At 56.2% G+C, this 114078-nt stretch overlaps 5 protein-coding genes across 8 annotated transcripts; 3 read left to right on the top strand and 2 right to left on the bottom strand.

Annotated features, from left to right (window-relative positions):
• Window positions 1-5377: 5377 nt before the first annotated feature.
• On the bottom strand, window positions 5378-21852 carry LOC140895394 (protein lifeguard 3). Its single transcript, XM_073304941.2, has 12 exons — window positions 21613-21852; window positions 19428-19695; window positions 17161-17252; window positions 16433-16497; window positions 15758-15811; window positions 15021-15071; window positions 14563-14602; window positions 14132-14169; window positions 11514-11601; window positions 9789-9884; window positions 8893-8946; window positions 5378-8729 (listed from the first exon to the last, which is right to left on the bottom strand). Exons 2-12 carry the CDS (start codon window positions 19657-19659, stop codon window positions 8586-8588), a joined length of 954 nt encoding a protein of 317 aa, XP_073161042.1. The 5' UTR covers window positions 19660-19695; window positions 21613-21852; the 3' UTR covers window positions 5378-8585.
• An 18943-nt stretch (window positions 21853-40795) lies between these two features.
• Window positions 40796-71619, top strand: TMBIM1 (transmembrane BAX inhibitor motif containing 1). 3 transcript variants are annotated; one of them, XM_073304946.1, is made up of 13 exons: window positions 40796-40921; window positions 45224-45338; window positions 62814-63081; window positions 64111-64205; window positions 64854-64918; window positions 65524-65577; window positions 66261-66311; window positions 66723-66762; window positions 67135-67172; window positions 67660-67747; window positions 68144-68239; window positions 69220-69273; window positions 69437-71619. In XM_073304946.1, the coding sequence occupies exons 3-13, from the start codon at window positions 62850-62852 to the stop codon at window positions 69578-69580; spliced, it is 957 nt and encodes a 318-aa protein (XP_073161047.1). In that variant the 5' UTR covers window positions 40796-40921; window positions 45224-45338; window positions 62814-62849; the 3' UTR covers window positions 69581-71619. The 3 variants fall into 3 exon arrangements, with proteins under 3 accessions (XP_073161047.1, XP_073161046.1, XP_073161045.1); XM_073304945.2 differs by lacking the exon at window positions 45224-45338 and having other exon boundaries at window positions 40798-40921; XM_073304944.1 differs by lacking the exons at window positions 40796-40921; window positions 45224-45338 and adding an exon at window positions 45354-45482.
• On the bottom strand, window positions 71606-75638 carry PNKD (PNKD metallo-beta-lactamase domain containing). Its single transcript, XM_073304948.2, has 3 exons — window positions 75543-75638; window positions 73364-73574; window positions 71606-72710 (listed from the first exon to the last, which is right to left on the bottom strand). The coding sequence occupies exons 1-3, from the start codon at window positions 75574-75576 to the stop codon at window positions 72527-72529; spliced, it is 429 nt and encodes a 142-aa protein (XP_073161049.1). The 5' UTR covers window positions 75577-75638; the 3' UTR covers window positions 71606-72526.
• A 249-nt stretch (window positions 75639-75887) lies between these two features.
• On the top strand, window positions 75888-84521 carry AAMP (angio associated migratory cell protein). Its single transcript, XM_073304940.2, has 11 exons — window positions 75888-76079; window positions 77690-77845; window positions 78628-78747; window positions 79102-79241; window positions 80418-80562; window positions 80898-80981; window positions 81490-81605; window positions 82248-82342; window positions 82911-83001; window positions 83550-83704; window positions 84164-84521. Exons 1-11 carry the CDS (start codon window positions 75980-75982, stop codon window positions 84237-84239), a joined length of 1278 nt encoding a protein of 425 aa, XP_073161041.1. The 5' UTR covers window positions 75888-75979; the 3' UTR covers window positions 84240-84521.
• An 8244-nt stretch (window positions 84522-92765) lies between these two features.
• GPBAR1 (G protein-coupled bile acid receptor 1) lies at window positions 92766-99328 on the top strand. 2 transcript variants are annotated; one of them, XM_073304938.2, is made up of 2 exons: window positions 92766-93468; window positions 94321-99328. In XM_073304938.2, the coding sequence occupies exon 2, from the start codon at window positions 94449-94451 to the stop codon at window positions 95481-95483; it is 1035 nt and encodes a 344-aa protein (XP_073161039.1). In that variant the 5' UTR covers window positions 92766-93468; window positions 94321-94448; the 3' UTR covers window positions 95484-99328. The 2 variants fall into 2 exon arrangements, 1 of the variants encoding a protein (XP_073161039.1); XR_012154180.2 differs by lacking the exon at window positions 92766-93468 and having other exon boundaries at window positions 93623-96109; window positions 99007-99327.
• Window positions 99329-114078: the final 14750 nt, after the last annotated feature.

Here is a 114078-nt window from a genome sequence, read left to right as displayed (position 1 = left end):
GCACACACTGTATATTTGAAAGCGGTAGCAGTGCACACGAGAGAGAAAAATCCATGAGATGCCCAGGGAAATGGTGTTTCCCTGAAACATCCCTTCACATAAAGCCTCGTCCCTTATTTTTCAGGTGGTTTTCACTTGTTTCCGTCCAACAAAGGTGGAAGCCTGAAGATGGGACAGGCTGAGTTAAGGGGAAGGGTGTTTATTGAGGAGTGAGCTGGGGGTGTACAAATGCAGAATGGAATGTCACCAGTTGGCACTCCTTCGTACTGGCGCAGGTTTCTCTTTAGGGAGGAATGTGTTTCTTTTTCTCTAACGGTACGATTGGTAGGAGTTAGAGCGAGGGAGTTTCTGGAGGAGGACTCTGGCAAATTGAGATTGAAACAAAATATGCTTGAGGGACTATCGCCCGAGATAATTAACCAAAAAAACCTCCGTAGTCAAAGACCAGCGACTGGAGAGGGTGGTGATCACAGACAAACACAGAGCTGGTGTGGGACAGACTGTGTCTAAAGAACAAGGGAATGTGATAAATATTTCCTCCACTGCTCAGGAGTCATGGATAAACAGCGATGAGGAAAAAACCCATGCCTCACCCTTGGGGAAAAGAGAGAGACAGGATTGCACCCCAGAGCCGCCAGGTCAGGAATGGGCACTGCTGACAAATGGACCCCAACGCAGTGTGGGACGCCACCCTGGGTGATCTCACCGAGCTTGGGTAGAGAGACAAGGGGTCTGTCTCTTGGCAGCGCTGGTGTCGCTTCTCATGCCCACGAAGCCCCATTGAATTACGCAGGCCCCAGGGGCACTTCCTTGCAGCCTCTGCTGCTCTCTCATTGGTAAAAGACCTTAGCGGACGTGGCAGAGGCCTGAGCCCATGAGGTCACAGGCCTTGGGTCCCACGTTCAATCACTGTTGATGACAGCCACAGTTTCTACCGCCGTATGAGTCCACGATGATCTACCACGATGTGGCGCGCAGGGTTAAACCTCGTTGCTAGGAGCTGTGTGTGACCATCACCTTTTAGGCAGGAGGAGGGTAAAGTAGTGACTTAACTAACCACAATAAACCCAAACCCCAGGCATGTCTCCAACCCCTCTCTCTCCCCAAAAAGCAAATGCCAGGGGCGAGTGTGTAAATAAACAAGATTGCCTCCCTGAAATACCTGGGTATCATCAGTTGCACCTCCCTTTGGAACAACCTGCAACACCTCAAATTTGGCTAGCCACTCGGATCAAAAGAAGTGACAGCAGCAAAATGCTCCGGAGTTATTGGTAACTAGCCATTTGTTCTGTGCACAAACTAACACACAACACAATCTGTGTTCTCTCCTCCCTGGGAGAGTTTCCAACAGAGAATACAAGCAGCAAGACCGGGGGGCAATCGTCTCTGGGGAGTGGAAGAGAAGCGAGTTGTACCTTCCCGCCCAAAAAAATCAATACGTCGTATAAAAACCAGAGTTCCCTTGGGAAGATGAATTCCAGAAGTAACAGGTCTTCCTCTGGCCGTACACGGAGAGATTCCTTAATTGAATAACTTACCGTCGAAATAACGGGGCTACAGAAGAGAAGATGATTTACAAAAACAACGAGGAGTCCGGTGGCACCTTAAAGACTAACGGATTTATTTGGGCACAAGGTGAGTTAGCCCCTCTGGCCAAGTCCAGTGGAGTTAGTGTCCGAACGGGAACATAAACCCATTCTTCTAGCCCAGACTCCTGCTGGGCCCACTCTTCCTCTGCAGGTGGGCTCAGCTTCCCGTCCTTTCTTCCTCACATTGACGGGGTTGCTGTACCAAAGGCGGTGGCATCGGGAGAACCAGCATCGGCCCTCTCCACGCCCCCCGTCCTGGGACGCCAAACAATTGGACTGTCTGCCTCAGAATGCAGACTGCCTTCTCATCTTCCCAGGGCCTCTCCCACGAGCCTGGCTTGGGCCTCCACACATCGACCCAGTGGCCCGTAGATCTCCCAGCAGGCCTAGTTCTTCGCCACGTGCTCCCCCATCACCTGGCCCCAGTCTCCACCCGGGGTAGGGAGGCTGCGGCCCAACCCCCTCGAAGGGCCAGCGCACCTGGGGACATGGTCCTTTGTGCGGCGCAGAGACCATGCCGTGGCCTGGGGAGCCGGGGAGATCGGTGGCCTTGAGGGAGGAGCCCACAAGCTCCCCAGCCGTGGGGCAGCAGCGGCTTTACCGCAGGGGGTGACCCCGGTTCGCTTCGGCCCCGTCACCATTTCCTCGCTGGTTTCGATCCCTTTCGATTCGTTTGTTGAAAACGAAAGTCTCCCTCGGCTGGTCCCCATGCATTGCTATGGAAACGATGACGTCACAGGGACGGGACTGTTGAGGCGACTCCGCGTGGGGTGGAGAGAAATAAACCCGCACTTTACGCGGTGCGTTGAAACCGAGCGGGTCTGTGAAATGCTGACGTTTCTCTGCTGTTTTCCCAGGGGCGTAGAGCAGAGGTGGGCAAACTCCGGCCCGCAAGCCACATCCGGCCCGTGGGACCGTCCTGCCCGGCCCTTGAGCTCCCGGCCGGGGAGGCTCGCTCCCGCCCCTGCAGCCTCAGCTCCCCATGCCGCCAGCGCTCTGGGGCTGCGATCTCCTGCCGGGCAGCGCGGCTGCGAGAGCCGCCGGCCTGCCCCGCTGCGCCAGACTGCGCGGTGCCGTGGCTGGCTCTGGCCGGGGGGCGCGGCTGCTAGTCCTGGTGCTCTGAGCGGCGTGGTAAGGGGGCGGGGAGTTGGATAAGGGGCAGGGGGCTCCAGGGGGCAGTCAGGGGACATGGGGTGGTTGGATAGGCGTGGGAGTCCCAGGGGGCCTGTCAGGGGGCAGGGGTGTGGCTAGGGGTCGGAGAGTCAGGGGGGTTTGGATGGGGGTGGGGTCCCAAGAGGGGGCTGTCAGGGGACGGGGGGGTTGGATATGGGGTGGGGTCTCGGGGGCGGGGGCAGTTGTCCCGGGAGGGGGCTGTCAGGGGATAAGGAGCAAGGGGGGTTGGATGGGTTGGGGGTTCTGAGAGGGGCAGTCAGGGGAGGGAAGTGGGAGGGGATGGATGGGGTGGGGGCCAGGTTGTTTGGGGGGCACAGCCTTCCCTACCCGGCCCTCCATACAGTTTCAGAACCCTGATGTAGCCCTCAGGCCAAAAAGTTTGCCCACCCCGATATAGAGGGTTCACATACCATTGTGATGGGCATGGGACAGACAGACAGACAGACATGTCCATTTTGGGACACAAACAGACTAGCAGTATCCCAATAACATAGGATTAGGAACACTCCATTCATGGACCCCTCACCTCTAGGGTGCCCCCTCATGCCGGGAGAGGGCATTGCAGAGGACTTCACTTTTCATTACCCGACACACACCCCTGCCCCCCGTTGGCCCCTTCCTCAGCCCCGATGACCAGTCCTAGCCGGTGTCTTCTCCTGACCCCTGCTCTGAGTTTTCTATGGCTTGGCCCTCTGGCCAAGTCATGTAACAGTTCACCCCCTGCTTCCGGGGTAGCAAAGTCCAGCTGATATACACAAAAGGTCTTTCACCCCTCCTGGGCTTCTTTGCTTTCCTCATCCTGCTCAGAGTGCTGATTCCCCCGGCTTTTCCCTGCTGGAAGTCCAAATACCGCACAGGCTGGTCTTCCAGCCCCTCCTGGGCTTCTCTGAAATCCTTTGCTTCTTGGCTCCTTCCTCTAGCCCATGCAGAGTGCCTCTTATCTTGCTTCTTCCCCAGCAGGATTCCCCAGCCTTCCCTTTGCCAGGGACTCCAGCAGTTTACCTCTGGGAGGAAATCCTCTAGCTCCCTGCAGGACTCAATTGGGCTTCCTCGAGCTCGTCCCATAGGATAACTCCCCTTGTTTTCCTCTCCGGAGTCTTTCCTCCGCTCCTGAGGGCCCAGCTCTGCTTACATAACCCTCTCCCTGCTTCACCACCGCAGCTGGGGGCTGTCTTTCTAATTAAACTCCATTCCATCCAGCTGGGATCACTAATTAGCCCTTATGTTGCCAGCTTATCAATGAGGCTTAGGGATAGCTGCTAAGTCACGGGTAGGGTTGAACCCAGCTTGCCTCCAAGGGCCAGTCAGCCTGAGACATTCCCTTTGTCATTTTTACTGGGCAACTCTCCTTCTCCAACCCCAGTGGCAGGACATCACCTCTGTTTAAAGTATAGACACAGGGGTCTTACTCGGCTACCTGGGCTCTCAGGCTGAGTTTCGGCAGTTGCGTTGACAGGAGAAAATGTCTATGGAAAGCTCAAGACATCAGGGAAAAATCCATGGCTGGCAGGGCTGACGACAATCAAAGGGAGTTTTTTAGAGTCTGAACAAAAGACTTCCTAGCAATGGCACAGGCCCATTACTCGATGGAGATGGTAAAACCATTACTAACGATGCAGAAAAGGCAGAAGTGTTCAATAAATATTTCCTCTCTGTATTTGGAAAGAAGCAGGATTTTGTGCTCGAATCAGGAGGAGAATAAAGTATTTTGCAGTCTTTTTGTAACTAAAGAGGATGTTAAACAGCCCCTAATAGGATAAGCATTTTTAAATGAGCAGACCCAGGTCTTAAAAGAGCTGGCTGAGGAGAACTCTGGCCCGTTGATGTTAATTTTTAATAAATCTTGGAATCCTGGGGAAAGTCCAGAGGACTAGAATGAGTGCTAATGTTGTGCCAATATTAAAAAAGGGCAAGCAGGATGACCCAAGTATTTATAGGCTCATTAGCCTGATATCAATCCTGGGCAAAATTTTATAGTTATATGGTAAAAATGAGAAAGTCAGCAACTTGTGAGTGATAGTGGGTGGTGACACTTTTGTAGTAGTATGTCTGATTTTGTAAGCAAGTAATTTTTCAAATGAGGTGAAACTTGGGGTATGTAAGACCTATGAGAGTCCACAAAGGGGGACAGTTGTCTGGGAAGGTTGAGAGCCACTACGCTAGTCCATTTGTAACAAGCCTAATTCAAAAGTCCCCAGTAGCGTTTTTCTTCCTTTGCCTATCTGTAAATTTCAATTATTATCCACGGGAATCTTTTGAGTCAGTTGGTGTGTCTGGTGAAACTGACATTTAGCAAGGTATAATGATAAAAATATAACCCTCCACTGCTTACCTGTAGTCAAGTCACCCCTCGGTCATCTGTGTGTTAAACGAAACCCATTCCGCTCCGGAAGTTTAACTGTAAGGCATTTTTCCCAACCACTGAACCATATTTTTTTTTTTGGCTCTTTCCTATACCCACTCGTTTTCCAACATCCTTTTAAAAATGTGGGTGTGACTGGTTCTCCCCGGGGGCCACCTGGAACTGTAAGTTCATGAAATGTGCCCCCCTCCCTCAGTGTGGAGAGGAGTATACACAGCTTTCTACCCCAAATTATGACTCCTGCACATACTGGTTTTAGAGAAAGCAAAAATAAATTTATTAACTACAAAAGATAGATGTTAAGTGATTCTAAGGGGTAGCAAACAGATCAAAGCAGATTACCTTGCAAATAAACAAAAACACAATCTAAGCTTAATATACTAAAGAAGTTGGATATGAGTTGCAAATTCTCACCCTAACTGTTGGTTTAGGCAGTTTGCAGAGGTTCTTGAGGGCCAGCTGCACTTGCTTGCAGCTTAAAACCCCAAATATTCCTTTCACAGGCTAGAAACCCCTCTAGCCTGGGTTCAGCCCTTCCCCCCACATCCCGTTCAGTCCTTGTTTCTCAGATGTTTCCAGGAGTCTCCTTTGAGCGGGGAGTCAGTGAAGAACCATGATGATGTCACTCCCCTGCCTTATATAGCTTTTGCATATGGCGGGAATCCTTTGTCTCCAACTTTAGTTCCCACACCTTTCAGTGGAAAAACACTGGTATTCTATGATGCCTCTGTAGGGCCATAGCAGCCATGAGACAGAGGGTGTTTGTAATGTCCCCAGGAAGGCTCCCCAGTGGGATATTAGCATCTTCTAAGACCGATTGTTTTCCCTAATGGCCCTTCCCAGCCAGCCATCTAGACTGATTGCATTTTGCCTAGTGGGCATTCCCCAGATGTAAACACATTTGTAATAGATTCATAAACAACATTCCTAACTTCAGATACCAAAATGATACATGCACACAAATAGGATAATCCCATTTAGTAAATCACAACCTTTGCAATGAGATCTCACATGCCTTATCTTGCACAAAATACCCCATAGTTATACCAAAAGCATATAATATTATTACGGTGAAGAACTTGGGGCGTAAGGCCATAGTGGGCACCAGAACCGTATGCAATATGCCAGTATCTGTCTCGCGAGGGCTGCATGTAGATCTGTTACAATCACCTCTCTGATCCTATTCACCACTCCCCTCGCTGTACATCCCAGGATCACATTAGCTCTTTATGCCATAGCGTGGCTTTATTGACCGCACCCTGTTCTTTGGTGCCGGGAGCTGACCATGCTGCTCCCACTGGCTGCAGCATTAGAATATAATACAGCTTATGCTATATGGCCATCCCCTCATGGCCCCTGCTGCATGGACTGGGGACCACTCCGAACCTGGCTAGCGGAGCGCTCCCAGGGAAGGGGTCTCTCGGTCTGTCCTGCACGGGGGGCCGTTGAGCCAATCCACTAACCTCTGCAGCGCACCCAGCAGCCCTTTGCATAGCAAAGCTAACCCCAGCTGGCCAACGCTCCCACCCTCAGCCAGGACAGAGCCGGGCTCTGCTCATCAGCAGCTCTGCCTCCAGGCCGGCACCCAGAACGGGCAGATCTCCCTTCCTAGACGGGTGTAGCACAGATCTGAGGAGGGCTGCCCGTGAAAGGGGCGACTCCCGGCCATGTGCTGTGCTGACCTCAAATCATCTGCCAGGGACATCGGGATTTAAGGCACTGAGTGAACAAGGCTGGCCCAAGCCGCTAGCATCGTGGGAGGAGCACAAAGGGTTGACGCTGGCTGCACCCCCACTTCCCCTGCCCACACCCTGCCCTTTTGGCCATTCGCCTGGGGATTCTGATCAGCTGCCCTGCTCTGAGCCTGCTCTTCCCAGGAGGCGCTGGGAGCCGGCTCTGGGTTCAGCTGCTGCCCCCCGCTTCACCAGCACTGCCCTGGGGGAGCCAGAGTACTCCAACGCAGCGTTCTGCCCCATCCCGCCCCCCCTTACAGCACCTGTTCCAGCCTCTAGAATTAGGGGTGGTGACTTACAATGCTGCCTGCGGCCCCTTCCTGCAGCCCCAGTTCTGTTTCCTCCTGCAATAAGCGACTCTCTTACTAGAGACTATGAGCAACATACACAGCACGGTTCTTTGCAATTCCCCTTGTGCCATTCGCCTCCCCCCATCAAACGGTGTTATTTCAAGGCCCTTTGGCTTTCCGGCCTAGTCAAATATACAATACGGCAGCTTGATACAAAAACCTTTGCGTACCAAGAATAAAATAGATTGAATTAAGAAGAACAGAAACCTGTCAAAAGCCAGCCTGGGTCTCTCCTGTGTACACTTCACAGGCTGTAGCTAAGGAGATTAAAAAAAAAACAAAACAACTTAACATAAGGCTAGTTTAAGGCACGTAACAAACCAGAGACCAAAGCAGTATTGTTAACCCCAAAGATTTTTGTTGTACTGTTAAAAAAACCCCACTCTCAGACACAGGGTAACAACTGTGCTGGGAAAATACTGATGTCTAGGACGTGTAAAAAAAATTTCCCCTTGCATTGATCGCAGCCCCCTCTGCTTCTCCCCACTGGAGGGCGCTCTGCAGAACAGAAGGAGCTTGCACACCGGGGCTTGGATCGGAGCGAGGACCGAGCCCCTGTCTTTCTGCTCTTCTTTGAGTGGGTTTGGATCTGATGAAGGTGCTGCCCCTCTGCCGAGCTTTCCCCTCCCCTGTGGCATCTCACCTGGGTCCAAACAGCAGCTGGGGCTGACATGTCTCAAGCTTGATCTCAGGCAGCTCCAGGCAACTCAAATCATCCAGCAAATTATTTCGGAGTAACGCTGCTTGCCAGGCACGGGGCGGGATAGGTCAGGCTTACGTTAAGGTGAGAGACGGAAGCCTTGACCCGCCTGCTCTCTACCACAAGAGAAGTGAATTCACTTCAACATGTGGAGCGTGATGTCCAGAAATGCCCTCTCTCAGCTATTTTTGGGGAATATGAGGTGCCCCCTTGTCTTAGCAGGTAGTGCTGGCAGAGGGGCCGTGTGCGTGGGTCTGGGGGCAGGTGCCTTGCCTGGCACCGAGTTCTGAGGGCTGCTATGGGGATGAATTTGGTGCATTGACACATCCCTGGGGGCAGCGTGGGGAGCAAAGAAAGACGGGAGACCACGTGGGAGCACAGAGGGCAGCCGAGCAATTAACAGGGCAGGCAGAAATCTGCCAACGTTGGCTTCATTGCTGGGCAAAGCCTCATTACTGGGCTTCTCCAGGGCACAGTCTTGCCCACTACTCCTCTAGGCACAGACTGTGGGAATCCCACGCTGGGCTCCCCGGGGAAGGAGGGAAACCAGAGGCCATTGGCTGGGTGACACACGCCGGGGCAAGGAGGGAGAAAGGAACAGAAGCAGGAAGGAAGCAAGGTGTTCCCAGAGCACTCCTCGGCCCTGGGCCATGCCAGCCGGGAGCCCCCCTAGAGGCTTTATTTACAGCCCAGGAACCGCAGCAGGAACAAGAAGATGTAGACGATGTCCACGTAGATCTCCAGGGCGCCGAAGACGTACTCCTCGGGGCTGAGGTTGTACTCCTTGGTCCCTACCAGCACCTGGGTGTCGTAGGCTAGGAACTGGGGAGACCACAGACAGGGCGATGGGTCAGCCATGCCACTACAGATCCTCAGCCCCACGTACCTGAGCCAGGAGCTGCCTCCATCCTCCCCCACCCGCCCCAGGAATGCATCCGATGCAGCAGCCCACATAGGAGGCTCCCGGCTCAGCGACATTACTCACCAGGGTGAAGGCGATCGCAACCACGGCCGCAAACACCATGTGGACCCACTGAATCTACAGAAAGAGACTACAGGGTGTCAGGATTCTTGGGTTTGCATATCGTCTGAAAGAGCAACTCCAGCAACACAGCGCCCCCTTGCACAACTCGGGGCTCTAGGGTCAACACCAACGCAGAGGGGAGAGCACCCTCTACTGAGTCACCCACACGTCAACCAGATGCACTCGGGGTTTTCTCAGAAGTCTCCCATCCAAGCATCAACCAGGTGTAATTCTGCTCAGCTATGAAAGGTGGCAAGTTGCTCTCTCTTGTTTGAGCTCAAGGAGGTACAGCTTCAGGGTGGAGTGAAGAACAATGATCTGATTTTAGCTACCCACCCCTCCCAAATACCATGTCTGCACCACAGCTGCCTTTTAAGGTGGACCAAGTCTCCCAGGCAATACTTCCGCTGTCAGCAAAACATCCGCCAAAATCCCTGGCTGACCACAAGCTGTGGCTGAGTGCAGTTGGCTCAGGGACAGAGATTTACTTTGGGGTAAGTTGCTGAAGTGGGATCCATTTGAGAGATAAAGTTTTGGTAACTTCATTCACCCCCTGCCCAGAACTTGATGTGATCAGGGATGAAATCTCCCTGCTGCTGACATTCTGATTTGCCATAATTAGGTTTCAGAGTTAACATATCCCCTGTGTAAATGAGAGAGGTCACCCATCTGTCAGGGCTACTGCTTCAGGTTCTCTGCATACTCAGGCAGGTCACATGTGCCATGCTGGAAACGTTGTGCTTAAGTTCTGCAGATATGGATGGGGCCTGCAGAGGGCAGCATTGGTATCATGTTCTGGTCTGTCCCTGAATAGGTCTCCCCAAGTCCTCATGTTACAAGGAGCAGCCACTACTCACATATTTGTAGTAGAGGACGATGGCAGAGACTATCGAGGTCAGAAGGATGACGATCCCCAGCACACAGAACAGCCCGGTACACGATGTGAAATCCACCTGCCAGCGGGAGGAAGATAAGTCACTGAGAGACCCACAGAGCACAGCGGAACACAGTCATCCCGCTGCACCAGGATGGACTGACTTAAATCAAAGCCATGTTCATCACCGATTTTAACCATGATTTAAATCAGCAAGAGGGAAACCTTGATTTAAATCATTGATTGTAATCGTGATTTGCATTTGTACGTTGTAGTTACTGTCCTAAGGTCAATAGCTCATTGGTTGGCAACCATTAGAACAGGTAAACTTGCAACTAAATAGAGCTTTTACACTAAATTTGGTGCTTCTCTTTGCTAACCAGGAGGAGACACTAGATCTATACACATCTATTTAAACAGTTACGTAGCTTAACTTTTTACCAGATGATGATTACGTTGTGATTTGCATCAAGCTCTGTTTGGATGGAAATTCAAACAATAAAAATATAGAAAAACAGCGATTTTTTGGTCATTAAATAACACTACCTTAAAGGTGCTAGATATGTAAAAAAAAGTTGATCAAAACATGTTTTGCATTCAAAACTAACTGTTTTATTAAACAAAGGAAGTACTATCTGTAGTTAGTGAACTGAATTTATTGTTTCTAGTCACGGTGTCCTTCAAGATTTTAGAACTAGTAGATCTCGTCCTCTCGTACATGGTTTTTATTCAGAGATTGGAAGAGGAAAATGAACTTTCCTGCTTTTTCACTGCCCCCAGTTGGTTTCTTAACTTTGAATGAACCGAACTAGTTGAATAAACTGAAACGGAGAAAATGATCTGTCTACACCTGCGGAGGTAGCTACTGCTGTCAAAAGCTGGGTTAGCCCTTCAACAAACTCTAGTTCCAGGTGCTTAGCCAGTGACTTCCACCAGCTGAGTGGTGTGACGTTCTTTAAAACTTGGCAGGAAACAGGGGCTGCTTAATATTACTTTTTTGCATTTAATTTAAATGGTTTTAATAGATTAGAATAAGGTTAGGTCTTAAATTGCCAATTTCAAATTTAATTTTAAATATATTTTTATTTAAAAAAAATAAACCTGTATTTAATTTAAAATTTAAAAAATAGATTTTTTTAAATTAACCCCCACCCCACCCCCCACACAATAGATTTTTTATCTTCCCTGCACCGCACTCTGCTTCCCCTGCAGAAGGCACCATAACCTGGAGCAGCCTGAGGCACATCTGCTCCCCATGTTAGCACGGATCGGCTGCATCGGCTCTTTTCTGAGGGTGGGTGGCATGGGACGGATGTTGTGTGGCAGCCTGGGTAGCAAGGGTCAGCAGCACGCAGGGCAACGTGCTGCCCAGCTGGGATGCAGCCAGTGGGAGCCGCGCTGGGAAATGGCCACCCGGCCGGAAGGGACACCCCAAAGCGCTGGCCCTGGAGGGTCACTGACCCAGCTCTCTCCGGGCTGCCGCACGAGATCCAGGTTCGATTCCTGCTCTGTCACTCCCAGCGCTGGGTGCAGGCAGCACGGATCCCCAGGGGAAGGGGCTCTCTGCTCCAGCACTCCACGCTGCATGATGCAGCATCTGCTTTGTGCCCAGTCCCAGCCTATGCCGTGGGGGCCCTCAGGAGGGGAAATCCCCGGACTCCCACTGTCCCCGCTGCCCTGGACGGGCAGAAAGCCCATCGAGCCTTACCTTGGTCTGGAAGCAGAAGATGGTGACAATTATGGCCACTTTGGCAGTGAGCACCATGGCGATCAGGACTGCCATGGTGTCATACGTGCTGCACACAAAGGGTTAAAAGCAGGGGGGGGAGGTTTAAAAGCCATTCAATTATTTCCCACTTCACCCTCCGCATGCAACGGGGAGCTAAGAACCGGGGCTTGCTCCCCAGCAGTGCGATCCCATGGGCTCGGTGTTCGGTGTGTGATCCAACCCGGCACCCATGGGCCCTATAGAAAAGCCATCACAGGCAGCCTGCAGTTCTGTGACTCGCCCCCAGGAGGCGCCTGTTTCAGTCCAGGCTCCAGGGCGACTCCTTCAACCTGAGCTAAGCCAGGAGGATCCCTGAAGATGGAACCATGGTGGAGCTGGCTTTCCTCTCCGTCCGAGCCCACTTCCCCCGCAGGGCTAATGACCCCGACACGACAGGGCCGGGACGGTGCGTGGAGACCTGCAGCCGACACCGGACATCTCTATTCTCCCTATCTGCACTGCAAAAGACATTACCAAATACACCCACCTTGTCTCTCTAATTACCAGATAGAGTCAGCAGAAGGGGGAGAGGGCCAGGAGACATATTCAGTTTGCCCCAGTTTCAGCAGCCCTAGGCGTTGGCAATGACATGGCCAAACAGATTGGTGGTGATGGCTCAGCCCGGCTGTACCCCGTTCCAGGGACAGATCCTCCCTCTATTCTAGGGACCCACCCGAGATCCGAGATGACCAGGGCGAGTTGCTGATTGTCAAAGGGGAATTAAAAAGCTTTCCCCGTCCCCTCCTTTAAAACGATTCTAAATCCAAACTCGGCTCCCCATGCCAACAAAGACGTGATCGGTAGCTTCACACAAAATCTTTCCCCGTTATCTGCCAAGCCCTGCGCGAGGGGATCTGCTGCCAAGAGTCAGCGATGTAGCTACGACAGGACGGGGGGACATCTGGTGGCGGGGAAGGCAGGAAGCACTGCTCCTTCCATTAGAGAACCGACAGCCTGGAAGGGACCGTGAGAGGTCACCTAGTCCATCCCTGCGCTGAGGCAGGGCCAAGTAAACCCAGACCATCCCTGACAGGCGTTTGTCCGACCTGTTTTTAAAAACCTCCAATGATGGGGATCTCACTGTCTCCTTAGGCCACCTGTCACAGGGCTTAACTAGCCGTCCAGTTAGAAAGCTTTTCCTAAATCTCCCCTGCTGCAGATTAAATCGATTCCTTCTTGTCCTACTCTCAGTGGACATGAAGAATTGATCACTGTTCTCTTTATAACAGCCCTTGACATAGGTGAAGACCTATTATGCCCTGCCGCAGCCTTCTCATCTCTAGACTAAACATGCCCAATTCTTTCAACTTTTCCTCCCAGGTCAGGTTTTCTAAACCTCTTGTTTTTGTTGCTCTTCTCTGGACTGTCTCCTGTTTGTTCACACCTTTCTTAAAGTGCGGTGCTCAGACCTGGACGCAGCATTCCAGCTGAGGCCTACCAAGCGCTGAGCAGAGTCAGGCCCGTGTCTTACATACGACACCCCTGTTAATACGCCCCAGAACGAGTTTTGCCTTTTTCACGTCATAAAGACTCTTTCAATTTGTGATCCACTAGAGCCCTCAGATCCTTTTCAGCAGCACGACCGTCTAGCCGTTATTCCCCGCCTTCTGAAACAAAGAGTTGCTCCCGGCCAATTCTAAGAACCGACTGGACAGTCAATGTCCTGCCGTATTGTTGTTCCAAGAGATGTCGGGATAGGTAAAGTCCCCTGTTATCACCACGGCCTGGGCTTGGGATATGTCTTTGTTGTAAAAATGTATCATCTACCTCCTCCTTCTGATTTAAGGGCCTGTAGTAGACCCCTCCTTTGACGTCACCCTTGTTTTTCCCCCTGGCAGCTTCCCCCAGAGACTTTCAACAGGAATGCCTCTCACCTCCTCCTTCTGGACCTCAGAACTAGTGTGTACATTCTTACTATACAAAGCAACACCTCTGCCCTTTTTTCCCTGCTGGCCTTCCTGAACAAGAGGTCCCTTCTACCAATATTCCCACCATATGATTTATCTCCCCAAGACTCTGGGGTACCCATTCAGTCATAATTCTGTACGTGTGCACAGACTTTCAGGTCTGCCTCTTGATTCGCCATACCTTTTGCATTAGTGTACAGACAGCTAAGACGTGTGGCAGATTATCCCACGGTTTTCCCTCTTGCTTCTCCGATGGCCCTCTTGCAACTTCCCATATCCACCCCCAGATTCCAGCCTTTTGTCCAGGTCACCCGGTAGGAAGGTAAATCAGGGGTTTTCGAGGGGAGACACTGAGCTGGGGTCTTGGCAGGTAACAGAGGAAAAACCTGATTTGATCTGGATCTTTGTGATCAATGGCAAGTCTGCAGATGGGGCTGTTCTGGGATTGGCTTCCAAGAGCCTTTCTGAGACTCATTTACTACCAAAAACGTCTCTGTTCATTTTTAAGCAAGGGGGGTTGTCTCTATTCACAGTGATGTTAGTAGCCTGCTGGGCGTGTGCTTCACACCTCCCCCCTGCTGACAACAGGCGAACTCGGGGAAGGCAGAGGAGGGAAGGGGCTCAGAGGGGCTTTCCCCAGCTCCGCGGTACCTGGCGATGGTTCCCATCATGAAGGCCATGGCCAGCGTCTGCAGCAAACGAAAGGAAAGGGGGCGATTAGCCGTGGAGCCAGCCGCAGCGCGGGATCAAAGCATCGCGTCGGCTTCCCAGGTCCCCGCCGAGACATGGGGATTCACAGCAGGAGGCATGGAGGGGCACGTGGCCTGAGGGGGGTGTTTCAGGCAAAGGTGTGACCCTGAGGTAGGAGGGGGCCCATGGCATCACACACACACCCCCTATTTCTACCTCCATGCACGTGACCCCAGGCCCAATCGTAACCAGTGTTCAGCCATCAAAGCCTTCCCTTCGTTCCATCCCACTCCCCCCCCAGGGCCCTCCCCCACCCTGGGGCTGGGCCCCCTCCCAGGATCACTGCCCCCCCCCCGCCCCGCTATACAACCCAGTCCCACAGCCCCACTTACAAAGATGGCGAGCAGGATGAGGTTACAGGGGAAGCGTCTCCTGGGGGAAGTCAGGGAACACACAGGTCAGGGTGCAGGCAGTCAGAGCCCAGGGCGCTGCAGGCTGGGGGCGGGGGTCACGCAGGGGGGGTCGGGGTTTCTGGGGTGAGCGCAACGTGATGTCGCCTGGGGCGAGGGCACCGCTTTGGCCCAATGAGACTGCAGGCCACAGGGCGTCCCCGTGAAAACCAGCCCCCGCATCAGGGCAGGCCGCGGCCTGGATGGATGGGAATCGACCCTGGGGGGCAGCCTCGTCTCATCGCCCCTTGGGGATGGAGACAGAGCCCATTCTGGCCTCGGCCCCCTGCCTCAGTTACTCCCCCGCGACCCACTTCCTAGTGCCCAGGGGACTCGGAGCTGGGGCGCAGGCTCGGAGGGAGGGGCCGCCCTCTCTGATCCCCAGTGAAGGAGACACTCACCTGGGGCCCGGGCAGCAGGCCAGCACCAGGTAGCTGACCAGGAACACAGCGCTGGGGAGGGAGAGAGACAGAAGTTGGAACTCTTCCCAGCCCTGCTGCCCACCCGGAGCCGGGGCCGGTCGGAGCTGCGTGCAGGGCAGCAGAAGGGCCAAGGTTCATTTCTTATGTTTCACATCGCGCCTTGGCAGTAGGGAAGCATTACTCCCATTGCACAGAGGGGAAACTGAGGCACAGAGCTGGGAAACAGCTCCTCTGAGGTCAGATGATGGGGTAGAGCCAGTATGAGCAGACAGCTCCAACAGGTTCATGCTCCAACCATTAGACAACGTTCCCTCTGTAAACCCTAACCTTTGTGCTTTAACTGATACAGTGACATGACCAGTCATTATTGCTCGAAGAACCAGAGTTCCCACCCGAGACCAGATCTCAGCTGGAACGGGGCTGTCACAGAGTTTTATGCATGTAGTTTCCTTGTATTTTGTCTTAAAGAAAGCAAGCTGTGATTAACTGCCCCTCTCCCTCCCCGAGCCACCAGGGGCTGGAGGCGGTGCCCACACAGCGCCCTCTGCCTCTGGTGTGGGGCACCAGCGCCTCGTGGCACTCAGCAGGGAGCGCACTGACCGAGCGGTGGCGACTCTGCCAGCTCTCGCAGGGCGGCACAGGAACCCAGCCAAAGGGCAGCTGGGCCCGGGATGAGCAGGGAGGGGAGTTGGCAAAGTTGGCAGAGTGATACTTACTAAGAGGAGTAGTACACAATAACATTCCCCTGCACAAAGGCGCGGACGGGGGAGCTGCGAAGAGGGAGAAGAGCGTGAGATCGGTTCCTGGCTCCACCCGTCACCACGTGGCCCCTTCCCTGCTCCCCCGTGGTCTCCACCCCCCCAGTGTTCACAGCGTGGGCCCCAGCGAGCAGCAGACTGACCCAAGGGAAAGCTTGGAAGTGAGATGCTCCCTGCTCGTCATCACCCCCAAGCCGTTGCCTGCCCCCTACATAGCACAGACCCGCTGTGGGGTCCCCAGCCCAGGAGCAAGGACAGGGCTTTAACCCTGCCCTGCTCTGTGCTCAGCTCCCCAGACAGACCCGCCAGGATCCATCCGGACTCCTGCCAGGGCAGGGCAGGGTCACCCCACACAGCCCATCCCACAGGGCTGCACTCAGCCTGGCTTTAAACAGCCCCAGAGTGGGGCTCCCCATCCCTTGTGAGACAGTGCTCATCTCCATCCCGGAGGCAAGGCTCTGGCTCCTCCCTTCAGTGGGGGGACGGGGCACTGGGGGCAGACGTCTTTGTTCCTCCGGAGAGTCCCTGGGATGTCCCAGCTCCTGGGGCCCCGTGGAGCAGGGACCAGCCCCTGGGACAGCAGCAGCTGGGGGCTGGCGGCAAGGGCAGGGCTCAGGACAAGGTGAGACTCACACGAAGGTGAACACGGCGATGATGCCCACCGTCACCAGCAGCTGGACTGAGATGATGGTGTAGACCTGAAAGAGGCAGGCACAGAAAGGTCACCTGTGGGCACCTGCCCTGCTCCCCCACAGGGCACAGGCAGGCCCAGAGGGGTCACCCACGGGCAAAGGCCCTCCTCCCCTGCAGGACAAAGCAGTCAGGAGGGGTCACCCGCGGGCACCGGCCCAGCTCCCCCACAGGGCACAGGCAGGCACAGAGGGGTCACTCACGGGGCACCAGCCCAGCTCCCTGCACAGACACACCAAGGCGGCCCCGAGGCGTCATTGCCCCCAGCTGCCCAGCACCCCAGGTGCGATGGAGCCGCTGGCTCTCAGTCCCGCTCCTGATGGACTCGGAGCTAGCCCCTGCCATGCCCCAAATGGCAGCTGGGCAGGGTGCCAGGGACTGGGTGGGCCATGGAGATCGAGTCCCTTGTCGTCCCGAGGGTGGGCAGCTCCTACCAAGGCTCCCATCCAACGGGCTCCAGGTGTCATGAGCCTGACGCTGCCCGTAGCCGCTGGCCTCGCCACACGGACACAGGCCCCCGGCCCCGCACTGGTACCCAGGCTTGCCCTGCCGGCCGCAGCCTGTTCCTGGGGGCCAGAGTCTGGAGGGGGACACCCCCTTCCCACCCATCCCCCCGGCTCCTGCACCCTGCACCCCTGGGGGCCGGGCAGCCTGGCTCCTTCTGGAGTTACCTTACGGATGAAGGCGTGTCGCACTCTCTTGTCGTCCCAGTCAATAGTCCTGACGACGTCATCCCCCAAGCTGGTGAGGATGCAGATGTTCCCTGTGGGGAGACCGGTGTCCCCGGAAGAACGGAAGGGGAACCAAGAACCTTCAGTGCCTGAACACTGGCATTGCTTGGGGGCATCGGCTCTCCTGGGCCCCTGCTGACTTGTCATGTGTCGGGGGCTGCCCCGCCCGAGCATCAGGTCCCTCCCCAACCGTCTCTCCCCACGAGCGGGCTGCCCCGTGGGACGTCCCAGCCCAACGGCCCCTCGGCACCAGCAAGTGTCTCGCTGGCAGCATGGCCGAGAGGGCCGGGCCCAGACAGGAGACGCCGGCCTGGTACCCGGCAGGGTGAGGCCAGGGGTGCACACGGCACAAGGAAGTAACCGTCCCCGCTCTCTAGCGGCACCGTCTCCTTCCCCCCTCCCGCCCCCGGGCTCGGCCCATCAGTTGAGTGTTTCCGAGTGCCCTCCCCTCCTCCATCAGACCCCACCTCCTTCTGGCCGGGACCATTTCTGTGCAGCCACATACGGGGCCAGGCTGTGGCTGCCCCTGTCACCGCAGGGCTCAGCCAGGGCCCTCGGGTGGGGGAGAGGAATGGAACAGATTGTTCTCTGCACAGCGGCCATTGTCCCCTGGATTATCCCCCAGCAGCTTGGGGGTGTTTCCCCAATTCCCTCTCCCAAACCCTGCAGTTTCAGAGGCTGCCCCACGGTCTTGCCAGCTCCCAAATCCACGGGTCGAGGTGATCTGATCCCACTGCAGCTGGCTGTCGGGCCTGGCTGGTGCCAAGCTCAGCCCAGCTTTTACACCTGGAGGAATTGTGCGCCACTGCTCGGGCGCAGCATTCATGTCCCCTGCAGATTTCTTTTTTCTCCCCAGAAAATACTGCCAGAGAGGCCCTGCAGTTATGCCTTTCGCCCACTAGGGGCTGCTGTGGCAGCAGAACAAAGGGCATCTGGCTCACCAGCTGTAGCAGTCAACAGCCGATAGGGAGGAGAGGCCACGTTCCTTATAGCGCCCTGCCTGTAGGGCCAGGTGAATAGGCACAGGATGTGGGTGGGACACAGACAGAGCGGGGCACACAGGGCTGCTGGGGGATCACACAGACTGGGGTTCAGAAGGGCTAGTCGAGGGGGACAGACTCGGGCAGGGGCTGAATGGAAGTGAGGGTGCAGGGACACATGGGGACTGGGTAGATGCACCTGACTGAATGGGAGAGGTTAGGGGTCAGGCAGGGTCTGCATGGGGGAGGTTCCCCAACTCCCTAACAATCCCCACCCCCCCAAAAAAAACTGCCTATACTTCTCCAACCCACACCCAACAACCCTCCAAGTTCACTCCCAGGCTCCTTTCCTCTCCCTCAGCCCCTCCATTACTCCTGACTCCCCCAAGCCTTTGCACTGCTTCTGAGGGGAGCAGGAAATATGGTTCTGTATTATAGTTTAAATGAATTATTACTCAGAATTCTGTATTAATAAGCCTAGGAAGGAATCTATTTGTCAAAAAATATTTCTTGAATCTTTTTTGTCATCTGTATTGTTACACACATACTTGTGGACAGGTATTTTGAAATAAATTACCAAAATAATTGAAATTGGCATGGATTGTACTGTGTTATATTGACAAATAAAATATACAGAATTTTAAAATACCGGGCACAGAATTTTTAATATTTTGGCTCAGAATTCCCCCAGGAGTAAGCTTTGATGTGACAGGACTGAAGATTGGAATGTTTTGCCTTTTACTGGGACATCTCCCCTCTATCAGATCTGGGGGGAGCGACATATCGGAGCCCATCCGTCCCAGGGGGTCAAAGAAATCCCTTCCTAACACCCCACTCACACCAGGCCCCGCAGAGCCCAAGTCACCGTATCCATTACCCTGCCCTTCCAGAGACCCCTTCCCTTCACCCCACCATCTCCTCTGCCTTGCACTCCTCAAGTCCCACATGGGCACTGCTACCCTGATGGCATGTCTGGCCCCATCCCTGAGAGCACAATCCAGCCCATTGTTACTCTCTTTGCCCCGGTCCCTGGGGTGACCTGCTTCTGTGCAGAACGGGACCAAGAGCAACTGGAACCAGGGGTGGACCCTTCTCTCTTTCAGCACGTTGATGGCCCAGTGGGTTTACTCTAAACTCAGAAGCAGTAAGCTGGTCTCTGGGGATGGGGCCAGATGGGCCATCAGTGGGTTTCTGCACCGTGCCCCCTATTGTGAATGCTCAGCTTACCTTGGTTCATCGGGAGTGTTGACATGGGGGGTACTGGGACACCTGGGTGGGGATATCCTCCTGGCTGTGGGTAGCCCCCAGGATACCCTCCGGGCTGCGGGTAGCTCCCGGGATAGGGTGCAGGTTGCGGGTAGCCCCCGGGATAGGCTCCGGGCTGCGGATGGCCCCCAGGCTGCGGGGGGTAGAGGGGATTCTTGTCATCGTAGGGCGGGGGAGCACTGGGGTACGACATGGGGACTCCCAAAGGCTCAGGCTGGCTCTCAAGCAGCTGGAGACAGAGGGAGAGAAAAATCTTCCATTATTGTCTGCGCAATTCATGGACCCTTAGCCAAAACTCACGACGCTGGGCCACGGCAGCTCTGTGCACTGGAGTCCAGCTCGGGGCAGACCCACTGGCCAGAGCCCTCGTCCCAAGATGGCCAGAGTGATATTTCTGCCTGGTCAATAAAGACTATTATTGACCTCAAAAGAGACCCAGCGCAAGGCAGATCCTGGTAACCAAAGAGTCAGTTAGGTGGGTGGGTCTTAAATGCCAACAATCATCTAAGTAATTTTGGCCCCGGGGCCCCAGGCAGCAAATCGCTCTCCCCAAGTCCTTCCGGGGTCCAGATCAAGTGATCTCTCCATGCAGCACCGGGGCAGCAATTCTGTGACATCCCAGCCAGCGAGCCAGGGTTGGGAGAGACAGGGCCATGGAGCCAGCTCACAGGAACCCTGGCACCAATGGCCCCAAATCCCTTCTACTGGCTTCGTGTCACAAGAGGTCAGGAGCCCTTTAAACCCTCCTCACTGCAGCCGGACACAGACAGGAGCCTGACAACAGAGGTGGCATTTTTGACAGGGGCCCAATCCTGTTGCCATTAAAATCCAGGGGAGTCGGGCCAGAGATCAAACAGGAGCCGGATCGGGCTATGCCCTAAGCTGGAACCCCAGCTGGTACATTTCAGCACCCTCAGACAACTGCGGTGTCATTTGACTGCATTCAAGGGGAATTTCACCTGCCCAGAGATCACGCTACGGTTCTTCCTATATTTCATCGCACTTTGTTGCAAAGGGGGTCACACCCTGACAAGAGTCAGGTCAGGCCAGAAAGAGGCAACAGCCCCTGATCAGTCACAGAGTAGCCAAATGGTTGGCCAGTGACAGAGGCCACGGGCTTTTGGGTCACAGATTCTGGTCACGTTTGAGAGGCGTATACAGGGCTGGTAGATGATCGGTCAATTGTTACAGACTCCAGCGGGTCAATAGGTTGCTTATCCCCCATCTGCAGCACCTTCTATCGCGGGGCTTGAAACATCTGCAGCCGATGCCACTCACCATGGCAGCCTCTGTTCCTTATATACTAACCCGTTATAAGTGGAACCTGAACGGGAAGCAGGACCCAGATTCCACCCTGTGACAGTCCAGGCTTCGGACACCCCCCAGTCAACCAGTGCACAGAAGCTCTAGGGACTGTCGGACAATCCAGGTGTTGGATCATCCAGGCAGTTTGCAGTGTGAAGCCTGGACGCTGGCAGACATGGCCCCGTGTGGGACCTCAGGGGGTCTGGGACAATCCAGCCAGGGGCTCTGCAGGCATGAAATGCCGAGCGGGGATCTCTGATCTGTTTCCCCAAAGACCCAAGCGCACTGTTCCAGCAGCCGTCACTCGGGCAGCGCTCACACTGGCAGCCCGAGGGCAGGATGGGGCCTGTGGTGAGAACTTGCATGACGAAGCTGGGCACAGCTCGCGTGGAGGGATAGCTCATGCTGCCTGGCTCTCCCCTGCCAGCTCCCCATGCGGGCAATCTAACCCCTCCGGCAGGATCCCCGGGACCGGGCAAAACCTCTACCCGTGCCTGCCCTCATCACTACCAGAAGTGGCCTCCATCCTGCACAGGAGGTATCTTGGTTTTTTGTTGTTTTTTTTTTGGGGGCGGGGTTGGTTGCCCATGTGCCTTTCCTGACAGTCCACGGGTGGGGGGGGGGCAATCCCTAAGAAATCCATCCTACTCCGACCAGGCCATATAGCAGCGCACAGCCCAGCACAGAGGGGACAATCAGAGACATAAAAGCAAAAGGGACGAGACACTAACGGAGAAAGAAGTGTGTGTGGGGGGGGGAGACTTGATTGGGAGCAGGAAGGAAAGGGTTAATCAGTAACCCCTCCCCAAGCCAATTCCACCCCGCTGTCTAAGTCTCTTACTTGTTCTCCCCCTGGGGGCGGCAGGGGCCCTGACTCCGAGGGGGCTGGCTGGCTCCCCGGTCTGGAAAGCGCCGGGGCTCCCGGCAGATTCGGTGCTGGTCCGGTCTCACTCCGGATTCCGCTCGCTGCCTGACCCACGCAGCAGGGTGTTGGAGCACTTGGCAAGCTCCCTTCCCGAGAAAGGTGGGGACGCAGCAGAGAGTCCCGGGCGCTATGTACGCTCGCTCGCTCGCTCCCCGGACTCCTAAACCGAATCGCTTTCGTTTCAGATGGTGCCCCCGCCCCCTTCACTGGCCGAGGATGCGCTGCTCCGATTTGTCATTGGCCCGGCGCGCTGCTCGTCCGGATCAAACCGTGTTGCAGTCGCCCTGTTAGCCCCCAGCAGCGATTGCGAGTTCGTGTCCGCAGCCCTGACTTGGCGAGCACGGTGGGATGGGGGCAGGGCACAGAGCCCGGCTGGCCAGCACCGCTGCGGCTGGGTTGCCCTCGCCCCTGAGAGCTGACGCCAAGGAGCTGGGCTGGGGGGCTGCACCCTGCTCCTGGCTAGGAAACTTGGTATCCCCATCGCACACTTCAGGGTGAACACAGAGTGCTGCAGAATACAACCAAGCTACGCCCCGAGCCTGCTAGCTGATCACAAACACCGCTCTCTGATTATGAGCGGTGTAAGACAGGCAATCTAACAACACAGGGAATGAACACACACAATGCAGCATCCTGCTCAAACCTGAGGACAAGGGGAGGCTAACCGGCACCGGGCAGCCTGCTCCGGGCGCCCACCTGTCGATCACACAAAGAGGCACAGCTGAGAAGACACCCGCAGGGTGGAGGGTTACACAGATGACGGGCTTCACCTCTGGACCAGAGAGCCCGGGGGCTGATGGCCTTTCTGTAGCAGCAGGGCATGTGCTCCCCACCCCAGGCTCCAGGCCTTGGTCCACAACTTCTCCCTTCTCTCTGTCCACTGCTGTTGCCTCTGGATTCCTCGGTGGAATGAAGCGTCCAGGGCATCCAGGACGGACTGGTCAGGTATTGGGGGGCGGGTCTTCTGGGTCTGCGGTTTCAGACGCCCCTCGGGGCTCATCCCACCGGAACACCAAAAGAGCAATGCATTCGTAGACTAATCCTCTGCATGGGGAAACCGTGTTCGCAGTCATTGCCCGCAGTGCCAGGGTCTTCCTCTGGTGTAACTGGGGTGAGCTGTACCAGGAGACGGCTCTCGCACCTGTGGGAGGTCTTGGGAGAGGTGTCCTTACCACAGTCGTAATGCCGGGGACAACCTCTCCAACAGGCAATAGCTGGTGTCTGGAGAACCTTGCTCGGCCCTCCCCAGGCTGAGCTGTGTAGGCAGGAAGGCCTGGCAACATCTATGACGCAGGGTTTAGCTTTCCAAGGGTCTGCAGTCTTACGCTGTCCCTGGAGTCCAATGTTCTGTAGCAAGGTTCAGTCTCCGGGCACCGGGCTGGATCTCTTAGGCAGGTGTCGTATTCGGCTTGGTTAGACTCTGCTTTTCCTTATGGCTTCTGTTGCTTTGCTCAATCATGCTCTCAGCCGGGTGACACGCTGGAGGTCGGTTTCAGGGCAAGCGCCATCAGCAGATGCTCCAAAGCTCGCATCCACAGCCTGCCTAGCCTCTCCCCCAAACATCACATCGCAAGGGGCCTGTCCCGTGGATTCGTTCCTTGTGCAAGTGGAGGCATGTACTACGAATCTGACATGCTGGCTCCATTTGGATGTTTTAATCAGGGTGCGAAGTGCCCTGTTTAACAAGGCCCGATTAAACCACTCTGGCTGACATTCTCCTGGGGGGCAGTAGGAAGTGGTTTGAGATTTCCTCTCCACTGGCCATCAGCAGTAGCTCCTTGACAAGGTGGCTGTTGAAATCTCTCCCTGGAGCTGGGTGGATGCTACAGAGCAGGCCATAGTGAACAAAGTCCTTTTCCCACAATCCCTTTGCAATGGTGGTTACTCTCTGGTCCTTGGTGGGAAAGGTCTGAGATCTGTCACCATTAGTACATGTCCAGTATTGTCACCATCATTCGCCAAGCTCAGAAAGTCCATACAGACAAGATCCAGTGGTTCCACGGCTGATAATGTTGACCAAAGGGCAGATGTTCTGGGCAACGTTTTCCTCTGTATGCGCCATGAGCAAGCTTTGCAATGCTTCTCTACACCATGTGCCACATGAGGCCAATAGAATCTGGAGTTCACTAGGTCAAGTGTCTTGTCCTCTCCCAGGAGTCCCATGTCTTCATGGGAAAAAGGAAACTTCCTAAACTGATCAGGGAGCACTAACTTTCTTCAGGGCCAGGGACCCCTGACTTACGTGATGGAACAAGTTGCTTCTTTAGGTAAGTTTACTCCATTCCCATAAGCACAGAGGTGCATCTAGCTGAGAAGACTTCTCCGATAACTCTGGCCTTCCCTTCTCCAGGGCAGAAATGAAATCCCTTAAACTGGGGTCTGTACATTCTAATTTGTTCTGCTGTGGTAGAAAAGTCACATCTGAATTGGTGAAGCAGGTATGGGAGGTGAAGATCGCTGCTGGAGGGGCTCCCAACTGGTCCTCCACCCTCTCTGGGTTGACAGCTGTTTGTTGGATCCCATGGATGGCACATAGCTTTTACCCCAGGTGCAGGAATAGTCCTCCAGGAGTCAGGTACATGGGTCCTGTCCTGGTGGAGGGCATCAAGACAGATGTTGGAGACCAAGAATCATTAAGATCCTGAAGTATAGAGCATCTGTCAAAATGCAATGCGCAAAACTACGGATGACGCTTTTTAAAAAAATTATTCACAAGCACAATGGGGGACTTTGAATAGTTTGGAAGTTTCTTGAAAACCCATTTTTGAAGAAAATGAAGAAATAGTGACATTTTACTGTCACGGTGCTCTTTAATTCCCCTCCTCCCCGCCCCCCGCATAAGATTAAAGGATTTGATGATACAGATATACTGAATGGTGACACAAATATAAAGATGAAGAATTGCTAAATGGTAACTTAAGGGCTTTGGTAGTTACACTTGTATAATTGATCATTATGGATAGTGAATGAGTTTGGATGAGGTGACATTTAGGCCAGGGCCTTAGCCCAACTTTGGCTGGCGTGAGTGTTGTTTTGCCAATTTTTCTCTCTTATACTGGTTTGCTGAAATGTTACTGCTCTGTCAAAAACCATATCTTCCATATCTTCATTAATGATCTGGAGGATGGTGTGGACTGCACCCTCAGCAAGTTTGCAGATGACACTAAACTGGGAGGAGAGGTAGATACACTGGAGGGTAGGGATAGGATACAGAGGGCCCTAGACAAATTAGAGGATTGGACCAAAAGAAATCTGATGAGGTTCAACAAAGACAAGTGCAGAGTCCTGCACTTAGGACGGAAGAATCCCATGCACCGCTACAGACTAGGGACCGAATGGCTCGACAGCAGTTCTGCAGAGAAGGACCTAAGGGTTACAGTGGACGAGAAGCTGGATATGAGTCAACAGTGTGCCCTTGTTGTCAAGAAGGCCAATGGCATTTTGGGATGTATATGTCGGGGCATTGCCAGCAGATCGAGGGACATGATGGTTACCCTCTATTCGACATTGGTGAGGCCTCATCTGGAGTACTGTGTCCAGTTTTGGCCCCACACTACAAGAAGGATGTGGAAAAATTGGAAAACGTCCAGCGGAGGGCAACAAAAATGATTCGGGGACTGGAACACATGACTTATGAGGAGAGGCTGAGGGAACTAGGATTGTTTAGTCTGCGGAAGAGAAGAATGAGGGGGGATTTGATAGTTGCTTTCAACTACCTGAAAGGGGGTTCCAAAGAGGATGGATCTAGACTGTTCTCGGTGGTAGGTGATGACAGAACAAGGAGCAATGGTCTCAAGTTGCAGTGGGGGAGGTTTAGGTTGGATATTAGAAAAACTATTTCACTAGGAGGGTGGTGAAGCACTGGAATGGGTTCCCTAGGGAGGTGGTGGAATCTCCTTCCTTAGAGGTTTTCAAGGTCAGGCTTGACAAAGCCCTGGCTGGGATGATTTAGTTGGGATTGGTCCTGCTTTGAGCAGGGGGTTGGACTAGATGACCTCCTGAGGTCCCTTCCAACCCTGAGATTCTATGATTCTATGAAATAAGGGCAAGATGACATGAAAATTGTACAAACAGCAAACGTTGTGTAAATTGAAGCTTGCACATGCATATTGCATGGGTTACATAAAGACAAATGCTTAATGCTGATTGGAGAAAAAGTTAATGAATGTGTGATGTGGAAATGTATAAGAGTCTAAGTTATGGAGAGGCTCAGATTGGAGAAACACCAGACCAGGAACTGAAGGAATGAGACTGAAGGACCAGACCAGGGATCAAAAGCTGCAATGACCATCATGAAGTACACGAGAACTTCCTGGTACTCTGAAATTCGGTAACTTGGGCCCCTGCCTGTTCCATCTTATCTGTTTATGGTCTGGCATAAATATATGTTCAGACATAATAAGTGATAATAATTCTCCCGAACACTTATAAATAAAGGTGAAAATTGATTAAGCCTAAATTGGGTGGACTTATGACTCAGTTTCCCACCTTACATTCCCAACACAGGACATCAGCGCTTTTCAGGCCAGGCTGGGAATGAAGACTGAAGTCATAGGTGGACAATACAGAGAGAAGCAGTGTCATGTGGCATGAAGTTCGGCTGATGTTAACACTCAATGGGTTGTTGTCTGAATATACCAGAAACATGACTTCACAGAGGTAGTCGTGAAACTCATAGGCTCCAAGCTCAGAAGGGACCATCATGATCATCTAATCTGACCTCCTGCACATTGCAGGCCACAGAACCTCACCCCCACCCCCGCACCCACATTCATCCCCTATGCTCACTTCAGTGGCAGGACTGCCAGCCTGTAGGGGTCTCAGTGGAGCTCCAGGAGCTGGATTCGATGCCGTGGGGTTTATGTGTCTCATGACTGTTGAACGTTCTCTGCAGAGGGAATGACAGTGTGACTGGAGCAGGGATGAGTTAATCTGCCACGTTCTATAACTTGTCCTGGTTCGTTGTTTCCTTAGCAGAATAAATAGCTGCCCTGGGATGGTTTTGTTTGACAGGGGTATAGGTCGTGTTTAGCGAAGCAAATAACCCCCTGGGTGCCGACTACTAAGAGCTCATGCTCCAGCTTAAATCCCAAAGAACAAGTAGTAACCAATGTGTTTCCCCAGACTGTAATCCTCATAGCAATGTGAAGACTGAGGAAGAGGAAGGATGGCTCAGTGGTCAGGGCACTGGGTTAGGACTTGGGAGAGCTCACTTCAAGTTCTTCCACCTGTTACCCGCACAAAATTCTCTGTCACTCACACACTCCAGGGGCACCCACCTTCACCCAGCCCTGTCAATTTAAATACCCCCCACCCATACCCAATTCCTAGGGCTCAGCGTGTAATTTTCTATGGGTTTGCAGGACCTTTTACCAGTGAAAGAGCCTTTCATGGTAATATCCTGATCCTCTGTGTATTAACACTCACCAAAACCAGACCGCACACACTACACACACGGGGCTCACCACTCCCAATAAGACAGATGAACTTTTCTTGATGGCCAGTTAGGATCAGGTCCATCTGGGGGACTCCAGTTTCTGCCCGGTGTCATTGGCAGGGTGTTGAGGTCTGGCCCCTTTGTTCTTGGGGCTTTGTCCTGGAGCTGGTTCCCAAAGAACTTCCTTTTGGACCCCAGTTTATACAGTGAAACTTGAGTCCTGGGGTGAACCTATACCATAACCAATCAGTATACAAAAATTTTACTAACCGATCCTTACATAACGTAACAAAATTCTCTAACCAATCCCACCCCACCACCATATTGAATTAAGTGCTGCCCGGTGCGGCTGCCTGACCCAGTGCTCTGGGCTGCCCGGCTGCCTGACCCGGTGCTCTGGGCTGTGTGGCCAGGCTGCCTGACCCGGTGCTCTGGGCTGCCCGGCGCAGCTGCCTGACCCGGTGCTCTGGGCTGCGCGGTAAGGGGGCAGGGAGTGGGGGGGTTGGATAGAGGGCAGGGGAGTTTGGGGTGGTGGTCAAGGGGCAAGGGTGTGGATAGGGGTTGGGGCAGGAACAGGGGGTTGAATGGGGGCAGGGGTCTTGGGGGGGCAGTCAGGAAGGAGGGGGGGTTGGATGGGGCGGCACGGGGCAGTCAGGGGCAGGGGTTCTGGGGGCAGTCAGGGGACAGGGAGAAGGGTGGTTGGATGGGGCAAGGTTCCCGGGGGGGGCAGTCAGGAATGAGAGGGGGGGTTGGATGGGGCAGCGGCGGGCAGTTAGGGGCGGGGGTCCGGGGACAGTCAGGGGACAGGGAGCGGGGGGGTGTGGATCGGGCAGGAGTCCTGGGGGGGGGGCAGATAGAAGGTGCGGGCCGGGCCATGACTCCCTCCCCTAACCGGTCCTCCATACAATTTCTGAAACCTGATGTGGCCCTCAGGCCAAAAAGTTTGCCCACCCCTGCTTTAGACCTTGCAATATGGCTACAGACAAAGGCCTTATTCTTATGCTCCACCACTTATGTCCCTGTTCAAGTCACTTAGCCCTGGTGGGTATGTCTAAACTGCACACTAATCCCTGGCTCTGATTCAGGTTTAAGCCCTCTCCCTCCTTCTGTCCACACACAAGTCAGCCTGACTTGGATGAGCGAGCGCTCAGGGCCTGGATCCTAGGGTCCTGTTAGGGAGGAAGATCAGAGCCCGAGTCTCACTGTGACTTGGGTCCAAGCCATGTCCTGTTGCAGTGTGGACAGAGCTCAAGCCTCAGCCCCGAATCAGAAGGTCTGCGTAGCACAGTACGGACGTGTTAGCACGGCTGTGAGATCCAGGGCCAGTAAGCGCAACGTTGGAAACACAGACCACAAGCCGGGATGCCCCAGACCCGGCTTTACGATGCCACTTAGACACAGCCTCCATCCTTCACTTTCCCATCTGTACAATGGGCATAATCACCCTGCCGCACAGGGAATTGTGAGTGTAAACGCATTAAAGATTGTGGGGTGCTCAGACACCTCAGAATGGGACTGTACAAGTACCTAAAACAGGATTACACAGCGCGGCCTTCAGCGTCCCTTTTCTGCATCAATTAGATGAGCTATTTTTGCAAGGTTTTGCCCCAAATTTCACTGCCTTCAGCTGTCAAGCTACCCCCAGGCTGAAAGATACAAAGAAGACAGCCCAGCGCTTGCCTGGGGGGCTGCAACGTGGCCTGTCATGATCAGTAAATGGAGGAAGTCCCCGTTCTCCTTAGGGACCCCGCCGCGAGTAGCCGGCCTGCCCAGTAACCAGCCCAGGCATGCGGCAGGTTTGCATAGCTGTTCGGCTGACGATTTTGCTCTATCAAGAGTCATGTGTGATCACCAAAGCTGCTGCTCAGAGCAGCATGACACCCCGGTAGCCCAGGGCCACTACGCCAGGGGGATGGAGCACCGTGAATAGCTGGTCACACAGTCTGGCAGGAGTCTCAGATTCACAGGGTTTAAGGCAGAAGGGGCCATTAAGTGGTCTCATCTGACCTGCCGCACACCACATGTCACCCAGCTCCCCCTGCAAAGAGACCAGTAACAAACCGCCCACACCCCCACTTCGGCTCTTCTGTTTAAAGGACGATTCTTCTCAGTGCTCTAAAATCGGCAGGTGTCGCCGGACTACCCTGACATTTGCTTAGCCTCATGGGGGGGGGGGTAGTTTCGTGGTCAAAATTTGGGGTCATTTGGGCAAGAGGTTCCTGAGATACAGCCCCCCATGCCTACAGCTTTTCTTAAAGTTTACAGACTGTGCCTGTGGGAGTTTCCTTCCTCCCCTCCCCCGGCTTTCAGCGTTTCAATGGCTTCATGGGAGGGGGAGCTGTCATAAATATAAAGGGAAGGGTAAACCCCTTTGAAATCCCTCCTGGCCAGGGGAAAGCTCCTCTCACCTGGAAAGGGTTAAGAAGCTAAAGGTAACCTCGCTGGCACCTGATCAAAACGACCAATGAGGAGACAAGATACTTTCAAAAGCTGGGAGGAGGGAGAGAAACAAAGGGTCTGGGTCTGTCTGTAGTCGTCTTTACCGGGGATAGACCAGGAATGGAGTCTTAGAACTTTTAGTAAGTAATCTAGCTAGGTACGTGTTAGATTATGATTTCTTTAAATGGCTGAGAAAAGAATTGTGCTGAATAGAATAACTATTTCTGTCTGTGTATCTTTTTTGTAACTTAAGGTTTTGCCTAGAGGGGTTCTCTATGTTTTTGAATCTAATTACCCTGTAAGATATCTACCATCCTGATTTTACAGGGGGGATTTCTTTATTTCTATTTACTTCTATTTTTTATTAAAAGTCTTCTTGTAAAACACTGAATGCTTTTTCATTGTTCTCAGATCCAAGGGTTTGGGTCTGTGGTCACCTATGCAAATTGGTGAGGCTTTTTATCCAACATTTCCCAGGAAAGGGGGGGTGCAAGTGTTGGGAGGATTGTTCATTGTTCTTAAGATCCAAGGGTCTGGGTCTGTAGTCACCTAGGCAAATTGGTGAGGCTTTTTACCAAACCTTGTCCAGGAAGTGGGGTGCAAGGTTTTGGGAAGTATTTTGGGGGGAAGGATGCGTCCAAACAGCTCTTCCCCAGTAACCAGTATTCGTTGTTTGGTGGTAGCGGCCAGTCCAAGGATAACGGGTGTAATATTTTGTACCTTGGGGAAGTTTTGACCTAAGCTGGTAAAGATAAGCTTAGGAGGTTTTTCATGCAGGTCCCCACATCTGTACCCTAGCGTTCAGAGTGGGGGAGGAACCATGACATTGTGGCACAGTGGTGGGATTAACCTGAAATCATTTTGAGATCCAGTTGAGATTTTTTGAACTAGAAATACAGATTTTAAAAAGAAAATTTTTTTTTCCCTTTGGAAAGGAAGTCCAGAAAGCAGTTGAAACTGAAAGCAGATTGTTTTTTCTCTGCTTTGTGGCCAAGCAGAGACAAAAGGGGATTATCTTTGTGAATTGCAGGTTTTCTTTGCCTGGAGGCAGGGTACTTAACTCCTGTAGGGAAATTCACAGTCTTCCAACCCAGAGTTTTTTTTTTCTTTTCTTCCTAAAAGTAAATGGGGGGGGTATGCTCTACCCATTTGCCTGGAGACAAAAGTGGCAGGGTTTTTTTTTTTAGGATTTTGATTTTTTTTGTTTTACAAGGAGCACAGGTTTGAAAAGGAATTTTTTTTTCCTTTGGGCTGGGTAAGCAGGTTTCCAAGTAGTTGGAGGGTTTTTGCTTTAATTTGGGCCCAGAGCAGAGACAAGGGAATTGTCTTTTTCTGTAGGCTGACAATCACTATCAGAGAATAGGTATTCTATTCCAGCACAGCAAAATTTTACAGCCAAGTTTTGTTTGTTTATTTCTAAACCTCGGGTGTAAAGTTAGTTAAAAACAGAGAGGTTAGAATGGCAAAATCCCCGGCTCGACTACAGCTCAAATTAGCCAAATTTCAGGCTGAGGAAAGACAAAGGGAACATGAAAGACAGATAGAACTCATGCGGCTGAAGAAGGAACAAGAAAGGGAGGCAGAACAACACCAAGCGGCTGCTCACAGGAGAGCTATGGAAGCGAGGGACAAAGAACTGGAGGAGAAGGAAAAAGAGAGGAAGTATGTGGAGGAGATGGAGAAGATAAAGGCTCAGCAGAATATCCCAACAAACCCTAGTAATCCTTCTCCAAGTACCACTTCCCATCCCAGAAAGTTCCCCACCTACAAGGCAGGCGATGATACTGAGGCCTTCCTAGAAAACTTCGAAAGGGCCTGCCTTGGGTACAACATCTCTACTGACCCATACATGGTAGAGCTGAGGCCGCAGCTCAGTGGACCCTTAGCTGAGGTGGCAGCTGAAATGCCTAAAGAACACATGAACAAGTATGAACTGTTTAAATCCAAGGCGAGAGTCAGAATGGGGATAACACCCGAGCAGTCTCGTCGGAGGTTCAGAGCCCTAAGGTGGAAACCAGACATGTCATTTACCCGACATGCCTACCACATTGTGAAACATTGGGATGCCTGGATATCAGGAGCAAGTGTTGAATCTCCAGTAAATTTGCCCTTCCTAATGCAAATGGAACAATTCTTAGAGGGTGTTCCTGAGGAAATAGAAAGATACATCCTAGATGGGAAACCCAAAACTGTAATTGAGGCAGGAGAGATTGGAGCCAGATGGGTGGAGGTGGCAGAGAAGAAGAAAACTGGTCGCAGTTGGAGCGGAGACCAGAAGGGACCACCCCAGACCACACCCTATTACCGGGGGCCGCCCAAAGCCCCACCTACCTCCCAAAGAACCCTCCAGACCCCTTATCGTCCCACCACCCCGTTCTCCAGCAACCCTCCTCGCCCCAGTGACCCGTCAGCTGGACGATGTTTTAAGTGTAACGAGCTGGGGCATGTAAAGGCCAACTGCCCAAGAACCCCAACAGATTACAGTTCATTGCACCGGAATCACACCAGAGGTCCACAGGCCCAGATACCTCCCAGATACCCTTGGAGCGGAGGGAAACTGTGAGTGTGGGCGGGAAGAAGGTCACCGCGTGGAGGGACACCGGAGCACAAGTGTCAGCTATCCATGCTTCCTTAGTGGACCCCAATTTAATCAACCCAGAGATCCAAGTGACGATTCAACCCTTCAAGTCCAACTCTTTCAATTTGCCTACAGCCAAGTTGCCTGTCCAGTACAAGGGCTGGTCAGGAATGTGGACCTTTGCAGTCTATGATGATTATCCCATCCCCATGCTGTTGGGGGAAGACTTGGCCAATCATGTGAAGCAGGCCAAGAGGGTGGGAATGGTCACCCGCAGCCAGGCTAAACAAGCCGTGAGGCCTAGCTCTGTTCCGGAAACTTCTATCAGGACCCAGTCAGAGGTGATGGACCTGGACCCCAGGCCAATGTCTGCAACAGCAGTAGTGGATCCAGTCCCAGAACCGGAACCAGCCAAACAACCAACACCAGACCCCGTGTCAGCACTGAATCCAGTACTTGCAACCTCAACACCAGAGGGCCCCACTGAACCTGAACTGGCAGCAACCGATAACCCTACACAAGAGGCTCAGCCGGAGCCTGAATCCCAACATAGTGCACCAGCGGAGAGCGGTTCACAGTCAACAGAAACAGCTCCATCCCCTATATCGCTTCCAGAGGGACCAAGCCTAGGTCCACAATCCAATGAGGAACTGATGTCCCCAGCATCAAGGGAACAGTTCCAGACCGAACAGGAAGCAGATGAAAGCCTCCAGAGAGCTTGGACGGCGGCACGGAGCAACCCACCGCCTCTCAGCTCTTCTAATCGATCCAGGTTTGTTGTAGAAAGAGGACTTTTATACAAGGAAACTCTTTCTGGTGGACACCAGGAAGACTGGCATCCTCAGAGACAGTTGGTAGTTCCAACTAAATACCGGGCCAAGCTCTTGAGCTTAGCCCATGATCACCCTAGTGGCCATGCTGGGATGAACAGGACCAAAGACCATTTGGGGGGGTCATTCCACTGGGAGGGAATGGGCAAGGATGTTTCTACCTATGTCCAGTCTTGTGAGGTGTGCCAAAGAGTGGGAAAACCCCAAGACCAGGTCAAAGCCCCTCTCCAGCCACTCCCCATCATTGAAGTTCCATTTCAGCGAGTAGCTGTGGATATTCTGGGTCCTTTTCCGAAAAAGACACCCAGAGGAAAGCAGTACATACTGACTTTCATGGATTTTGCCACCCGATGGCCGGAAGCAGTAGCTCTAAGCAACACCAGGGCTAAAAGTGTGTGTCAGGCACTAGCAGACATTTTTGCCAGGGTAGGTTGGCCCTCCGACATCCTCACAGATGCAGGGACTAATTTCCTGGCAGGAACTAGGAAAAACCTTTGGGAAGCTCATGGGGTAAATCACTTGGTTGCCACTCCTTACCACCATCAAACAAATGGCATGGTGGAGAAGTTTAATGGAACTTTGGGGGCCATGATACGTAAATTCGTAAATCAGCACTCCAATGATTGGGACCTAGTATTGCAGCAGTTGCTCTTTGCCTACAGAGCTGTACCACATCCCAGTTTAGGGTTTTCCCCATTTGAACTTGTATATGGCCGTGAGGTTAAGGGGCCATTGCAGTTGGTGAAGCAGCAATGGGAGGGATTTACACCTTCTCCAGGAACTAACATTCTGGACTTTGTAACCAACCTACAAAACACCCTCCGAACCTCTTTAGCCCTTGCTAGAGAACTTACAGGATGCTCAAAAAGAGCAAAAAGCCTGGTATGATAAACATGCCAGAGAGCGTTCCTTCAAAGTAGGAGACCAGGTCATGGTCTTAAAGGCGCTCCAGGCCCATAAAATGGAAGCATCGTGGGAAGGGCCATTCACGGTCCAGGAGCGCCTGGGAGCTGTTAATTATCTCATAGCATTCCCCACCTCCAACCGAAAGCCTAAGGTGTACCATATTAATTCTCTAAAGCCCTTTTATTCCAGAGAATTAAAGGTTTGTCAGTTTACAGCCCAGGGAGGAGATGACGCTGAGTGGCCTGAAGGTGTCTATTACGAAGGGAAATGTGCTGGTGGTGTGGAAGAGGTGAACCTCTCCATGACCCTTGGGCGTATGCAGCGACAGCAGATCCAGGAGCTGTGCACTAGCTACGCGCCAACGTTCTCAGCCACCCCAGGACTGACTGAACGGGCATACCACTCCATTGACACAGGTAATGCTCACCCAATTAGGGTCCAACCTTACCGGGTGTCTCCTCAAGCTAAAACTGCTATAGAACGGGAGATCCAGGATATGTTACAGATGGGAGTAATCCGCCCCTCTGGCAGTGCACGGGCATCTCCAGTGGTTCTAGTTCCCAAACCAGATGGGGAAATACGTTTTTGCGTGGACTACCGTAAGCTAAATGCTGTAACTCGCCCAGACAACTATCCAATGCCACGCACAGATGAACTATTAGAGAAACTGGGACGGGCCCAGTTCATCTCTACCTTGGACTTAACCAAGGGGTACTGGCAGGTACCGCTAGATGAATCTGCCAAGGAAAGGTCAGCCTTCATCACACATCTCGGGCTGTATGAATTTAATGTGCTCCCTTTTGGGCTGCGAAATGCACCCGCCACTTTCCAAAGACTTGTAGATGGTCTCCTAGCGGGATTAGGAGAATATGCAGTCGCCTACCTTGACGACGTGGCCATATTTTCGGATTCCTGGGCAGACCACCTGGAACATCTACAAAAAGTCCTTGAGAGCATAAGGGAGGCAGGACTAACTGTTAAGGCTAAGAAGTGTCAAATAGGCCTAAACAGAGTGACTTACCTTGGACACCAGGTGGGTCAAGGAACTATCAGCCCCCTACAGGCCAAAGTGGATGCTATCCAAAAGTGGCCTGACCCAAAGTCAAAGAAACAGGTTCAATCCTTCTTAGGCTTGGCTGGTTATTACAGATGATTTGTACCGCACTACAGCCAAATCGCTGCCCCACTGACAGACCTAACCAAAAAGAAACAGCCAAATGCTGTTCAGTGGACCGGAAAGTGTCAGAAGGCCTTTAACAAGCTTAAAGCGACACTCATGTCTGACCCTGTACTAAGGGCCCCAGACTTTGACAAACCGTTCCTAGTAACCACAGATGCATCCGAGCGTGGTGTGGGAGCAGTTTTAATGCAGAAAGGACCTGATCAAGAATTCCACCCTGTAGTGTTTCTCAGCAAAAAACTGTCTGAGAGGGAAAGCAACTGGTCAGTCACTGAAAAAGAATGTTACGCCATTGTCTACGCTCTGGAAAACCTACGCCCATATGTTTGGGGACGGCGTTTCCACCTGCAAACCGACCATGCTGCACTAAAGTGGCTTCACACCGTCAAAGAAACTAACAAAAAACTTCTTCGGTGGAGTTTAGCTCTCCAAGATTTTGATTTCGACATCCAACACATCTCAGGAGCTTCTAACAAAGTGGCTGATGCACTCTCCCGTGAAAGTTTCCCAGAATCAACTGGTTAAAATCGTCCTTGAGATGTGGAAAATATTGTTAGTCTTTATGTACTTGGTAGTATATTTAGAGATGCATATGTCTTATTAACTCTGTTTTTCCTAGAGCTCCAGGAAGAAATCCCAGCCAGTGTTTCACCCTAGCTGAGATTTGGGGGGCGTGTCATAAATATAAAGGGAAGGGTAAACCCCTTTGAAATCCCTCCTGGCCAGGGGAAAGCTCCTCTCACCTGTAAAGGGTTAAGAAGCTAAAGGTAACCTCGCTAGCACCTGACCAAAATGACCAATGAGGAGACAAGATACTTTCAAAAGCTGGGAGGAGGGAGAGAAACAAAGGGTCTGGGTCTGTCTGTAGTCGTCTTGACCCGGGATAGACCAGGAATGGAGTCTTAGAACTTTTAGTAAGTAATCTAGCTAGGTATGTGTTTAGATTATGATTTCTTTAAATGGCTGAGAAAAGAATTGTGCTGAATAGAATAACTATTTCTGTCTGTGTATCTTTTTTGTAACTTAAGGTTTTGCCTAGAGGGGTTCTCTATGTTTTTTAATCTAATTACCCTGTAAGATATCGACCATCCTGATTTTACAGGGGGGATTTCTTTATTTCTATTTACTTCTATTTTTTATTAAAAGTCTTCTTGTAAAACACTGAATGCTTTTTCATTGTTCTCAGATCCAAGGGTTTGGGTCTGTGGTCACCTATGCAAATTGGTGAGGCTTTTTATCCAACATTTCCCAGGAAAGGGGGGGTGCAAGTGTTGGGAGGATTGTTCATTGTTCTTAAGATCCAAGGGTCTGGGTCTGTAGTCACCTAGGCAAATTGGTGAGGCTTTTTACCAAACCTTGTCCAGGAAGTGGGGTGCAAGGTTTTGGGAAGTATTTTGGGGGGAAGGACGCGTCCAAACAGCTCTTCCCCAGTAACCAGTATTCGTTTGGTGGTGGTAGCGGCCAGTCCAAGGATAACGGGTGTAATATTTTGTACCTTGGGGAAGTTTTGACCTAAGCTGGTAAAGATAAGCTTAGGAGGTTTTTCATGCAGGTCCCCACATCTGTACCCTAGAGTTCAGAGTGGGGGAGGAACCTTGACAGGAGCTAAAACTAGTGGCCAGGAAGTGGGGGAGGAGAGAGATGCACCAGTCTCCTCTCACCTGCGTGAAGTTGCTGTGTGATCACCACGTCAGAAAACGGGCAATTTCCTGGGACACGGCCCATGCCTGAGATTTCTCTCACCAGCCCTGTTAGCAACTAGTGCGACCGTTTCCCAGCACGACCATTATCCCGACACATCACCAGGGCGGGCGGGAGGGGGCACTTCAGCATCACATAGCAACCATGTGGCCTAGCGGAAAGACCAATAGCCTGAAACTCGGAAACCTTGGGCTCTATCCCTTAGTTTGCTGCCAGCAGGCCGGCTAACCTTGGCCAAGTGATGGCATCTCCATTCCAAAAGGTTCCCCATCTGTACAAGGGGGATAATCATGCTTCCTTCCTTGAGATCTGCTGAGCTAGGTATTATCACCACCTGCCCATTGAAGCACGTGAACTGCACACCTATGCGATAAGTCATCTTCGGCTCCCAGCAGCTACAAGGGGGTGGACTGAGGTCTTTCCATCGCCTCCTGTCTTGTACCAGCATCATTCATCTTTAAACCGTTTTGTTCTGTGTCATTCTCCAACACGTCCTTGGCCTTCCTCTAGTTCCTTGCACTCTGGTACGTATCGCCAGGTAAGGTACCCTTTCTGGGTCCATCCTGAGCGCATGCCCAAACCACTGCAGTTGTCTTTCTTGAATCTTTCGCAACAGGGTCATTTCTCGCCCCAGCTGCTCCGCCACACTCCAACCCATACAGCAGTAGCGGCCCGACCGTTGTCTCATATAGGCTGATTTCCATTGTAATCTACCAATCTTTATCCTTCCAGATCTTGCAGAGTTTTCCAAATACAGTAGTGGCTAAGCAGATTCTTTTTGTGTCACGACATATGTCAAGACACAGGATAATTATAACTGCTTAAATGACCACTAACTCCTACCACAAGGTTTCTCTTTCTGTTCAAAAGACGAGGAAATTCCCTGACAAAGAACTTTGTTAGCACAGACTTAAGGTTGCCCGGTGGTATGTCATGCCTTTCCAGGACCCCAAGTTCAATAAAACAAACGTCTGAAATTGGGAAATGTAGACTTAAGGCATTTCAAAACAGCAACTTCAAGCTGTAATTCACCACGGCAAAGTAAATTTCCATTTTAACTCGGCCTGGGTTTAATACTGGTTTGAAAAACCCTGTCTTTAAACATTCCCTATTTGTATTTGTGTAAACATAGTCAAGGAAGCAGTTAAGGGGTTGCTAACTAAAATGTGTCTTACTCATTTAGCCCAAGTCTGCAACAATAGTGGCAGGAAAACAGAAGAAACAGGTACCAGCCTGTCTTTATCAGGTGGTGGAAAGTAAGTTTGTGAAATCCTGCTTTTAAACGGTGTGTCGGTGTGTGTTTAAAACTAGTTTAAGAAGCAGCAGGGCAGGGGCGGGGCCTCACGGAAGGGGTAGAGTGTGGGCGGGGCCAGGGGCAGATGCAGGGGCTTTTGTATCTTTGTATGAAAAGGTGTCAGTGATGCGACCCTCGGGCCACTGCACTAGTCCTCATGTGGCCCTCGTGGTGATTTGAGTTGGAGATCCCTGCTTTAGCCACACAGGAGTTACTGGGCTCTGCACAGGGCTAACGGGGTGAAATGTAACAGCCTGTGATAAACAGGAGTCAGACCAGATGATCTGGGGTGGGAGGGATAGCTCAGCGGTTTGAGCATTGGCCTGCTAAACCCAGGGTTGTGAGGTCAATCCTCGAGGGGGCCATTTAGGGATCTGGGGCAAAAACTGGGGATCGGTCCTGCTTTGAGCAGGGGGTTGGACTAGATGACCTCCTGAGGTCCCTTCCAATGGTCTATGATTCTGTGATCTGATGGTCCCTTCTGCCCTTGGAATCTATGAAAACCACTGGCATCTGGCACTTGAGTGGAAGGGACTGTCCTACCCGATAGCAGCAGTAGTAGGTTTCTTATCCCACGAGCCAAACCACGAGTGGGTGATGCTTTTCGCGCACACACCGTTTCCGTTTCACCCTGCTGTCCGTCCCAGCTCTGACCGACCTGGCTCCGTTGGGCTGGGCCAGCTGATTCCGCAGCAGCCGGTGTCACTTTGCTGGCGCTCTTCAGCTGACCCTGCCTAAAAGAGGGGCAGGGCGTCTCCAGTCAGATCGGGCTGTAAATCTGTGCCGCCGCCCAGACCCCAGAGAAATTGCCTCCTCCAAAGCTTCAGCTCCGAGGGTCCCCTGAGCCCCACCTAGTTTCCAGGCCAGCCTGGGCCCCTAGAGGAAGGCGAGCCCAAAGTGATTCTTTGCCTTCTTATGCCCCGTGCTCTGGCATCGTCCGCTCCAGACACCTGAGCAACATCCACAGATCCATCCTCTGCCCCTGCACACTCGGCCCTGAGCTGGAGGGCACAGCAGGAGGAAAAAACAATCACCAGCACCGTCAGGGTTAGAACAGGCCTCTGTCTGGGCAGCAAGGAAGGGCCAGATCCTGTGGGCGGAGAAACCCAGGTAGGTGTCAAATCCTCGCCAGGGTCCCCTGGCAGAATGTCACCTGATTGTTCTGAAGGAACAGGGGGGAGGTAGGTTTACTCCTGTCATGGGGGGAACCCCCAAAACACACTGATCTTGAGGGCCACTGGCCTCCCTGTCACCTTGGGGCAAAGGTGGTGCCCTACCATGGAGTGGGAATGAGCCCTGCTAACCCAACGCTATGCCCCCGGCCAAGGTGTCAGCAGCAGGGACTGAACCTGCTGCCTCTGGATGGCATGGCATGAGCCTGGCTGCTGGGGCGCAGAGACCCACCTCCGCTGGCTCATCGGCCTCTGCTTGTGGCCCAGTCCTGGGGGCAGAGGGCAGGTGGGTTACAGTAACAGAGGCCACACAAGCTAAGGCAGGGAATCCTCATGACGGTGCAGGTGGGGGGAGGCGTCCTGAAGAGCATCCGCCCCCCCTCCAACCCCAGCCGGCCCCCTCTCGAGCAGCAGACCCTGACTGCTTTGGAGCCCCCCCCATGCTCGGCCCTGCTGGGGTTTTCTCCCGTCACCCCCTGGAGGGGCCCGTTATGCAGCAGGGATCCAACCCTGGCTCCGGATGTCAGACCGACCCAGGGCGATTCAGGGCACTACCTTCTCTGGGGGCAAAGGGCGGGTTGGACTGCGTGGGGCTGGGGAAGCGTGGGGCTCGTGCAGCCGAGGCTCCATACGGCATTCACCAGACAGCGCCACCTCCCAAGGACACCTTGTGACAAAGTGGGACTGTTCTTAATGTTTCCTCTGAATAGTGTGGGGGTGCCTCAGTTTCCCCTAGGCAGTTCTTAAGTATCTAGGGGGTGGGATAAGGGTGTATGATCCTTGCAGAGCCCTAGAGGGCAGGTGTGTGCAGGGGTCTGGACACAGAGAATGGCCGACACCCTGTTTCCTGGCAACTGGTGGCCTGGGCCCTTCCCCCTGCAAGGCGAGAGCTAAAGGGTGGGAGAACAAAGGAATCAGGTGCCCTCCTGGCCCGGGAAAGGGACAAAGCCCAGGGGAGGAGGGGCTGGAGGGAGTTTCAGTTGGGGGCTGGCTGGGACATGGAGTGAAGGGCAGACGTGGTTGTCTGGCTCACTGCCCCCCAAAATGGACCCGGCTGAGGGGTCCGGTTCTTTGCACCTACAAGCTCTGTGTTAGACCATGTTCCTGTCGTCTAATAAACCTTCTGTTTTACTGTTTAGCTGAGTCCCGTCTGACTGCGGAGTCGGGGGCAGGACCCTCTGGCCCCCCAGGACCCCGCCTGGGCAGACTGGCTGTGGGAAGCGCACGGAGGGGCAGAGGAGGCTGAAGGCTCCGAGGTCAGAGCCAGGAAGGGGGAAGCCGGGGGAGCTGTGTGTCCTGCAGACAGGCTGCTCCCCGAGAGGAGACTTCCCAGAGTCCTGCCTGGCTTCGTAGGGAGCAGTTCCAGAGCATCGCCCGGGGCTCCCTGACACACCTTCTGCCAGGGTCTTGTCCGGAGCCCTGCTGCCCTGCCGGGGGACCCCTAGCTGCCCTGGGCGAAGGAAGAGGTGCAATGCCGGCTGCCCCGCTCCGGGCTGGGCACTCGCCCCCCCCGGAGAGCGGCGGGCTCCTGGCCGGCTGGGGGAGGAGCTGCCTGCCAGGACCCTCCCTTCTCGGGTTGCACCCGGGGCCCAGAGCGGCTGAACGCCCAGGGCGGGGCCCAGCCGACAAACAAACTCGCTGCTGGGAAGGCGGCGGAGAGAGGCCAGCCGGAGAGGCCCCGACCCCAGGTAAGGACCTGGCGCGTCCCCGCTGTGCCCCAGGGGCCGAGGGCTGGAAACTTGTCCGGCCCCTTGCGGCGAGCCGGGGGCTGGTCCGGAGGCAGCCGCTGGCCGAGGCAGGGCGCAGCCGGGAGCCTGGAGCCTCCTGCGCTCGGCTCGCCCGGGACGGGGGCTCGCCAAGTCCTGCTCCGGATCCGCTCCGGATCCGCCCCGGCGCACGGGCCTCGGGATCGGCTCCGCCTCGCTCCCTTTCGCGGCTGCGGAGCCTGCCGCGGGGGCGACCCGGGAGTCCCGGGGCCGCTGCTGGGTGGGACAGTGCCTCGGGTGGGGGAAGCTCCCCGCGGGCCATGTGCTGGAACCGGGGCCCGGGTAAGACCCCGCCTGGGCCGGGGCTGTGACTCAAGGGCTGGGTGTCCTTCCTGGCAGGGCCCCTGGGTGCTTCGCTTTGGGTGGGGTCGGGCTCCTGGACACAGAGGCTCAGGCAGCGGGAGCCGAGCAGGGAGGGCCCAGAAAGCCCTGGCCGTGGGCACCAGGGGCTCGGATCCGTTTGTGCTGCCGGGGGGACCTAGGGCTCGTGAGATGTAACGGCCTGGCAGAGAGCAGGCAAGTGCTGGGCAAGCCCCCCCATACAGCTCTGCCGGTGCCCCTCGCTCCCGACCCACAGCCCCCCGCTAGCCCAGCCCTGGGCTCCCATCATCACCCCTAGCTCTGCCAGCGCCCCTCGCTCCCGACCCGCAGCCCCCCGCTAGCCCAGCCCTGGGCTCCCATCATCACCCCTAGCTCTGCCTGTGCCCCTCGCTCCCGACCCACAGCCCCCCGCTAGCCCAGCCCTGGGCTCCCATCATCACCCCTAGCTCTGCCTGTGCCCCTCGCTCCCGACCCACAGCCCCCCGCTAGCCCAGCCCTGGGCTCCCATCATCACCCCTAGCTCTGCCTGTGCCCCTCGCTCCCGACCCACAGCCCCCCGCTAGCCCAGCCCTGGGCTCCCATCATCACCCCTAGCTCTGCCTGTGCCCCTCGCTCCCGACCCACAGCCCCCCGCTAGCCCAGCCCTGGGCTCCCATCATCACCCCTAGCTCTGCCTGTGCCCCTCGCTCCCGACCCACAGCCCCCTGCTAGCCCAGCCCTGGGCTCCCATCATCACCCCTAGCTCTGCCGGTGCCCCTCGCTCCCGACCCACAGCCCCCCGCTAGCCCAGCCCTGGGCTCCCATCATCACCCCTAGCTCTGCCGGTGCCCCTCGCTCCCGACCCACAGCCCCCCGCTAGCCCAGCCCTGGGCTCCCATCATCACCCCTAGCTCTGCCAGCGCCCCTCGCTCCCGACCCACAGCCCCCTGCTAGCCCAGCCCTGGGCTCCCCCCACAGCTCTGCCTGTGCCCCTCGCTCCCGACCCACAGCCCCCCGCTAGCCCAGCCCTGGGCTCCCATCATCACCCCTAGCTCTGCCTGTGCCCCTCGCTCCCGACCCACAGCCCCCTGCTAGCCCAGCCCTGGGCTCCCATCATCACCCCTAGCTCTGCCAGCGCCCCTCGCTCCCGACCCACAGCCCCCTGCTAGCCCAGCCCTGGGCTCCCATCATCACCCCTAGCTCTGCCAGCGCCCCTCGCTCCCGACCCACAGCCCCCCGCTAGCCCAGCCCTGGGCTCCCATCATCACCCCTAGCTCTGCCAGCGCCCCTCGCTCCCGACCCACAGCCCCCCGCTAGCCCAGCCCTGGGCTCCCATCATCACCCCTAGCTCTGCCTGTGCCCCTCGCTCCCGACCCACAGCCCCCCGCTAGCCCAGCCCTGGGCTCCCATCATCACCCCTAGCTCTGCCTGTGCCCCTCGCTCCCGACCCACAGCCCCCTGCTAGCCCAGCCCTGGGCTCCCATCATCACCCCTAGCTCTGCCGGTGCCCCTCGCTCCCGACCCACAGCCCCCCGCTAGCCCAGCCCTGGGCTCCCATCATCACCCCTAGCTCTGCCGGCGCCCCTCGCTCCCGACCCACAGCCCCCCGCTAGCCCAGCCCTGGGCTCCCATCATCACCCCTAGCTCTGCCGGTGCCCCTCGCTCCCGACCCACAGCCCCCCGCTAGCCCAGCCCTGGGCTCCCATCATCACCCCTAGCTCTGCCGGTGCCCCTCGCTCCCGACCCACAGCCCCCCGCTAGCCCAGCCCTGGGCTCCCATCATCACCCCTAGCTCTGCCGGTGCCCCTCGCTCCCGACCCACAGCCCCCCGCTAGCCCAGCCCTGGGCTCCCATCATCACCCCTAGCTCTGCCTGTGCCCCTCGCTCCCGACCCACAGCCCCCTGCTAGCCCAGCCCTGGGCTCCCATCATCACCCCTAGCTCTGCCGGTGCCCCTCGCTCCCGACCCACAGCCCCCCGCTAGCCCAGCCCTGGGCTCCCATCATCACCCCTAGCTCTGCCGGTGCCCCTCGCTCCCGACCCACAGCCCCCCGCTAGCCCAGCCCTGGGCTCCCATCATCACCCCTAGCTCTGCCAGCGCCCCTCGCTCCCGACCCACAGCCCCCCGCTAGCCCAGCCCTGGGCTCCCCCCACAGCTCTGCCTGTGCCCCTCGCTCCCGACCCACAGCCCCCCGCTAGCCCAGCCCTGGGCTCCCATCATCACCCCTAGCTCTGCCGGTGCCCCTCGCTCCCGACCCACAGCCCCCCGCTAGCCCAGCCCTGGGCTCCCATCATCACCCCTAGCTCTGCCTGTGCCCCTCGCTCCCGACCCACAGCCCCCCGCTAGCCCAGCCCTGGGCTCCCATCATCACCCCTAGCTCTGCCAGCGCCCCTCGCTCCCGACCCACAGCCCCCTGCTAGCCCAGCCCTGGGCTCCCATCATCACCCCTAGCTCTGCCTGTGCCCCTCGCTCCCGACCCACAGCCCCCTGCTAGCCCAGCCCTGGGCTCCCATCATCACCCCTAGCTCTGCCGGTGCCCCTCGCTCCCGACCCACAGCCCCCCGCTAGCCCAGCCCTGGGCTCCCATCATCACCCCTAGCTCTGCCAGCGCCCCTCGCTCCCGACCCACAGCCCCCCGCTAGCCCAGCCCTGGGCTCCCATCATCACCCCTAGCTCTGCCTGTGCCCCTCGCTCCCGACCCACAGCCCCCTGCTAGCCCAGCCCTGGGCTCCCATCATCACCCCTAGCTCTGCCGGTGCCCCTCGCTCCCGACCCACAGCCCCCCGCTAGCCCAGCCCTGGGCTCCCATCATCACCCCTAGCTCTGCCAGCGCCCCTCGCTCCCGACCCACAGCCCCCCGCTAGCCCAGCCCTGGGCTCCCCCCACAGCTCTGCCTGTGCCCCTCGCTCCCGACCCACAGCCCCCCGCTAGCCCAGCCCTGGGCTCCCATCATCACCCCTAGCTCTGCCTGTGCCCCTCGCTCCCGACCCACAGCCCCCTGCTAGCCCAGCCCTGGGCTCCCATCATCACCCCTAGCTCTGCCGGTGCCCCTCGCTCCCGACCCACAGCCCCCCGCTAGCCCAGCCCTGGGCTCCCATCATCACCCCTAGCTCTGCCAGCGCCCCTCGCTCCCGACCCACAGCCCCCCGCTAGCCCAGCCCTGGGCTCCCCCCACAGCTCTGCCTGTGCCCCTCGCTCCCGACCCACAGCCCCCCGCTAGCCCAGCCCTGGGCTCCCATCATCACCCCTAGCTCTGCCTGTGCCCCTCGCTCCCGACCCGCAGCCCCCTGGCAGCCAACACTGGGCTCTCCTGCTCCCCTGGATAGCTAAATGAGAATTACTTAGCCCACACCGGTGAATAAGAGGCCTGGGAGAAGGGTGGGGCGCCTCTGGTCTGGAGGAAGCTCCAGCTCCTTTCCCCATGAGAGAAGTTTCCCTGCTCCCAGGTGCAGCATCAGCCACATGGGGAAGGGGCCAGGCCAACCACCCCTGTACTCATGTCCTCCTCTGTTCCCAGCACTTGTTCCCAGTCTCCCATCTCCTGCACGTGCCCCTGGTGAGCTCTCCTCTCATCCAAGGCATTCCCAGGGAGGGCACCCATTGCCCCTAGAGCCGGATACAGGCGTTAGGAGTGGCAGTCGGTTGACCGTAGGCTCCTAGCTTCAGCTGCTCCTACTTCCTGGGTCTGTTTCTCCTGTCTCTTATGCCGGTGTGTAAACACTGAGTGCAATGGAGTCACTCTGGAGTCACTCTGCTGTGAGTGAAAGGCGGGGGGGGGGGGTCAGCTCATGTGGAGGTTAGCTGGGTTGCGCCTTGATCACAGGCCGCTCGCTGCGGTATTAGGCACTCCTGCAGGCCCTTGGCCCCGCTGGAACAGACCCACCTAAGGCATGACTCACTCCTTCCCTGTTTTTATTTTTTTAGCCTGGGTGTGTAACCGCCCTGGGGCGAGTGGATCCAGGGGCCCAGCGATGGGATTTCTGCACGCTTCCAACTCACCCCGCAATCCAGGGCGGCTTCTGCTCTGTAAAACCTGGAAGTCAGTAGTAATCGGCAATAATTATCAGGGCTACTAGTGGGGATTAATTTTAAACATCAGCAGGAAAACCCTGTGTAACTGACGTGACGTTTACAGCACGCTGTTCCTGCTGCTTTTATGTCCTGCTCCCCCGGCCAGGGAAGGGTAAGTACCAGCTCCAGGAGACATACCCACGCTAGCTCTGCTGGGGCTAGCAGGACGAGCTAGCGGCCCCGAGTCGGATCCCAGCTGAAACCCTCGGCGTGTGTTCGGGCAGACAGCCCGTCCTGCCATGGCTACGCAGTTGTTTTTAGTGCACTAGCTCCATCAGAGCTAGCCTGGGTACATCTGTCTGAGCTGGAAATTACAGCCCCAGTGTCTGGTCACACCCACATCTTCATAGATTCATAGATTCATAGATATTTAGGTCAGAAGGGACCATTATGATCATCTAGTCTGACCTCCTGCACAATGCAGGCCACAGAATTTCACCCACCACTCCTAAAAAAGACCTCACACCTATATCTGTGCTATTGAAGTCCTCAAATTGTAGTTTGAAGACCTCAAGGAGCAGAGAATCCTCCAGCAAGTGACCCGTGCCCCATGCTACAGAGGAAGGCGAAAAACCTCCAGGGCCTTCCAATCTGCCCTGGAGGAAAATTCCTTCCCGACCCCAAATATGGCGATCAGCTAAACCCTGAGCATATGGGCAAGATTCATCAGCCAGATACTACAGAAAATTCTTTCCCGGGTAACTTGGATCTTACCCCATCTAAAAACCCATCACAGGCCATTGGGCCTATTTACCATGAATATTTAATTACCAAAACCATGTTATCCCATCATACCATCTCCTCCATAAACTTATCGAGTTTAATCTTAAAGCAAGATAGATCTTTTGCCCCCACTACTTCCCTCGGAAGGCTATTCCAAAACTTCACTCCTCTGATGGTTAGAAACCTTCGTCTAATTTCTAATCTAAATTTCCTAGTGGCCAGTTTATATCCATTTGTTCTTGTGTCCACATTGGTATTGAGTTTAAATAATTCCTCTCCCTCTCTGGTATTTATCCCTCTGATATATTTATAGAGAGCAATCATATCTCCCCTCAACCTTCTTTTAGTTAGGCTAAACAAGCCAAGCTCCCTGAGTCTCCTTTCATAAGACAAGTTTTCCATTCCTCGGATCATCCTAGTAGCCCTTCTCTGTACCTGTTCCAGTTTGAATTCATCCTTCTTAAACATGGGAGACCAGAACTGCACACAGTATTCCAGGTGAGGTCTCACCAGTGCCTTATATAACGGTACTAAAACCTCCTTATCCCTACTGGAAATACCTCTCCTGATGCATCCCAAGACGACATTAGCTTTTTTCACAGCCATATCACATTGGCAGCTCATAGTCAACCTATGATCAACCAATACTCCAAGGTCCTTTTCCTCCTCCGTTACTTCTAGTTGATGCGTCCCTAGCTTATAACTAAAATTCTTGTTATTAATCCCTAAATGCATGACCTTACACTTCTCACTATTAAATTTCATCCTATTCCTATTACTCCAGTTTACAAGGTCATCCAGATCCTCCTGTAGGGTATCCCTGTCCTTCTCTAAATTAGCAATACCTCCCAGCTTTGTATCATCTGCAAACTTTATTAGCACACTCCCACTTTTTGTGCCCAGGTCAGTAATAAAAAGATTAAATAAGATTGGTCCCAAAACTGATCCTTGAGGAACTCCACTGGTAACCTCCCTCCAACTTGACAGTTCACCTTTCAGTAGGACCCGTTGTAGTCTCCCCTTTAACCAATTCCCTATCCACCTTTCAATTTTCCTATTGATGCCCATCTTATCCAATTTAACTAATAATTCCCCATGTGGCACAGTATCAAACGCCTTACTAAAATCTAAATAAATTAGATCCACTGCGTTTCCTTTATCTAAAAAATCTGTTACTCTCTCAAAGAAGGAAATCAGGTTGGTTTGGCACGATCTACCTTTTGTAAAACCATGTTGTATTTTGTCCCATTTACCATTGACTTCAATGTCCTTAACTACCTTCTCCTTCAAAATTTTTTCCAAGACCTTGCATACTACAGATGTCAAACTAACAGGCCTATAATTACTTGGATCACTTTTTTTCCCTTTCTTAAAAATAGGAACTATGTTAGCAATTCTCCAATCATATGGTACAACATCTGTTTCAGGCCCCTTTTTTTCAGGGCTTCAGCTTTATTTCTTCCAACTTGTAACCAGTTCAGCATGATCATCCCTTCGCCAGCTAAGCCAGGGTGTCTGCAGGGGCCCATCCGTTCCCCACAGGTTCCCACTTTACCAGCCACTTGCCTGAGACTGTTAGTCTGTTCTCACCTGCTTCCCAGCCTTCTCCTCACAAAAACCCCCTGCTCCTGGCAACTCCCCCCACACCTGGCCCCCTGGCTGGCTTTTATACTCACCTGATCCCCAGCTGATCAGTCTCAGCTGGGAGGTTGTGTGTGTGGGGGGGGGGAGAGTTCTCCACTTTAAGGGCCAGAACCCTGTGACAGCTTCTTTAGGAGGAGAGATTGGGACGGTTCACCCTAGAAAAGAGACGACGAAGGGGGGACGTGACGGAGGTCTATACAATCGTGACGGGTGCGGAGAACGTGACTGGGGCAGGGTTATTCACCTCTTCACGTAACACAAGCACCAGGAGTCATGCCATGAAATTAATGGGCAGCAGGTTTAAAACAAACATAAGGAAGTATTTCACACAATGCACTGTCAATCTGTGGAACTCACTGCCAGGGGATGTTGTGAAGGCCAAGGCTATAACTGGGTTCGAAAAAGAATGAGATAAGTTCATGGAGTATAGGCCCATCAATGGCTATGAGAGAAGATGGTCAGGGATACAACCCCATGCTCTGGGTGTCCCTAAACCTCTGACTGCCTGAAGCTGGAACTGCATGACAGGGGATGGATCACTCAATAATTGCCCTGTTCCTTTCATTCCCTCTGAAGCACCTGGCACCGGCCGCTGTGAGAGACAGGATCCTGGACTAGCTGGACCATTGCTCTGTCCTGGGCTGGCCATTTGCATGTTTGTAAATTAATAATAATAAAAAATCACTTCTCGATAGTGCCATGCCAGGATTTAAAAGCACTGCCCAGCTGTTAAATGGACACTGTCGGAGAGTTTATTAGAGAGGCGAGATGGGTGGGGCGATATTTTTTATTCTCTCTCTCTAAGGTCCTGGGACCGACATGGCTCCAACCCCACTGCAGACTACAATGGAGAGCGTAGATTATTAATAGTTATTGTTGTTATTCATTTGAACTCCACGGGAGGGCCCATTGCTAGGCTGCATAGGGACTGGCCTGGTGACTCATATGGAGAATATTCTAATGCCGAATAAATCGAGGCTGTAGTCTCACCTGGGTCGTGTGGGCAGCACTGGCTTCTGCAGAATGAGAGGGGCTCAGGGGATGGCGAAAAGAATGATCCCGGCCTGGAAAAACTTGGGTGTGAAGAGTGATTGAAAAGCCCAGGACTGTTGCCTTAGAAAGGAGAATCCCGATCCAATAGTGACTGAGAAAGGCGGGGGGGGGGACGACTTCTGTTCCCCTTGTCTCATAACACAGGAACCAGGGACATGCAATGAAATTAAAAGGCAGGGAATTGAAAACCGATAAAAGGCAACAGTTTTACACACGGCGTGGAATTAGCCGGTGGAACTCTCCGCCACAGGAAGCTGTTAAGGCCATATGCTTTGCAAGCTTTCAAAAGGGATTGGACCTTTATATGGACACTTTTATAATAACTAACGCCAACGTAGATTGTGGCAGGATATTAAACCTTCTGCTTCAGGGCTTGAGCCGACCTCCAACCATTAGAGATCAGGACAGGCCTAATGTGAGGGGCAGATTATCCCACATCTTCTGGTGCGGGGTTCTTGCACCTTTCTGTGCAGCATCTGGGACCAGTCATTGAGCCAGGTGAGAGGGACCTTGGCTCTCATCCAATCTGGCTCTTCTTAAGTGACTCCCAAGCCCAAGTATTGTCAGGATCAGGCGCTAACTTTAGGCCTCGGGGTGTGTGAGCTATGGCCCAGCTGATCTCGTCCCAGTTAACAGGCGCGTTTCCCCCATTGAACCAGTGAAGCGTTTGGATTGACGCATGCCCCAGCGACAATCTCCCGCCGCTGCCTGGCAACTCGGGTGACACCGGTGCTAAGTCTGGAGGGGCAGGGCTCTGCTTGACAGCGGCTTTGCACAGGGGGTGAATAACGGGGCAGGGCCGGATTGGGCCCGGTACCGCCGGGCGCTAGGAGCGGACTGGGGCACTCAAGCAGCGGGAGCTGCAGGGAGCGAGCCATGCAGCTGCCCTGGAGAGGAGGCAGGCTGATGGCAGGGGAGCAGATGCTCAGCCGGCGGGAATCAGCCCCGCTCTGTGGCGGACGTCCCGGGGGGATGGGGCCCGTGTGGCACTGAGCTGATTGATGCCAGCTGAGGCTCTGGCCCGTTCATTGCACGTAGCTGGTGGCGTTCTCAGGGACAGAGGTTGGGGCCTTCGCTTGTTTCTACTCTGATCTCTTGACTCTGGGGTGAATCAGCGATGACATTGCTGCCAGAATCAAGCCCCTCCGTCATTTACCTGATGAGGCCCCTCTAATTAATTAAACATCCTTCGAGTGGGAGCAGGATCATTGTCTCCCTGCCGTGACAGGGAAAATGAGGCACAGAGGGGGCTTGTCCAAGGGGGATCTTACGTTGGAAGCATGGAGAGGATTAGCATACAGAGAGAGGGTGGGCGGGGGCAGGGATGCCCTGGCATGGGGGCGTGACTGTGCTGGTGACTCTCGGAGATCGAGGTTGTAGCAGGGCTTGGTTGATCTTCTGCTTGGGAGCCGACACTCCCCTTTCCGGAGCCGTGGCTGGTTTTTGTTCCCCCTCCGCCCAGGCAGGAGGATCCCCAGGCTGTCACGTGCTCTGGCTGCCCACCCATGCAACGAATTAACGTACAGCGGGGAGCACGGCCCACAGCACTGGGACCCGTAGCAGCAGCGCTGTGAGCTGCCCCCAGCCGGGCCCTTTTGTGGCTTCTCCTGCCACCTGTGCCCACCTGCTCTTGCTCCTCCTGGCTGGCGGGCTGCCCTCCCAGGGGGAACGCTGGGGTCCTTCCTCCCTGGGGCTTGCTGCTGTTTACACTCCGCTTCCCCTCCCCGCCTGCCCCCAGACAGGAAGAGCAGCAAGTGGAAGTGGGCCCATTGCCGTCTCATGGCTCTTTGGGTGTCCCGTGGAGCGGAGGAGGCCCAAGGCATCCTGAGGCTACGGTCCCGTTTGCTGTCAGCCGCCAAGCTGCCCCAAACATTACAGCCCCTGTCAATAGCCAAACCCGACAGCCACTGGATAAACCCTTTGTGACTGCCGCGTGGGCCGTCCTGGGCAGCAAAGAGCAGAGGGGTGGGGGGCACCCAAGGCCGGGCTGGGTCTGGGCACTGCCCTGAGTTCTCTCGGGATCCCTGCATTGGCTGCGTATGACCGAGCGGGGCCGTGACCCGTCCCCGGGCCTGTTCTGCCGGAATTGCAGGCTGTTGCTTCAGGTGCATGACAGGGCGGTGATGGGGCTGAGTCCCTGGGGGGCTGAGGGGGAGGGGTTCTGCTTTCTGGGACCGTTGGCATCTGGGCAGCAATCGGAGCCAGCCAGGATGGGGCTATTTGAATGGCTCTGTTCTTCCAGGCAGGTGGCCCTGAGAGATTGTGTAGGGGGCGCCGGAAATGTGGAATGACCCTCTGTGACGAAGTGGGACTGTTCTTAATGTTTCCTCTGAATAGTGTGGGGGTGCCTTAGTTTCCCCTATGCAGTTCTTAAGTATCTTGGTGGTGGGATAAGGGCGTATGATTGTTGCAGAGCCCTAGAGGGCCGGTGTGTGCAGGGGTCTGGACACAGAGAATGGCCAACACCCTGTTTCCTGGCCACCGATGGCCTGGGCCCTTCCCCCCTGCAAGGTGAGAGCTAAAGGGTTGGAGAACAAAGGAATCAGGTGCCCTTCTGGCCCAGGAAAGGGACAAAGCCCAGAGGAGGAGGGGCTGGAGAGAGTTTCTGTTTGGGGCTGGCTGGGACATGGAGTGAAGTGCAGACATGGTTGTCTGGCTCACTGCCCCCCAAAATGGACCCAGCTGAGGGGTCCTGTTCTCTGCACCTACAAGCTCTGGTTTAGACCATGTTCCTGTCATCCAATAAACCTTCTGTTTTACTGGCTGGCTGAGAGTCCCGTCTGACTGCGGAGTTGGGGGGCAAGACCCTCTGGCTTCCCCAGGAGCCCCGCCTGAGCGGACTCGCTGTGGGAAGCGCACGGAGGGGCAGAGGAGGCTGAATGCTCCGAGGTCAGACCCAGGAAGATGGAAGCCGTTTGAGCTGTGTGTCCTGAAGACAGGCTGCTCACAGAAAGGCGACTGCCCCAGAGTCCTGCCTGGCTTCACGGGGAGCAGTTCCAGAGCATCGCCCAGGGACTCCGTGACACCCTCCCCGCCCCCCCTTTGGGACACTAATTCTATCCCCATGACCGCTCACCCCTTGGCCTGCGGCAGCCGGGCAAAGGCCAATTGACCCAGGGGGTTTTGTGGTGGGGACGCCCATCTGCTGAGCACTGGGCTGAGACCCACCAAACTCATGTCATGCAGGGGCACCCAGCTCTGCCTGAGATCACCCAGGGACGCTCCAGAGGACGGTGGTGGGACCCACAGCTGCTCACAAAACCAGAGCCTCGAAGGCATCTCGGTACCTGACTCTCCCGTTCTCAGCGGACGGGATGCCCAGCACCCAAGGGGCGGAGGTGGGTCTGAGGTGGGGAAGCAGTAGGGTGAGTTATCCAGGGATCGGCCCTTCACTGGCTAGATCAGACCAAGGAAGTGGGGCATCAGCGTAGAGGCAAAGGGCAGCTGGGGGCAGGAGCTGCTGGTAAGAGCCAGCGTGAAGAGGAAGCCTTGAGCTGTGACCCAAGTGCCGTCCCTCCACAGGCAGATCCTGACCCTGCCCAACGGCTCCCAGGCCTGGCTCTGGCAGTGTCCCAGCTCCTGAGCGTGGGAGGCATTCCCCAGCAGGCTGATGGCCTCAGTGGGAGATGGGCCCCCCGGGGAGCCCCCTTGGTCAGGGAGAAAAGTCATTACTCCAGGTTGCCATGGGGTGGGATGTAACTATTAACCCATAGGGTGCTGGCATCTTCCTGATGGCCCACTGCATGACAGTGTGTGCAAATCAGCTACAAAGAAACCCAGCAACGTGGCCAGGGAAATTAACCGGGCCGGGCACCCGGGCTGGTGCTTTACTGGCTGACAGACCCAGCTGTGACAGGGAGCGGAGATCTGCCTGCGCCTTGGTGGGCCGGGGGTTAACTTCAGCTCCCCGCACTCAGCGACTGCTTGGGGGAAGGTGGCCCCGAGGTTCGGTCTCAAGCTGGGGGCTCTCCGGTTCCTTGTCTACTCCTGCCTTGTGTTAGCCGCGCTGCCCGGTAACGGTGGGACCATGCGGCCCAGCGACAGTCGTCCCAACAGCTTGCGTCACAGCCAGAGGGCGAGCCGAGGAGGGAAATCTTCAGCAAGAGCAGCGGGCAGGGCAAGCTGGGCGGCACAGAGGGCTGTGACGGGGTTGTGTGGGGCGGAGGGCAGCGCCCCTTTAAATGGTTGGTGAGCCCACTAGCGGTGCTCACCGTGTTCTGTGTCACAGAAGCTGCAGCGGGTGCAGCTGGCTCTGGTGGGTTTGGGCGGAGGTGCTGGTCTGGGGCAGCCGGGTCTGGGTGCTCCCTGGGGTTTGTGGCTGTGTAAAGAGCAGGAGAGGCTGCTTGCCTGTGGGCGCAATTCTTGCCTAGCAGAACCCGCGCCGAGCAACGGGCTCCTGAGGAGCGAGACTCCGCCGCTGGGCAGGCGCGATGAGGGAGGCAGTGAAAGAAGGAAAGCCCAGTCGGAGGGGAAGGCATCCTGGTCGCTGGGGTGGCAGAGGCTGGCAGGGTGGGCTCGTGTGCTGGGGAACGGTATGCGATCGCCTAGGGACCGCCAGGGAGGGAGGGGGATGGGATGGGGCAGAAGAGAGCTGGGTTATAGGGGGATCCCGGCTTGTGTTCCCGAAGGCCCCACCACGCCTGGCTGTTGCCCAGAGACCCGAGAGCTCAGGTACTGAATCCATGTCCTCCCCCGACGAGCTGCCGGTGGACAGATGTGTTCCAGCTGTGGGCAAAGAAGTCGTCTGAGCTCTCAGGGCTTGTCTCTCTGGCTGTCGCTGCCCCTGGTAGGGGTACAGCCTCCTCCGGGCCAGCGGGTTGCGAGATCAAATCCCCCAGCTCCTGTGCCAGGCAGGCCCTGCTGGGCAGTCAGGGCTGGCACCTCTGCCCAGTCCGATTGCACGGCGCTATTCCACCAGGCATAGGAGGTTCCTAGGCAGGATTAGAGGGAGGCACCCGCTGGAAGGTTAGGGTGGGGCTGAGATCATTATTTTGGACGCTCATGGAGCTGGCATAGGAGACAGCACTGGCTAGACTGGCATGATCGGGGGGCTCTTCCGCGTGCGGCCCCTGTATTGGTCATGAGGTGATGGAAGAGGTCACAAGAAGCTGATGGGGATGGGACCGTCTCTTGTCAGAAAGGAATGGGGCAGTCTGGTGAGCCGGGGAGAGCGGAGGAGGGAGAAAGGCAGGAAGAGGCTGGGGAAACCAGAGACCCTGGGGAGAAGAGCAAAGTCTGCCAGGGCACGTGGAGACCGAGGTGGCAGAGGTGCCCGGAGGATCCGTAAGGAGGAGAATGAGAAGGGGCAGAGAGAGCAGGGGACCAGAGCAAGTCTGGGGCACTCGGGGGGCAGGCAGGGGAGTGTATGGGTGGCCTGAGAGGGGTAAGGAGCACGCCGATAAAGGCCAGGAACGAGGGCCGCCCGGCCATGGTGGCTAAGACTGTCCTAAGGCGGGTGCCGGCCGGGGATGAGCTGCAGGGGCTGTGGCCCGGGAGGGAGGCAGGAGGGAGCCTGCACTGAGGCTGGGGATGGGGGAAAGCCTGGGGAGAGTCAGTTAAAGACTGGGCTGGGGGAATCTGTCTCTGCCGGCTGCCCCACTGAATGCCGAGCCCTTGGTGCCTTGCCACATTCACCCTGCAGCCCTCTCCTCTCTATCAGCGCCTGCTCACGCCTGGTCCCTAGAGCCGCCGGGGGACTGGTGGGGAGGGCGCTGGCTGGGCGTGATGGGCGGGGAGCAGCTGCACGGGGCATCTGCCCCTGCGGAGTGCGTGTTGCGGAGAGGGGGCGGGGAAGGACCAGGAGGCGCATTGGGAGCTACATTCCTGGAAGCCTTTGACAGGGAAGGGGAGCCAGGAATAGAACTAGCCAGGCAAGAGAGAGGGCCGGACCTGCGCCCCGGGCCGGCCAGTTGCCGGGAGGGAGGCGTGGCTGGAGTCCTCCAGCCGTGGAGCACGGAGAGCTGGGTCGGGGCCTGGGTTTCCCCGGGAGTGCCAGGCAATTGGGCCACAGACACGTGAGGCGTGCGGCCCGCTGGCAGTGGGGAGAGGGCGTCCCCGGCACCAGACCAGTCAGGCTGGTTTAGTTGCACCCGTGCTTGGTAACGTGGGACGCGGATCCTCCCAGAGACAGCGTCAGGCCCTGCCTAGGTTATTCTCCGGCTCCCCCCACCCAGCTTTCTGAGCAACCCCAGAGCAGTGAGCATCACTGGGAACACGTGGGGCCAAGCACCCCCTTGTGCCGGCATGCAAGAGAGGAGGGCAAACACCTCTCTTCCTCCAGCCTGTGATTTGCTCCTGGGTGTAGGCCAGACACTGGTGGCTAGATGCCTAGAGGGGGGCAGCAGGGCCCGTGCCTGGAGGCAGAAACTCAAACGCCTTGGGAACTTTTACCCTAAAAACTTAGGCACCATGTGGCTTTAGACAGGAGTTTTGTGGATGGCAGCAGAGCCTAAAACTGGGACTTAAGCACCTAAACTCAGACGTAGACGCCTCTGTCCCTTTGTGATCCTCGCCCAGAGCACCCCAGTTCATGACACGGTGGTTCTAAGATTGGAAAGACGGGGGGGCTGCAGGTTTGCGGGGGACAAAGGCAAACCCAGGTCACCAGTGACTCAACTCTCTGCAGCCTGTGGGCCAGCAGCTCCCCCGTTTTCACTCCCCACTGCTAGGTCTCCCAGGCCAGAGCATGGTGTGTTAACCCAGCCCCCGCTCCCCAGGGTCTCTGTCACAAACTGTCTCATGGCCCGGGAGCCCTGGATGTTTCTCACAATCTGATCAACAGCCCCCAAGCAGTGGAGCCTGGCAAAGTCTGTGCATCTTTTGCTTCCCTTTCGGCTCTGGAGTTGTTCGGTCTGCCAAGGCCACCGCTGGGTTTCTTTCCCTTTTCACCTGGGTCTCGTGTTGCATAAAAGATGATAAAGAGCAAAACAGGCCTATTAAGTCATTAGGGAGGAAGCAGCCCGGCTGAGTGGCTACACCCCAGAGCAGGCATCAGATCTGCCTCTGCTACAGGGTCTCTCACGCAGACTGGTCCCACCCAGCACAGGATTGTTCCTGATTGTACATTTCCTAGGGTTTTCTTTAGACTCATTGTAGAAGTCCCAGGCCATGGGGCTCCCAGCCCTTCCCCTGGGATCTGGCTCTTCCCGAGTCTGATTTTCCATCCTGATTTCGTTCTGCTCGCGCTAGTCCCTTTGCCGCACACCGGCTCCCTTCAGACACTGACGGGCTGCGGTCACATCTGCCCTGTCACAGCCCAGCCAAGCCACACCTCGTAAGGGCCATGGCCCTAGCTCCGTGGTGCGCGGCCTCTGGTTACAGAGCAAATTCCCCTTTTTACCCAACCGAACAGAGGGGAGACAAAAGGCAAGCGGTGGGGACTGCCACAAGGAACTTGTGGCCTTTGGCTGGCCTGCCATCCGGCCAGGCGGAGGGGGAAGTGGAGACGTAGGCAAAAGGCCATGAGATTATCTGACTGTGTTCGTGCACCACGCCAGGTCTTGTTGTGTTTTAATTCCTGAAGGGCTGAACCAACCTGCCCATTCTGGGTTGTCACCCCACCCCCTCACCTGTGCTCAGGCTCTGTCACGGTGACCTGGGACAAAGAGCAATCCCAGCTCCTGCCCTGTGACCGATGATCCTTCCTGGAGAGCAAAGCCAGGAAGGGGTCAGGCCCTGAGCTGCCTACATACCCACCTGTCCTCTCCTTTGTCTGCTGGGATGCTGTTTATTTCCTTTCCGCAGCAACTCACCCAAGCCAGCTCCAAGTTCCTGGGTCTGCCCTGCACCCTGGGTGCGGAGCCCCCCGGTTATCCCAACGCCGTGCTGTAAAGAGAGGGCACCACGTGCTGACGGCAGCATCGGGGCAATTAGTTTGTCCCAGGCAGGAGGGTGGCAAGTGGTGGTAGGTCATCCCTGCCCTCCGGGGACTCGAGACGCCAGGGTTTCCAGGTCACCAGCCGGGCAGTTTATTTTTGGCTGCACAGTCATAAAATTAACAAAACGATACAGAGGGCAGGCCTACATAGCAAACACCCCCACCACACACACATATACCCCACCCCACTTTAGAGAGCAGGCCTGATTCAGCTTGAAAGAGACACTCTCTTTACCTCTGGGCCCTGCATTTAGGTTTCTAAAAGCCAAGGCCCGCTGATACCTTTCCAGAGTGTTTTTCAATTCCCAGCCAGATCATCTGGGCAAAGAGCTCCTCTCTGCCCTGCCATTGAGTCCAGCGGCGTGAAGTAAGTGTCCATGTCAGCGTTTGCAGGATCAGCACCTGAGCAAAAGCTCAAACAAGCAATGCAAGTGCCTAGAATAGGTCTGAAGAGCTTCCTGCGTAGGATCTAGCTAGGTACTTATATGGCCCAATCGCTGCAACATCTTGGCACCTATTGAATCCCTGGCAGTTTTCTCTGTGGATTGCGGGTGCTTCTCTATATGAAGAAATCATGGGCTGGCTAATGAGAGAACCACAGGCTGAACCTTGTGCCTCTCAGGGAGCAGAGCGGCAGCAGCTGGGTGGAGCCTGCCCTGTTATCACCCGGATGCTTGCAGCTGAGCGCTCCCCAGAAGAGGATATCCTGCGTTTGCTTCTACTAGATCTAGGTGGGTGAGTTTGATTGGGACAAATCAGATGAGGTGAGCTGGGACTCTGCAGGGAATTCTACCCTATGGAGCCTCTCTGCTCCCTAGGCACGGGGTGGGGTTAGTGACTAATGGGGCCTGGTCCCCAGCGGGGAGCCTCAGCTGATACCTGCTAAGGAGGGTGATTGTGCCCCTTGGAATGAGCTTCTGATCCCTTCACCATCACCCCAGCGGCTTTCAAGCAGTCCTACAATCCACCAGCCCTAGTGCTGGAAAGCTTGGCCTAGCGGTTTGTAGGTCTCTCTAGCTGCTGCGTGTGCCCCTTTCAGGGACCCTAAAACAAAGCCAAGACATCTGGCAGGATCTCCCTGAGAAGGATTGCTGCCTTCCTTTCCTGTATGATCAGCCCCCCACCCCACATGGTTCTACCCTGAAGCTTCACCCCAGCCTCTGCCTTTGGCTCAGATTCACTCTGACCGGTGGTGGTTTGATGTGGTCATTGACAGGAGCAGGTCAGACTGCCGTTTGCTCATACCCTGCTGGGGCAGCCGGCTCCCCCTTGCCTCCATGTCAGAGGCAGCTAATCTGAGCCACTCTTTCCTCCTGGAAGCGTGGGAGTAGAACTGAGTTACTGTGATAATTTACATGGGCTTAACAACACCCCAGCGGTGGGTATCAGTCAGCATTACCCTCTGCTGGCTGGAATCAGAACTGCCAGACTGTTTCATAGACCCTATACTGCTCGAGGCAAAGGGGGATTCTCCTGTGCTCCTGTTGGAGGGACTTCTGCTTCTCTACCTGGAAGGCCCTAGCTCTGGCCCCGCCACTGCTGCTGGGAATATGAGTGGACGCTCTTAGATGGTCCAGAATTGGCTATGGTATTTTCCTCGCCTCACGTGCTGCACAGCTGAGGGTTGGGAGCGGGTCTCAAACATTACTTAACCCCAACCGCGTGGCAGGGAGGTATTATTATCCCCACTCTTTAGATGGGGAAACTGAAGTGGAAGTGACTTGTGCAAGATCAGGCAGCGAGTCTGTCACTGAGTGGCAAATAGAATCTGGGGGTGTTCACACCCACTCTCCTGCTCTAACCACTAGACTGACCTCCCTCCAGGAGCCACACAGGAAGCTCCCGGTCCAGGATGGAGTCCCAGTCCTTCAACCGCTAAATTGTCACCCCATTTCCTACCAGCGTTCTAATTTTTAGCTCATCAGGTAGGAACATTCAAGACATGGGATTGTGGGAGGGATGGGAGAGGATCTTGGCCCTTCGGGAGGGGCACTGTTAACCTCCTTAAAACTAAAAAGGTGAGACTTATGTGGAATGTGTTACAAGGAAACCGTCCACGCAAAAAACCTTCCCCTTTGTGCCAAGGACCCTCTGGAGATGGTGACGACGATCTCTAGCTCTGGTACAGCGCTTTTCCTTCGTAGACCTCAGAGTGCTTTACAAAGGGTCATCCTCCCCACTGCACAGGTGGGGGAACTGAGGCACAGAGAGGGGGATTGACTGGCCCAAGATCCCCCAGCAGGCCAGTGAGGGAGCTGGGAATAGAACCCAGGTGTCCTAGGCTCTATGCACATGGGATTAGGTGGAGGATCCAAAGGAGGATTTGTAAGACATAGGAAAAAATCAAGCCATCCCGGTGCAGCTGTGGGACTTCAAGGGGACCCCTTGAGGCCTAAGATGTTTGCAGATGTTAAATACTCTGGGTGCCTCCCCAAAGCCCTACTATCTGCTGTGACAGACCTGAAAATTAAACTGCAGGCTGGATCAGGTTCATCCGTGACCTGGGGCCTGTGTCTCCTCTCGCACCAGCTGAGTCAGGAGAGAGGGCAGTGAAGTTGGTGGGCTTGGGCCAGAGTAAAAAGGGGGGAAAGGAAACTCCGGATCAGGCCCTGGGCTTCCAAGTCCTCGGGGCCACCAGGCAACCTGCTCTCCTTGCTGAGGGACGGGTCTGTCTTTAGGTGCCCAGAGAGTAGTTATCGGTGGTTCACAGTCATGCTGGAAGGGCATAATGAGTGGGGTCCTGCAAGGACCAGTTCTGTTCAATATCTTCATCAATGATTTAGATAATGGCATGGAGAGTACACTTATAAAGTTTGCAGACAATACCAAGCTGGGAGGGGTTGCAAATGCTTTGAAGGATAGGATTAAAATTCAGAATGATCTGGACAAACTGGAGAAATGGGCTGAAGTCAATAGGATGAAATTCAATAAGGACAAATGCAAAGTACTCCACTTAGGAAGGAACAATCCGTTGCACACAAACAAACTGGGCAATGACTGCCTAGGAAGGAGCACTGTGGAAAGGGATCTGGGGGTCATAGTGGATCAGGAGCTAAATATGAGTCAACTGTGTAACACTGTTGCAAAAAAAGCAAACATCAGTCTGGGCTGTATTTAGCAGGAGTGTTGTAAGCAAGACACGAGAAGTAATTCTTCTGCCCTACTCTACCCCGATTAGGCCCCAACTGGAGTGTTGTGTCCAGTTCTGGGCACCACATTTCAGGAAAGACGTGGGCAAATTGGAGAAAGTCCAGAGAAGAGCAACAAAAGTGATGAAAGGTCTAGAAAACATGGCCTAGGAGGGAAGACTGAAAAAATTGGGTTTGTTTAGTCTGGAGAAGAGAAGACTGAGAGGGGACATGAGAACAATTTTCAAGTACATAAAAGGTTGTTACAAGGAGGAGGAAGAAAAATTGTTCTTCTTAACCTGTGAGGACAGGACAAGACGCAATGGGCTTAAACTGCAACCAGGGAGGTTTAGGTTGGACATGAGGAAAAACGTCCTAGCTGTCAGGGGGGTGAAGCCCTGGAATAAATTGCCCAGGGAGGTTGTGGAATCTCCATCATTGGAGATTTTTAAGAGCAGGTTGGACACACACCTGGCAGGGATGGTCTAGATAATATTTAGTCCTGCCATGAGTGCAGGGGACTGGACTAGACGGCCTCTCGAGATCCCTTCCAGTTCTGTGATTCTATGCTTCTCGTGTGTGACAACTGCTGGGAGAGGGCTCTGGGTGTGTCGCGTGGCCCCGAATGCAAAGGAAGAAGCTAAGGTGGCCGTCTCTAATGACAAGCTGTGCACGAAGCATGGTGCAGTCCCGATGGCCTGCACCAGGTCTCTTCCCCTTAGTATAACTGAGAGTATGGTAACAGGGGGATAATTAATCTGTTACATTTGTGAGAGCGAGACTGGGACATGCATCGCAAGCCTGTTACTGCATTAGATTCCTGCTCCTGCCCTTGTGCCTCCGGGCTCTCCTTGCCTCCTGCTTGTAACCAGTCTGGGCACAGCGACTAGATAAGTCTCACGCGCCCAGAGCTGGGACTAGAACCCTGCTCCTTTGCTTGGAAAGCTTTCTCTCTGCCACTTGGGGTAAAAGCGAGCTCTCATAGTTGGCATAAGAAGTAGATCCATTGTCCTCTCTGCAGGCCCTGCCCCTATTGCACCACATGATCACACATGATACAGCTTGTGCGTTACACACACAGGCCTCTCTCCCTTTCTGCTTCCTTGTGTCTTTCTCCTGCTCCGTGCCTTCTCTCAGGCCGTGCCCTTGGGATGGCTGGTTCCTGCCTATTCACGATGCCCCCTTTAAACCCTGTGTCCTCCCTCGCTTGGTCTCCCTTCCTTCCTTCACTGAGCTCCTGTCCTGGACTCCGAGCTCTCAAGGGCAGGGACCATGCCACATACTTCTATGGTGCTAAGTGCGCCGGGAGCCATCCTGGCTCCATTGAAGTCAGTGGGAGTTTTGCAATTGACGTCGAGGCTAGACTTTCACTCCTGGCCTCAAATGAGTCTGGGATCCCTGCGCTGCATTGCTCCACTCGGTGAGCTCCCAGTTTCCGGAGAGAGGCCAGCTCCTTGGAGGCACCATGACTCATCCCACTCACCTCCCGCTAGCTGGTGCTGCTTTGGCTGCAGTTTGCACAAGGGCACAGTGGAGAAGTAACATCCCCCCAAATCGCGAGTGGCTGGATCAGTAATAATGAGGAGAGTGACTGTCCCCGTCCCGTGGACACACCCTGCAGTTGGGAGGTCAGTGGGGGTGCTGCCTGCATAACGGCCACAGATCGGTGCCCTGGTGTCAGATCAAGGATCCTTGTTGGGCAATTAATGACTGTAGAGCCACCGGCTGGATTGTCCCAGACCCCCTGACGTCGCACACGGGGCCCTGTCTGCCAGCGTCCAGGCTTCACACTGCAAACTCCCTGGACAATCCAACACCCGGATTGTCCGACAGTCCCTAGAGCGTCTGTGCACTGGATGACTGGGGGGTGTCCGAAGCCTGGACTGTCACAGGGTGGAATCTGGGTCCTGCTTCCCGTTCAGGTTCCACTTATAACGGGTTAGTATATAAGGAACAGAGGCTGCCATGGTGAGTGGCATCGGCTGCAGATGTTTCAAGCCCCGCGGTAGAAGGTGCTGCAGATGGGAGATAAGCAACCTATTGACCCGCTGGAGTCTGTAACAATTGACCGATCATCTACCAGCCCTGTATACGTAGAACCCGCCTCTCAAATGTGACCAGAATCTGTGACCCAAAAGCCTCTGTCACTGGCCAACCATTTGGCTACTCCGTGACTGATCAGGGGCTGTTGCCTCTTTCTGGCCTGACCTGACTCTTGTCAGGGTGTGACCCCCTTTGCAACAAAGTGCGATGAAATATAGGAAGAACCGTAGCGTGATCTCTGGGCAGGTGAAATTCCCCTTGAATGCAGTCAAATGACACCGCAGTTGTCTGAGGGTGCTGAAATGTACCAGCTGGGGTTCCAGCTTAGGGCATAGCCCGATCCGGCTCCTGTTTGATCTCTGGCCCGACTCCCCTGGATTTTAATGGCAACAGGATTGGGCCCCTGTCAAAAATGCCACCTCTGTTGTCAGGCTCCTGTCTGTGTCCGGCTGCAGTGAGGAGGGTTTAAAGGGCTCCTGGCCTCTTGTGACACGAAGCCAGTGGAAGGGATTTGGGGCCATTGGTGCCAGGGTTCCTGTGAGCTGGCTCCATGGCCCTGTCTCTCCCAACCCTGGCTCGCTGGCTGGGATGTCACAGAATTGCTGCCCCGGTGCTGCATGGAGAGATCACTTGATCTGGACCCCGGAAGGACTTGGGGAGAGCGATTCGCTGCCTGAGGCCCCGGGGCCAAAATTACTTAGATGATTGTTGGCATTTAAGACCCACCCACTGTACTGACTCTTTGGTTACCAGGATCTGCCTTGCGCTGGGTCTCTTTTGAGGTCAGTAATAATCTTTATTGACCAGCCAGAAATATCACGCTGGCCATCTTGGGACGAGGGCTCTGGCCGGTGGGTCTGCCCCGAGCTGGACTCTGGTGCACAGAGCCGCTGTGGCCCAGCGTCGTGAGTTTTGGCTAAGGGTCCATGAACTGCGCAGACAATAATGGCAGATTTTTCTCTCCCTCTGTCTCCAGGTGCTTGAAAGCCAGCCTGAGCCTTTGGGAGTCCCCATGTCGTACCCCAGTGCTCCCCCGCCCTACGATGACAAGAATCCCCTCTACCCCCCACAGCCTGGGGGTCACCCACAGCCCGGAGCCTATCCCGGGGGCTACCCGCAACCTGCACCCTATCCCGGGAGCTACCCGCAGCCCGGAGGGTATCCTGGGGGCTACCCACAGCCAGGAGGATATCCCCACCCAGGTGTCCCGGTACCCCCCATGTCAACACTCCCGATGAACCAAGGTAAGCTGAGCATTCACAATAGGGGGCATGGTGCAGAAACCCACTGATGGCCCATCTGGCCCCATCACCACCTGAGATCAGAGTAAACCCACTGGGCCATCAACGTGCTTGAAAGCGAGAAGGGTCCACCCCTGGTTCCAGTTGTTCTTGGTCCCGTTCTGCACAGAAGCAGGTCACCCCAGGGACCGCGGCAAAGAGAGTAACAACGGGCTGGATTCTGCTCTCGGGGATGGGGCCAGACATGCCATCAGGGTAGCAGTGCCCATGTGGGACTTGAGGAGTGCAAGGCAGAGGAGATGGTGGGGTGAGGGGAAGGGGTCTCTGGAAGGGCAGGGTAATGGATACGGTGACTCGGGCTCTGCAAGACCTGGTATGAGCGGGGCGGGGGCGTTCCTCGAACCCTTGGGATGGATCGGCTCCAATTTGTCACTCACCCAGACCTGACAGACAGGAGATGTCCCGGTAAGAGGCAAAATATTCCAGTCCCCAGTCCCATCAGGTCAAAGCTGGGCTGAGCTTGGCTGGTCTGTTCTGTCCCCAGAACCCGAGAGTCGGTCCCATTGGGCAGTGCCCGGTTGTGACAGGGGCAGCCTGGCCTGGTGGTCCCACCCAGAAGGAGGTGGGGTCTGATGGGGGTGGGGAGGACACCCTGAAACACTTGACCAACGGGCCGAGCCTGGGGCGGGGGGAGGAGACGGCGCCGCTAGAGAGGGGGGACAGTTACTTCCCTGCGCCTCGAGCCAGATGCACCCCCGGCCTCACCCTGCCGGGTACCAGGCCGGCGTCTCCTGTCTGGGCCCGGCCCTCTCAGCCATGCTGCCAGCGAGACCCCAGCTGGTGCCGAGGGGCCGTTGGGCTGGGACATCCCACGGGGCAGCCCCCTCCGAGCTCGTGGGGAGAGGCAGCCAGGAAGAGATCGGACACTCGGGCAGGGCAGACCCCGGAGACGTGCCAGGTCAGCTGATGCCCCCCAAGCCGTGCCAGCGTTTGGGTGCTGACTCTCCCCCTGTTGTGCCCCCCGCCCCCCAGGAGACAGCTATGGCAGTGGTGGCTCGGGGGAGGAGGACGGGCTGAGAGCAGGCACCATGGATGACAAGACAGTGCGACACGCCTTCATCCGCAAGGTAACTCCGGAGGGAGCCGGGCTGCCCAGCCCCCGGAGCTGCAGGGTGGGGGAGCCGGGGGGATGGGTGGGGAGGGGGTGTCCCCCTCCAGATTCTGGCCCCCAGGAACAGGCTGCGGCCGGCGGAGCGAGCCTGGGTACCAGTGCGGGGCCGGGGATCAGGGGCTGGTGTGTCCGCGTGGCGAGGCCAGTGGCCGGGGGCAGCGTCATGCTTCCATGGCTGCAGGGTCCCCCCAGTGCTGGCGGGGGCTGGGGGCACGGCCCTGGGCTGGGTAGGGGGCTGGGACTGGAGTGGCCTCGGCTACAGAGCCCCTCCCCTCCACGCTCTCTGGGCTAACAGGACGCCCGGAGCCTGTGCCTCGGTGGGAGCCCCCAGCAGGGTCAGCGGCTGGGCCAGCTTCCCCCCGCTGCCTGCCCCGGGGGGACCAGTTCTAGGGCTATGAGGGGCTCGATCTCCACAGCCCACCCGGTCCCTGGTGCCCTGCCTGTCGCCGAGTCCATCAGGAGCGGGACTGAGAGCCAGCGGCTCCATCCCACCTGGGGTGCTGGGCAGCTGGGGGCAATGACGCCTCGGGGCCGCCTTGGCGTGTCTGTGCAGGGAGCCGGGCCGGTGCCCCGCGGGTGACCCCTCTGTGCCTGCCTCTTTCAGGTCTACACCATCATCTCAGTCCAGCTGCTGGTGACCGTGGGCATCATCGCCGTGTTCACCTTCGTGTGAGTCTCACCTTGTCCTGAGCCCTGCCCTTGCCGCCAGCCCCCAGCTGCTGCTGTCCCAGGGGCTGGTCCCTGCTCCACGGGGCCCCAGGAGCTGGGACGAAGGACTCTCCGGAGGAACGAAGATGACTGCCCCCAATGCCCCGTCCCCCCACTGAAGGGAGGAGCCTTGCCTCCGGGATGGAGGAGATGAGCACTGTCTCACAAGGGATGGGGAGCCCCACCCTGGGGCTGTTAAAAGCCAGGCTGGGTACAGCCCTGTGGGATGGGCTGTGTGGGGTGACCCTGCCCTGCCCTGGCAGGAGTCCGGATGGATCCTGGGGGGTCTGTCTGGGGAGCTGAGCACAGAGCAGGGCAGGGTTAAAGCCCTGTCCTTGCTCCTGGGCTGGGGACCCCACAGCGGGTCTGTGCTATGTGGGGGGCAGGCAACGGCTTGGGGGTGATGACGAGCAGGGAGCATCTCACTTCCAAGCTTTCCCTTGGGTCAGTCTGCTGCTCGCTGGGGCCCGCGCTGTGAACACTGGCGGGGGTGGAGACCCCGGGGGAGCAGGGAAGGGGCCACGTGGAGCCAGGAACCGATCTCACGCTCTTCTCCCTCTTCGCAGCTCCCCCGTCCGCACCTTTGTGAAGAGGAACATTGCTGTGTACTACGCCTCTTAGTAAGTATCACTCTGCCCTTGCCAACTCCCCTCCCTGCTCATCCCGGGCCCAGCTGCCCTTTGGCTGGGTTCCTGTGCCGCCCTGTGAGAGCTGGCAGAGTCGCCACCGCTCGGTCAGTGCGCTCCCTGCTGAGTGCCACGAGGCGCTGGTGCCCCACGCCAGAGGCAGAGGGCGCTGTGTGGGCACCGCCTCCAGCCCCTGGTGGCACGGGGAGGGAGAGGGGCAGTTAATCACAGCTTGCTTTCTTTAAGACAAAATACAAGGAAACTACATGCATAAAACTCTGTGACAGCCCCGTTCCAGCTGAGATCTGGTCTCGGGTGGGAACTCTGGTTCTTCGAGCAATAATGACTGGTCATGTCACTGTATCAGTTAAAGCACAAAGGTTAGGGTTTACAGAGGGAGCGTTGTCTAATGGTTGGAGCATGAGCCTGTTGGAGCTGTCTGCTCATACTGGCTCTACCCCATCATCTGACCTCAGAGGAGCTGTTTCCCAGCTCTGTGCCTCAGTTTCCCCTCTGTGCAATGGGAGTAATGCTTCCCTACTGCCAAGGCGCAATGTGAAACATAAGAAATGAACCTTGGCCCTTCTGCTGCCCTGCACGCGGCTCCGACCGGCCCCGGCTCCGGGTGGGCAGCAGGGCTGGGAAGAGTTCCAACTTCTGTCTCTCTCCCTCCCCAGCGCTGTGTTCCTGGTCAGCTACCTGGTGCTGGCCTGCTGCCCGGGCCCCAGGTGAGTGTCTCCTTCACTGGGGATCAGAGAGGGCGGCCCCTCCCTCCAAGCCCGTGCCCCAGCTCCGAGTCCCCTGGGCACTAGGAAGCAGGTCGCGGGGGAGTGACTGAGCCAGGGGGCCGAGGCCAGAAAGGGCTCTGTCTCCATCCCCAAGGGGCGATGAGACGAGGCTGCCCCCCAGGGTCGATTCCCATCCATCCGGGCCGTGGCCTGCCCTGACGCGGGGGCTGGTTTTCACGGGGACACCCTGTGGCCTGCAGTCTCATTGGGCCAAAGCGGTGCCCTCGCCCCAGGTGACATCACGCTGCGCTCACCCCAGAAACCCCGACCCCCACTGCGTGACCCCAGCCTGCAGCGCCCTGGGCTCTGACTGCCTGCACCCTGACCTGTGTGTTCCCTGACTTCCCCCAGGAGACGCTTCCCCTGTAACCTCATCCTGCTCGCCATCTTTGTAAGTGGGGCTGTGGGACTGGGTTGTATAGCGGGGAGGGGGGGAGCAGTGATCCTGGGAGGGGGCCCAGCCCCAGGGTCGGGGGGGCCCTGGGGGGGAGTGGGATGGAACGAAGGGAAGGCTTTGATGGCTGAACACTGGTTACGATTGGGCCTGGGGTCACGTGCATGGGGGTAGAAATGGGGGGGGGGTGTGATGCCATGGGCCCCCTCCTACCTCAGGGTCACACCTATGCCTGAAACACCCCCCTCAGGCCACGTGCCCCTCCATGCCTCCTGCTGTGAATCCCCACGTCAAGCCGACACGATGCTTTGATCCCGCGCTGCGGCTGGCTCCACGGCTAATCGCCCCCTTTCCTTTCGTTTGCTGCAGACGCTGGCCATGGCCTTCATGACGGGAACCATCGCCAGGTACCGCGGAGCTGGGGAAAGCCCCTCTGAGCCCCTTCCCTCCTCTGCCTTCCCCAAGTTCGCCTGTCGTCAGCAGGGGGAGGCGGTAAAGAACGTGTCCCCTGGGCCACGTGCCTCCGTGTCGGGGTCACTAGCCCTCCGGGGGAAGTGGGCTCGGACGGAGAGGAAAGCCAGCCCCACCATGGTTCCAACTTCAGGGATCCTCCTGGCTTAGCTCAGGTTGAAGGAGTCACCCTGGAGCCTGGACTGAAACAGGCGCCTCCTGGGGGCGAGTCACAGAACTGCAGGCTGCCTGTGATGGCTTTTCTATAGGGCCCATGGGTGCCGGGTTGGATCACACACCGAACACCGAGCCCACGGGATCGCACTGCTGGGGAGCGAGCCCCGGTTCTTAGCTCCCCGTTGCATGCGGAGGGTGAAGTGGGAAATAATTGAATGGCTTTTAAACGTGCCCCCCTCCCCCCCGCTTTTAACCCTTTGTGTGCAGTGTGTATAGCACCCGGGCTGTCCTGATCACCATGGTAATCACTGCTATAGTGGCCATAATTGTCACCGTCTTCTGCTTCCAGACCAAGGTAAGGCTCGATGGGCTCCCTGCCGTCCGGGGCAGCGGGGAGGGCAGGAGTCAGGGGATTTCCCCTCCTGAGGGCCCCTGCGGCATAGGCTGGGAGAGGGCACAAGGCAGACGCTGCATCGTGCCCCTTCCCCTGGGGATCCATGCTGCCTGCACCCAGCGCTGGGAGTGACAGAGCAGGAATCGAACCTGGATCTCGTGCGGCCGCCCGGAGGGAGCTGGGTCAGTGACCCTCCAGGGCCAGCGCTTCGGGGTGGCCCTTCCCGCCGGGTGGCCATTGCTGCTGACCCTCGCTACCCAGGCTGCCTCCTGCGGGGGAAGCCCAGTGCTGCGGGATGGCTGCGTTCCCACTGTGGTCCGTGGGTCCCTCTCTAACTTGTCACCATCCTGCTGGCAGGTGGATTTCACCTCGTGCACCGGGCTGTTCTGTGTGCTGGGGATTGTCGTCATGGTGACCGGAATAATCACCGCCATCGTCCTCTCCTTCAAATATGTGAGTAGTGGCTGGGGGAGGCCGGTTCGAGGACAGGCGGGGGCGTGACACCAGCGCTGCCCTCTGCTGGCCCCATCCGTATCTGCAGTTGCCAGCACGGCAAGCCTGACCTGCCGGAGTCTGCCAAGAGCCTGAAGCAGTAGCCCCCATGGGTGAACTGCCCCATTTACACAGCGGAGAGGTTGACTCTGAAACCTAATTATGGCAAATCAGAATGTCAGCAGCAGGGTGATTTCATCCCTGATCGTTTCGGCGGATGCAAGCCACTGCCCTGGGACGGTAGGCAGGAGGGGAATGGAGTTCCCGTAACTTCATCCTCCAAACTGACCCCACTTCAGTATCTTGCACGAAAGCAAACCTCTGTTCCTGAGCCAGCTGCACTTGGCAACAGCTCGCACTTGGCCGGGGATGTCCAAGCGTGTTTTGTTGACAGAAGGGAAAGTTGGTCTCCTGGGTTCACTTTAAAAGGCAGCTATGGTACGTTGGGGGGTGGCTGAAACCAGACCATCTCCCTTCACTCCATCCTGCAGCCATATACTGCCTTGAGTGTGAATATACCTAGCAACGTGCCAAACGGCATTGACCGAGCAGGATCAGGCCTGGTTGCTTGGACGGGAGACCTCGAAGGGGAGCCCAGATGCAGCTGGGTGAGGTGTGGGGGATGCAGTTGGGGGCACGCTCCCCTCCCCGTGAGTTGGGGATGAGCTGGGCTGCAGGAGCTGCTCTTTCAGAAGAAAAGCAAACCCAAGAGTACCGAGATCCTTCCCAAGTGAGGGCGTCAGCCAACGAGCGTCATGCTCCTCCCCAGAGGTGGCTGCATCTTCGAGTCGGGTAAAGCAATCCCTGACACATACACAGTGGGGATCCGAATCGGTTTTCTCCAGCCCTGGGCTGGTGGGTTGCATTTCTGGTCTGTGCCCCGGGGCAGCCGCTGCAGCCCTCTGTCCTCTGACCGCCCCGGGCTGCCCCTGTCTTTGCAGGTTGTATGGCTCCACATGTTGTACGCGGCCATCGGCGCGATCGTCTTTACCCTGGTGAGTAACCTTGCTCGCTCTCTGTCCCTGCTGAGCTGGGAGCCTCCCAAGGTCCTGGGGCAGGTGGCAGGGGGAGGATGGAGGCAGCTCCTGGCTCCAACACATGGGGCTGACAATCTCTAGCAGCATGGCTGACCCAACGCTCTGTCTCCGGTCTCCCCAGTTCCTAGCTTACAACACCCAGCTGGTGCTGGGGAACAGGAAGAACTCGATCAGCCCCGAGGAGTACGTCTACGGAGCCCTGGAGATCTACATGAACATCGTCCAGATCTTCATCTTCCTACTGCAGATTGTGGGCCGGAGCTAGAGCCTCCACGGAGCTCCCGGCAGGAATTGCCCCGGGCCCAGGAGTGCTCCGGGAACACCTTGCCACCTTCCTTTCCCTCGTCCTTTCACGCTCCCCGCCTCTGCGTGTCTCTCCCAGGCCATTGGCCTCTGGTTTCCCTTCTCACCTGGGGAGCCCAGCGTGGCTGCTCATAGAGGGGTAGCAGGCAAGACTGGCCCGTCTGCCCTGCAGAATAACAAGGCTGTGCCCAGAAATGAAGCCAGTGTCAGCCGATTTCTGCCTGCCCTGTTAATTGTTCCGCTGCCCTCTGTGCTCCCCCGTGACCTCCTGTCTTTCTTCTCTCCCCACGCTGCCCCCAGGGATGTGTCAATGCACCGAGTTCATCCCCGTAGTATCCTCTCTTGCAGAGGTGTGTTCTGATCCCAGATCCTCTAGTCATAGCTTCCTGGGAAGTGAGAAATCCAAGGGCAGCCCCTGCCTGGCTGCGCGGATCCCCAGGCCCATGACCGCGTTCTTTGCCAATGGGCTCCCTCCATTTCGGCTCCCTCCCTTTCTCTTGCCACGTGCCTACGGGAGGAACATTCCTTCACGTCATCAAATCCGAATCCACTCAAAGGAGAGCAGAAAGACAGGGGCTTAGTCCTCGCTCCGCTCTGAACCAAGGTGTGTACGTTCCCGCCGCCCTGCAGAGCGCCCTTCGGTGGGGAGGAGCAGCGGGGGATGCAATCAATGCACTGAGATGATTTTAAAGGGGAGGGGGGACTTGTCGTCTATAAATCAGTGCTTTTCAATTCCAGCAGGGTTTTCACCCTCCCTGTGTCTGTTTCACAGAATACAGATCAGCCCAGACTTCAGGGCTAACACTAGTGCTTTGGGGGCAGTTACATGTCTTAGGCTAGCCTTATGGTAAGTAAAAAAGAAGAAAAATCTACTTAGCCCCAGGCTGGGGAGGAGAAACGTACAGAGGCATGACCCATGCTAGCCCCCAGATTTTTGTTGTTTCTAATTCAATGTATTTTATCCTTGGTACGCAAAGGTTTTTGTATCAAGCTGCCATACTGTATATTTGACTAGGCCGGAAAGCCAAAGGGCCTTGAAATAACACCGTTTGACGGGGGGAGGCGAATGGCACAAGGGGAATTGCAAAGAACCGTGCTGTGTATGTTGCTCATACTCTCTAGTAAGAGAGTCGCTTATTGCAGAAGGAAACAGAACTGGGGCTGCAGGAAGGGGCCGCAGGCAGCATTGTAAATCACCACCCCTAATTCTAGAGGCTGGAACAGGTGCTGTAAGGGGGGGCGGGATGGGGCAGAACGCTGCATTGGAGCACTCTGGCTCCCCCAGGGCAGTGCTGGTGAAGCGGGGGGCAGCAGCTGAACCCAGAGCCGGCTCCCAGCGCCTCCTGGGAAGAGCAGGCTCAGAGCAGGGCAGCTGATCAGAATCCCCAGGCGAATGGCCAAAAGGGCAGGGTGTGGGCAGAGGAAGTGGGGGTGCAGCCAGCGTCAACCCTTTGTGCTCCTCCCACGACGCTAGCGGCTTGGGCCAGCCTTGTTCACTCAGTGCCTTAAATCCCGATGTCCCTGGCAGATGATTTGAGGTCAGCACAGCACATGGCCGGGAGTCGCCCCTTTCACGGGCAGCCCTCCTCAGATCTGTGCTACGCCCGTCTAGGAAGGGTGACCTGCCCGTTCTGGGTGCTGGCCTGGAGGCAGAGCTGCTGATGAGCAGAGCCCGGCTCTGTCCTGGCTGAGGGCGGGGGCGTTGGCCAGCTGGGGTTAGCTTTGCTATGCAAAGGGCTGCTGGGTGCGCTGCAGAGGTTAGTGGATTGGCTCAACGGCCCCCCGTGCAGGACAGACGGAGACCCCTTCCCTGGGAGCGCTCCGCTAGCCAGGGTCAGAGTGGTCCCCAGTCCATGCAGCAGGGGCCGTGAGGGGATGGCCGTATAGCATAAGCTGTATTATATTCTAATGCTGCAGCCAGTGGGAACAGTGGCTCCCCGCACCAAAGGACACAGACAAGTTGCACTCAATAAAGCGAAACACTGTGTACTTTTTCAAGCATCCAGCATCTTTTGATTTTTATTCACAATTGTGAAAGTGACAGTGGTGCAGGGGAAAGAGGTGACCCCTGGGACCTGAATCTCCCAGGCCAGGGATGTTGGAGGTAGAGTAAGCATACCCCACCCCCCCAAAACCACTGCCATGTCCCCCACCCTGCAGAGACCATCTCTGGAAATGAGACGGAAGCTCAGTCCCTGTGGCCCAAGCAGTCCCCACATCTCAGCCGAGGCTGTCGTCAAGGACTGGGGGAGAGGGAACGTAGCTACCTCCCAAACTGGACAGGACTGAGCCTCACCGTCTCACTTCCCACAGCCCCAGCAGTAATATTCAGGAACCATGGAGCTGGACCCTGTTTAAAGCAGCTCCTGAATTCCCCGCCCCATCCAAGCCAGATTCTCAGTGCAGCAGCATTACCCACCCCCCTGTGGGGATACTTCAGGGCTTTGAGCCAGCTCTAACCATCCCCCACCACCAGCCTTTCAGAAGTGGTAACTGGCTCCTCCCCGGACTTGGTGAGGAAAAGCTCTGGGCCAGATCTCCATGCAGCACTGCTGATGGCTAAGGACATTTGGTGTAACCTCCCCTTTCTGTGGTGCCCCTCGGGGTTACAGCTGCACAGGGGCAGATTGCTCTGAGGTGAAGGGTTTATTTAGGATCTCACTTCTGTCCCACACCAGCTGTGTGCAAGGTACAGAGGCAACGTGAGAAATTAGAGTAGGGTCAAGTGATTTGGGCAAACAGCCTGACCCCCCCAGGGGACTGACTCTCAAACAGAAGGGCTGTTGGCACCTGAGACTAATCACTGGGACAGTGTTTCTCATTCGGCAACATCAAACAGATTTGTCTCCAAGTTCCCGAGCTCTGAGCGGGAAGGAAGTCTCTGTTGCCTTGGCTCTGTGTTCCAAGACTAGGCCTTGGGGTCGGCCACACCCTCCGGTCCCAGTGAGGTCCTCTTGTACCGCGCTCCCTCGTACTCCCCCACGTTGGACGCCTTCATCTTCTGGCGAGCCTTTAGCTGCTTCAGGCGATTTTTGTCCACTTCGCGCTTGGTCAGGAGAAAGAGGATAATGCCGGAGGGGAAGCCGATGGCCCTACGGGAAACCAGAGCTATGGTTAAACTGCAGGACGTTCAACATCCGAGGGCAAGTCAAAGTGAGAGGCTTGCACGGCCTCAGGGCAGAAACTGTCCAGGCTTCTCCCAGTTCTGCGGATGCGCCTCCATCCCAACCCGCAGCCCCCCTTGTTATTCTAGTCCTGGGCTCCTTTCACACAGCTCTGCCAATGCCTCGGCGGACTCCCCTTGCCACCACCATGCTCCAGGCTGGGGCAGATCCCCTTTGAGATGCCCAGGGAGGTTGTGGAATCTCCATCACTGGCGATTTTTAAGAGCAGGTTAGACACACACCTGTCAGGGATGGTCTAGATAATACTTAGTCCTGCCTTGAGTGCAGGGAACTGGACTAGATGACCTCTCGAGGTCCCTTCCAGTTCTATGTACCCAGGCTGCTCCTTACGCTAACACAGAGGATGCCACACACTCCCATGGTACGCCAGGGCCTGAACAAGCTGCCTCCAGAGGGTCGCAGGCAGACAACGCGCGCACTGGACTCGGCATTCAATCTTAGACTAGAGCGCTCACCCAACAGAACGGGTCTGAGGGCATTTCTAAGCAGGGGACGCTGATGCTGATGACACTCCTGACCCTGGAGTGAGACAAGGATGATCAGCAATTTGCAAGACTCACCAGGCCACACCAACCATCTTCATGGGGTTCTTGGCTTTCCGTGTAGGGATATACTCTGGGATTTCATGGACTCGCCTGCCAGGTTCTGGCCTGGCTCCTAAGTCCAAGGGGGCTCGGCAGCTGCCATGGATGAGTCTGACATTGAGCCGAGCCAGGGGTCTATGGGTCCCAGCTAAGCATGCTGCCCGGCTCACAGCAGCAGAGAAAAATCCTGCCAAAGACAAAGCCAGATTACCCAGAGCACCTAAAGACCTCAGATCGGCCACAAAGGTCCCTGGCCGGGGAGGGTGTGAGGCTGGGTTCCTGGGGAATCTCTGTGGCAGTCACAGCAGACACGTGTTTTACCCTGATTTTGCATTGGTCTCACACCTGCACTCAGAGACCCCAGCTCGGGATCCGGGCCCATTGTGCAGGGCGGGGCGCGCACACACGAAGGGGCCTGGCTGGTATTTCAGATCCCAACACCTCTGCTAATTTCCCCTCGCCTTGTGCGGTAAGGCGAGAACCAGGGGGTGCGTGAGCCCATGCTGCCCCTACAATAGGGCTTTAGACGGGGAGCCCACCTGACGCCCCGTCCCAGGGGCCCCGCAATTACTGCAGCGGGGGCTTTGCCAGCCCTGGGTGCTGCACCGCACGGCGGGCAGGTTCTGGGGATGCCAGGCACTGGGCCCCGGCTCGGGGGGGGAGCCTTGGGGGCCCTGGGACTGGGGGGTTCTGGGCCCTGGCACTGGGGGAGGGGCCGAGCAGGGGGAGGCGGAGGAAAGGAGGGGCCGGGCCTCTGGAGGGAGGGGAAGTGCCAGGCCCTGGCTCCGGGCAGGGGGAGGGGCCGGGCCCTGGCTGGGGAGCAGGGGGGTTAGGCGGGGAAGGGGCCCAGGCTAGGAGGGCGGGGGAGGGGCCCTGGCTCCGGGGGGGGAGGGGCTGAGCCCGGGCTGGGCCGAGGGCGGGGGAGGGGCCGGGCCCAGGCTGGCGGGGGAGGGGGTGGCGAAGGGGGTGAAGGGGCGTAGGCTGGGTGGGAGGGGCCGGGCCCAGGCTCCGGAGAGGAGGGGAGCGGGGGGGGAGCGGCCAGGCCCAGGCCGGGGGGGGAAGGGGGCCCTGGCTCTGGGGGGGAATGGCCGGGACCAAGCTGGGGGGGGAGGGGCGGGGACCAGGCTGTGGGGGGAGGGGGTGAAGAAGGGGGGGAGGGGCCCTGGCTCCGGGGGGGAAGGGCGGGGCCCAGGCTGTGGGAGGAGGGGCGGGGCCCAGGCTGGGGGGGAGGGGCCCTGGCTCCGGGGGGGAGGGGCCGGGCCCAGACTGGCGGTGGAGGGGGGGAGGGGCCGGGCCCAGGCTGGCGGGGGAGGGGCGGGGCCCAGGCTGTGGGGGGAGGGGGTGAAGAAGGGGGGGAGGGGCCGGGCCCAGGCTGTGGGGGGAGGGGCGGGGCCCAGGCTGTGGGGGAGGGGCCCTGGCTCCGGGGGGGAGGGGCCGGGCCCAGACTGGCGGTGGAGGGGGGGAGGGGCGGGGCCCAGGCTGTCGGGGGAGGGGGTGAAGAAGGGGGGGAGGGGCCGTGGCTCCGGGGGGGAGGGGCCGGGCCCAGGCTGGCGGGGGAGGGACCCTGGCCCCGGGGGGGGAGGGGGTGGGGAAGCGGGGGGAGGGGCCCTGGCTCCGGGGGGGAGGGGCCGGGCCCAGGCTGGGCGGGGCCCAGGCTGGGGGGAGGGGCCCTGGCTCCGGGGGGGAGGGGCCGGGCCCAGACTGGCGGTGGAGGGGGGGAGGGGCGGGGCCCAGGCTGGGGGGGGAGGGGGTGAAGAAGGGGGGGAGGGGCCGTGGCTCCGGGGGGGAGGGGCCGGGCCCAGGCTGGCGGGGGAGGGACCCTGGCCCCGGGGGGGGAGGGGGTGGGGAAGCGGCGGGAGGGGCCCTGGCTCCGGGGGGGAGGGGCCGGGCCCAGGCTGGGGGGGAGGGGCGGGGCGGGGCCCAGGCTGGGGGGAGGGGCCCTGGCTCCGGGGGGGAGGGGCCGGGCCCAGACTGGCGGTGGAGGGGGGGAGGGGCGGGGCCCAGGCTGTGGGGGGAGGGGGTGAAGAAGGGGGGGAGGGGCCGTGGCTCGGGGGGGAGGGGCCGGGCCCAGGCTGGCGGGGGAGGGACCCTGGCCCCGGGGGGGGAGGGGGTGGGGAAGCGGCGGGAGGGGCCCTGGCTCCGGGCGCTCAGTTACCGAACGACCCGCGGACCGCCGCCGCCATCGCCATCTCGGGAGCGGACGCTCGGCTCCCGGCAGGCAGCGCGCCCTGCCGCGGTGCACGCTGGGAGCGGCGGTGCGTGGGCGGGAGGGAAAGGGGGGACAGGAACTACAGCCCCCAGAATGCCCTGGGGCGCGACGACGACCACTCCCAGAATTCTCAGGGCGAGGCGGAGCCGGGACTCCCAGCGGCCCCCAGCCGCGGCCCGGGCCGACTACCACTCCCAGAATGCCCGGCGGGGGCCCGCCGACGGGCGGGGCTTACCGCGCCGGGAGCGGCGATTGGCTCGGGCGCCCCAGCCCCGCTCGGCGATTGGCGGAGCCGGGCACCGCCCCTCTCCCTGGGCCAGGCCTGGCGGCGCGCGGGCGGACGGGGCGCCCCGAGGCCGAGCGCAGCCCGCAGCCAGCCCGGCATGGAGCCCGGCCCCGGGGAGGGCGGCGCCGCGGGCGCGGTGCACTTCCACGGGGACGAGGAGATCATCGAGGTGGTGGAGCTGGGCCCGCCCGGCCCCGGTGAGCGGGGGATGGGCCGGGCCTGGGGGGCGGCGCCGCCCCAGGGGAGCCGGGAGCCGGGGGGGGGCGGCTCGGCAGGTGGGTCCCTGCCCCGGGGGAGTCGGGAGCCGGGAGCCGGGGGGGGGCGGCGGCGGCTCGGCAGGTGGGTCCCTGCCCCAGGGGAGTCGGGGGGCGGCGGCGGCTCGGCAGGTGGGTCCCTGCCCCGGGGGAGTCGGGAGCCGGGGGGCGGCGGCGGCGGCTCGGCAGGTGGGTCCCTGCCCCAGGGGAGTCGGGAGCCGGGGGGGGGGGCGGCTCGGCAGGTGGGTCCCTGCCCCGGGGGAGTCGGGAGCCGGGGGGGGGCGGCGGCGGCTCGGCAGGTGGGTCCCTGCCCGAGGGGAGTCGGGAGCCGGGAGCCGGGGGGGGGCGGCGGCGGCTCGGCAGGTGGGTCCCTGCCCGAGGGGAGCCGGGAGCCGGGGGGGGGCGGCGGCGGCTCGGCAGGTGGGTCCCTGCCCCAGGGGAGTCGGGAGCCGGGGGGGGGGGCGGCTCGGCAGGTGGGTCCCTGCCCCAGGGGAGTCGGGAGCCGGGAGCCGGGGGGGGGCGGCGGCGGCTCGGCAGGTGGGTCCCTGCCCCAGGGGAGTCGGGAGCCGGGAGCCGGGGGGGGGCGGCGGCGGCTCGGCAGGTGGGTCCCTGCCCCAGGGGAGTCGGGAGCCCGGGGGGGGGGCGGCGGCGGCTCGGCAGGTGGGTCCCTGCCCCAGGGGAGTCGGGAGCCGGGGGGGGGGGGCGGCGGCGGCTCGGCAGGTGGGTCCCTGCCCCAGGGGAGTCGGGAGCCGGGGCGGCGGCGGCTCGGCAGGTGGGTCCCTGCCCCAGGGGAGTTGGAAGCTGGGGGGGGAGTCTTGCTGTAGGATCTTGGGGGGGTGTGTGTTTGGACCCGCTTCTGGCCCGTCTGCATTGCGGCCCCTTCCCCTAGCTCTGCCACCCATGTGGATCCTGCCTGTCCGTCCCTGGAGCGGCTCTTTCTCCTGCCGCTGGAGGGTCCCACGGGAGCAGCTTGAAGCCTCTGTCCCTCGCCTGCGCTGCAGCAGGACACCCTGCAGAATGGCCTGTGGAGAGCCCTCTCCCTAGGGTCCAGAGGGGAGATCGGCTCCAGGGGCCTGTTCTGTCCTGGGTCTCTTTGCTGAAGCTGCCAAACCGGGGCCAGCCGCGACGATGCTGGGTTTTGTGGCATGGATGTTTGTCCTGCATCGAGTGGACTGAAACCAGCACATGACATGCAGGCCACTGGCTTGCTGTGGGGAGCGGGGGGACTAGGGCCTAGAGAGCCCCGGTAGTTGCATTAACGAGGCCCGGTCCCCTGACTCCTCCTGGGCGTCCGATCTGTTCAGAGGACCTCAGTGAATGAGTGCGGCCTGGTACTGAAAACCCTGCTGTCCAACAGGGAGGCAGTGGAACTGGCTTGCAAGCGCACTGAGGGAGGCCTCTGCCCGGTGGAGCCGGACTCTGCCTACATCACCCCCCGCCTCCCAGGGAAATGTCTCATCTGGCCCTTTCTGCAAGCAATGTGCGTGAGCTGAGGGGGGCAGAATACCCCCCCCCACCTCCGGTGCTTACATTCCCCGGCTTTTCCCCTGCAGACGACCTGGCCAATGAGATGGAAGATGTGGATTTTGACGAGGAGGCCATCCAAGGGGCTGAGGAGCAGGCCTGGGAGACGGAGGAGGAAGACGAGGGGGTGGAGGATGGCATGGAGGCCCAGGATGACAGTGAGGTCACTTTCTCTGAGCACTCGGGTAAGCTGGGGGTAGGGGCGGGCACTGCTGTATTGACACCTCGTGTGTTGTCTCCTGTCCTGATGTTCACTGTAGCTTTCTCCAAACTCAGCTGCTCCAGCTACACGAGGGCTCAGGGGGATCTTGCCAGGTGGGTTGGCCCTGCCAGGGTGAGGGGTGATCTCTGCACCCCCTCGCTGAAAATGGGATAGGACTTGGTCAGTTGAGTTCCCTCCAAGAGCTGGCTTTGCCCCTGGCTTTCCTTAGTGGGGTTGTGCCGGCCCGTGTGTTCAGACAAGATGTTCCTGGGACTTTCCCCCTGGAGGGTCCGAGCCTTCAATTGCTCCCTAGTGACTAGCTGCTGGCCGATCATAGTAGCAGGAGCTTCTCCATCAAGGCTGGGGACCGGCTGACTTATAAGTGGGAGCTTGAAGAAGGGCGGGGCAATCCTGGACCAAGTTGCTGCCACTCTGCTCGCCAAAAGCCAAACCGACCAGTCAGCACCTGAGACAGCCACCATCTAGCCTGGTATCCCTTCTTCCTGGCCTGCTAGATCAGCCCCTCCCTTGCCTTGCGCCATGGCCGATGCTGGTGTAGCCATGGCACGTTTGTCTAACATTGTCTACGCCCCAAGCGACCAGCTCCTATCCTGGGTCTTGGGGGTTAATGGGCTTAAAATGATCCCGATCTGCAACCGAGCCTGTCTGGGGTTGAGCCCTAACGAAGCGGGAGTTGGGAAGTTGGCTGGCATTCCGTGTTCATTCGGTAGGTGATATTTATTGACACTGTTCTGTCCCGTGAAGCCTCCGTTTTCTGCGTGAGCCTCGATCCCACGACCAACACCCTGGCGGTGACAGGCGGGGAGGACGACAAGGCATTCGTGTGGCGGCTGAGTGATGGTGAACGCCTGTTTGAATGCTCAGGTGAGGTGCACTGAGTTGGACCATTCTCTGGCCTATGGCAGGTTCTGCTTCAATTCCTGGTGGTTGTGGTGTGCTCCCTTTTGGGGTGTTACTGTGCGGTGTTAAACAGCTGCCGTGTTTCACCCCAGAGAGAGCTGCATTGTCATGGTGGATGGAAAAGACAGAAAGCTGGGATCTTTAGGGATGATGAGCCATACAGGTAAATCTAATGGCCTGCAACTGCTGGAGCCTGGAGCCAACCTTCTGTTGTGGATAATCTTCAGTGCTTGGCTTGATGTTATCTGCCTTAATCACCGCAGCTAACCAAGGCTGGCTAAATCACTATCCCCTGCTTCCCCATTGCCGTCTCTTCAGGTCACAAGGACTCCGTCACCTGCGCAGGTTTCAGCCACGACTCCATGTTTGTGGCCACAGGGGACATGAGTGGACTGATCAAAGTGTGGCAGGTGGACATGAAGAAAGAGATCTGGTCGTTCGACGTGGGCGACTTGGAGGTGAGAGGGAATGAAAGGGGTGTCACTCATGGAATCTGGAGCCCAGACCCCACTCGAGGGGGCGAGGTTTCTTTTTTTAAGAGACCACCTAGAACCTCAGCCTGGATTGTCAGGAGCCACGGGCTGGTGCCTGGGAACTTTCTCCAGGAAGTGAAGCTGACAGGTCTAGTTCCTATCTCCTAGGCTGAAGAGATCTCCTGATTTCCACTGGAAAGGATGATGCAGCATGTGATGGTGGCTTCTTGGCCGGGGCGGGGGAGTGGGGTGTATGGGGCAGATCCTGGGAGCGTAGAATGGTCCGGGTGGTGCAGTGGCTGACGGGTTGGAAGCTTCAGGGAGTTTTGCTTCAGAAAGTTTTGTAGCATCTGTTGGCTGTCTCAGGAGCTGCATGATGGGGGATTTCTCTGTGTAGCTCCTGGTCCCTCTGCCTTTCCTCCCGTATGTGAACCTTCGATGAAAAGATCAGAGAACACGTCCTCCCTTGTTTGTTTCTTCTCCCTCTTCTTCATTGCACCAAGGGGAAGTCTGGGTGTTACCAACAGGAATCAAAGCATTGTGTGGACTTGTGAAGATGTGCTGAAATTAGGCAGATTTTACCAGGAAAATTCTGTAGCATAGACCAGGCCCAGTTCAGTGGGGAGAAGCGAACTGGATTTTGAAACCATTTCTAGTTACCTGGCATAACTGATGCTGGTGAGGACGGTTGTATCCTGAATGCCGCTTCTGATTTGATCATGTCCCTTTAGGTAGGGAGCTGGACGCTTTCAACTCGCTGTGTATTGTGTAGTTCCTCCAAAAAGCTGAAAGTGCGTGTACAACAGGGGAAACTGAGTCACGGAGGGGCAGTGACTTGTGTAAGGTCACCCAGTCAGAGAGAGCCTGGAGAGAAGTCCTGTGCTTTTCAAAGTTTGGCTTTGAACCGCTTGCGTCTATGGATGCTGGGGCAGCGTACCTGGGGGTGACTGCACACATCTCCCTGATCGTGTGCCCGCCAGCAGGGGAGGTGGTATGGAGCCAGCTCTAGAGGGAGCCAAGTGCCCAGCCTGGATTCCCTTCTGTGGGCCCCGCTTGTGGATCCTCTTGGGCTGAGCCAGGCCTGTAACGTCTGGCTCCCCCCAGGCCCGACTGTTCTCTGCTCTTCAGCATCCTCCCCCCTCTGTCTCCCTCTTTCCCCAGTGGATGGAGTGGCACCCTCAGGCCCACGTCCTGCTGGCGGGCACAGCTGATGGGAACTCCTGGATGTGGAAGATCCCCAGCGGCGAGTGCAAGACCTTCCAGGGGCCGAGCTGCCCGGCCACTTGCGGCAGGGTCCTTCCTGACGGTGAGAGGAGAGGGCGGGGAAGGGATTTGGGGAAGCTGGGCATGGAAACTAGGCCGTGGTGCAGCCCTGCCAGTCGTTACGGCATAGCCACTGACTCTCTGTGGGCACTCCCCCAACTAATCCGATTGGGAGCCATGTGTCTTCTCCGTCGGTCCCTCAGCCAGCAGGCAGGAGGCGCCCTGTCAGGGCAGGAGTCACCGAGCCCTGCAAGGATTTTTCCCCCAGGCCTCTGTCCCTTGGCATGCAGGGGGCAGCCTGGGAGGGGGAAGGATAGGGTGGGGACAGGGTCGGGGGAGAGGGTCTAACAAGCGGCTGTTATCCATCTCTCCGTCCAGGGAAGAGAGCGGTGGTTGGCTATGAGGATGGGACTGTGCGGATCTGGGACCTGAAGCAGGGAAGTTCCCTCCACGTTCTTAAAGGTATGGAAGGGTTCATTCCCCGTGTCCGTTGGTAGCTAGGAAGGGCAGGGTGCTGGCGTTGCACTGGATTTCCTCTGTTTTACAAGGGTCTGCACCAAAGGAACACGGGGCGGGGTAGGGGGGTGGCCGGGTCCACCAGCCCCTTTCCGTGGACTCTCGTTATGCCCGTCAGAGGGGCGTGGAGCTCTCTCCTCAGAGACTGGGGGAGTCCGTCCATACAGGGAGAGCGGTTCCGATGCACCAGAGTCTAGTCTGTGGCTGGTCTCTGCAGAACCTGGCGCGTTGGCTACCTCAGCTGAGGGGCATTGGCAGACCTGCATGCTGGCAGGAGGGGGCACGGCTCCTTGCAGCAGGGCGCGGGGAGGCCGTTGGTCAGGATTGAGGGGCATCAGCAGAACTGGCATGAACTGGTGGGGCAGCTGCTCTGGGTTGGGCTCTGAGGTCTCCCAGGCAGGACTGGAACACGGTCAAAGCGTCTGACCTCCCGTTGGCTGTGAACTTTCCTCAGGTCAGGACGGGCATCAGGGCCCCTTGACGTGCGTGACCAGCAATAAAGATGGCAGCCTGGTCATGACTGGGTCCGTGGATTGTCACGCCAAGCTGGTGAACTCAGCCACCGGCAAGGTGAGGCCCTCGCACTGCCCTGGGGCTGGGTGGCGGCACCCGGGGCCCTGAGCGGGCAAGCCTGGGAGGTTTGCTGCTCGAAGGCCGAAGCTAGGGAAGGGGCTGGGTTAACAACCTCCTTTGACTTCCCTGCCCCAATCGAGTCTCCTCTCCTGGCGGCCCTGCAGCTCTGGGAGAGTGAGCTGCTCTGGCCCAGCCTGGCCTCGCTCAGGCTTGTCGCTCATTGATCTCTGCGGCCGCCTGCTCCGGGGAGGACCTGCAGTGGTGTTGATCTGCCAGCAGAGAGGGCTCTAGGCCAAGGCACCGCACTGCCCTCGCTGTCCAGAGTTGGGTTACTGGAGTTCAGGGATGCCGGTGGCTGGAGGTGGCAGGGTGGGATCACTTGCCCTCCTGGCCCAGTTGGGTTCTTGTCTCTGGGTGCCGATGGGTACCCCCCTTGCTTATTGGGGAAGGGGAGTGGCCTGGTCTGTATTTGCAGGGCCCCCACTCTGGGGCAGGGGTGGTGTCTGCAGAGTAATGGGCTTGGCTGAGGCTGTAGCAGGCTCAGCAATCTCCAGGTGGGGGGAGAGACGGGACGCTGGATTGGCTCCCAGGCCCCCCTCCCCACTGGCTCTGATGGGGGAGTGTCTCCTCTCTGCCCAGGTGGTCTGTGTGTTTAAGATGGAAAGTGCAGCCTCAAAGTCCCCGGCGGGGGAGGCCGAATCCAACTCGGTCGAGTCCCTGGGCTTCTGCAATGTGTGAGTACGGGCTGGGTGGGCGAAAGGCTGACCCTCCCGGCTCATCCTTCCGGGGCTGGGCCTGGACGCTGGGGAAGGGCCATGGGCAGAGGCGACCCCAGAAGCTGCATCAAGAGAGGGAGGGAGGGTGGGTGTGTCTGGGGGGTGCTGATTTGGCATGGGGGTGGTCCCGGTGCTGCCATGTTGCTTGGCATTCACGTCCTGGGGAGGCCAGGATGCCGTTCTCCTCCCCTCTCTTTAGAGGACCCTAACCTGGGTTCCCCCTCCCCCACCCCATCATCCCTATTGGTAACAAATCCAAGGAGTCCCATTTATCTGTTTTGCCGGGGACTGACTGAACAAGCCTCGTTCCTCCACCCAGGCTGCTCGGCCAGCAAGGCATGGGGGGCGTTTCCTTCGAAATCCACCCCCCCTTTGCTCCTAAGAGGGGGTCTGGCAGGTAAACCAGTCCGTCCCTCCCTCCCTCCTTTCACTTCCTTCTGTCTCCCGCTGGCGAAGAGGTGCTGCTTGGGAGGTCGGCAGGCCACCATGCCCCGCCTCTCACGCTCTCCCTCTTTCCCCGGGGCAGGATGCCGCTGGCAGCCGTGGGCTACCTGGACGGGACCTTGGCCATTTACGACATCTCCACGCAAAGCCTGAGGCAGAGGTGTCAGCACGAGGTAAGGGACCGGGCACTAGTTGGCGCTCTGGGGGTGATGCCCTGAGCTGTGGCCCCTGGAGACCTCGGGCTGCCCCAGAGGGCTCTGGGATCACTCAGAACTGCTGGGGGGGCATGCTCTCCTCCCAGTTAGCAGGCCTGGGGCTGCCCCGTGGCCCAGGGCAGGGGCTGGCAGCTCCTAGCATGGCTCCTGGCTGATCCCCTATAAATCTTCATTCTCTCACGGCTGTCACTAACCTCTAGACACTGCTGCCATCTCTGTCCAGGGACCATCACTGAGCCCCCTTGGCTTGGGCCTAGCCTTGGGTTGGGTCCCAGCCCCCAGCCAGAAAAGCAGGGTTTGTGGGCTCTGACCAGTGATCCTAACGTCCCTGTAGCGTGTCAAGACAGCAGCCCTTGCCCGCCCCTAAGGCAGTGCCAGGCACCACATCCCTTGTGGGGTGGAGCTCCCACGTCTGCCGCCAGACTGGGCGAGCCAGCCCCTGTGCCCTTGTCCGGTGGGGTTGGAGTGCGGCCTGCCGGTGCCCTCGCTGACTTCCGTGCCCGCAGTCGGGGATCGTGCAGCTGCTGTGGGAGGACGGCGCGGCTGTGGTCTACACCTGCAGCCTGGATGGTGCCGTGCGCTTGTGGGATGCTCGCTCCGGGAAGTTGATCAGCGAGTATCGGGGCCATTCGGCTGAAATCCTGGACTTCGCCGTCAACAAGTGAGTGGCTGTGGCGGGCTCTGCCTGTGGTATGTCTGCCTTCGTGCTGCAGCGGGCACGGCCCCCACTCAGTCTGCCCGTTAGGCTGGCTGTGGACACGGGGCTGGCGTGTGCTGGGGGAGGGCGGGGATTGGCTCCTACATACGTTAAAGCCTGCGAGCTTTGCGCTCAGAAATCGTGAGCTGTCCTGCCCCAGCCGGCTCGAGAATGGTGGCGCCGGATGTGATCAGACTCGGGGTCTGTGTTGCATTAAGAAGGGTGCTTTGTTAGGCCGGGCTGAGAGCAGGTCTCTGCCTCTTGAGGGGCACTGGCGGAGCCGAGGGAAGCAAAGGCTAGACTGGACTAGCCTGTCTCTCTGTCCCCTTCTCTTTCCAGACCCAAGGAGTGTGGGCGGCGGCTGGGGGGCTCTGCCCTTTGTCCCCCGAGCCTCTCTAATCCGATCTCCCGTCTCTTTCCCAGGGACGCGTCCATAGTGGTGACAACGTCCGGGGATCACCAAGCCAAAGTGTTCTGCGTGCAGCGCCCGGATCGTTAGCGTCGGCGCCTGGAAGGGAGCGGAGCACTGTGGGAGCCGAGAGCAGTGCATTGTGGGATGGGGGGGGACTAAACCCACCAGCAAAGTGAGGCAGAGCAATCCACGGCTGGAACTCGAGGGGGGTGGGAGGTTGGCTTGTACTGCACAGGGGACCCCTGATCCTTTTCGCATAAAGTGATTCATAGCTATCGCTTGGCCATCTCCCCCCTTGTTTAGTTTTAGGGCTAATCCCAGGGTTTTCTATGAAATGTTTTAATTATATAAATTATTTCACGTACTGGATCCTGTCTGTTCCGACGTCTCCCACGTCGGCCAGGGCATCAGAGCAGCTCCTGCCTGTTGCACCAGATCCTTTTTTGGGATCTAGCCCCGGGGTGGGACGGGGGGGGGTGTTGGGTGCTGATACTGGCAGATCCTAGGGGGTTGCAGGGAGCGGGCAGCTGGGGTGAAATGAGAAACTGATCTGCCCGCCTCCTCCTTGCATGTGGATGCTCCTGGGAAGTGCTGATGAGATGCGGGAGTGAGGGGTTATGGGGGTGCCCCATGGGGAACTGATTCCCCTAAATTGTCTTCACTGTGGGACTCTTCTGCCTTCTCTCCCCTCCAAAGGCTCTGTGTCCCAGCAGTTCTCTCTGGGGCCCCATAGGGCTGCCTCTCTTGTGTGCCAACCGCTGACTCCCTGCCGTGTCTTCCTGACCGCTGCCATGCTGGACCCGGTTTGGGCCCGTCAGATGGTAGCATGTGTCAGGGCAGGCAGCCAGCTTCTCTGGGCAGGCTGTAATGCCAGGCTCTGCTCACCTGGGTGCAGATGAGGCTGCCCTGGGATCTCGGCCATGCTGCTGGCCATGCGCTGAAAGGCAGCCGATTGGGGATCTCCCTGCCTCATGGAGGAAGGGGGTTCCAGAGTCTCAGGTGCCCCCTCCGAGCGATCCCAGCCCCAGCGTTCAAATCTCAGGCCTGCTGCAGGGGAGCATCAGAATAAAGCCCCTAAGGTAGCAAAGAGAAACCTTTGTGGGCCTCCGGAGAGCTGCGCCAGCCCCCAAAGGGCTCCCCGAAACCCTCCTGCTGTATCTGGGTCCAAGGTGCGTCTCTGGGGTCCCGTGACCGCCTACCCTGCCCGCTGCACAATTGCTAACGTATTTATCCCCCTTCTCCCGTGAGACAGGGCAGGGCTGTCCCCACTGGACAGAGGGGAACTGATGCATGGCGATCAAGTCACATGGCCAGTGTCACCTGAGCAGAGGGGAATTGAATCCAGCTGTCTGGAGTTCCAGGCAGGCTCCTTGGCCGCTGGTCCGTTCTTCCTACTGTGTGGCCAGAGGGATGGCAGGGCCAGGTCCAAGGGGGCACAGATGGAGCTGGCTGAGGGTCACACCCAGCATGGCGGGGGGCGGGAGGGAGTTGTCTTTTGGCCACTGCTTCTCTCGGGGGCAGCAGGGACTCACGAACCCAAACCAAACACGGGGAGGGAGGATCCCTTGTCCCAGCCAGGGCTGGGGGTTGTGCCTGGAGGGTGGCTGATCTGCTGGGGAGAGGGGGAGATGATGGAGAAGGGGCCGCATGGCCCAGCCATTGTGGTGGCTTTTCCTCCCCACCCTGGAAGGGACATGATTCCCCCCCGTTGTCCCAGAAGGAGGGCAAGCATCGCCAATGTCCCTGCTAGCCCGCTCCATGCAGGAGTCAGAGAGGGCAGATGGTGCCTGTTCCCCTGGAGGCTGTATGGGGAGGGGTGGATAGCAGGCTCCTTGCGACCGTGGCCCAGCCCGAGAAGCTGGTTCTGGGGAATTGGGAGGGTCTTGGCATCAGGGCTTTACGCTCATGAGGGCTCTGTTCCCCCTCGCTTCCTGCAGCCCCTGGGCCCCTGATCTGGCCAGGCTCTTTGCAGTTTCCTTCTGTCCTATGTCTGCCGCCTCCCCTTCAGAGTCCTGCCAGTTGGGGCGGCCGAGACACCTAGATCCCTGGGTTCTGTTCCCAGCTCTGCCAATGACTTCTGGAGTGACTCACTCCCCCCCCACCCCCCCGTGGCTCAGTTTCCCCATATATAAAAGGGGGATAATACACAGGGCGGTGGGGCTTAACTAACTGCTGTCTAAAGCGCTTTGGGATCTCCTGAAGAGAGATGTTATCAAAACACAAGCTGATGCTGCCTTGTTGCCCCTGGCCCGTTGCATTTTCTTAATTTATCCTACATGCTTTTAACCTACCCTCTCTCCTTTATGCAGCTCCGGTCTCTGGAGGGGGGCCACGGTGCCAGGGGGTGGGGTGGACGAAGCCCGGTTCTGTTAATGCACTTATGCACATTTCCGTTGTACGCTGAGGCAAACTTATCTCAGCCCAGGCAGGAAGGAAGGAGTGTGGTGGGGAAGGGCAGGCTGTGCTCCAGGGCAGCTTGCAATCTCTGGATCCCCTGGCACAGCCGTGGACACCTGCAGAATGCAGCGGGATGCCCTCCTGGCTGGTCTCGTCCCGTTAAGACACCAGACTCCCCAAGGAAAGAGTCCTGGGGAAAGCCAGAGCTCAGCAGAGAACTTGGCAATGCTTCCCTGTGTGTGCATTTACTAGTGGAATCGTGCCCCCCCTTTTTTTCCCAGGCCTGCTGCCAGGGATTTGGAGATTGGGGGGGGGGGGGGGCTGCTCAGCCTGGGAGAAGGAGAAGAACCAGCCCAGCTAAAGATGGGAAAGACCTATTGGCTCCCCTGGCCCTGCCCCAGTAGGGGAGTGGCTGAAGACTGTCTGTTCCCATCACACTCCAGTGCCTTCTCTGCACTCATGCTGTGGCCAGCAGGGCTGCCCTTTCCACAGTGCGTGGGCTGCAGGAGGGAAAGGGCACAACCTGCCAAATGCCAGAGGAGGTGATTGCATTGGCAGCAGAGCAGTTACTCTCCTTGCGAGTCCGGGATCCCGTGTTGGTCTGCAGCGAGCATGGCCAGGTGTGAGTTTGCTTGTTTTTCTTCTAGCTAGAGTGATATGGGAGGAATGGAGCTGCTTTGGCCCATAAGGAAAGACCCTTGCTCTGGGTCTTTATTCAGGGCAGCTGTTACATGGGGTTGGCTGTTTATGGCAAGAAGAGATGACTTGTAGCTGAGATCAGGGCCCCGTTGTGCCCGGCGCTGCCGAGACGCAACAAGAGACAGCTCTGTAATTCACTAGATAATGCATTTTCAGTTTCAAGTCTCAGTGGTGAAGGTTTCTCTTTAGACGGATCCATGTTTGTATTTCTTGGGTGCGAGACTGGGACTTGGAAGCCCGAGGTCAGTTTCCTGCTCCGCTACAGCCTTCCTGGGTGGCCTTGGGCCAGTCTCTTAGTGTTTCTACACCTCAGCTGCAGAATGGGGAAAATGGCACTTCTGTTTCCTATGGCTGTTGGGAGGGTAAGTTCATTAAAGCAGTGGTCCTAAACCAGGGGTATGTGGACCCATGGGGGTACGCGGAGGGCTTCCGGGGGTACGTCCACTTACTAGGTAGTTGCCTAGTTTTACAACAGGCTACATAAAAAGCACTAGCGAAGTCAGGACAAACTAAAATGTCATACAGACAATGACTTGTTTACACTGCTCTATACACCGGACTCTGACATGTCAGTACAATGTTTATATTCCAATGGATTTATTTTATAATTATATGGTAAAAATGAGCAAGTCGGTAGTCTTTCAGTCATGGTGTGCCATGACACTTCTGTATTTTTATGTCTGATTTTGTAAGCAAGTAGTTTTTAAGTGAGGTGAAACTTAGGGGACGCAAGACAAATCAGCCTCCTGAAAGGGGACCAGTTGTCCGGAAAGGTTGAGAGTCACCGCAGGAAAGAGTGCGAGGGGGTCAGATACCACAGGAGTGGGGCCAGGAAACGACCTGTTTAGCGGAATGAACTAGATTTAAAACCGATAACGTTAAAACTTTTACTCCTCTGGAGAGCATCAGTTTCAGTCTGTTTAAAATGGTTTCAGCTAACCCCAGGGCTGCTGATTTGAGCAGTGAGGTGAAAACCCCACTCTCCTAAGCAGCTGTGCTTGACAAAGATTGGCTGGCACTTTTCAGAAGAGTTCTCCCACTGCTCTGGCCACATTCCCACCAGGAAGGAATTCACTTGCTGCTTCTCCCTCTTTTCCTGTTGAATTTAGATACTGAATGCTTTATCGCTTCCTGCCCAAACTGGCTTACAGCGTTGCTGGGTGCTGTGAAATAGCTGCTGCATTCCACCCCAGAGGTGCCTGGATCTCGGGGCTAGGTGAAGCAACCACCATACCAATAAAGGCTGTGAAGGATGTTGGATGACTGGTGGTATATAAGAATGGCCCTACTGGCTCCGACCAAAAGTCCGTCTAGCCCAGGATCCTGGCTTCCAACAGTGGCCAGGGCCAGGTGCCCCAGAGGGAGTGAACAGAACAGGGAATCATCCAGTGATCCATCCTCTGTCGCCCATTCCCAGCTTCGGGCAAACAGAGGCTAGGGACAGTAGGAGGGTGGTGAAGCACTGGAATGGGTTATCTAGGGAGGCGGTGGAATCTCCTCCCTTAGAGGTTTTTAAGGTCAGGCTTGACAAAGCCCTGGCTGGGATGATTTAGTTGGGGATTGGTCCTGCTTTGAGCAGGGGGTTGGACTAGATACCTCCTGAGGTCCCTTCCAACCCTGAGAGTCTATGATTCTGTTACACCATCCCTGCCCATCCTGGCTAATAGCCATAGTTGGATCTATCCTCCATGAATTTATCTAGTTCTTTTTTGAACCCTGTTATGGTCTTGGCCTTCACAACATCCTCTGGCAAGGAGTCAAGAGTGTGCCCTTGTTGCCAAGAAGAACAATGGCATTTGGAGGTATATAAGTAGGGGCATTGCCAGCAGATCGAGGGACGTGATCGTTCCCCTCTATTCGACATTGGTGAGGCCTCATCTGGAGTACTGTGTCCAGTTTTGGGCCCCACGCTACAAGAAGGATGTGGAAAAATTGGAAAACATCCAGCGGAGGGCAACAAAAATGATTGGGGGGCTGGAGCACATGACTTATGAGGAGAGGCTGAGGGAACTGGGGATGTTTAGTCTTCGGAAGAGAAGAATAAGGGAGGATTTGATAGCTGCTTTCAACTACCTGAAAGGGGGTTCCAAAGAGGATGGCTCTAGACTGTTCTCAGTGGTGGCAGATGACAGAACGAGGAGCAATGGTCTCAAGTTGCAGTGGGGGAGGTTTAGGTTGGATATTAGGAAAAACTTTTTCACTAGGAGGGAGGTGAAACACTGGAATGGGTTACCTAGGGAGATGGTGGAATCTCCTTCCTTAGAAGTTTTCAAGGTCAGGCTTGACAAAGCCCTGGCTCGGATGATTTAGTTGGGGTTGGTCCTGCTTTGAGCAGGGGGTTGGACTAGATACCTTCTGAGGTCCCTTCCAACCCTGATATTTTCTGATTCCACAGACTGACTGTGCGTTGTGTGGAGAAATACTTCCTTTTATTTGTTTTAAACCTGCTGCCTATCTGGTGACCTCTAGTTCTTGTGTTAAGGAAGTGTTGTTAACTACTTCTCAAATCTACTTTCTCTGCACCAGTCCTACTTTTATAGACCTCAATCATATCCCCCCTTAGTCATCTCTTTTCCAAGCTGAAAAGTCCCAGTCTTATTAATCTCTCCTCATATGGAAGCTGTTCCATACCCTTAATAATTTTTGTTGCCCTTTTCTGAACCTTTTCCAATTCCAATATATTTTTTTTTTTTGAGATGGGGCGACCACATTTGTACACAGTACTCAAGATGTGGGCGTACCATGGATTTATATAGAGGCAACATGATATTTTCTGTCCCTTTCTTAATGATTTCCAGCATTCTGTTCCCTTTTTTGACTGTCGCTGTACATTGACTGGATGTTTTCTGAGACAATAAAACGTGTGTTTTATTATACTCTGGGCCTTACCTCCACTTCCCACCATGAGGTTCTTCTGTACAACCAAAATTACTGTCCCTCAAGGTCCCATTTGGAGGGTTCGTGGGTGTAAAAAGAACTGTAAGAATTTTCTGGTGATTGGTAGAAAGGGGCCCTAGAACAGTGGCTTTCAACCTTAAAATTTTTGGAATAGAGATGCCAGACCCCTTTGGAAATCTTAGACATAGTCTGCAGCCCCCCCCCCCCCCCAAGGCGTCCCTGGACCACAGCTTGAAAACCACTGCCCTAGAAGAAGCAGCTCCCAGAACATCCGAAATATTTCTTTTGGGGGAGAGAGGAGATGGTTCCCTGTCACTGCCTCTGAGCCAAGATTCTGCCATCTGGAAGGTCCTACTCCTGCTCTCAGGTTTCTGTGGGTCAAGCTCATAGGGGCTAGGAAGGGGATATAAAAACATTTCACCTCTACAGCACAGGTTGGAAGCAGGCCCTGAGTTAGGAGTTGCATGCTACAAGAAGAGAGACACTCTGACCCTTTCATCATCGCTGGTTTAAATCGTAACCCCGGGGTGCTAACAGAACTGGTTACTCCCTGCTGCCTGGATCATATGAAACGAGTTAGCAGGTCTCAGCCCAGTTTGTAGTAACCAATTTGTTCATGTACTAAAACCTATCAGTGCCTTGTCACATGCCGCCCTTACCTCCTGCACATTTGATTTTCAAGCACTTTCCACCCAAGTGGGCCACTGGCATTAACTCCATTTTGCAGATGGGGAAACTGAGGCACAATGACTTGGGAGGGTCACTGGCAGAACTTGGAATAAAACTCAGCTCTCCCATCCAGAGCCAAGCAGGGATGCAAGATCTCCTGAGTTCCGGTTCCATGCTTTAGCCTGGCTGAGCAGAAGCCATTGCCCTGCTGGCCACGCATTTCCCCTGAGATGAATCCTCTTCAAAACAGAAAACAACATTTTAATGAAATAAAAGCTGATCAGCTTGTTCCGCTGTGTCCTGCTCTGAGCTGGGGCGGTCTGGCTTGATCAAAGGCTCCTGCCGGTCATTATCTAGCTGTAATGATGTAATTGGCTCCCGGCGTGGGCAATCTGCTGACTCCCTAACAAGCCTGCTCCTTCCCAGGGGCTCTTTATGGGTCCATTAAAGGCGCATCCCCGTGGCTGTTATTGCTCCGGCAACCGCCTGCCACTCTTGCCCCGAAGGCAAAGCATGTTTCCCCGGCGGAAAGCGTTTTATGATTCTCTGGCTCTTTGTAAATGAGCCGGGTGGCAGCTGCCGGTGGGTTAACTCAATGGGCTGTGAATGGAACTCGGGCCTTGATGCCTCCGTTGCTGGGTGCTCGAAGTGTCCTCCGTCTGGGGCTTCCCATCAGTTTAACTGCGCTGGTCCCCAGGCAGTCCCCCTACCTTTCCCAGCAGGGCGGGTGCGGGAAGGGGCATTGCCTTGGGCAGGGATTGGTCCCCATTCTGGCAGTCTCAGCAAGGAGTCCCTGCGCTCCGGTGGATCTCCTGGGGGAAGCAAAATGGGAACTATAATGACGAAACAATACAGAAATGAGGATTTCACAACTACGTCTATAAAGACATAAGGGTTTCCCAGCTGTGTCTATTGATAAGTGAGTTCTTACTGAACAGAAAACTATCAAACTAAACTTCCTTTTACATCCTCTAGGCTCTTCCTGTTCTCTGGAGGTGATAGATCAGATCACCTTTCGAACAGCCCCAGGTTGCCTTATTTCAATGTGACTAGTTTGGAATGGGAGGAGGTGACCGGTCGCTTCCCAGCTAATGGCTGCCCCCGCTGCTTAGCCAAAGATCTCAGCCTAAGAACAGGGCCTCAGCCTGTCACAGGGAGAAAAGGCCTTATACAGTCAGACAGTGATTTTGAGTCTCTCTTTTGTACTTCTAGAACTAGCTAAGTGATAAGAATACATCTAAATTCTTAGAGTATAGGCCTTTACAGACAGGCCTGAATATCTATATCCTAACACTGTTAACCTCTGCCCTGCTGCACATCATGACCCTGCAGATAGCACCTTTTGCCCCCACATCGGAAAGCCTCTTGCCCAGATTATTACAGGTGGGGAAACTGAGGCATGGCAAGCCAGTCCCTAGTCCAAGGTGACCTACCAATTGTCTCCTCCTCACCCCAGACATTCTGTGCAAGTGAGGGTAGCGACCTGGAACATCAACACACTCAGATTCTCATCGCTTCTACCAACCTGAAGCGTAACTACAGCGAGGCCCAAGGAGCAATCGATCTGAAGAGGACTGAATTGCAATAAAGCACTAGCCAGAGACGTGGGAAGTAGGGGTGCAGGGGGTGCTTCAGCACCCCCAGGGGTCCCACTCCCCAGCTGCTAGCTCTGTGCATAAAACTTGGGGGTGATTCCTGTGCCTATGCCCTGCTCCCGGCCCTCCACCCGCACTCTGCTCCCCAACCCCTCACCTCACCTGGGGCTCCGGTCCCAGCTGCTGGCCTAGGGCCCCGCGCCTGCCCCAACTCCGCTCCCGGGCCTCTGCTCCTGGGGCCCTGGCTGCTGGCCCTGTGCCCAGGGCCCCATGCCCGGCCCCCTGCTCAGTGGGGGCCCTGTTCCCAGGGCTCCACGCCTGGGGCTCCGCACCTGGCCCCATGGACGGGGCTCTGCTCTTGGCCCCGCACGTGGGGTCCCGGTTGCCGGCCCCCGCCTGGGACTCCGCTCCTGGCCCCACATCCACCCCCGGCTGTGGTCTCAGCTCCCTTACCCCTTTCTGGGTGCCCCCCTCCTGGAGACACAGCCCTGCGCCCCACCTCTGGGCGGGGGGGGGTAACGGGGCTGGCTTTCAGTACCCCCACTACTAAAAATGTCCCAGAGCCACTGGCACTAGCAGACAACACATATGGAAGGGGAGGCGTTAGATCGTAGCACTGTATTTTGAGACGATCGTTCACGAGAACAGGAGCTCTGGTGGCTTTATTAGCCAGCCAAATACCTAATCCCTAATCCCAAGCCATTTTTAACGTGTTGCTTTTCATAACACAGCAGAGAGAGACTTTCACAATCTAACCATGCTGGTCGGTTAGGTAGAGATCTGCTGCCAAGAGTGACCTCCCTGCGGTGCAGACACATGATTTCAACAGAGATTTAGAACAAAGAGTCCTTCCTCCTGCCTGTTTGACTTTGTGGTTCTGAAGAGTTGGACGTTCGCAACGATCAATTTATTTATTGACCAATAGCTGAATATGGGCAGGAATTAAATCAAATCTCTCTTGGGCCGCAGTCATGGAACTGTGACTGAATCTCTTGCGATGATATTATGGATTATTCGTTTTTGTTTGCTGTGTCGGAATTGCCCGGCTCTGTGGACAGGTGATTTTTGTAGACGTTGCTCTTTAAATAAATAAAAAAACCCAAGAATTACATCTCTAGCTATTTAGAGCTATCGACAGCTCGTTATTCGTTTTCTCACATACGCAGCCTTTTTGATCGGCAATTAATTTAAATCGGGGGGGGGGGGGGTTAAAGGCCTTTTTTGTATATGTTGCTGCTTTGTCTTCTCTTTGAAGGGGGCACCCTGTGCAGTAGCTTAGACTCTTGCTCAAAGTGTCAAGGGATCTTTCACAGCCATGAGCGAGCATATCAGTCACTTGGTTTTAGGCCTGAGTTTAAAAAAAACACTTGGCACAACGCCTCCGGCTGGGTGGGCCACCCAACTCCCTCCAGCGCAGCGCCCCCCCGGCTGGGTCGGCCACCCCGCTCCCTCCAGCGCAGGCCCCCCCTCCCCCGCTGGGTGGGCCACCCCGCTCCCTCCAGTGCAGCCCCCTAGCCCTATCCTGTGATGTGGGGCTCAGCACTGACTCTGAAGAGCGAATGCCCCCGCTGAGCACCCTCCAGACTCCCCCCCACCCAGCATCCTGGGTTGTCCTTGGGGGCTCTGGCCAAATTTTGATCGGGCCTGACCTTTGTAAGTTCCTTGGAGGCAGCGAGGTGATGGTCTCCTGTTTGTGTATCCGGGGGGGCGGTCTCCAAAGGACAGGGAGGCTGGGGAGATCTTACGCCATCTGGGCCCGATGTCATCATCGCTGCAGGCTCGTGCTGCTTAGACAGGAAATGGTCTTGCTTATTCATGAGCCGGTTAGATTCTCGAGCAGTCTAGGGCGTGTCACTGTCCCAGCGGTCTAGGCAGAGAATAACGCTGCAATATGGTCTCTTTCCCGGCAGGAGGCTGTGGCCTGTCCCGGGGGAGAGAGGAGGATGAGCCCCGCGCCCCCGTCTGCAGTGTCGCCCGGCTCGTGTCACGCTGCACTGGCTGACCCCGTTCCGACCTGCCGCCAGCGCTGAGCGAGAGGATGGAGAACTCCTCCGGGCACGCCGGGGCGCAGGGGAGCTCCCCGATGCGCTTCATCTTCTGGCTCTCGGGCCCACTCTCGCTCTTCATCATCCTGGCCAACCTCTTCATCATCCTCGGGATCCTCTGCAACCGGAAGCTGCACGGCCCCGCCAGCTGGTTCTTTCTCAGCCTGCTGTCGGCTGATCTCCTGGCCGGGGCGGCCCTGCCCTTCATCCCTCGGATGCAGTTCGAGGATAGCCGGGGATACCACATCTGCTTCTTCGTCCACGTGGCCCCCAACTTCCTCTTCCTCGCCTTGCTGGCCAACCTGCTGGTGGTGCACTACGAGAAGTACTTATGCATCAGCTACCCGCTGCACTTCCATTGCTTTTGGGTGCACCGCTGGGTGCCCCTCTGCCTGCTGCTGACCTGGGTGCTGCCTCTACTCTTTGCCTGCCTGCCAGTGCTGGGGTGGAACCACTGGGGACCCAGCTCCAACTGCTCCTACCACCAGGTCTTCCCCACTGCCTACCTCTACCTGGAGATCTACGGCTTCCTCATCCCCTCCATCCTGGCCATGGCCTTCATGTCCATCCAGGTGCTGCGGGCGGCCAGGCACCAGCTGCAGGAGATCAAGAAGGTGCTGCGCTCCGTGAACCAAGGCCAGGGCCCCTCGGAGCTGGAGCAGCAGCTGGAGCTGAGGCATGCCAAGTGCATCGCCAGCCTCTCCCTGATCTTCCTGGTGTGCTGGGTGCCCTACGTGGCCGGCCTGCACGTCTCGGTGCTGGCCATCCAGAACCGCAGCTTCATCGACAAGTACACCCTCCTCATCCTCACCTGCGTGGGGAGCAGCAGCGCCGCCGTGGTACCCATCACTCTGGGCTTCTGCAACCGCCAGTACACCCAGTTCTGGAGGGAGGTGGTGGCCAAGGGCTGCGCTGGCTGCAGGGCGCGGTGCTGCGAGCGAGGGGAGGCCGGGCGCCAGCAGGGTGGGACGTCACAGAGCGGGGCCTCTTGCCTTCAGGCAGAAGGTGGGGCTCCAGCTCCCAGCTGATGCCCTGGCCCCTGCGATGGAGACACCAAACCTGCGATCGTGGCCTCTTGCCACAACAAGGCAAGTCTGGGACTTGCTGGGGATGCAGCAGCTAAAGGGTCAGCGTGGACCTTTCAGAGGGATCCAATGATTTACTGGGCCATTATATTTTAATGACCGAGGCAGGCAGGTAACCTCATCCTCCCCCGCCCACACACGGATGCTGGGCTGGTCATTGCTGTTTTCTGCACTTTGGTTGGCCTAAAGAATAAGCTTGGGTCTCATGCCCCGGCCAGTCAGATTTTGGTACATTAGTTTTTCAAAGCATCTCGTCGATTCCGAGAATGATCTCGGCTTCTGAGTGGCTGGTTCCTCGCTAAACGATCCTCCCTCCTGCAACCTCACTGGCTGGGGTGGCTTCCATCTGGTGTGCTTCCATCCCACGACGATACTCATCAATTATATTTGTTCTCTGGGGGTAAGACCTGAGTTTCTGGGCTGATGTGGGCTCCGATCCTGCCAGGGTCTAGCAGGTGCCCTGACCTCTCCGGATCGGACCCACCTGAATTCTCAGCTCCTTTGTTGACGTTAACCCCGCAGTGAATATGTGAGTCGCTGCGCCCCGTCGGGACAGGCTACAGGGCGAGGTTTGTATTAACGCTCGGAGTTAGGCCAGTGGGGCTTGGAATTCCTGGGGCCCCAGTACCCTCCCTGGCACAACTCCCTGCCCCCCAAGTGCAATTAGACGATAGCACCCCTGAAACAGTGGGGTTACTGCTGCTTGGGTCCCAAATGGGACTAGGGCCCGGCACCCCCGTGGGCTCAGAGACAGGAGCTTCAAGGGCTTATATCACTTCAAGGCAGAGCTCTGTTAGCAGTCACTTTTCCTTCCTGTCCCCTGCTAGGCCGAGCTGCTGCTGGGTCTCCATGTGGGTAAAAACCGCAGCCCCCAGGCAGCGAGCCGTGTTGGCGGAGACCAAAAGTGACTGGCTGGAGAGGTTCATTGGTGGGGAGAGGAGCCTATGGGATTCAGGCACCTTCGCCCCCTGTACGGCAGTGCCCAGGGCCGTCTCAGGTCTGGGTGCCCTTCAGCCTGGCTCTGAGAGCGCCAAGCCACTCCACGCACGGTCCACGCCCCGCTCCTCGGACCGCCTCTCCCGCTGAGAGGCACAAGCGTCAGGCCACGGAGCAGGGAAGGGGTATCCCGCGCGGCGGGGTCCCTGCGCCTGGGATGTTCGGTTCCGGGCACACTAAGCCGCCCAACCCGGGTCCTGGACTCAGCCCAGTGCCTTCGCCCAGGCCCTGGCACCATCTCTGCCGCAGCCCCTGGTGTTGAAAGGAGATTCCCCATTTTAACCTCGGCCCTGGCTTGTAAAGCCCAGTCTGCCACCAGACCTCCGAGCCTCCCGCCTCGGGCTAATGCATTTGCTGCTGGGCCCTGTTCATCCAGGGCCTGCGGCCCGGTTCCTCATACGGCTTGTGCGTCACTGGTTGGCAGCGGTGGGAGCCCCACTGAACGGGGGAGGGAGTCGGCTGAGCCCGGGATCCCGGCTCTCCTGGAAGGGAGAGTCAGGTTCCCGCCTCCTTGGCCGCTGGGTCCCTCTCTGCAGCGCGCTCCCACCCACGGTTTATCCCACAGCCCAGCTGCTTCCCAGGGCCTTCTGCTTTGCGACTGTTTATTTTTATCCGTGAGCCTTTTTCCAGGCCTCATGGGGAATTTCCATCCCGGCTGGGCCTGCCCCACCAGCCGGCTCCTGGGCCTTGTCCCTGGGCTCCCTCCCTGTTTAGCGGGCGATTCCTGGGGATGGCAGTGTGGGGGGCGAGCCAGGGCTGAGGGCCGGAAGGACCTGCTCTGTCCTGCTGTGTCCCACCACCCTCCGGGCCCGGATCCAGCCCTGGCCAGGAGCTGGGGGAAGGACCTTGAGGGGGCTGGGACACGCCACGGGGAGACCAGCCCGTCCCCTTTTATGGCCAGGGGCAGTTAGTGCTGAGGGAAGGGAACCAGAGCGAGGACCAGGGCAGGGGCATCCAGGAACAGGTCTCTCCAAACGGCTCCACCAACATCCCCCAATCCTGATCCCCAGCCTCCCCCCGCAGATATTCCACTCCGGGCCCCCACCCCACTCTGCGGCCGCCCCACGGTGCCCCCACCACCCAGGCCAGGCTGGCGTGGGATGGAGACCAGCCAGGGAAGGCCCCTCTAGATGCCGGGGCGGAGCGAGACCGGCCCTGACGGATCCATCCCAGGCAGGTCTCTGGGGACCTGCTCCATAGCAGCCGCTGGTTTGATCGCCGAGTCTCAGCGCGTCATTAGAAACCAGCACATTGCACAAGAGGCGGGGGGAGGGTTCCCCTGTGGAGCCCCCCCGAAGCTGGCCAGGGCGAAGACTGTCTGAGACAGGCTGCCCCCTTCTGTGCGTGTGCGAGGGATGGACAGGGGATGCTCCTTTATACGTTTCCTGGGGGTTCTGTTGCCTGCCTGCATGCCCCCCTGCCTGTGACCAGGTGCCAGCCTGCAGCACCCCTATTCTCCCCCGATGGTGGGGTCCCCTTTCCCCCACGGGGCCCCGATGCCCATAGTGCTCTCATTTCCTTCCAGCTCCTGGTGCCCTGAATCTTCCCTGGGTCCTGGTCCCTGCAATACCCCCATTCCATGCTGGGGCTCATATCTCGCCCCCCTGGGCCTTGTACCTGTGGTATCCCTTCCCCTATCTATGCCATCTCGGGGCCGTGTCCTGTTTTCCATATCACCCACCTCTTAGCTAAGCAAATCGGCCAGCCCAGGGATTTGCATAGGGAGCTGGCTCCGTTGGAGAGACACGCCTTCGCACCAGCAACGGGCCTCGCCCCCGGGCCTTGTCCCTGTCAGCGGCTTCACCCGGCTGCAGTGGCTCTGGGCCTGGGGCTGCTGCTGCGCCCTCTGGCTTGAAGCAGTAATAAAAGACACCATCATCGTCACCGCCCCAGCCCGGGTGGGTCTGTTTGCATGACGCCTGTTCGCATGCGCCCCCTCGGGATTTGCATAGCCCTGGGTGCGCCTTTCCTGGCTCGCCCGCAGCCCGCGAACTCTGCTGCTGGCCTTCACTCCCCTCCCTGTTAGCAGGGAGTTGAACCAGAGCAGGAGAACCAGTTTGAACCAGTGTTTCTACTTGAACCAGAACCCAACCAGACCCAGAATTTTGTCCTGCCGGCCGCACGCCCCAGAAAGGTGGGTTACCGGCTAACAGAAAGGACCAGCATTTTTTGAGCTCACTTTTCAAAATGCGGCTGGGATCGTACGCTCGTTAGTAAACGAGCCAACGCAAGAGGCCTGTGAGTGCGGCCAGAAAGGCCTGGCCCAGGCTGATGAGCATGGGCTGAGATGAGAAGGAGGCCCACCCCCAAGAGCAGGGAGGGAGAGGGATGCAGCCGGGGGCCCAGAGCTAGCGGCCCACTTTCTGAGACTCCACCCTGGGGGAAGAAGAGGTGGGATTGTCCCTTAGCAATAACTCTTCAAACGCAGGGGAAAAGTAACGGTTCGCAAATCCTTCTTCTCCTCCAACAGGTCTCCTTCTGCCCATCCCCAACCCCTGGGGCAGCGTCTCACGCCCATGCCCCAAACTGCAGTGTCTCTTCACCACTGGGGTCCAATACGCCAGTGCAGGTATCAGAAGCTGGTACTTGATTTCGCTCAAAGTGTTCATAAAAAATCGACTGTTTGTTCGACAGGCCAAAAAAACCCTAGGAAAACTCATGTGAAATTAAAATTAACAAATAAATTAGTGGTCAAACAATCAGAAGAGTTTCCGTTTTACGTTTCAACTCTCTTTTTGGAGTTTGCGTCCACTAAGATTGAGATCTGAGCTGAGCCGTTATTGTCTTTTGGTGGCTTGAACTGGAACCGGACCCGAACACTCTGAATGCAACTGAACCTGGGCCTGAACTGAGCTAAAATAAATAGCGAGGGCACCAGGGCGAGCGTGAAGGAGACTGCACCCAGAAGGGAGCAACCAGTGCTGCTGGAGATGGGCAAGACACTAGATCCCCCCCGGGTGACTGTCCTGGACCTATAGGGAATAGGAGCAACTCTCATGGGGCAGCCCTGGCCCAGGGAGGGGCAGCTATGGGGAAGGTGGACCGCGGTTTCAATGGCATTACACTGGATCTTCTGCATTGACAGCGAGAGCAGAATGTGGCCAGACACCTTCACCGTTTGCCCTTGGTTACATCTGTACACTGGCTGTTTCCTCCGGCCCAGGAGCCCACAGTACAGAACCAGGGCAAATCAAACGGGACCCGAACACACCCAAACCTCGGAACCAAAGTCCAGGAGCCAAACAACCACTCAGCCGCTTTGCATTTGTGTTGCTACCTAGCTATTGCCTTGTCTTCTCATTTGGCTGTAAATTTGGCTGCCACAGAGTTAATATAGGCCGGACACCTTCCCCTCCTCTCAGGTGTAGACCCAGTCCCCATACCGTAGCCCAAACGATCTGCTCTCTGGGTGGCTGTTGGGCAGGTGAAGGTGTTAATGTGGTTTGAAGGATGTCCCTCGTCATATACCTGCAGCCTGGCCCTGCTACCTGTGAGCTCCCAAGCTAAGCCGTCTCGAGTGGCTGGCACTTGGATGGGAGATGCTCCAGGTAAAAATTCATGGGTTTGAAGGCCCGAAGGGACTTTTCTGATAATCTAATATGACCAGGCCAGTGATTCCTGCATCATCCCCATCACTTCTGTTTGGGTTAGAGCATCCAGTCGTGACTTCCAGAGATGAAGGATCCAGGTGAGTTGTTCCAATGGGTAATTACCCCGGTACCAATTCCAGTGATAACGCAATCCCTGCGTGTCTAGCTTGGGAAGTGCTTGGAGATCTCTCAGGCTGAAAGGCAGCAGAGAGAGAGAGACGCACAGCAGGGTTCTTGCTCCCATTCACAGGGGAAATGAAAAGAGGCCCCCGATTTCATTTCCTGAGCTGATGGCCTTTTGCTTTGGCTGGTGACAAACTGAGTTGACCTGGAAAGCTCAGGCCGTCCCTCGAGTCTCATCTTGCAACCAGAAAGAGGATCTGCAGCTGCACCTCACTTCTGCTTCCCTGCTGGGGGCGCTCCGGGAGAATCTCAGCAGCATGTGAATCAGCAAGGGCGTGAGGAGGGGAGGACAGTGCCTGGAGACGTCCGGTCTGGCCTCTGCTGGACTCCCGGGGCGGGGAGCGGAATCTTCCTGAAGCATCACTGTCATGGGGCCAGTGACCCGCCACAAGAATCAAGCCCTCACTGGCCCCATGACGGCCCTAGCAACTCCGCCTGGGGTACCGTGGGCGGGGGCTTATTGCCATTTGGTAGTGGGGCATCTGAACCCTATAAGAAGGCTGCAGGATCAGTCCAGATGGGGCTCCCCAGGGAGGGAGAGGGAGGGGAAAGGGCCAGGGAAGGGCCGCGAGCGAGGAGAGGTCATGAAAAGGTAGCTCCCAGGGAGGGAGTGGGTAATTTGAAAGCACCCAAAAAGGAGAGAACTAAAAGGCTTGTTCCTAGGGAAGGTGCAGGGGAATGGAGAGACCGCTCCGGAGGAGGGACTGCTAACCTCAGTTTGGATGGGGAGGAATGGGTGGGCCCAGAAGGCCAGGGGCTCATGACTGCTTTTGAGAAGAGAAGAATGAACTGGAGATTAAGACTATTTCCGGAAGCTGGGCTGACCTGTGTCAGTTTTCATTCCCGAGGCGTTACTGACAAGGCCAAGAGCTTGTGTTGGACTGGTTTCCACTGGGCAGAAGGGAAATGGAGCGGCTCACGGCTGTGAGTGCCAACTTCCAGGCCGACTGGCAAGAAGCAGGGCAGAGACCCCGACCTGGTGGTACATTCTATCATTAGATTTCACCAACCCACTCACAAGTGTGAACTGTTAAACCACTCTACCGGTCTCACGATGGAGTCACAGACAGCCACGCTGGGCACTCCAGTCTATCTAGCCACCCAGGCAAGCTGGACTGAGTGATAGCTGGTTGCTATACACCAAAGATCACAAAATATTCAGGTTACACCCAGTCCCAAGAGACCTGTCACTTACCCCAGGTCAGTTTGCACCTTAGATCTCACACCAAAGACAGCACTTGTCGCCAATCCTATAGCAAGCTAACAAAGGATTTATTAACTACGAAAAGAAATGAGTGAGTTATTCCAAGGTTAAAGCAGGTAAACATAGATACACAAATGAGTTACAGTCCATGGTTTTAAAAGGTGACTGAGTTGTTGTAATCTGTCAGCTCTGAATGCCTTTTAGGGCTAACCCAGGTAGAGCCTGGGGATCTCTGCGTTTCTTTCGTAGCTGGAGCCCCATGAGAGACCAAACAGATGAAACCTGTTTTTCGTTCCTTCTTCCAGAATTCGAGCTGATGGGCCAAGCCCTTTTCCATGTAGCCAATTAATGCAAAGCCCCTTTGAGCTCTGAGAGCCCTTCTTGATGGGCAGGAGATGTTTCCTCCTGACAGAGTCACAGCGAACTTTTTTTATAGTTAGAAAGCAAAAATGTAAATGTTACTTTAGAGCACGTGCTAATGCTATTACAAGTAAGATTAATGCAGGCAGCGGCTCACAAGCATTTCATAACATCTAAGCACTAAACACATTGTTATGAAGCCACTACCCCTCTTAGCCAGACGAACAGGCAGGTGAAATGGATGATTTTCCCGCAGTGAATCAGTCGGTGTCACAGAGGCCCAAACCCTGGGTGCGATCTTGGACAATCACATGCCACGTTTCCGACTCTGGTGATTTTAGCAAGAATCGCACGGTACTGGATGTTTTACTTAAAGCCCCAGCATCTGGAGTCATGTGATTAGGGGAGAATCTCCGCTGTCTGTAAAAAAAAAACCGGGTCTAGCTCTCCTGGCTGCAGAGCAAAACCTGAGTGTGTGACCTGAGGGCTCAAAAGCCAGGAGGCAAAGAAAGGAACTCAACGTGTAGCTCTTCAAATCTCATGATTTGTATGACATGCCGGCGATTTTTTTGGGGCCTGTCTCATGAGTTTCTAATGTTTCTGGCTGGTGGCACCATGCATCTGATGACGAGAGCCTCTTCCATCTCCTAAGAGCGCAGGATTTCTAGCCTTCCCCGGAGAGGCACAGACATAGATGGAAATGACTTACCAGGTCCTAGCTCTCCCCTGTGCAGGAGCTGGGACAGGAGTGATCCTGCAATGAGTTCTCCAGTCTAGTTTTAACTGACTCAAGCAATGTACCTTTCACCATGTCTCTAAGCACATGGATCCCTCTCTCTCTCTCGCTTGCAGCCTGACTGGCTTTTCTGATGCACTCGTCCCTTTGAGATTGGCTGGAAGTGATCCCCTCCAGGGAGCAACCGGAAAAAAACCTAGCCAGCAGGTGCTTGCAAGTCACACACCGAGTTGCTTTAAAGTTGACCCCTAGCATAGAATCATAGAATCATAGAATATCAGGGTTGGAAGGGACCCCAGAAGGTCATCTAGTCCAACCCCCTGCTCAAAGCAGGACCAATTCCCAGTTAAATCATCCCAGCCAGGGCTTTGTCAAGCCTGACCTTAAAAACCTCTAAGGAAGGAGATTCTACCACCTCCCTAGGTAACGCATTCCAGTGTTTCACCACCCTCTTAGTGAAAAAGTTTTTCCTAATATCCAATCTAAACCTCCCCCACTGCAACTTGAGACCATTACTCCTCGTTCTGTCATCTGCTACCATTGACAACAGTCTAGAGCCATCCTCTTTGGAACCCCCTTTCAGGTAGTTGAAAGCAGCTATCAAATCCCCCCTCATTCTTCTCTTCTGCAGGCTAAACAATCCCAGCTCCCTCAGCCTCTCCTCATAACTCATGTGTTCCAGTCCCCTAATCATTTTTGTTGCCCTTCGCTGGACTCTCTCCAATTTATCCACATCCTTCTTGTAGTGTGGGGCCCAAAACTGGACACAGTACTCCAGATGAGGCCTCACCAATGTCGAATAGAGGGGAACGATCACGTCCCTCGATCTGCTCGCTATGCCCCTACTTATACATCCCAAAATACCATTGGCCTTCTTGGCAACAAGGGCACACTGCTGGCTCATGAAGCCACCTCCCCAGCGTAGCAGTGAGGGGCATCTTAATGAACGCCTGGAAGGGCCCACCTCTGCAGCAAGCTTGCAAGCTGATTAGCTCTGCCCTTCAGCCTCCTTGTGCGTGTGTCCCACAGAAGGGCAGGGAGCTATAGTCCCAAACACCAGGCCAAATCCACCCTGGCGTAATGCCACTCGCTTGGGTGGCATCTAGGCTCTTGGCCTATTCTCTTCGGCAGAGCACAGCACCACCTGGAGGAGACTGGGCCACTTTCGTATTCCCGGCACGACATGGGGAGAGACCTTGCTCGGCTGGGCAAGGTCCAGTTGCACATTCAAAGCCAACCTGAAGCATTTAAAGCCTGTTTTAATAAAATGCCATTCCTGGGTTGATCTCGCCTCTTATGCTGAAGCCCATCACCATAGCATTGAGCCACGAGGCTGGGTTCACGTTCCCTGCTATAGAACCCCTGTATAAGCTCTTGAGAGCAAGACCCTTAGAAAAGGGATTCGCCTTTTACATGGCATGGAGAAGAGCCAGCTGGAGCAAAACGGGACGCTCAGCTTGGGTTCAAAGCGGCCATGTGTGTTTGGCTAACTCTTGGTGCAGCAGGGGGAAGGGTGCACATGGCAGATTAGCCTCACTTGTGTCTTGTTTAACCTGACCATTTTATATTAAATGTGGGCCAGATGCTGCTCTCAGCCACTGGTGTAAATCTGGAGTCACTCCACTTCAGATTCAAAGCCTGTCACGCTATTTAATAGTGTCTCCCACAGCCTGGCTCACAAAATGCTGAGCAGCTACTAACCCCCAACACACACCGTAATGGTGACAGGGACCAGCTGACTTTGACAGGCCTGAACTGGGGTGCAGGGAACAGTCGGGCCCGTGATATTGTCTGTGTAGATTGTCACTGTGGGAAAGGGCCTGTCTCTCACCGCGTGTGTGTACAGCGCCCCACGCAGGCGGCTGGGATCTCAGGCACTGCCCTAATGCAATGCCACCAGCACGTGTCAAAGCAAAGGTCAATTACAACGTGCTGCAGTTTAAACGGTGTTTCTAGTGGCCTGCCCTGGGGCTTGACATCCCCCCGCAAGCCACTCTTGTGTCCCGTGCTGGGGAGCACAGACCCGCTATCATCCATTCTGACTTGCTCCAGAAATGCGCTGTTTAAATACTTTTGCTGGACGCAGAGTAATTTTGGACTCTCTGTATAAAGATTAACGGTAAAGCGCTCTCTCCCCGACTTGGCTTCAGATCCTGTGTGCCCAGCGCTTCGCACCTGTTAGGATATAGATATAGATATAGATAGGCCTGTACTTTAAGAATTTAGATGTATTCTTATCACTTGGCTAGTTCTAGAGGTATAAAAGAAAGAATCAAAATCACTGTCTGCCGGTGTAAGGGCCTTCTCTCACTGCGACAGTCTGAGGCCCTGTGCTTAGGCTAAGGCCTTTGGCTACGCAGCAGAGGCAGCCCTAAACTGGGAAGCGACCGGTCACCTCCTCCCATTCCAAACTAGTCACATTGAAATAAGGTGCTATTGGGCTGTTAGGATACAATCCTGTCCTGATAGTGCCCATCACCTCCAGAGAAAGGGAAGTGCCTAGAAGATGTAAAAGGAAACTTGGATGGATAGCATCCTGTCTGGCAAGAACTCACTTATCAATAGCTGGGATGTGAAATCCTCATTTCTGTGTTGTTCTGTCATTGTAGTCCCCATTTCCCCATTGTTTGTCTGTATAATCTCTGTCTGGTTCTGGGATTGTTCCTGTCTGCTGTATAATTAATTTTGCTGCGTGTAAACTAATTAAGGTGGTGGGATATAATTGGTTAAATAATCATGTTAGGATTGGTTAGTTAAATTTCAGGAAAATGGTTGGTTAAGGTATAGCTAAGCAGAACTCAAGTTTTACTATATAGTCTGCAGTCAATCAGGAAGGGGGAGTGGGAGGGGAGATGGGAACAGCGAATGGGGGTGGGAAAATTGGAATCATGTTTTGCTAAAGGGGGAGATGGGAACAGGGAATGGGGGTAAGAAAATTGGAATCATGTTTTGCTAAAGGGGGAAATGGGAACAGGGAATGGGAGTAAGGAAATTGGAATCATGTTTTGCTAAAGGGGGAAATGGGAACAGGGAATGGGAGTAAGGAAATTGGAATCATGTTTTGCTAAAGGGGGAAATGGGAACAGGGAATGGGAGTAAGGAAATTGGAATCATGTTTTGCTAAAGGGGGAGATGGGAACAGGGAATGGGAGTAAGGAAGTTGGAATCATGTTTGGCTAAAGGGGGAGATGGGAACAGGGAATGGGAGTAAGGAAGTTGGAATCATGTTTGGCTAAGGGTAGGAATGGGAACAGGGACACAGGTAAGGCTCTGTGGTGTCAGAGCTGGGAAGGGGGACACTAAGGAAGGAAACTGGAATCATGTTTGCTGGAAGTTCACCCCAAAAAACATCGAATTGTTTGCACCTTTGGACTTGGGGGATTGTTGCTCTCTGTTCATGCGAGAAGGACCAGGGAAGTAAGTGGGTGAAGGAATAAGCCCCCTAACAGCCCCCCTCAGCTTTTACAAGCACCAGGGATGCCGACTGTTCCTGGGTTTGTGGGTCCCTGCAGCTTGCACAGCACGGCCTTGTCCTCTCTGCTGTGAGACGTGCTTTGCGTGCCTGTCCGGGCGGGGGACCCCCAGCTGCTCTCTGGAGCTGCGTCTGGGCCAGGGGATTGGACCGCCGCTAATTGAACCGATGCGACTGCACTGGCATAAACTCCCCCTGCGCACGCCAGGCTGCGTCAGTCGCAGCTTTGCCCTGCGTCCACCCGACCTGCAGCTGTGCTCACTTCTGGGAGCCTCGCCACAGTTCCTCCGACAGCCCAGTGGGACTGGGGGAGTAGAGATCAAACTCCCATAAACCCCTGGCAAAACCCCACAGTTCTGGTGGGAACTCCCATAAACCCCCAGGGGCTGCTACCGTGCCCTCGGCCTTTTCTCCCCATGCCTGCCCAGCACCAGGCTCCCCGCGGAGCAGAGGGGGTTGCTGCGGGAGCTTTGGGAAAGCAGCTGCTGGGTGGTGGTGGAGGGGCCAGTCTCTGACGCACTCGACCCCCTGAGATCCACAGAAGGTGGAGGTTGTAACACCAGCAGCCCGTCTCTGCCCGCCCCCCCAGTGCAGGCCCACCCAGACTGGCCTGGCTGTGTGTCCAGGCTGCATCGTCCAGCCCAGGCTCCGGGTCTCCCCGGACATTCGGACAGCGCTGAACACGCTGCTGGGGTTGTATCAATGGACCAGGCCATTACACTGGCGTGGGGGGGGGGTCAGCTCAGCAAGACTGGCTCTCCTTCCATTAAACACGCCCGGTCAGACGCCAGCCAGCTGTGGGTCAGAGGTGGCTTTTGAACAGGGCGACATCGTGTGGGGCTAGCCCGAGCCCTCCCTCGCCTCACCCACAGGGGCTGACCTGAGCCCTGACCCCATCCACAGGCATGGCTGACGTCGCCGATTCCACACACGCACCCCCGGCTGTTCCTCTGCACCCCACTTTTTTGGCAAACTGGGCATTTGTCCCGGTTGCGCTTGCCAGCTGATCCTGACAGCGGAGGCAAAGCCGATGAGGCACGAGTGGCCTTTCGCAGGGCGCGTTCCCATGGAAAATGCCCTGTGTTGCGAGGGCCGAGGGAGATCAGCCGCAAAGGGCCCCCGCGGAGAAAGGACGCAGCAGTCCAGGCGGCTGTTAATTAGCCGGTGTGAGTTACTCGCTGTCTGTGATGGGCGCCTCGAACCCACCCGCTGGAGTCTGCGTCCTCGTCCAGGCAGGGTGGTGGTTCCTTTCTTAGCCGTCCATCAAAGGGTCTCCTGCACCCTGACCCCCCCACTGCCATGCAGCCGTCCTCAGGATCTCCCCGTGGGACCCTCTGGAGGTGTTCCTTTCCCAGCCCAGAAGGGGTCCAGACCTGGGTGTGGGCCGTGGGCTGGCAGCCACGTAAGTGGCTGTAACGATGCTGGCTTTGGTGGGACACTTCTGAGAGTATCAGTTCAGGACAAATTGCATAGAGCAGGGCAGTTACAGCCCAAGGCTGGGGTTTCTCCACTTCTAAGGCACATCCAACCAGCCAGACAGAGAGGACTTTGGTTTTACCCCACTGGCTAACCACAAGTCACACAAGCAACTCCAGTTTCCCAGTATCCCCACCAGCGCCACTGGTTATGGGGACAGATGGTTGTGAAAACCGATACCCCAGTAAAAGAAAAAAGGTTCTCTCGATCCCAAAGGACCAAGCCCCAGACCCAGGTCAATGTACAAGTCAGCGGGGGGGCAGCCGGGACTCGGCGCGGGGCGGCAGCCGGGGCTCTGGGCGCGGGGGGGCAGCCGGGTCTTTGGGCGCGGGGGGGGCAGCCGGGGCTCTGGGCGCGGGGGGGCAGCCGGGGCTCTGGGCGCGGGGGGGGGCAGCCGGGTCTTTGGGCGCGGGGAGGCAGCCGGGGCTCTGGGCGCGGGGGGGCAGCCGGGTCTTTGGGCGCGGGGAGGGCAGCCGGGGCTCTGGGCGCGGGGGGGCAGCCGGGTCTTTGGGCGCGGGGGGGGCAGCCGGGACTCTGGGCGCGGGGCGGCAGCCGGGGCTCTGGGCGCGGGGGGGCGGCAGCCGGGTCTTTGGGCGCGGGGGGGGGCAGCCGGGACTCTGGGCGCGGGGGGGCAGCCGGGGCTCTGGGCACGGGGCGGCAGCCGGGACTGTGGGCGCGGGGGGGGCGGCAGCTGGGGCTGTGGGCGCGGGGGGGGCAGCGGAGCCCCTCATAAAACGTGGGGGGGGTGCTGCAGCACCTCCTGCACCCACAGTTCCCACGCCTTTGTTTGGGGGCCCTGTCGTTGGGGGCCCCCTGCCACAGCACGGTCTGTTGCGGGGTAAACCCGCTCCTGGTTGTAAAGTGCCTGGCTAAGTGTGCATGCGCTGACATCGCCACCTTGTGGCCGAGACCCGTGGCGTATAAAAGCTCTACTACCTCGGCAAGCCAGGGGATGCTCGCTCTCAGCTCTGGAGCTCGAGGCGTGAGTTCTGGAAGCCCGGGGGGTCTGTCCCGGCTGCTGAGAGCAGTGTCTATGGGCACATAGGTTCGGGGTGGCCCCTGTGCGCTGCTTTCAGGGCTGCTGCAAGCCGAAGCCGATGGGTGGGGGAGATGGACAAACTCAGGTTGACGCCGCTCCACCGTGAGCCCAATAACTGGGAGCGAGTCACCTCACTGGGGTTATCGGGCGCTGAGGCTGGTGGGGAAGGGTCAGAGAAGGGAGGGCCTAGGGGCTGAGACCCAGATGCAGGGGTCTGCTGCAAACCAGGATCTGCTGTCTCGCTCGTCTCATTACCCGCGTGCTGAGCACAGGGGTTGGGGTGGCTGGTGGCAGGGGAGGGGGGGGTCTCCCACCAGAAAGAGGGAGGGGATGGGGGGGCAAGGGGGGTTGGGGGGTTGCTCTCCAGGACCTAGTCACAGCTTGGGCTCTTGGCCAACAGAGGGCTTTTGGGAGGGGGGGGGCGTTCGGAAGGATCGGATTCCCCGGCTCCGTCTGGCATTACGGGAGGGGACGTTGTGGTCAGGACACCTGGGTTCTATTCCGGGCCTGGTCTCCTAGCATGTGCCAGGGCTGAGGATACGCACTAGATACCAAGCACGGCTTGGCTTCCTCCTGCCCGTCAGCGCGTGAAGGATAGTCTCCTTTTTCCGCGTTTTGGCCGTAGGCCTGATGACATCCTGCCCCCACCCCACAGGGGAATCACCCGTATCTCTCCACAAGCACCAAACTGCCTTTAAAGGGCAAGGAATTGTCCCGTTTGTTTCTGAAAAGCATCAGCTGCGCCAGGACTCCGCATGGCCCAGGGGTGGGTGGGACGCTGCGGGGAACTGCTGTCAGACAGAGCCGGGGGCTGGCGGACGAACCCTTTCCTATAATAAATGAGGCTGATTACAGCAGAGTAAATCCTGTCTCTTTGACATCGTCCAGAGCCCAGCCACAGCCCGCTCCTGATCGGCCCCCCACGCAAGGCCCATCTATCCCGCCCCGTCACTGATCCTTTACCGCCTTTGCTTCAGCTACATTTGTGCCTCTTAATATTTAAATTCTTAATTCGGTGGTTCCAGCTCACTGTCCAGGGCTCAGGCTTCATTCTCACGTGGTGAAAGCAGCCATTTTCTCCTGCAGAGCAGCCATGCAACGAGCCCTGACGCATGGGGGGGGGATCAGAGAACATCCAGCATGCAGCCCCTGCCTCTAGCATCCATCAGCTGGGACCTGGCCCGAGCCATAATGGACCTTGTTGTCCTGCTAAGGAGGCTGGAGAACCTCACGCGTGAAGGTTGGAGAAGATAACAGCACTTTGTCTTTCCAACAGAGGAGATGGGGGGGGGGCCACGCTTAGGACACCATTTCCAAGCCCCCACTTCAAACTTCCCTCTCTCCCCGTTATTCCAACACCCAACAAGCTCCAACATCCGGAACTTTCCCAATTTGGTACCCAGCCCCCATCTTAGAACAGCCAGACTGGGTCAGACCAAAGGTCCATCCAGCCCAGTATCCTGTCTTCCAACAGTGGCCAATGCCAGGTGCTTCAGAGGGAATGAACAGAACAGGGCAATTATTGAGTGATCCCTCCCGTCGTCCACTCCCAGCATCTGGCAGGCAGAGACTAGGGACACTCAGAGCATGGGGTTGCATCCCTGACCATCCTGGCTAATAGCCATTGATGGACTTGTCCTCCAGGAAGTTATCTATTTATAGTTTTGGCTTTCACAACATCCCCTGGCAATGAGTTCCACAGGTTGACTGTGTGTTTTGTGAAGAAATACTTCCTTTGGTTTGTTTTAAACCTGGTGCCTGTTAATTTCATTGGGTGACTCCTGGTTCTTGTGTTCTGTGAAGGAGTAAAAAAGGTGGAGAAAGGGGGGAGGCTGGTCTAGATTTGATTTTGACAAATAGGGAGGAACTGGTTGAGATTTTGAAAGTGGAAGGCAGCTTGGGTGAAAGTGATCACGAAATGGTCACGTTCACGATTCTAAGGAGTGGTAGGAGGGAGAACAGCACAACACAGACAGTGGATTTCAAGCAGGCAGACTTTAGCAAACTCAGGGAGCTGGTAGGTAAGATCCTATGGGAAGCAAGTCTAAGAGAAAAACAACTGAAGACACTTGGCAGTTTTTCAAAAAGACATTATTAAGGGTGCAAGAGCAAACTATCCCACTGCGTAGGAAAGACAGGAAGTCTGGCCAGGGACCACCCTGGCTTCACCAGAAGATCTTCAATGATCTAAAACTCAAACAAGAGTCCTTCAAAAAGTGGAAACTCGGTCAAATTACGAAGGATGGATATAAACAAATAACACAAGTATGTAGGGACAAAATTAGAAAGGCCAAGGCACAAAACGAGATCAAACTAGCTAGAGACATAAAGGGTAACAAGAAAATATTCTACAAATACATTAGAAGCAAGAGGAAGACCAAGGTCAGGGTAGGAGAGGGGAAAGACAATAACAGAAAATGTGGAAATGGCAGAGGTGCTTAATGACTTCTGTGTTTCGGTTTTCACCAAGAAGGTTGATGGTGATTGCATGTCTAACATAGTGAATGCCAGTGAAAATGATGTAGGATCAGAGTCTAAAATAGGGAAAGAACAAGTCAAAAATTACTTAGCCAATTTAGATGTCTTCAAATCACCAGGGCCTGACGAAATGTATCCTAGAATACTCAAGGACCTGACTAAGGAGATATCCGAGCCATTAGCAATTATCTTTGAAAAGTAATGGAAGACGGGAGAGACTCCAGAATACTGGAAAAGGGCAAATCTAGTGCCCATCTATAAAAAGAAAAATAAGGACAACCAGGGGAATTACAGACCAGTCAGCTTAACTTCTGTACCCGGCAAGATAATGGAGCAAATAATTCAGCAATCAATTTGAAAACATCTAGAAGATAATGAGGTGATAAGTAACAGTCAGCATGGATTTGTCAAGAACAAATGGTCTCAAACCAACCTGAGAGCTTGCTTTGACAGGGTAACAAGCCTTGTGGATGAGAGGAAGTGGTAGACGTGGTATATCTTGACTTTAGTAAGGCTTTTGATACTGTCTTGCATGACCTTCTCATAAACAAACTAGAGAAATGCAACCTAGATGGAACTGCTGTAAGGTGGGTGCACAGCTGGTGGAAAAATCGTTCCCAGAGAGCAGTTATCAGTGGTTCACAGTCATGCTGGAAGGGCATCATGAGTGGGTCCTGCATGGATCGGTTCTGGGGCTGGTTTTGTTCAATATCGTCATCAACGATTTAGATAACGGCATAGAGAGTACACTTATAAAGTTTGTGGATGATACCAAGCAGGGAGGGGTTGCAAGTGCTTTGAAGGATAGGATTACAATTCAAAATGATCTGGACAAACTGGAGAAATGGGCTGAAGTAAATAGGATGAAATTCAATAAGGACAAATGCAAAATACTCCACTTAGGAAGGAACAATCACTTGCATGCATACAAAATGGAAAATGATTGCCTAGGAAGGAGAACTGCAGAAAGGAATTTGGGGGTCATAGCAGATCACAAGCTAAATATGAGTCAACAGTGTAACGCTGTTGCAAAAAAAGCAAACATCATTCTGGGCTGTATTAGCAAGACACGAGAAGTAATTCTTCCACTCTACTCCGCGCTGATTAGGCCTCAACTGGAGTAGTGGGTCCAGTTCTGGGCGCCACATTTCAGGAAAGACGTGGACAAATTGGAGAAAGTCCAGAGAAGAGCAACAAAAATGATGAAAGGGAGGGAAGATTGAAAAAATTGGGTTTGTTTAGTCTGGAGAAGAGAAGACTGAGAGGGGATATGAGAACAGTTTTCAAGCACATAAAAGGTTGTTACAAAGAGTAGGGAGAAAAATTGTTCTTCTTAACCTCTGAGCACAGGACAAAAGGCAATGGGCTTAAATTGCAGCAAAGGCAGTTTAGGTTGGACATTAGGAAAAACTTCCTAACTGTCAGGGTGGTGAAGCACTGGAATAAATTGCCCAGGGACGTTGTGGGATCTCCATCATTAGGAATTTTTAAGAGCAGGTTGGACAAACACCTGTCAGGGATGGTCTAGATAATACTTAGTCCTGCCATGAGTGCAGGGGACTGGATTAGATGATCTCTCGAGGTCCCTTCCAGTTCTATGATTCTATTATTCTATAACACTTCCTTATTCACTTTCTCCACACCAGTCATGATTTTATATCATATCCCCCCTTAATCATCTTTTTTCCAAGCTGAAAAGTCCCAGTCTTATTAATCTCTCCTCATAGGGAAGCTGTTTCATGCCCCTAATAATTTTTGTTGCCCTTCTCTGTACCTTTTCCAATTCTAATCTATTGTTTTTGAGATGGTGCAACCAGAACGGCATTCAGCATTCAAGTTGTGGGCGTACCATGGATTTATATAGTGGTATGATGATATTTTGTCTCATTATCTATTCCTTTCCTAATGGTACCTAACATTCTTTTAGCTTTTTTGACTGCTGCTGCACACTGAGTGGATGAAGTATCCACAATGCCTCCAAGATCTCTTTCTTGAGTGGTAACAGCTAATGTAGATTATCATCATTTTGTATGGATAGTTGGGATTACATTTTCAAATGTGCATGATGTTGCATTGATCAGCATTGAATTTCATCTGCCATGTAGTTGTCCAATCACCCAGTTTTGTGAAATCCCTTTGTAACTCTTTGCAGTCAGCTTTGGACTTAAGTATCCTGAGTAGGTTTGTGTCGTCTGCAAATTTTGCCACCTCACTGTTTACCCCCTTTTCCAGACCATTTATGAATATGTTGAACAGGACTGGTCCCAGTATAGGCCCCTGGGGGACACCACTATTTACCTCTTTCCATCCTGAAAACTAATCACTTATTCCTACCCTTGGTTTCCTATCTTTAACCAGTTACCAATCCATGAGAGCACCTTCCCTCTTATCCCATGACAGCTTACTTTGCTTAAGAGCCTTTGGTGAGGGACCTTGTCAAAGGCTTTCTGTCCAACTACACTATACCCACTGGATCACCCGTGTCCACATGCTTGTTGACCCCTCAAAGAATTCTAATAGACTGGTGAGGCCTGATTTCCCTTTACAAAAGCTATGTTGACTCTTCATTTCTGTTCTTTACTATGGTTTCAACCATTTTTCCTGGCACTGAAGTTAGGTTTAATGGCCTGTAATTGCTGGGATCACCTCTGTAGCCTATTTTAAAAATTGGTGTCATTTTAGTTATCCTCTTGTCATCTTCTCATATAGGCAATTGCTTTACCCCAGCATCCAGCTTCCCACAACTCCAATTCAGTACGGCCAATCCCCTGTGTTCAAAACTCATGAGGCAGGCTGAAAAACTGAGATTTTAAAGAAAAATAAATGTTGCAGGGTTTTTTTTTGTATTTGGCTTTAGTGTTAGACCATTTGCAAGCTTTTCTCTGGAACCAGGAAGGCTAAAAAAAATTTTTTTTTTTTAAATGAGAGCTGAGATGTTCAGGGTAATAACATGATTCCAGCATTTGTGGTCTTTAAGAAAACCTGAAAAATCACAGAATTTGCA

Source organism: Lepidochelys kempii, chromosome 11, assembly GCF_965140285.1.
Source record: "Lepidochelys kempii isolate rLepKem1 chromosome 11, rLepKem1.hap1, whole genome shotgun sequence".
NCBI lineage: Eukaryota > Metazoa > Chordata > Testudines > Cheloniidae > Lepidochelys > Lepidochelys kempii.
The sequence above is the reverse complement of the archived record's forward strand: the minus strand, read 5'-3'. Positions and strand labels throughout refer to the sequence as shown.

What these genes read in the sequence shown, in the direction of transcription:
- PNKD (XM_073304948.2), bottom strand. Translation starts at nt 75,576, where the DNA reads ATGGCGATGGCGGCGGCGGTCCGCGGGTCGTTCG. An exon ending in GGCGGTCCGCGGGTCGTTCG is followed by an intron (nt 73,575 to 75,542) that starts GTAACTGAGCGC and finishes TGTCTTTGGCAG; the next exon opens with GATTTTTCTCTGCTGCTGTG. An exon ending in AAGATGGTTGGTGTGGCCTG is followed by an intron (nt 72,711 to 73,363) that starts GTGAGTCTTGCA and finishes GGTTTCCCGTAG; the next exon opens with GGCCATCGGCTTCCCCTCCG.
- AAMP (XM_073304940.2), top strand. Translation starts at nt 75,980, where the DNA reads ATGGAGCCCGGCCCCGGGGAGGGCGGCGCCGCGGGCGCGGTGCACTTC. An exon ending in CACTTTCTCTGAGCACTCGG is followed by an intron (nt 77,846 to 78,627) that starts GTAAGCTGGGGG and finishes TGTCCCGTGAAG; the next exon opens with CCTCCGTTTTCTGCGTGAGC. An exon ending in ACGCCTGTTTGAATGCTCAG is followed by an intron (nt 78,748 to 79,101) that starts GTGAGGTGCACT and finishes CCGTCTCTTCAG; the next exon opens with GTCACAAGGACTCCGTCACC.
- TMBIM1 (XM_073304944.1), top strand. Translation starts at nt 45,456, where the DNA reads ATGTCCTGCTCCCCCGGCCAGGGAAGG. An exon ending in TCATCCTGCTCGCCATCTTT is followed by an intron (nt 66,763 to 67,134) that starts GTAAGTGGGGCT and finishes CGTTTGCTGCAG; the next exon opens with ACGCTGGCCATGGCCTTCAT. An exon ending in TCGTCCTCTCCTTCAAATAT is followed by an intron (nt 68,240 to 69,219) that starts GTGAGTAGTGGC and finishes CTGTCTTTGCAG; the next exon opens with GTTGTATGGCTCCACATGTT.
- GPBAR1 (XM_073304938.2), top strand. Translation starts at nt 94,449, where the DNA reads ATGGAGAACTCCTCCGGGCACGCCGGGGCGCAGGGGAGCTCCCCGATG.
- LOC140895394 (XM_073304941.2), bottom strand. Translation starts at nt 19,659, where the DNA reads ATGTCGTACCCCAGTGCTCCCCCGCCCTACGATGACAAGAATCCCCTC. An exon ending in AACACTCCCGATGAACCAAG is followed by an intron (nt 17,253 to 19,427) that starts GTAAGCTGAGCA and finishes GTCTCCCCACAG; the next exon opens with GGAACATCTGCATCCTCACC. An exon ending in GACACGCCTTCATCCGTAAG is followed by an intron (nt 16,498 to 17,160) that starts GTAACTCCAGAA and finishes TGCCTCTTTCAG; the next exon opens with GTCTACACCATCATCTCAGT.